Genomic DNA, 144,179 nt, shown 5'->3' on the forward strand with positions numbered 1-144,179 from the left:
GGAGATGAGTAAAAGGTTCCCCCGGGCCAAAAGGAGATGTTGTCTGTGTCGCTGTTAGTCTGTGTCTGGCTGCACTTTTATTTTGTCATAAGAATGATTACATTGTGTGAATCATTGTGCGTATGCAAAATATTATCATAGCTTTCACTTGTTTTCTTGTGCTGCGATATGCCCGTTATAGTCGCTCTCATTTGCAGTCTTTTTCTGTTGGTTTTGGCCAAAAGAACAAGAATAACAATTTTTCCAGACATGTTATTTATTTCAAAATAAAATCTGGCCAAGAGTCTGCTTGGCATGTATCACCATAAACAACACAATGAGCAATTACACCACAGAGGAACGATTTGCTGTCATCAGTTCTTCTTTCAGACAGTAAAACGCAGCAGAGGATGTAGAAAGGCTGCAACAGGCTTGGTCCCAAATATTAGAAGAGCAGGTGTGGATTTAACTGTACAGTCAATATTATGTTCTATCAATAAAAAGGAAAAGGAAGATGTGAACCTTCACAACTGGGTATGAAAGACAGATTAATTGTCAAAAATAATAAAAGGACTGATGACTTTCAAGATAGTGTTGGGAAATAAATTATCTGTCAGACATCTGTTTTTCTGCTTTTTATCATTAGGATCATTTTGTACTTTGTTGTGTGGAACCCATATGGCCTAATTGTTATATGAATCCATTCAAAATGATCAGCTAATCAGTTGTAATTTTAACATTTAATTTAGTCCACTGTATCCATGGTTACACTATGAGAAAGTCTCGTGTGCCAAATTGTGTTTGGTACATTTGTTTTAGAATGTGTACTGTAAAGATTGAATTGATGAATTTAGGAGTTATTATTATTTTAATTACAATAGATATTCTGTATGGTAAATGGTAAATGGACCTGCACTTATATATCGCTTTTCTAGTTGCTTTGCAACCACTCAAAGCGATTTACACTACAGACTGCGCTCATTCACCCGTTCACCCACACATTCATACTGGTGGCAGAGGCTACCCTAAACGGTGCCACCTGCCACCATTGGGAATTCATTCACACACCGATGAACGCAGCATCGGGATCAATTTGGGGTTCAGCATCTTGCTCAGGGATACTTGGACATGTAGGCTGCTACGGTCAGGGATGGAACCGCCAACCCTCCGGTCGGGGGCAACCCGCTCTACCAACTGAGCCACAGCCGCCCATTCTATGTATCACATATTCTGTATGATGACCCCAATTTTTTCTCTCAGATTAACAGTGTGAAGGCTGGGGGTCTGGCTTTGCTCTGTGTGGCTAACTGTTCTGATGACAGGTCGCAGCAGCCCGCAGGGACGAGGACAGACAGTCTTGACACACACCACACCGCTGTACTGCAGCACCTCAGAGGGTCGCAGTAATCCTACCGTATACCATTACACTTTGTATAGACTAAACACAAGGCCAGGTGAGAGGATGACGGAGTGTGTGGAGTATGTGCGTGTGTGAGTGCATGCACCTCAGCATGCATTTTTTTATTTTATTTCAGTTCAAGTAGTTGTGTCAAAGTGTGTACATGTGCGTGTGTGGGCTCGCTGGCCTGTCTCACCCCATGTCTCCACTCCCGCTATACATTTGTGGTGAACAACAGCGAGTGTGCGTGCAAGCCTGTGTGTACGTCTACATAATGCAGAACAGCCTTGCAACTTGAAAAAGAAAAAAAAAAAAGTCGCACAGCCAGGAGGCCACTTTGAAATACCAGGTGCTCATTTGGCAAATCCAGGCAACTGGGGTGTTTACATTTCAGCGACTGAGAAGGGAAAAAGACCAGATGCCCCCTTGAGCTGCTCAGCAGCGTCCATACAGAGATCACTCACATCGCCATGGGTGACAGACCTGTGTGTGTGTGGGGGTTGGCGGGGGCGTGTGAGGGGTACAGGGATATAGAGAGCGCTGGGCAAAGTCACTAAACACCCTGTGATGACTTGCAGCAGTCGAGACATGATATAATGCAACAATGCTGAAAATTAGCCACTTTGGGGAAGTTTGTTTGTTTGAACAGCACCCATTCTCTGTCCCCACAAACCACATGCACACACCTCTCAAGCACACACTCTTCCCTCTGTTTCTCTTTCCCACTTATTACCCGTTCTCCGTCTCTCCGGCTCTTTTCAATAGCTCTATTGTCCTCCCCCATTGTTGACACACTGTTTGCAAACAGCTCAAGTACTTCCTTATCAGTTAAGAAAACAATGAGGCATGAATAAGAGTATGTAATGTGGGGGTTTGGTGAATTGCAAGGCAATGTATCTCTTTTGACACACACACACAAACACACCACATGCACACACGCATGTGTACGTACATGTACATGCAACCACAGAGCACCTTGTCCCGGCTGGCTCTGCAGACGTTTTTATTGTTTCATTATGTCTACTATCAATTTACAGACAGTAAATTCACTCTGTCTCGATAAAATATTGTCTGTCAATTTTCTTCACAGCACCTGCTCATAACAAATCACGCAGGCACTCTTTCTGACTGATTGCTTCTTGGCAACAGCGTTTTGTGTTGTCTGTTTGTATCAGTGGCAGGCATAAGGCAGCTGACTGCTGCTTATGGGTTGGTGTGTGGGTAGGTGTTGGCAGTGGACTGTTTCCTGTGTATATTTGCCATAACGATGGGTGGGGCTGCTTCGAGAGGGAAAAAGTCTGTAAATTCATAACTTGCTCCTGTGTCTTTGCTTGTGTGTGTGCAAGCATGGCAATGTTGAATATATCTTTATATGAGGGACTTGACTGCACCCATGTAAATATAGCAACAAAGTTGTTTTGAAATGCTTTTTCAGTCTGCAGAAACTTAATACCACTATGATATCAGCTGCAAACATTTCCCAAAGCTGCTTTCATGTTTTCTTAAGAGAGTCAACCAGTGTGTCATGTAAATGTCATTGCGAATTGGAAAGTGGTTTAACTTGGCCACCTCCTGCGTGTTGCTGTCTGTCAAACGCTTGTTGGGTACAGTCATGTGTTTGTGTGCGCGTCTGCCGGCACAACTGCATGCATTCATCCCTTCTGCCATGTGCATACTGTGCAGGCTTGTCTGTGCATGGGTGCATATTCTTGAATTACATACCAAATAGCCTTCCCCGCCAGGGATCTTGCCTTTCTCTTAGCTCTGCCAGTCGTTCGTCACTGCACGCATGAGTAGAGAAGTGAGAGAGCAACCCACACAACCAGCTGTAGTCTTCATTCAGCGTTGATTGAGTGGAGCATTTAGACACAATATTAAAGGACAGAAAAAACAAATCAGAGATAAACCGTTACATGCCTGGCTGCACAAGTTGGCAAACACCTACTGTCAAAATAACCGTAAACAACCCTTAGTTATTTTATAGATAATTTCATTAAAAATACAGATAATGTACAGTAAATATCTGTATATAAAAGACATGCATCTGTAGAGTAAATCAAGGTTTTTTTTGATTTGACCATACATATTGTTAGAGTTATTAACGTTTTTACGACTTATTTTTACATTTTTTTACATTACATTTATAGTTTTAAGAAAACAGAAAGTTGCCTTAATTTTGACCTGACCAGATTTCCCACCAAGTTCTGTTCGGTTGTTTATAACTAGATACAAATCTGAAAATATGGATCACAGTGTCAATTATCAAAACGGTGATGACTGTTGTAATGTGATATTGAAATGTGATTCTAAATAAAGACAAAATGTAAAAAATAAAAATGATTTCCAGATTTCAACTTCCATTCTATGCCTAATATCTGTAATAAAAGTAATTTACTTTTTTATGGCATTTGCAGACAAAACAAAGCAAGAAAAACCCTGTAAGATAATACATATTTTCTTTTTGATTTTTTTTTCTTTTTACAGTGTAGGACATTTGAAAGTAAAAGTGATGAGGTGTATAAAATGACACAGTATAAACAATCGATAAACTGCAAAAAGCATCAACATTTATGATTGATTCCAGTTCCATGTAAGCAAATTTAGGTAGAATAAAAGTTCAATATGAGTAACAACACGAGTTTGCTGAAAGTCATCTGCAGTCAGTCCATGATTATTGGTTTTAGTGGCTGCTTCCTCCGAAACCAGACGAAATATGATAGTAATTATGTGTGTAACAATCCACCTGTACCTATCGCAGCCCAACTTGTTGTGACTCATAAACAGGTGAAATATGAGTTGCAGCCTAGCAGCACAAGTTTCACTTGTTGCCTCAAATATTGATGATGTAATCATGTGTAAGTGCATGGACAAGTCGGGGGCCCCGAGGCAAAACAATGATGTTGCCCTGCTTTGTCTGCCTCCAATCTCATGGAGGCCGAGACAACTGTGAAACTGCAGGCTGATTGTGAGTGTTTGTTTCATCTGTGGCTAGACTTTTATGTGTCGGGGTACTCATCTAGTTGAGATTTACGCACAAGCAGAAAAAAGCCAGTAGAGTCATGTGAACATGGGATTGTGCAGCATTTGCACAGACATGAAAGATGGAATCGTAACTGCTGCAATATTTTGCAGCTGGACCTAAGAACAAGTTTCTAGATAGAAGAAATTGTATTTTCAGTCAGCCCTGCCAGTTTTTCATTTCATTTTTGTTTTATTGCATTTCATGTTTTCACTATTGCATACAAGCCTTATACTGTGTTGTATTGCATCATTTGAACACCAGGGTTGGAGAAGTTTTGGATCTTTAAAGCCAGTACATCACATGATCTATAATAAAGGGTTGGTTTACTCAGATTTAAAAAAAAAAAAAAAAAAAAGGTATCTAGCCATGTGCAAATTTCTCTATTTGTCTAAGTTTTGGAAAATCAATGTCTGACATTTCTGCCTCCAACTCAATACAATGGAGAGTATTGAAAAAAGGGCATTTTAAAGATAGTACACCTTTCAAAGACAATGTCCCGAATATTATATATCCACATAATTAGATTTCAACAGTTTTCGTAGGGACTATATCAGGCAGTACTCCCAGTGAAAACTGAAGTCTCTGGATTATCCTGGAGTAAAGTTGCTCCATTGGTTGAATATCTTTGGGAAACCCCCACACCCTTCTTTCACCATATTAGAGGAGCACTATCTGACAATTTCAGTAATTTTGCAAAACCAACTAAGTGACATTCATACCTGCTTTATGCCATGACTGGTCAGCTGTGCACAGATGAGAAAAGACACAATTTCTCTCTCAATCTTCTTTAATTCCTGACACAACTATTTATGACATTTTCATATGAACAAGTACAACCCTAGGTATATATATATATATTTTTTTTATTTAACCTTTATGTAATCAGGACATATCCCTTTGAGATTAAGAAGTCAGGGCCAAGAGACTGCAAACACAAAATACAGTTACATATTTACATAAGACACAGACATTAAACGCGTTATGAAAAACAAGTGCATATTGTCGAATTGGCCTCAATAACTCTGTTTGGATTTAAAAGTGCTCAAAGAAATTAAGTAAACAACTCTGTACGAGCAGAAAGGACAGAAAGCAACAATTGATCTTGTGAACAAAGAAAATAAGATTCCAGCATTTCTCAGAGTAATTAAGGTGCAAATGTATGAAGGCAGCAGTCCCAATATTGCCTTATAAAGTAATTTAAACCAATGACTAGCCCTTGGAGTGGCCAGAGCAGGCCATCCTACCCCAGAGGATCATTCACAATGGTGAGTGGACATCTAACAGTTAGTAATGAAGCTCAAAGAAGCTGATAAACACTATCAATCATTCTAAGACATTGAGCAGCAGCATCCATGTACAAAATATGTCTGTAATCCAACACAGATAAAGATGTTGCAGTGACAAGACACTTTTTTTTTTACATTAAAAGAAAAACACAATTTATTCAACTTTATTTATTAACTTATTTTGAAAATAAAAACCCAATTTTAGCCTCAGCTTTTTCACAAGATTTTCTATATGTGACTTGAAGGTGAGTGAGTCATCAATTAAGACAATTAGTATTTATACATATGAACCACCTCTATTTCGCTGCCCTCAACAGTGGACACTGGGGAACCATTTGACATATTTCAATCTGAAAATGTTTGCTGTCATCCCCATATTTTAATAATAGTCGTGTTTCCTCCGTTCTACCATGGTCTGCTTTCATAAGTGTGGTAGATTAGTGTATAAACACTTTTGGTTTCTAATGAGGTTGAAAACACTTACTACTACTAAGTACTAAAGACTGCTCTTAGAGCATAACACACCCATAAGTGAGAGCATTTGTGGAAAGACACAAAGTGAAAAATAAAAATAGCAGGAAAATGCAGTTACAAACAAGACAAATATAAATATATTTATAACTACTGTAAGTTTTGTCCAGTGAGTGTGGTGTATCAGCAATTTGAAAAATAAAATAAAAACGAGTCAAACCTAGAAACCCGAGCAATGTGATTTTTCATTTTATGAAACTATTAAAGGATTAGAAAATCCAATTGCTTGTGTCTATGCTAGTACCATGACAGTCACTAACCTGTAACTGGGCACATTTCTTAATAGTAACATATTAATATAACAGTGCTGGCAGGGTCCTGCTGTGTTCTGTCACTTTATATGCTCACTAGTGCTCAGGGAGTATCATCTGGTTTAAAGAAAGATTCTGAAAGGGACACACACTCACACACACACTCACACAACCATGCACGTAATGCCATGCCAGGGTAATAAGTACTTTGGTCACATTACGTACATGAATCCAAGGTAATAAGGATGTAGCACGCACACACACGTATACACAGACCACCTCACACTCACCCACACTGAGGTAATAAGGGCTTGGCTTACATATAAACAGTGAATGACTCGAGTCTTGCACCATCCTGCCAGGTGTCTGTGCTCTCTCACAACATGTCAAATAGCCAGAGAGCCAAGCAAAAGACCAGCACACTAATTGAAGAGCTAACACCTTAACAAGCATTACCACCTCAGCAAGACTCACATTAGGATCCATTTATTCAGGTTTCACATGATTCAGCAGAGCCTGTCAGTGGCGGTTCTAGACCAGTTTTACTGTGGGGGCCAAAGAGGGGCCAGTGTTTAATCAGAGGGGCACATTAAAAAACGGCAAAGATGATATTTAAACCTCTCAAGTCCAGGAGATTTTAGTTCAAATTTGTCAACTTCCTCTGCATTAATTTCTGTCTCTGTTTAGCATCTTTCACTCTGTCCTTACATCACATGCATGGCTCCTTTTTCTCCACACAAACTTGGCTATCAGTCAGTCAGTTACCATTTATACACACAAAAACAGCAGAAAAAAATTACAAATAATAAAACTACAAAACAGTCTATGTGCACGTAAATTAGAAATAATAATAGTTTTCATTGTAGAAAGAAAATTCACATTATAAAAATGGTTCACACTGTGAAAGCACTTTCAACTGGCTTTCTCAGCTTGTCTAGATATCATATATAAATAAAGTTATTACTGTAAATAAAATGTGTATTTTCAATAAATAGATGGACTCCAGAGGGTTAAGCATACAAAACCTTTATTTTAGCTTATTTAAAAATGTAATTTAAGTATTTTTGTAAGACACAAATACATTGATTGAAACAATGAGACTTACCAACAATAACGATTATTTTTGTACGACAATGACATTTCTCATTTTTGTACACAATTACTTTTTTATTTTAAAAGTGCAGTACAGTGAGAATACATACAAACGCTTTTATTGCGCAATTAAACTATTATACAATGTGCACATTCTGTGTTCCTTTTGTGTACAATAAGATATTGTTTGTACAAAAAATAGGTAAGAATTGTTTCGTCGTTCTTCCTTAGAAATTGATCATTTTATTATTATTTTGGCACAGGGGCCACAGCAGGGGCCAATGGCTTCTTCACAGGGGCAGAGGCCCCTGTAGGCCCCTTTGTAGAACCGCCACTGGAGCCTGTCATGACAAATATAACAAGCATTTACCTACATACGTGAATGACAGTTCCTATTGAGTGTCCAGATTTGAGGGTAGCGGAGGTGGTGGTTAAGGCTCTCTGCTTCCCATTACGCAGCTTTTGGGTCATGGTATGTCGTATACAAGTGGTGTGATCGTGCAGCAAGAGCGAGCAGCCGGATGGGAGACATGTTGAATGGTAGCGAGGGCTAAACTGAAACCATGTGCTTTTGTGGTTAGAAACTTTGTCATGACTAACTACCTCTGGGAGAGCTGGAGTCCAGCTGGACACAGAAGTAAATCCCTTTTCACCTAACTGACAGTAACCAGACAGGGACGATTTGTTGTCATTTGATGCTCATAAAACATAGGCACCAAAGCTATTGACCTCTGCTTCAGTCAATGGCCTCAAGTAAGTCTTCTGTGTGAGATATGAATGCTGCACTACTTACACTTTCACATATTTTGATGGTCTTTCAAATTGCTGAAAACTCCTCCAAGGCTGTTTAATAAGTTCATCTCCTGACTTGTTTTTGTGAAATGTTTCTAGTGACCTCCTCGGTAACCTACAGTAAAAAGCATCTGCCACCATTTGCCACTGTTGGCAACCCCTCGGGGTCACAGCCTGCATGGGAGATTGCATTTTGCAGCTGGATATGCTAAAAGGTCAAGGGTCAACGGAGGGTTTCTGGGTATGGAGGAAGAACGTGGCCCATGAGGGAGACACTCTGTTGACATTGTGCTCGGACACTTTGAACAATGTTATCTCAGACAGTGTGTGGCTCTGGGCCAATCAATCATTGTGTTATTGGACCAGCACAAGTGATTATTCATCCTGGACCTTTGATATCGGCTGACGTCAAATGATTCCTGCATTCCTCTTTCTTCCCTCTCCGTCTGGACTTTGTCCTTGAGAATTTGTCACGGTTAGTATTTTCTTCAAAACATTCAGTTATTAAAGTAAATTGAGTGTTCTTTTCTCAGTCCAATGTGAGAGCAATCCACTGCCATGATGGAAACATCTAGCCTGGCTAACACCAGACTAATCATAAATGAGATTAGTCTGGAAACCAGCCATTCATTTCTTCGTAGAGGAGGTGTGGTTTACGATCCTCCAGAGCCGTTTATTGGGCGCTACTATTGTCTATCAAAAGCGTCTGTACGTAGCTATTAGCCAATCGTATCAGTTATTACCAGATGACGTATGTAGAGCGACATAAATTAATGTTTACATAGCCAGACTAGCCCATCTCTACTTTGAGACTAAAATGCTCTAAAGTTGTGCTTCTGCAACGTTTTTCTGCAGCATGTTCTGGCTCTGGCTGCTCTATAGTTTCAGCTCACAGTCTACCGGCAGTGTCGATGTGTGTGTGTGTGTGTGAGAGAGTGTTGCTTGCTGCTTTGTTTCTCCAGTTCTTGCTTTCTGCAAGATTATTTATTTCTACGCCTTATTCCCCCTCATGTCATTAAGCCACACACATCCACTGATTTTATGGTCAATAGACAAGCTGCTGCGGGTCTCTGGGTGGCTCCACTGTCCCCCGGCTCGTAGCGAGATCACCGGCGTTACAGGAGCGAGCGGTAGCGGGGCTGGTTGGTAGATTAGGCTTTGGCCAAATCCTGTCAGAAGCCAGGCTAAAACATACTTTTTCACGGTGAAACAAGGGTGTAAAGTCAATTGTTGTTCTTCTTTTAAAATAAACTTTCGCTCTAAACTATTTAAAATGCCGTCAGCTAGATCAAAAGAGAGCTTCGCGTCTGCTGCAGCCATGTTGGATCCGTGAGAAAACTACAAAACTACAAGCTTCCGCCTGTCGAGTAGTACGCGTCATCGTCTTGCCGTCCCTCCCCGCTCTGCGATTGGATCCCTAAAACAGGGCTAAGAAACACCCTTAGTTTCCAGACCCTTTCACAGTTCGAAATGAAATCGAGCGCACAAGGCAGTATGGGTATACCCAGGCTAGGAAACATCCAGAATATTTATGAAACTAAATTGTTGGCACGAGTTAAACTTGAGATATTTCAAGCTCGCCGTGGTTGAAAGTAGACAGCGTATGAATGTGAAGTGTGCAGGCAGGCGTACCTCGGGAGCAGAGCAGGCAGCGGGTCGCACATTTGGAAGGCCATGCATTTACAATGGCAATGATAGCAGCAACACACAGGATTTTTCCATTGTGGTAATGGGAAAAGCTCTGAAGCGTACAGTAGTGTTTCTGCTGGCCAGTGTACCTGCCTTGACCTCCCCCCACACGCTCTGCCACTCAGGCCAGACAAAATACTGTATTACAGAGAACAGAGGCATGGTGGCAAGAGAGCAGGCTGAGAAAAACATGACTGAGAAATTGAGGGTTGAGAGAGAAGTGTATGGACTGATGTGTGTTTGCTTTTATATATTACTTTTAGCAAGTGCTTTTTAAGTAAAACTATATCCATTTTGGACACAAGTTGAGCATGATTAAAGGTCCGCTCCAGACAAAAAGGAAATATGCTGCTTGGAATAATCATTTCTGTCTCAAAGTTTTTACGGTTCAATTTCTGACTTTAAAAATCTGGAAATTATGGTAACGCTTTACAATAACCATCAAAGTGATGTTTATAGATGGTTTATACACCAATTATTAACCATTTGCAACGTGCTATACAAATTTAATCTTGAAATGTTTTCAACCAATTTCTTAAAGGTATATGAATAATTTCAAAATCATTAACATACTTAATATGGTGTTAAAATGTTATAATCAGTGCAACTAAAACTATAAATAAACAATTCATTATAATTTAATTGTTTGTTAATGGTAAAGTAACTATAAACTTACATTAATATACCATCTATTAGCCATTTATAAATTATTTAGTAAGTTAAACTTTAATAAATTATGTATTTACCATTCTAAATGGCCTATATACGGTTTATAAATGATGATTAAACATTAATCTGTTTACCATTTATAAATGATGGTTATTGTAAAATGTTACCGAATTACTTCTACTCCTTCAGGCCCATTCAATGTCAAACATTCAAGTGAAGCAACAATGGAGGGGGAATTTAAATGTCAATTTATCTACTTTGTTTTACAGGTTACAATTAGGATCGCCAAGTTGAGCTTTTCACTAGAAAAATAGTCTGACTCACTCAGTTGATGTTTCACAGCAACAGAAAAGGTCCAGGAAGAGGAGATTATGTTATGACAAAGTAGTGATACTTGTTGTTTTGTTAGAGGTTTGTGAGAGAATGTGTCATCCAACAGCTGTTTTTTTAATCAGCATAGACTCATTCTATGTTTTTTCCAGCACCCTACATGCTCTGCACCGCTGCACTTTTGTTTTACTTTCCACAAATGCAATTTATTTCCGTGCATAGTTGTTGGATGATTCTGTTTTGTCCAGTAATGTTGTCCTTGTATTTAGCTGTATGTCTAATTCAGTGTTGAGAGCAATGAAAAACCAGAGTCAAATTCCTTGTATGTGAACATATACTTGGCCAGGAGTGTGCTGGAAAAGAATTCAGCCCAGGACTTCTCCACTGAGATCAGTGTCATTTTGGTTCATGTTCTTAGGTAAATAACACTCTATGGGTAGATCATGCACACCAGAGACTTCTGGGGATAAATAATTCAATCATGCAGCTCTTTTACATTTTATTATGTTATTTCAACCAAATTGATCAAATTCTGATAGTGAAACAAGTTATTTTTCTGGGATTGTGATGCTCAAAACAATGTTTCTACCATTTTACAGCTGCAACAGTAGAAGTGGAGAAGGCTTCGGGGTTCATATAAAGCTAATTTCAATAACTTGGTTATGATTGGCCAGAGAGCCCAGCATAGGTGTCATTTACACTTGGGAAACCAATTCTGAAATGGCTATTTGGATGACTGACTTTTTGTATAGTATTTTCACATTATCGACTCTGTGGAAGCCTTTTTTGATTTTACCATTACTACTGTTTTTCATCTACTCTAACCTCATATCATTTAAAAAATATTTTTTTTAATTATTGAAGCAAGCCCATGAAATACATGACAACTGATGATGGCCAATGTGTTTCTTATTCAACAACATTATTAACATCATACCCCTTTCCTTTCCTTAACCCTCTGGAGTCCATCTATTTATTGAAAATACACATTTTATTTACAGTAATAACTTTATTTATATATGATATGTAGACAGGCTGAGAAAGCCAGTTAAAGGTCAATCATAGGAGCTTTCACAGTGTGCCATTTATGTTTCTAGACCATTTTTAAAATGTGAATTTTCTTTCTACAATGAAAACTATTACTATTTTTAATTTACATGCAAATAGACTGATTTGTAGTTTTATTATTTATTTAATTTTTTCTGCTGTTTTGGAGTGTATAGATTGTAATAAAAAAAAAATACATTTTGTACCATAGAAACATGTGTCTTTTGTTTGTATTTCCAGTTTCTTGCAGATTTATACTTTGCTAATGAAAATAAAATGAAAAATCTGACTGATTTTTGAGTTTGTGTCCAGAAAAAGGAGCTATGCATGTGATGTAAGGACAGACTGAAAGATGCTAAACAGAGACAAAAATAAATGCATAGGAAGTTTTTAAAATTTGAAACAAAATCTCCCGGAGGTTTAACAGCCCTCCCCTTCCACCCAAACCAACCCACTAACAGCTAGCACTGCATAGCTGTGAATCCGGAACAAAAGTATTGAAAAAATAACTAAAATGAATGTAGTATACAAGAGGGTGACAAGTGACATGAGAGTGTGTCAAAAGAGTTAAAAAATAAATAAAAATAACAATAGCCGACCCAAAAATACACTTAATGTAGAAAGAACAAGAAAAACTCTGTAATATAATACTACAAATATCTGGAAAATAAAGTTTTCTACAGTGCAGTTAAGGTTGTGGAACTGAAATGTCATAGGTTAGGGTGAGGCTTTTGTTGTGGCTTGAAGGCTTCATTTACAGTTACAATCTTCCTCTGAAGTCCCGAACTGAAGTTCAGTTTTCAGAATTCGAAGCAAATCATCACCTGTCCACCAACTCAACCCCAATAGCTGCATTTACCACCATGTGTGCACCCTGTCATATATCTGTCTGTTCCTGTCCATTTTTCTACCTAATCCTGATAGAGTGCTAAAAGGTTATTTTCTCACTTTTTGTCCACACAGCATGTCATTTGCATGCTCAGGCTGTTAGTCAGCATGTGTGTGCCTGCATGCCACCATGATCCTCATATGTGTATGAGTGGTCTATCTATGACTGGCTAAATGCCTGCCTGTCTGTCTCTCTGTCGGCACAAAGACAGCGGGGTCGAGGTGATGGGAGCTTGAGTCATAAATCTGCAGTCACCTGAGACACTCAAGTATATCTTTTCTCTGTTAGGTAGAGAAGGTGCTGAAAGGTGATAGATACTCACCAGAGACAGACAGTAGCTGGTTGTGGTAGAGTGTTGGTGGTGGTAAGGGAAGAGGATAGTGTGTGTGTGTGTGTGTGTGTGTGTGTGTGTGTGTGTGTGTGTAAGGGGGGTGGGGGGGGGGGGTCGGCAAGGAGGTGCTGATTTACAGCTGGAGGCGAGACAGTGGATTTGGTGTTTGTGTGTGTGTGTGTGTGTGTGTGTGTGTGTGTGTGTATCGGGGGGTGGATGATGGTGGTCTTGAGGGGGTTCAGTTGAGGCTGTGATCCTGTGTTAAGTGCTCGGTCAGTGGTGAAGGCCTTTAGGATTAGACCCCCACCCCTCCCCACCCCGAAAACTCTTGTAAACAGCCCCCCTTCTATCCTGCACACACACACACACACACACACACACACACACACACACACACACACACATACACCTCCTCTCTGCCTGGATTCCGGCTTTGTGCCCTTGTGAGATTCTCCAGAGCACCAACTCCTCCTCCACCAGTACTACCAGTTCTCTCTCTCTCTCTCTCTCTCTCACACACACACACACACACACACACACACACACACACCAGTGCGCTCACACATGTCAAAAAACACTCTAACATAACCAACGGCTCACCATTCCCTTAATATTGCCAGAGTAAAGCGATCCCCTCACACTCACATCACATTAGTGCTGCTATTAGACCATACCCAGACATAAGAGCCACAGAGTGTGTGTGTGTGTCTGTCTGTCTGTCTGTCTGTCTGTGTTTGTGTGTGTGTCTGCCGGAGTTTTATGCATGCTAGAGGGGGTGACTACGTGTTTTTGTGTTTGCGTCCGGGCATGTGATTTGTGAGGGAGGAAGGGAAAGAGAAGTTAAGTGTGTTAGAAAAGGTCTTGGTTCTGTGTGTGTGTGTGTGTGTGTGTGTGTGTTTGTGCATTTCCACGTGTTGCATTTTAGGAGAGAAAGTAGAGACACTGATATCCTGGCACGAGATGAGTGGGAGGAAGGATGGATGAGGTTAGCGAGGGTCTGGCGAGGGCGCAGTAGGTGTAAGCTTGAGAAATTTCCATATGGCAGTAAAATGTCTGCCACTTTACTTATTGAGTTTCTAATGTGTGCCAGGTGCTTCTCTCAAACACTTTAGTGGACCGGTTCTCCGTGCCTGTGTACTGTATGTGTTTGTTTTAAGTCACATTTGGAACAAATTGTAGACTCCAAAACCAGATCAGCTCCGGGGACAAAATTGGTGTCCAAACTTTTCAAAGCAGTTGCATTCAGGAACGGCTAAAATATCCTCTTGTCCTCATTGGGTAGATTATAGGGTAAAGGTAAGGGCAATGGTTAGGGTCAGGCATGTTTTGGTTATGGGTAATGATTACAGTAAGCCTCCAGAAAAAAAAATTAAAATAAATGCATCGTCTCCAGAAATAGACGATCTGTGTGTCGGTGCTTTCAGCCCAAATCTTGACCAGCTCCAGTCATTATATAACAACACGGCTGTATATAAAGTTTTACTGCTGCAATTCATAGACAAGAAAAATCTCAACCGTCAAACCGGACCCTACTGTAAAACGTAGAAAAATAAACCTGCTCCAAAAGCAAAGTAAAAAGCATAGAGCACAAAACTGTTGATTTATTAACGTGGACGTTCCAATCATTGGAAAAAATCCCCCCTGAAAGTGTGTTGGTTTATTCCAAGCCCATATTTATGGTTTGACACACTTATTATTTTACATTGGCAAACAGTTGGGGGTTCAGAAATACCCTGAGACTTACCCCCGGTATTCTTTTGTTTATCATAGACCCAGATTTTTAGCTTTCTGATCTTCCTTCAAAGGTGAAGCAGACTCCCAACCAAAATCTGTAAAACGCCATGTTTTCTTTTCTTAGCAAAGTTGCTCTAAAGTCTTTCTACCTCATTTCCTTTTAAGAGCAGTCATAAGCAGAGCGAAGTAATAGAGGTGGCTGTCGTGAACTCAGTGTGCTTCTGGTTGCCCTTTTAATGGCGACCAGGCAGGAGAGCTGGGGCTTCGGTGGTTTTGGCAACAAACGAGACAGTCTTCTTTGAAGCGGCCACAGATCCTCTTACCCACGTCGCTTCACTTATAAAATGATTTTCCTTTCAAACGGACTATGTCGTTGTGAGTTATACAGGAATTCTTATGGGAATCTGACAAATTTAGTGTCAGCGAGACCTACACTCCAAAATCCCCCGACTGGAAGGCCCTTCAATAACTTTTTTTCTCTGATAGTTTTTTCATCACAAAAGACCGAAAAGCTAAAATTATTAATCACAGTAAATATCATTAATAAGCAATGATCTTTTTTTAAGCATACATTTTGGCACGATAGATAGATAGATAGATAGATAGATAGATAGATAGATAGATAGATAAAAATGAATAAAATAATATATAATAATAATAATAATAATAACATAGCAATGTGTCATGCGTAGATTTAGTGATTAGATATATAATATATAATGTTTCATTGTAAACCCACTCTGCAACTCTTTAACTATAACAGTAGATAGTACAGTCGAGGGGATTATACAGTATATCAAATAACATTAATGTTAACATTAAGATTATTACATATTCTCATGTTGTTTTATCCTTCATGCCGAGCTGCTATGTAATCAAACAGTCATAACAATCATATTGTTGTTGCAAATGCACTGTTTATATTACAAGCAGCATTTTCCCACTATGATTTCTCGTCACAATAAGTACAATGTGTATTAATAGTTTACCCTTCTAAAATGTCCCTGCTGTCCTGTTTGTAGTCCTTCTAAAAATATATATGCATATACAATATCATATTATGCAAACATAAAATATGTTTCAGACACAAAGGAACACAAAGTGTCAAAGAATTAAAAAGGGAAAACAACTTTGATGAGCCAGCCTGTAACACAAAGAAGGAAAACTTTGAAGAGTTTCTCATTCTTATCAGCTGTCTTCATACTTTCCCTGGTCCCTCCAAAATTGTGAAAAACAAAACAAAAAAAGTAAAGGAATGCGATATACAGCACTTTAAATGTGGTGGAATATTTCACCTCACTAAATACTGAAAGCAACATTACAATTATGTATCAACAACTTTTTTAAAGGTACATTTTTGTATATATATTTTTCATTTATTATATATTTTCATTAAATTACACTCACTGCATTGGGGGTTGCCTTCTATAAATTACACTTGATGAATATAATCAAAACACTGGGGAAAAAAAGATTTTACATAAGTAAATAATTTGAATATGGTGAGAGTTTTGGTGGTGCCAAAACAACTTTGATGATCATTGTGAATAAGTTCCAAAAATCTGCCAAATGGCACAAGATGATGTTTTTAAAACTATTTATGATCAGCCCACTCAGGACGGTGGCAGCACTGACACATAAAACACACAGACACACAACAGAGCACATGGTCCCATCTGTCTGCTTGCGCCTCTCAGGAAACGGCATCCAATCACCTTTCAACTTTACACTAACAGACCAGTCATCAGACATTTCACAGGTCCAGTTTCCTCATAACACACATCAAACGTTTCTTCATATATGTGCAGGACAGGAGACAAATTCCATTTTTATATAATAATAATAATTTGAGCACACAGGATGAAGTACACTGTAAAAAAAGTAAGTTACATTAAGTGCAAATGCCATTAAAAAAAAGTTAATTACTTTTAATGCAAATTATGCCATAAAGTGGATGTAGAAAACTGTAAATAAGGCTGTATAATAAAAATAATGTGATTTTTTACAGCATTATTCAATTGCTTATGGCCTTGAGTGTTAAATTTCAGTGAAATTTATATAAAACTACAAAAATATACAAATCATATAGCTCCATGTAATATTAAGGCATCATTATGTTACTTTCCAGTGAAACTTTTAATTTAATTTTTTTTAAAAAAGGTAAAAATAAAATAAAATAAATAAAAAAGTCTGGCAGCAAAAGATACCAAACGCTTACCGCCATATCATAGTAAAAAAAAAAGTTATTCTGCTGGTATATATTTTTAATTGCATATATTTAGTGTATATTATCTGTTTTTTAAAAGAAATGATCTGTAAATAACTTGTGGTTGTTTACTGTAATTTGATGGTAAGTGTTTGGCAACTTTGGCTGCCAGATTTTTACTGTTTTTACAGTGTAGAAGCAGTCTGACAACATACTGCAAATCCCTCATATAAACTTTAATAACTTTATTTGACTCTCCACTTATTTCTTATCTTCAAATACAGCAGTGAACACATCAATATTCAACAAGATTAATAATGTATTTGACTCCTGCTATTTAGTAGCCTAGTATTAATGCTGACTGTGCCAGAAGCCTCTCATAGAACTGTTCTATATGTCCAATTTAATAAGGGCATCAGTTGGTTATTATTAAATGAAAGAAAACAGGGTGGACACAGTATTACTCAGCATTATATTAAAGGAACATAGTGTGCCTTTAACCTGTGTGCTGACTGTCTCGTCAGCAGCCATGTAATTCCCACACAGATCACAGGATTTTATTTGAGTGAGCAAATGGCTATTTCCGTCCATTTAAAGCACCATAATGGCCCCTTTAACTGAGAAATGTGCAAAGAAAAATATTCATTTTTTTTATTTTTGTTTTTATTTTAGAAAATATAAAAGGTTGCAATTTGGAGTATAATATATAAGCCTTGACCGCGTCTTTAATTTTGTTTGCTGATGTTAAGAGAGAAGACCGAAGCACTTAATGATCCAGTGAAAACACTGTAAAGGCAGTACAGAGATTGGGGAGAAAAGCTATAAAAACCTGGTCGTGACAGATTCTTCAGCATGTCCGAGGAAGAGGAAAAGTCAATTGCAGGTCTGTAATCCTGCAGGAAAAACACACCGCACGCTCCTTTTGTCCGACAAACTTGAGTTAAATGTCTCACTAAGCAGTTCCATGTTTACGAAATACGCGTCCAGGAAAGTTTTTCAACTTTGTTATAAATTTAACGCAAAGCCACCATTCCATGTACTCTTAGTGGAAGCATTCCCCATGAAGTTTCATTCTTATATCGCATCTTATTCACCCATGTATTTCTACTGAAGCGAATTCCCGAACATGAGCGGATTGGTTGTGAAGATGTTCCCATCAAACTCACAGAAAATCTCTAAACAGGAAAGCCGGTTTTAAAATGTGAATATCCAGAGTTTTTACGCATGAGCTGTTTTTGCGCAATAGGTCTCCTTTAATATTTTTGAATTCTCGCAGTTGAAGAGAAAAAATGTTTAATCAAAGCAAAAAGTCAGCAGAAACTCCCTTTCTGCTCTGCACCGAAACGGAGCGACCCGCAGGGAGGCGCTGTGTGTCCATGTGTGTACATGGGCTGGGAGTCCCGGGAAGGGAAAGGCAAGAGTGACACGCTGCATGAAAACAAGGCAAAATAGAAAAAATAACAAATTAGTAATTAAGCCATTCGTTTGAGGGTTGCAAGAGTAAAAAATGTATGTAATTATAATTGGTGCGCAAATTATCCTAAAAAAATCTCAAATGATTCTATTTTTGACACCGAAATGTTTGAATCAAGTGTTTGGGAGAAGATCGTTTAGTCTGCTGTGTGGAAGTAAAATGCTCTGAATGGACCCTTGTTTCAAAGAGACAATGATTTTATTTTGATTATAAATGTGAGACTAAATGATTGTCAAGGTAGACATTTTTCAATGCAGCTGCTTCAACCGTAACCCCTCCTCCTCCTCCTCCTCCTCCTGGTGCCCCCCTGCTCTCTCTCTCTCTCTCTCTCTCTCTCTCTCTCTCTCCCTCTCTCCACTCAGCCGTTATTCCTCTACAGTGCTTCATTCCAGCACAAGCCGAGCGAAGCACAGACGGTCCACCACGCAGCAGCCAAAGCTGATAAATTCGCTCAGGGAATAAAAAAATAACCATCTCCAAAGCGCGCGGCTGTGTCTGTACAGGAATACTACTTCTTGATCCGTGGACGCATGTGAGCGTGCACATGCCTGGCCGGGGACTGTCTAACACCATGGCTCTGACACAAGCGCGTCTATCTCTGCTCCTCTGACCACAGAGAAAGTCTTTGGATCTTCTCGTGAAGGCTGTTGTTGTTATTTTAATTTTTTTTTCATTGACTATCAACGAAATATTGCTGGAAATACATATCTCCGGATGGTGCCCGAGGACTGGACTACCTGTTTTCAGCTGATTCGCTCCATGCAAAGGGGAAGGGACTGGAACACTTGCGCCCGCTGCCTTTTCTATGGTTTAACACGGCACGTTGGAGATCACTGAAAATCGAGAAGGGCTGCTATTTTCCATACATTTTTACACCAAGGGTGTTATTTCCTCCCACCTTTACGCGTTTTTGGTGAATGGGGGTAACTCTGGTCCTGGAGGCTTGACACAGCTGGGACTGGGACAGGGACTGGGTGCGTGGAGCGTCGGATCACCCAGGATTGTGTTCACCTCCTTTCTCTCTCGTGGGTCTATTTACATGTCCGACCTGACTGCTTTATGACAATGGATTACTTTCTGCTTTTATGCAGCCTCTTGCTGCCTGTGGTGTCCGCCGTTGAAGGTAAGAAATCCCATCTTCAGTTTTTTGGTGTTGCGTTGCAGGATGCCTAAAGCGTATTTTTCCTCCGTATAACCAGCACCCATGGCTCTCCCAGAGACCGAGGCTCATGTATAGTCCAAATATTCCACTTCCAAGAATTAAATCTAACGTTTCAGTTTCAAAGTGGCCACCTGGCTTGTTTTAAGGGATCCTTAATGGCATTATTGGCTTTTACGCAGCCAGGCGCTGTGGCCGGTACAGGTTTCAATACACAATTGTAATGCCGTCAACCAGAGCTCATACATTTAAATGCTAGTTGTGTATCCCCTTTTTGTTAAACCAGCTATTGCCGACTGCTGGTGCTTTCTTCGTCACTTAAAGGAAATTAGCTCCACACTGTATCTCATCGGGGAGTCGGTGGCTCCAAGTCCCCCTCCCAGACCCAGACACTTCCCCCTCAGGTCGGCTGCGTGTATTTTAGGGCTGTATGAGTGTGTGGCCTTTTGACATGTGGACTATCAGTGTGAGGTCAAAGTCGACACTGAAAAAAACACTATAGTATATTTTGATACTTAATCGATTTAAAAAGCTTTTATTTATTTTATTTATTTTTATTTCATTTTTGGAAATATATTTCAAATGCGATTTAGTAAATGTAGTCAAATGAACTGCCACGACCTGTATTCTTTCCTTTTTTCTTTTTCTTTCCTTGAAGTGGCATCGACTGATAATGTGCAGTAATATTTCATAACTTCCAACAACAAAGCCATCTGTTTGAGCTGGGTGTTGATGTTTGCCGTGCGTAAAATCGATGAGAAATCCTAGCTGTGTGCCGCTCTTCTCTTCTTCCTTTCCTACAGTATCTTACTCTGCTCTGTTGGGGGGGAATAAGAATAAGAAGCGAGTGGAAATAAGGTTGAAAGGGGCCTAAAGCTTGAACTATGAATGCTGGAGCCCAGGCGAAGCTCCCGGTTGGCGTGCGGTGCCAGTAGAAAGTAGGACAGTGGGCCAGTGGCTCGGTAAACGCCTTTCTCTCTCTCTACTTGTTTCCCGACCTGTCCGCACGGCGTATTTCCAGTCCTTTTTCTTTTTTTTCATAATATAAGTGAAATATGTCATGGCGTTTAAATAACCACATATTTTTCAAGGCAACTTTTACTTTTCTTGACAATTTTCTTCCTGGCGTCAGTGCTTAGAAATAAAAGTAAAAACAGCTATAGTAGTACAGTGAATAGGCTGCATTTATACAGTAGATCCATACGGCAATTAGCGTTGCACTGAAAGGAAAAGTTATATTTCCCTTTAATAGAAGGTCGTGCTACTTATTCAACAGCCACACAGCTTATAATTAAAAACAGCATTGTGTTTGCAGACTCTGCGTGTCTTTATGTCTATTTCTCAACTTACTTTTCAATGTCTTGACCCTAATTTAACAAAACATCCGTGGGTCTCCTTCGGTCGCTTCTGGTGGAAAAAAAGAAGATTACACGCTGCTTCTTGAACTCTTTATGAAATAAGCATTCTGACTAAATTGCTTTTCACACTCCTGCTTCCTCTGCCAGGACCAGGCGTAAAGAAAACAGTGCATGGCCACGAGTGATAATAGTGCAAAGCTTATCTGATAAGCTTTGTTGTTTTATTGGTGCCACTAAATAACAAACGGAGCAGAGTCCCAATACAGAACTTCTTATATTAGAAACACAAATCAAAGATATAGAAGCTAAATACTGAATTAATTACGCTGCAGATGGGTGGTTATGGCTTTCATTAAAGCACCAGCTTCTCCTAAACAACATTATTTTGAAATTGTAGTTCTTTATTTTGCAAAGGGACCCCCTTGGACCCTTCTCAGTGACCCCTGTAGGTCACCGGACCCCACTGACTTAAAACACATGGCTTGAATGGATGAGTGGATTGTTGTTGTGCAGAAGTTGGGGGCTCCAGAGGTAGATACAGAGGGAAGTGGAGAGAGAGAGAGAGAGAGAGAGAGAGAGAGAGAGAGAGAGGTAGAGGTAGAGGTAGAGAGGTGTTTTCTTGACAATAGTAGCGACTTGGCTGCGCACGGGATTGAAGTTGATGTATTTCGTTAGAACAATCTATTCCCTACATAAGTGATGCTATAAATTGTACCCGGCTGACCTGGCTGGGGGTTTACCAAAGCTTTTAATACAGCCAGGCGATTTATGGCCGCTGGTGAGACTTCTTTCTGGGATATCTGGGAGTGAGAGAAGCGGGCCTGGTGCATGGGGAAGTTTCCCCCCAGCCCCACCGCGCGTCTCTCCGGGTCCTCGGGTCACACAGCCCGGGAAATGCCCTTAATGAATTCATGTTTTCCTTTCCTTTTTTTCCCCACTCCTATTTTTCTTTGTCCTCCGTTTTCATTCACATCCGCTCCTTAAATTGACATGAAATAATTAAACCTTCCAATCTTGTAAATTTAGTTTGCTTTTAATTATTTGATTATGGGCCTGTTATGCCGGCCCGTTTCTGAGCTCTCAGGCTTCAGACATCAGTGTTAAAACAATCATCTGAATCTGCATATATATGTCATCTCATTAATCTGATTGAGTACGTTCAAATGCGGCCTATAAATGCAGTTATTTTATGCAGGATTTGGCATATTCTTGTCATAATGGTTGTTTTGTGGCTCTGTTCTAAATAATAAAATATCGAGGTCACATTAAGTTGATAGTTTGGATATCCAAATGTGTTTAATGTGCGATCATAACCTCTAATTCGTTCTAAATGTGTTATTTTCCAAAAAAAGTGAACTTCATTATGTTTTTTTTTACTGTTGAGGTCCGAATATTCAGTGTGTGTTAGAAAGGCCTTGGCTGTTGAACTGCTGCCATCCAGCCGGTGCTATCAGTCTGCTGAGGAGACAAATTGCGTCGATGACAGTCCTCTGTAGCGCACAGGCGCTGTGGTTACTACTCGGTGTAAATGACTTTTGATGGAGGGAGGAAGCAGAGAAAAGAGAGAATGGAAACTCAGACCAGGCCAGCGGGCAGATACTGTGTTTATTGTCTTTGTGCGTCCCTGTTGTTGACTGAAGATTATAATGTAAGCTTTAGAGGGAGTTTGAGGTGAACAAACTTAGTCCGAGTCTCAGTTAGATGAATAGACGTCATTGAAAAAGTTTTACGCGCAACGTCAGCCTCCTTATGTTTGCACTTTAGCCAAAAACCCAAAGCTTTTACGACGATACCTGCAATCATTTTCTGTCCAAAGTCAGACAAATGGGCTTTTATGGTCGCAGCTCAGGGTTCCCCACTCACTCTCCATGTTTTTCCCCTGTATTTATGGCAGTGTATTTCGTGGAGTGATTACGCACAAGCAGGATCCTTTTGAAGCGCACATGTTTATGTTTTTATGTGGGTGAGATCACACCTCCACAGGAGCTTTCCTGTGCCTGTTTGCAGTTGGCACATTTCTCATCGAACCATGATTTATTCTCCCCTGCTCTCTTTTAGCAGAGGAGGTCCCCCTCGCCATTATCATCATTTTATTATTAATATGACCAGACAGTGAAGGCAGTGAAGCATCCTAAACTGAAGGGGGAGTTGTAAATTATTATTTCTAATTGGAGGTATTCAGGCAAAAAACAATACTCTTACCAAAATATGTCAAGACTAAAAAAAGATTATAATAATAATATATCCTCTGTTTCACCACATATAGGGGATCACCAGGGGCGAAAAAGGCGCAAATTCAATCTCTATGAATATAAAACAAAAGTTATGTTATGTTAGGAGAATAAAATGCTCAACATGTGTATTTTCACCCTTAATTACCATCAAATAAATAGCATGGCTGCTTATTTGATAAAATTTCTCTTTAGAATTAATAAAAATTAAGTACAAAATAAAATGTGGGCCTTTTAATATGTTTGGGACGGCTGCGTCTTTCCAAAACTCAATTAACATGACTGATGAAGGGAGTAATGAGGCCATTTTGTCCGGCGCACGCTGTCCGAAGGCCTCCATGCACCAGAGCGCACCATCAGTCATGTGTGGCCTGAGCAGTGAAGCTGCTGTGGTAAAACTTTACTGCAGGAGCTCCTCTGCATAACATTCTAAAGCAAATTACTGAACAAATGTATTTAGGGTCACAATCGAAGGGACAAAGGGAACTGTTAGTGGCTATCACACAGAGCATTCAAGGGCCGAGTGGAAATGTGCTAAAGAGGCGTGGAACGGGAATTTGCAAAATAAAAGCAAAGTCATTCGGGCAAATCTACTAATGAATAATTTGCGAGGACAATGTGGAGGTCAGACTATCTATCTATCTATCTATCTATCTATCTATCTATCTATCTATCTATCTATCTGTCTATCTATCTATCTATCTATCTATCTATCTATCTATCTATCTATCTATCTATCTATCTATCTATCTATCTATCTATCTATCTATCTATCTATCTAATTGATGCGCTCTTATTGATCGCAGGACTCAGCGCTGCTCAGCCTTTTAAAAGCGCAGACTCAGGTTTAATGCGCGAGACTGCCTAACTGTCTCTCTGTTTGAAGCAATTGAAAGCAATTACCAATTCATCGATATATTTATCAATTAGACTTCGCTATTCGGGCAATAATCACCAGTGCACATTTGGCAAATACAATAAAACACACTAAAATTATTATCACTATTATTTTTATAGTTGTGTTATTTTTATTATTATCAGTGTCATTGGATGTCAGTAAAAAAAATAAAATTACAAGCAATACAATCAAGTAATTTATTTATTTTAGTAGGGACATTGTAAATATGTTTTAAACAAATATAACATGAATACAAAATTTTATGCAATATAATTATTATTGTTATCATAGTTGTGTTATTTATATTATTATTATTATCAATTTATGTAAGTCAAGAAGTCATGCAAGTCATGAATTAAAAGCAATAGATTCAAGTATTTTTTTAATAGGGAAGTTTAATATTTTTTAACATAAAAAAATAACATGAATATTCAATTTCATACTGTATTATTAGTATTTTTATTATTGTTATTTTTATTGTTTTTATTATTATTATTATTATTATTAGTAGTAGTAGTAGTAGTAGGAGCAGCTGTAGTTGTAGCATTTTATTGTTCGACTCAATTTGAATCTTCTGATAAATAAATATAGAAATAGAAATATAGAGAAATGAAAAAAATGATTAATAAATAATATTTACCAATAATTTTGTTACCATTTCAAACTGGAGTTCCCATTGGTTGTTCAATTAAATTTCTAATGCTTGCCTTAAAGAAAGAAATTAGCACAGCAATGGAGATCCAACATTCACAGAAACGCACTGATATAAAGGATCAATTCATAAAGGAAACCATGAAAGATGTCGTCCATCACCCTCAGCAGTGTGCTGGTGTACTGACCTCGACAGGGAACACAGCGAGTCGCTAGGTCATACGCTAGGCAGCAGCCATGTTGAACAGATGTACAGTGACTTAGGTTCAGATTGGCGTAAGGCGCTCAGGAAGAAGGGGGAGTGGATGACGACATGTTGGGAGTTGGGGTGGGATGGTACAGGGGGGTGGGGGGTGGGGGTGTTGTGAGGTGGTGGTTGGGGCTATGGGGCGGATTTGGATCAAGAGACCCACAGAGCAGCAGAGCTGACAGACTTTACAGATGCAACGGGCCTGCGGGAGCGCTCATGTGCACCAAATGATGGTTCATGGCTCATATGGCGCCAGGGAAAGATTCACCGAGCTGGAATTTCACATGTAGGCAAGCAACAGCCGTGTCAGGCCTGGTTGGGGCCTTCGCACACTGGGAAGTGGACCGGGCAGGATGACCGGTGAAAATAAGACAGCGGGTTGAAAATAGTGCAGGTTGTGAACTCGGTTTGGATTCTGAAAGTATTTAGTGAAGATGAGACACCGGGGATGTCGTCAAGTCGTGTCCGCTCTGCTGTGTTTGTTCAGGGCTTTTCAGCACACAGGCCGTTTCTTGTTTAGCTTTTGGAGCTTGAAAAACAGGATCGGCAGAAGCATAATATGAAACCAGATGCAAAATATACAGTCCGACAAGTATATGAGCATATTATTATCACAGTAATACAATATGTTTTGAAGGTTGTTAGTGTAAGTTTACATTGACCTCCGAACAGTTGAATCCTTTTCAGCTGATATAATACCAGTGGTTATGTAAGTAGGAGCATATTAGCAACAATTTAAAGTCACCACAGCTTATTTTATCAAAATAGTTTAATTCAGACATTCATATGACACTATTAAGTGACACTGATCTAGTTGTTGTGACATATCTGTGACACAAGCATTGTGATTGCAGTTAAAGCAGTTTGAATAAGGTGAATTCAAGTTCTAACTCGTCCCGGTTAATCCATGTAAAATTGAAGTGGAACAGATACTGTCAGCTTTGTGACAGTTGGATATTTTCCGGACAATTTCCAAAATCGGTATGTGCATATGCAGCTTGAGTGTGTGTGGCTGTTTTGTATATAGCTCTGTGTGTGTGTGTGTGTGTGTGTGTGTGTGTGTGTGTGTGTGTGTGTGCAGTGCAGTCCATCCTGGCATCCGACAGAGGGGCCTTGTGGGATGGCAGGTCTTTGACACCCACTGTCGAGAGCAAGCAGGGGAGGGCGAATGTGTCTGGGCCTGCTCACTGCCACAGACACACTGCTGGTGTCTGGAGTCAGCCGAGCAGAACAAGGGAGAGAGAGTCACACACACACACACACACACACATAGACACAGACACAGGGAGTGAAAGAGAGTGAGAGAAAGAGAGATTTTGTACTCACTGGGAGAGCAAGATGTGTGGTACATCTCGGGGGTAGGAGTGTGTATGTCTGTGTTTGGGAGGTTACAAGGGTTGGGGTGTGTTTAGCTCCGGGTTCAGTGTATCACAGTATGCCTACTCCTCTAACTGAATTAGAAATGAAGACATGTAATGGCAGCATAGAGAGATTAGCCCTTGCCATTAATAAGAATTAAGGTTCCGCTTAAACCTTTTACTTCAAATCTTCTGCTTAAACTCTTATTCAGAACCTGTTCATTTCTTTGTCATGGGAAAGCACTGCATAATGAAACTTTTATAGCCCATGTGCATGTGTAGATACGCTCAGCTGACTCGGCCAGTGATGCTCCCCCTCTTTAGTCCTTACTTAACGATATTAATGGCCTTCAAAATACTGATGAAATGTTTGACATAATATTAATGGCCATCAGAGTTGGCGTTTTATAGGCGCTGTCTGCACCGGATGTCCATAAAGTGCAGCTGAAATTACCATGTGTCAAAACGTCCAGATTATAAAGTGAGTTAGGACCTGCTGTGCTTTCCGCCCACTCTCAACCCACGTCCTGTGACCCCTATCCAAAGGGTCATGTGGGGAGGGCTGGGGGTCCGTTTGGATGAATTTGGAAGGGGGTTGCTCCCCAAGGCTAGTCTTGTTCATTCTCAACAATAGCCGTCCGAACACAATCAAGCTCCAGGGGTTATTCTTTTCCAGTGGCGAATAAAAATACACTGAAAGAGGATGTGTATATTTAGAGGGACCAACTGTGCAACTTTCCACAGCTCGTTGACACAGATAAACATTCACACAAGCAGACCAGGTCAAAAGCACAGTCGGAGACTGGGTCAGTGGTGCGTGCTTGACTTCTTTTTGACCACCCTGCAGACTTTGCATGTGGAATCTGAAGCACTTATGAGAGATGACTAGGGTTGTCACTACACTAAAATTTTCAACTCGATGCCGATACTCAGGAAAATATTCGATACTCGATACCATTTTCGATAACACAAGGATAAAAACAAAGACCCCAAAATTTAATAGAAATATTTTTATTAACAAGAAAAATGCAACATGTAAAAATGAAGAGAACCACAGGTTAAATATTTATAATAAAAAACTGTTGTGCAAAAAGAAACTGCAACTATGATAACAAGCTTCAGATCTGAGGTAGTGCAAAAAATAAATACATTAAATAAACAATAACAAAACAACAAAACAATAACTTAACTTGAGTGTTCATTCCTTCGCTAGGTATCGATACTTTTTAAAATAAGTATTGTATCCGGACACAATGTTTAAGTATCGATACTTTTTTGAGTATCTATACTTTTGACAACCCTAGAGCTGACCAAGAGCCTGCATGGAAATGTGACGGCCATTATGGCGCTTGTCACTTGGCGAGCCCAGACGAAGAACAGATATTCAAAAGGAGCACAGGGTGGAGTTTCGGGGAGTAGACTTCAGGGCTTCCTCCCTCCATTTCTTTACAAGCTACAGAGTCTTGTAACAAATTTTGCCGATGGAGCAGAAAGACATCTTTGATATTCGTCTTTAAAAAATAGCCAGTAACATGTGTCTGGTGAGTGGACGCTGCTGTAAAACAGTGTGCCTTGAGGGGGTGGGAAAGGCCACATCACCTGGTTTCAGCTTTTGCCGGTCTTGTTAAATATAAGAAGAAAAGAGAGATGGGGGGAAGTTTCTTTGTTGGGTTTAACCATAGCTGGGTGGTTCAAGGCACAGGGCCTCGCTCCAGGCCTTCAAGAGCAGGAAAACAGCCTTTGCTAATTTTCAAACGCTAAGTAAGTCTATGTGTGATGATAGGAGCAGCTTCAAGGGAAAAACTGAGTTCATGAATGAGGTGATGGGCTCAAATGTCCTGTGTAATTAACCATAATGCATGTGTGAGAACAGGAGTGTATATTTGACTTGGTAGGGGTCTGTGTGTGAGTGTTCCTGTTCTCCGTGCTGCAGATGGCTGTTATTACACCTTATTCTGCCCCACTTCTCATCCTTGGTGTCAAAAACACTCACCACCTGCACTTCATCTACACTTCAAAAGGCCTCAGGCAAGAGGAGGGCTCCCCACTTCTATTAAATATTTCTCCCTTTCCCTTTTTTGTCTTCTTGAGAACAGCAGCAGGTTTAACCAGACCCCTGCTCTCTTATCAACAGTGCACCAAATTCACTCTGAACATCTTTAACTGGCTCTCCTCTGCACGGCTCACACACAGTGAACCCAACGCATTTCAGTGGCGGCAGCGCCAATCACACGTGACCTTTTGTCAAGATATTTACATAATCCCCATGGTTCCAACGCTGCAGCCTCCTGGAGGCACTGCCAGCTGTGAGGAGCATTTATTTAACCTCAGCTCAAGTTGGAGTTTCAGTGACTCAGTGACTTTATGTTTAAGTGAGTGCAATATTTAGAGGGCAAGGAAAGGAAGGTCAGAACGCCTTACTGGCTGTTATTAAGGCTAGTATTTCATTGGAGCAATCTAGCAAATGTGGAGGTGTCGCTTTTGGTCTTTAGTTACTCAGTTGGCCTTAACGCCTGTCCATTTGGCGGCTAGATGGCAGACAGCTATAAATTGGTGTGTGTGTGTGTGTGTGTGTGTGTGTGTGTGAGACACTGGACCTCACAAGTACTGTACGGGCCCCAAAAGTGACCAAAAACTGGCAGGGAGACAAAAGTTTTGTAATTGGGATTTTTTTTATGTTACCTGATTTTTTACAGCAGTGAAGAACCACTGGAAAGGGTGGATCCCATAAATGAGTAAAAAAACTGGTGGGTCCCTCGATGAGCCAAGACGAGTATGTGTGTGTGCGTGTGTGTGTGTGTGTGTTTGTGTGTGTGTGTGTTTTCGGCAGCAGACAGAGGAAGAGGAGCGAGGCCACCCTGTGGGTTTGCCAGCAGCTTTAGTCAGTTGCTCTTTTTCCACTTTCACAAAAAAAGTCTGTTTTCCAGCAGAGTTTCTTTCTTTTGATAGTAAGATGCAATCAGTTGTAACTGGTGGAGAGTATTAATTTTTCAAGTTCTATTTTACACAGTTTTTTTCTAGAATGCCCTTTTAATATCTGTTCTGTTAACCCTTTGAGCCCCAAGCAGTTTCAGGACACTTTTTATTTCACTCACTGTAGCCTCAGTTTTTCACTGTAAGAGCTGTGTCTATTGAAGTCCTGAACACAGCTCTATGGGAACAGCACCACCATGGCTAGAAGTAGGGAGAACTCAAAAATGTCTTCTGTTAAAGAATTTATAATGCCATACATTTTAAAAGAAGGAAAAAAAGAACACAAGTTGAATTTCTTTGATGCTTTATGTTACAAGAATCTAAAAAAATGTAATAATATTTAAACAACATTTCTTCAAGTTCCCACAAGTTTGGCAGCTCCACGTGTTATACACATTGAACTATTTACATTTTTACAACCTCTCTTGTCTTCTTCTCTTTGCTCTGTGTAAACAGCCTGCAGTACAGCCCAAGAGTTCACTGAATTTTTGTCACGTGACCGTTGGTCTCAGCCAAGTCATTCATAGTTTTCTAGTTGTGTTTAAGAGTACATAGTTTAAATATTTTTTTATCAGGATGTAGTTCATGCAAACATTTTATTTTTGGCCAAATTTTAAGTAAGATATGTAGAATAAAGTGATTCTAATGAAAAAAAGCACAATTTTAAGCTTAAATTTGGTTTAACCTGACTGAGGATTTTGACACACATTCAGGGACTGTGGGAAATTCGAAAACCTGGCAATGAATTCTGGTTTTACAGTGTCTGGCTGGCATATAATTTTGGAGATAAAAAAAAAAAAGAAGAGAACATGCCTTTCAAACCTGATGGGATTCAGCGAGTTAAATACTGCACATGTACTTCCACTGCAAACTAAGCTTTGGATAAAAAATATAACATGTATATACAATGCAATTTGAATGCGCAGATGCTTGTGCCACATGGTGGTTGTTAGCTGTGATTTTAACTGGGATTTGACACAGATTTGTGAAAGACTAATTGCAATGAGCCAGATGAAAGCACTGGACAATACAGGCTGACCCCCTCCCTCTGTGCCAAGTCAGGCCGTAAACAGCTTCCCTTTCCCCTCTCACACCCTATGGAAATCCCTTCTGACCTCCCAATGGACACACTCACACACTTAACACACATGAATGGTGACGGTTGCTTAATCTCACAGTCATACACACACACGCACGCATTACCTCCGCCCAATACACATGCACACAAAATCTTCCTCCACGCACACACACACACACACACACACGCTTCTTAGGGTCAGAGCCCACATCCACACGCACTCACTCTCCTGCTAATGAATCAATCAGCTGTTTCCATTCATTTCATTCCTGTCAGACCCCATCGATCAGCCCCTTTCTCCCCGTCCCAACAGAGCAGCAGGGGAGCTGAGAGATCGAGAGGAGAAGAAGGGGCTTGAAACATCCAGGCAGTTCAAAGACTCCTCATTTCTTATCCGCTTTGGTTCCCCAGAAATATGGCGTTTTGATGGTGTGTAGCAGTGTGTATGTATGTGTGTGACATGAAAGAGAGAGAAGGGATTAAAAAAAGATCAGGCAAGACGTCTTCTCCTAGAGTTTATACATCTGACCTTCCTGTTACCTTTGCCAGGCTAGCGAGTAGCATTGTGGATTTCAGCATCACGGGGAAATAGCAGGTGGCGGATTTCAGCCAGGTGTAAACTCATTCACTTCCAGGGATGCCCCTTCTTGGCCGCGAGGTATAAACTGCCCCGCCCGACTCTGGTGTTGAGCCTCTAGCTTGGCTAGGTGAGCAATGAGTATGGTGGGTCCAACTCTCTGCATGCTCCACTGCCCCACCCACCGAGTCAAAGTCAGAAAGGTTATCAGTTATTAAAGCCCCTCAAAGTTGGAGCTGTGTGTGTTTGTGTGTGTGACGACACGCAGAGTGAGAGAGACAGAAAAGTGGGAGAGGGGTTTTCATTTTCAAAAGCCACTTAGTTCTGTTTATTGGCCAGCCAGTTCATTTCAAAAGGTGTTGAGAGAAGCATTTACAGAGGCCAGAGGTTGCTGAGAGGTTTCAGGGAGCCAAGGTCAATTATGTTTATGTTAAGGGGAAAGGAGCGGAGGAGGACAGGTACACTGCACAAAAGGTGTGTCTAAAAACGAGATGAAAGCACTAAATCTGAGGGAAATGATCTTGCTGCATGGACAGATAATTTACCTTGACAAGATTTCTTAAATTAAGATTGTTAAATCTAGAAATAAGCAGGTTGAACGCTTAAATTAAAGATAACTCTTAAAAAAAGATAAATTATCTAACACTTATAAATCTAAAGTTTTTTTTTTATCTTGGTAAGAAACAATTTCTTATTTTAAGATTTGATCATCTTAATTTAAGAAATCTTGTCAAGTTAAAGATAATTTCCCTCAGATTTAGTGTTTTATCTTGTTTTTAGACACCTTTTTTTACAGTATAGGAAGTGGAAGAAGAGGAGTGTGAGGAGTGGTGGAGCAGAGCAGCGGTAGGTTCTCAGATTGTGAGAGCCATCTGAGCAGTGAAAGTGTAATCTCCTGACTTGGACGCTTGCCACCAACCAAGGCTTCACCTTCACACCATGCAGCTTCCTCCCAGATACAGGATTGTACCTGGGAAGAGACATCCCTTGCTTTTCCACCATACCTTTCACTATCCTTTAGTCTCTCTATCTTCCTCACACATGCGCTCACATTGGTCCCAGATGAAAGGTCTGGGTTATAATGCAGTCTGGAAGGAATCTGCCAGTGGTTTTTTAATGAATCTGACAAGCAAGCTAGTGCAGATCAATTGAAACATTGTGCGACCATTTCAAGATGCAATCTCCGATAGTGTCAGAATGGTTGAGTCAATGGCAGATGGAACGAAATAATTAGAGTTGAACAAAAGGCAGAGGGAGCGAGTGAGTAAACACAGATCTGATATGAGCTGTGATTGCAAGCCTACCAATAGCCCAGCATTTGGTTTTATTACCTGCTCACGGTTAAATGCCTGAGAAATTCAAAGACTCGTTAAATTGGGTTATCAACAGGAACAAAGGATGGTGTTATTTCTCAACATTTGGTGTCTTTTTATAGAGTGGCAACGTTTACTTTTCGTTCAGATGGTCACAGATTTATATGAACCAATATATTTTATTGCCTTTGATTAGAGGAAGCTTGAGGTTTTATAACTGCAGTGGTGGTTTATCAGGTACAACCAACTCCAAGGTCCCTGCATATATTGTGCCAGCCAGACAGCTTGGCGCGCCAACCTGCCACAGACGAATAAAGGTTCAAGGCTTTCCACCCAAAAAGGTGGGCATTAAGTAAAATCCTCTGCAGATAAAGCTTCCTTTATATACTGTTTACCTTCCCTTTCTTCACCTCCCTGTCAATCTCTGTGGCCTTGTTACTTTCCCAGCCTTGCTCTCAGCCTATGATCTCTCCACCCATTCTCTTTAACTGTCATTCTCACCCTTTGTTCTTTCATTCCATCCTTTTTGTCCATCGTTCTGCCCCCTGCCCCTCTTCAGTAGCCTGTTCTGTGACCGCAGCTTATCACATCTACAGTAGGTCCTAATTGAAGTATTATTTTCCTCTCCCTGTTATCTCACGTCTTTGTGATATCAAACTCCCAACAGTGACAGTAAGCAGCCAAGAGACAGATGCTATTTACTGCTCAGGGACTCTTTGTTGTTGCCCAGTACTTGATAAGGTCTTGACTGTCAAGAGGACTTCCCCTATTGTGTATGGAGAGAGGAAAGTCTGCAGTTGAGAGGCATTGCAAATGCACGTCATCTCCCCTCATTCCACTGACCGAAAATGTTTCCTGACATGACAGGTCTGACACGCACTTTTCTTTCAACATGTCGCCCTCGGCTTTTTCCACAAAACATGTTCCTTGCCTGTCAGCTTGGACAATAAAAAAGATTAGCGGAGAAGGAATGGATACAAAAAAGAAAGGCATGAGTGCCTCAATGGGCTGAAACGCAATATGTTGCTCTAGGTGGGTGACTAGAGGGTGTCTAAGTGGGAGTCGCGTGAGGTGTCTGGGTTTTAAATACCTCAGCCAAACAGCTTAGAGTGTGAAAACAATCGGCAGGGACATGAAAGTGTGAGCGAGAACACACACAGGGGTCAGATAACCTCTGGGCAGATGGGGATGGTCAAGTGAGCAGGGGAGAAGGGTTGTGGGGGGTGGAGGGGGGGGGGTTGCAGTGTTTATGCCACTAGTGTCAGGAAAGGGATAAAAAAGCATTACCCTCTGTGCCACTTTTGGCCTTTATAAATCCCCTGGGGTGCAGGAGCTAAAACGGTGGTGATGATTAGATATTCAATTTGGCCTGCCATCAATCAATGCCACCAGGATCTACAGGATTGCTGCCGATAGCCCACCCTTGCAACCAGATTGGGTTTGTGCCTCTTGGGATTCACGCCCTTTTTTCACGCTTTGTTAATTAAGCGACCAAGCTGCCCCTGCACTTACTTATTTATGAATCTTGGCTTCGACCGGTACTGGAGACCACTTGGTCTCCCCTAATTAGTGCCTCACTAATGGCCCTACTTCCAGACAATCCATACAATCTCAATCCAGACCGCCGACCCCCATTCTGTCGATGCACACACGGAACCATAACACCCATATGACCTTGACGTTACACAACCCACGTTGTCTGGTGTTGTGTTTCTGTGGTACTGGATAAAGTGCCCCACATGGGATAATGAGGCAACACTTAAAAAAAATCAATTTCCATCTCCGTCTGTCTAAGTAATTTCTCACCTGTTCATTAACCCAAGAATAGAGCAGCCCGGATGTGTTGAGTCTCGACAGTCATTAGATATGGAAGAGAACCTGAAAGAACAGAACGGGAGGCTTCACGTGGTGAAATATTAACGCTTTCCCAGAGCAGCAAGGGCTTTGCAGTTTTAACTCTGCCATGATTTATTGATATGCATATCTTCTTTCAAACAGCGGCTTGTTGAAAAGGAAAAACAACAGATGTATACGGTTGACTTCATAACACCTTTTGAATGTAGTATGCCAACAGCATGACATCACTACTATAACCTCCATCTTATAATTACTGTAACTACCAATCAGTCCTGCGAACACCCTGCCCAAAAGCCTTTTTCCCTTCCTTTCAATGAAGTCACTGTTCAGGGTCAGTAAGCCCATCCGCTGTGGCCTTGTGTGCTGCGGTTTGAATCCCATAAACACTGGTCCTGAGTCAGATTTACTGGCCAGCAGCCCTGGGGATTCATTTGTATTCTACCCACTTTGGCTGGTTCAGGGTCAGGACGATGACTAATCAGGTCAGTGCTGATCCACACCCTGCGGTTGGAGCATTACCAACCCCACCTAGCTAACTTGGACCACCAAGAGGTCTGGCTCTTGTATATGTGTGTGTGTGGTGTCAAAGGTAGATGGAACACATATGAGCTGCATGGAAACATGCTGATATTTTTGGTGCATCTCATTTCCCGTGTCCCCAGTTGGGGAGAAAAACAAACTTGCACCTCGTTGTTGTTTATTCCCTTCAGATTTTATCGCCACAGGCCACAACAGAAGTGAACCCAGCTGAACACTTGTACTAATGGGTGAGCTTAGGCATAAACATTGGGGTTGTTATTTTTTAACTAGCTAAGTTCGCCAGAGGCTGTGTTATAAGGATCACAATAAGGCAGGTGGGGTGGTGGGGAAACTTCTGGGCGAGTTAGGAAAAAGTTAACTATTGCCTCTCTTGGCCAACCCTACTGCCACACAAGAATCCTCTTGTTTGTTTCTTACTTGAATGTACACATTGATTTATACATGCATTACAAAAAAACAGTTTCTCCCCTGAATGTAGCCTTCCCTCCTAACACTGTCTCTTTCTCACTGCGGCACAGTGTCTCCCATCAGCCTCTCTGCTAGTCAAATTATACAGATAATATTATTTAAAACTGATTGGGCTGTCAAAACAGCAAATGTTAATGTATACACTGACTATTGACCGTCCGTATAATCTGACCTTTTTAACCAATGACCCCTGCAAATGTGTGAACAAAGTCCATGCCCTTTTGATCTATTTACCATCTTCCCCTTCTGTTTATGTAAATGCCAATTTTCATTTATTTTCTTTTTCCCGGGCCACAGACCCTGTATTCATTTTTTGGGGGGATGTTTGGCACACCGCAATACACACACACACACACACACACACGTACACATACACACACACACGCATGCACGCACAGCTGCTGGTGTCTGCTGGTGATAATGTGGCACCTCTATAATACTTCTGTGGTCCTGTTGAAATTCCCAGATGACCTTCTCTGTCCTTACACACACACACACACACACACACAAAGCGCATCCACTCAAGATGGAAATCCATGTTTTAGATACAGGAAAATGTGTGTGTGCATGTGTGTGCAAACATGTGTGTCAGCACATAAATCAATGGGTGCCTGGCGGCCTTGTGGCTAGAGCGAGTGTGTGCGTGTGTAGGTAGTGGTAGTGTGGGGGTTATTGGTGACACCCCGCTCTTCTTGCTGCCAGCTTTAGTTACACATCAATGAAGGGTGAATAATACATTATCTAGGTAGCCTATATTCCTCCTACATATCCCAAGAGAAAGACGTTGTGGGATGGAGAGGTAGACAGATGAAGAAATGAGAAATATCCACACCTTATATCTTCCATAGTGAAAAAAAACCTGTTAGAAGAAAAAAAAAAAAGACATTCAACCCAGAGCTCCCTGATCCATCCCTAATCTCATTTGTCACCCACATCATTCAGCCAAACCATGAAACTTCAACCTACCTCACTTCCTGTTTAGATAGTGTCCCTCTCCTCCTCTCTCGTCCTGATGCACGGCCAGCTTCTGTCCCGTAGATTTATGCCGCTGTTTAGGTGCTTTAAGGACAACAGGACACCTTCAGATGAAAGAGGAGTCGAGGCATAAACTCTAGGCCAGTCAGCTTGCTTGGCTTTAGTGGACTTACTGGAGTGTGTGAGGGTCCTTGAGCGTGGATCGGTGATGCAAGCGGTTCTGTAATCATGGTGCGATTATTTAGACATCCATCTTACTAGGACGGTGACAGGATGAGTTTCTGTTTGTGTATGTGTGTTAGAGAAAGATAGAAAGCTCATTTTGGCTGTGTCTGTCGCCGTGCTGTGTGTGTGTGTGTATGTGTGTGTGAAACCTCTGCATTTGGGGACTTGTGTCCTTGCCAGTCCGTCTGTTTCTGTGTATGTGTGTGTGTGTGTGTCCATGTGTGTGCTACTAACCGCTGTATGATTTATTCCTTCTTTCTCTGGTGTTGCTGTCTGGGGCCCTCTGTGTGTCATGCCAATGCGCAGAGGTCTTTATGTAATTGAAGTGGGCCTTTGAAGCCCCCTGCCATATGGACCCCAGCAGCCTTGTATGTCTGTCTGTCCATCCGTCAATTTCTTTTAATTGCCCAGAGCCTGGATTCTGTGCCGTGGCTATCTATCCAGTGGTTTCTCAATGGGTTAAATACATTAATAAGTAATATGTTTTGGGACCTCACCAATCCCTGACCATGATATTGACCAGATAATGCTGAGCTGAGCTGAGAACAGGTAGAATGTGCATACTACAGGCTCTAGTCTGTCTTTTATAAATTTCATTCCTATTCATATTTGCATCCCAAATACTCTTAATCCACTTTATTTTTTATATAAAGCTGGTCTATAAAGAATAATAGTTTCCCATGCTCCTGCTTCCCTTTTCCACCGCCTTTATTTGCTAAGAGTAAACATAAGATCATGTTGTTTAAATCATGGATCTAGAATAAAGTTTTGTATTGTTTGCAGTAAGAATGTAGTTATTGTTTTCAGTTATAAAGTTAACTCCCTTGTGCACTGTAAAGTTACACCGCCAGGCTCTTGGAATCTGTGTGGTACAAAATATGACGTGTTTTTTGGAGGTTAGAGGCTGCCAATCTTCACAGCAGTGATTGTGTTAATTATGGCAATTATACCAATGCCTTAAATAAACATGGTAATAATTTATTGAGGCAATACAAACACTAGTGTAGGCTTCTCCTTCTCCTCAGCCTTTGAATCGTTTTTTTCAAATTGCATCGTGTGTGTCATCTTGTAATGTAGAAACTGTAGCTTATTCCACAATATTGCTACAAGAAGCCACTTTACATCAATGTAATTTTAACAGCTAAAATGTAAATGTAATGTACATGTAAGGTCGAGCAGATATTAGCATTGACATGACCATGTTTTATGCTTTTTTATGGATGCTCCTGACTCTCTCTCTCTCTCTCTCTCTCTCTCTTTTCTCTCTCTCTCTCTCTCTCTCTCTCTCTCTCTCTCTCTCTCTGTCTCTGCGCCCTCCCCTGGCTTGTTCATTACTGGTGCTTTTAGCTGCTAAAAAGCCGAAGTCCATTTGCACAGAGGAGGTCTAACAAGTCAAGTTATTACAGCAGCCAAGTGTGAGATTAATTAACTCAATGGCGATTAAGAATGCGGGTCCGACGAGAATCTGGGTGGCGAGGGGAGGGGAGAGCCAGAGAGACACACACAGATAGTGAGAGAGAGAGCCTCCACTTCTACCCAGATCAGCATGATTAATCTCATCGGGCCATTTGTGGGTATGTGGCATCGAAAAAGCAAAATAGCCATAAATAATAATGATCTCAGCCCTGAACCTCTTACTTTAAGTTAATGATGCCAGATAACAAATAAACACATCTATCTGCTTCCACAAAATAAATAAATAAACAGTAATCGATCCGCAGCTGTTTGTCATCATAGACCATTAACCGTTGTTCACAGATTGGAGAAAGACAGTTGTATCCACTTATATCATGCAAGAGAGCAGTTCTGCTGCCAAGGTTTGGTTGGGTGGGAACTTTAACTGCTGCACTCCGAATCGATGAGGTGGTTTCGAAAAAAAGGTGGAGAAGAATGGGCGTGGTAGCCATATGTGTGAAGGAGAGACTCGGTCATAAAGGTAGATACAAAAGAGAAAGAGAAAAGAGAGGAAGGATGAAAGGATTAGTGAGGGAAAGAGAAAGGACAAACAACCTGCCCTGTTTACCTTGCCCAGTGTTTTATACACAGCATCTGTCGTGCGGGTGCATCTGTGTCATTGTTCCTTTTCCTGTTTGTATTTGCAATGTCGCACGCCACATTAGTATTTTAATGTTTTTACATAAAGTGCCACTCCCCAACTTCTTTGTCTGTGAGGTTACAGAGAAAAGAGATATCTGCGCTTTTATCTGATCATTGTGGGCACGGATTTGTGCGGCTTCAACTGAAAGGGTGTGTGAGTGTGTCAGTCACACAGGCCCGCAGAGCCCTGACCTGGCGGGCTGCATTCCTGACTTTAACTACCCTAACCTCTCTTTTGTTCTCTGTGTCTTTGACCTGACTGGCTAATGACTGGGCAAGCAGGTAAAGTGTAACAAGCTCTCTGTCTTCTTAACAAGCTGCTGTGAGAAGCCTCAGTCTGCCCGCAGGGTTTGCTCGTCACCTGGTCCTCCTTATCCTTTCTTTTGAAAAGTGAAGACGGGGGAGTGGGGGCGCGATGATGTGTATGTGTGACGGTGGTGGGGTAGAGTATAATTACTCATCTGCTAAAATTCCCCATCTGCCGTTTTTTTCTCCTGCTCCTTTTTTTCCCACCCTCGCCTTTTTTTCTTCCTCACAGGTAAATGAGGGCATACCTGGGAAATTAACATGACTGGCGGTGATAATTGACTTGATAATTACCCTGCAACATCTTCATAAATCATAAGTGGTTGCTCAGTGAGCCAAAAGATGGCTTTTAGTACATCTAGCTGGAGTCCACGCTAATAGGGTAGTCCCCGGCTCCTATTTTGGTTCTGTTTTTTTGTTTATCTTTTCTGAGCGAAGTTTCCGAGGAGAAGCAGAAAAGCAACAAGCAAACCCTCAAAGACTTTTGGTCTCTACCACCGCAGTATTTTTTAAACTGTTTTAAAGTAATTGGAAGCCACTGGCATGCGGAAAATGCGGACCGCATTGGGGCTTTGCCCCTCGCTGCAGACGCACAGGCAGCTGTTCCGGGTGTAACAGGAAGTAGCCATCTTTAATTAGATTCAGCACGATCATTACATGCTGCACTGGAAGTGCATTGTAAGGTGATCTGATATGTTGGCAGATGACTGTATTAGGAGAGACTGTATTAAGAGAAACAATGGTGGAGGGAGAGAGAGGGTGAGAGAGGCAGGGGGAGAGGGAGAGGGCATGTGTTTGTGAGGGAGACTCAGTGGCTATTGAAACAGAATGGCAAAGCTGGGTGCTAAGCCCTTTTCTTGTGGTGCTCAGCCATTCAAAAAGCCACGGCTTTTATTCAATGCCCGGTTCCAGCTCTTTCTAGGCTACACCCCCAGTGAACAAACAGGATTTGTGTGTGTGTGTGTCTGAGTCTTAATAACATGTCTCATTTTCTATTTGTACGTGTGTTGCTGTTATTATTGTTAAAATAATGTATTATGCATAATGTGTGTGCATTAGCATTATGTAAGTGTACAGTATGGGTTTGTGTTCCCATGTGATTGAGTTGTATTTGTTGAGTCAGCCATTGCTGACACACAGAATTGCTTGAAACCTGCTATTAGAGCTGTGAGGTAACTGTTCACACACAATCCCACTGCACAGGCAGCACAACAGCCCACCTCCTATTGAACAAAAGCGTGTGTGAGTTTGTTCATGTTTACGCTTCCAGTGCCTCCGAGACACTCATAATCACCAGTTTCCACCCAAACAAGCAAAATTTACTTGTCCATTCACACAGGTGAGTGTGTGAGTGCACACACACACACACACACACACACACACACACACACACACACACACACACACCATTCTCGGCACCAGTGAAATGTTTCCATTGAAATTCACACATTACTCCCCAAGGACAAGTTGCTGCTGTCACATTTTCATATGTTTGGTCTGAGAATCTGCACTGTTATCTTCTGCACAGTCTGTTGCCAGAGCTATATAGCTGTTATGAATGGTTGCCCTGGTTGGCACGGGGGCCGGGGAGGAGAGGAGGGGAGAGGAGAGGAGAGGAGAGGAGAGGAGAGGAGAGGAGAGGAGAGGAGAGGAGAGGAGATAGCTCCCATGGCTGCACTAACGCAATGAGCAAAAACAGTTCCCATAAGGCTGCATGTTAAACACAGACACTTCAGGCAGACACACAAACATACACAGGACATTGTAGACGTCTCCACACACACACACACACACACACACACACACACATTCACACGCAGGCACAGTCTCTCAAGGCCGCTGCATGTCAGCATGCCAAAAACACAGTGGCAATGAAAGAAGCACAGGGGCTGTGGGGAATACAAGAGAGCGTGTAGCAGCTCTCCATCCTCTCCTCTCCCTCCTTTTCTCTCCTCTGTGCCTCCCCCCTCCCACCCTTTGTTACCTTACTGCCCCCCCTCCTTTCATTCCCATCTCTTTCTCTGCTCTGCTCCCTCCCTCTCTCTTTGAATATCTCTTCTTTTCTTTCTCCTTTGCACTCCCATCTCCCCCTTCTCTCCCCCTGTTTTTTCCATGACTTCTAGTCTTCCCCATCTTCTCTCTTTCTGCTTTTGCTGAAATCTATGGAGACTCACAAGCAACGCTGGTAAATGCACTGAATTACTTTTTTTAATCACAAGCAGCCACACCCAAGGCTGGGAATCTCTCTCCGTCTCTTTTTTTCTCTCTCTCCACTCGCCTTTCCCTTGATTATCGCAACGAATAAACACATATTCAATAGTTATTTCCTTTGTGTTGTGGCTGTGTTACACTGGGAAGTAATGCATTGTAAATGCAGGAGACTATTGGCACACATCCTATTGTTTTCACATGCTTCATTCCTCATTCATTGCTTTTTGTATCTGCCGTGGACGTTCCAACATTTTAACCCTTTAACCCTTTTCACCCACTTTTTTCTCGTAAATCTGCAACTTTTTTTGCCCAGATTTGCCTCTTTAAATCTCCTAAATCTGCAACTTTTTTTCTTCTAGATTTGCCACTTTAAGCGAGTAAATTCGCAACTTTTTTCTCGAAATATTACCTGAAGTTACAAAATACAGTTCTACGCCCGGGTTAATAATAATAAAGGGTTAATTCTGCTGCTCCACAGTGACTTCACAATCACTGAGCAAATAGAGGTTCATTCTCCCCCTCAAGGATATTTCATCAGTCTATTAATGGACATGTGCTGACCTTGGTGATCAAACCTGTGAGTTACAGCGTGGCCACTCTCCCAAGAAGTCTTTGCTCTCACAAAAGGACACAGAATCTGTAGAGATGTGACAAGGATGGGGTCGATGAAGGTGAGGGGGACTGTTGGCTGCCAAAACCCCAGTTGGCAGACTTGACATGCTAAATGTGACTTTGATGGGGTTAGCGAGTCCTGACACTCACCTGTCACAATGTTAGCCTGCACCACTAATACCCAAAATCCCTTAGAGAGGCAGAGGCGCCAGGTGAATTTCTGCTCACAGACAGACACAAGCTCAGACTAAAGACAGAAAAGAGAGAAAGATGCATAGATAGTCAAAGCATTGATGTCTGCCTCTATTTAACTTAATTAGATTTTTTGAGGATTCTAACATTTAAATGACACTGTTGAGTAAGAATGGAGCTTATTTCTAGACTAATTAAATCATCTATCTTTCCCTCTTCTCGTTTGACCTTTGAGGCACTCCATATTTATTAACATCTGCACCACCTCGCATGATTCTTATCAGGGTTGCGAGCTACGCCGATCCGTTTGTTCATTAGCCGTATCCACTGAGGAGTCATCAGAGCAGTCCGCAGGTTTGGGCCAGACAAAAGCAGCAAATCAAAGAATATCGGCACCGCTTTATCTCATTGAGTAAATTACTCCGCCGCCCCCCTTTTATGTCTCTCTCTTTGTAGATGAACATTTAATGAGGCAGTTGTTGAACATCAGTAACAAGCTTTAAGTAAAAGCCAAAGTACATGCAATATGAGATGGATAGATAAAGAGACATGTATCTGTTTTAGAAGATGTGAAAGAATCTGCTGGCTGGGTTGTTGCTCAGCTCTGGTTGCATTAAAGAAAGGGATATCTTAGGAGTTTTCTTTTATGACTGGAATAAGAAAAGTTAAATAACAGGGAATTATTCTTTTTCTTTAACTTTTTGTTGCATTAAATTGCCTGAAAATCTACTTCAGTGCTCTGGAGCAAGGCTTTGAGCCCCCACACACAGTTAAAGGTATTGCCTGAGTAAAAGTGCTGCTTTTACAAGATGCGCGGTTAAAAGCCAGGTAATGGCGGAGCTGATGTTCCGAGGTGTGTTGCCTGCTTGTTATCTTGGTATGTGTCAAAGAAGTCTTTTTATAGAAGTCTGAAATGTGCACCTACTTGTGTTCATGTGTATGCGTGTGATGTTTTTGTCTGCCTTTCATCTGCGTGGCAGAGCAGTAAATCAATCAGAGCTTGCTGAGGTTGCAGTTACACTATATTGTACTTTAAATATGGATTGTATTCCAGGTATTGCTGCTAACCCCCAGGGATTGTGAGGTGTAACAGAATTAAATCAACAGCTGTAGTGACACACACGCACACTCTTATCACACGAACACGCACACAAGTAGACAGCCAAATTACTCTGTCTCGCTTCCTTTCTCACTCTGACTAATACAAACGCGCACGCACGTGCACACACCTGAAAATCTTGACTGGGAGACTTGCATTTCCATATGCAGATCCTTGAGGCGAAAAGGAACCTGCTCCTCGCTTGCTTGTTTGCATTTTTCAGTCGCAGTTGGCTGAGTCATTCACCAGGAAATCAGATCATGGCATCTCGCGTCTCACGCAGAGGCACACACACTGCACAAGTCACCCAATGCTTGGATTCAACCATTTAATTCATGACTAGAGTGTTATACTTAAACAGTGTTTACTGTCAGCATTCGATGTTGAATTTTATTGGAGGAGGGAAAAAATTTGACTGAATTATGAAATGTTGTAAAACACAGGCAGTGTGGAGACTTTCCAGGAAGGGTTGTGAATGAAAAATTGCTTAATTCATGGTAACAGCTGAGGCAATAGTTTCCATGTTAGGTGATGTAAACATCCCGTGTCCCTACAGAAATCTGGTTTTGTGCCCATTTCCTGATGGTGGTTAAACACAGGCAGACCTGATGCCCTTAACGTAATCATTTGCAAATGAGAAACATGCCTTTCCAAAGAGAAATGTGAGTGGTAAATGTGACATCAAACCTTATAAAATCATTAATGCAATGAGGCAATTCTTTGTTAATTATTACTCAGGTCTGATTCATTTTAAGAGTTGTTTCAACCTGTGTTAGTTTCTAGTGAAAATATCCCCGTTTACTGAAAATGTGGGAGTTATATTTCCATTTCGCATGATGTCAGCATCAAATATGTGGCCCCATGCTTGCTTTTCCAGTGAGAGGTGAGTTAAAGCACTGGCAGCCCTAATTAGGTTTCATATGACAATGCCAAACAGCTCAGTGTTGTAAACCAGCAGGGTCTGGATGACTCCTTCAGAGGAATATTTCGCTAGGGAATGAAACCCAGTAAACTTCACGTCACGCAGGGAGGCACGGCTGTAAAAAAAACAAAACAAAAAAAACAAAGGTGGTTAGACAAAGGCCCAGAACTCTGTTATTAAGTCACCATAGTCTGCATCAGCAGTTCTGTGGAAGCAGCAGCACACACGTGAAGATTGGCGTTGCTTAAAAGAACAGGAAGAGACACAAAGATAAATGTGGAATGTTATGGACGGTGAACAAAAGCTTTCACATTCCGCTCTGAGAGCAAAATGTTAAGTGCAGCTCTCACAGTATGGGAAATGAAGCGGTAACTGAGAGGTTGCAGGTTCAAAGCTAGCTCAAGTATTCAGCTGAGACACCATGTCAGTCAGCTGGAAGTTAAACTGCATGTCCAGGGCAATGTGCTGCGCTGCTTTAACACAGGTACTTTCATTTTAAAGCAAACAACGACAAAATTTTTTGCTGATTAGATCGAAGTCCACTAACAGAGCAAAGATGGCACTTCCGATAAAATGCAGACACACACTATCGAGGACTCCCATTGAACCGTCCCAGAATTGGATTTTTGAAGGTAATCTAAAGTGCTTGTGTCAGAGAGCAAGTAGCCAATAAAACAAGTGCTAATGGCTCACCCCCAACCAAGAATGTGTGCATGTGCGTGTATATGTGTTATGTTGTCACTACTGTTGATGAAGGGCCTGCGACTTATTCAATAGCAACCAAACACAGAGCCATTCAATGAACCCATGGGACAATGCAGACAGCTGTGAATGCGGGTCTCAGGCAGGGTGAGGGGTCAGGTGGTTAACTAGGAAGTTGGGGAATTGAAGGGAGAGAATGTGCACATTCACACACACAAAAAGGAGTTAGGGGGGAAGTTTGCTTCACTTGGCTTCATCTTTTAGCATTTTCATGTAGGAAATAGTTTATTCGGTATAATTCCTACACAAAACATCTGTGGATTATCTTTAGTTACCAGGTCATGATTTCTGGAAATCAACCAAATACCAATCTAGACTGATATTCAATTATATAGCACTATAGGTAAGAAGGAAAATAAAGTTTTGATTTTGGTGTGACTGTCCCTTTAAATTAAGTTAGAAATTAATTCCTGTGTAATGACTTTCACTGAGTGAAACAGTGAAATAAGTTTTAATTCTTCAGTGACTAATCCTAAGAGGTACGAGAGTTAAAGTGATAGTGACAAGACAGTAAACAAAGCAGAAGCTCCAGTTTCATTCAACCACTTACACTGATACATCTATGACTCAAACAGGCACACGTCTCATACTCCTCACGGCAAGACTCCAGCTTTTAAGGACCCGACATGCACACATACATGTATGCATACACTCATTCAAACACACATATGCTGACGCACATGTCGTCAAACACGAACAAGGAGGCACACCTGGTTTTGTAGACAGCTGCCCTAAGGGCTACCTGTTCGTCAGATCCCCTGTGCTTTGTAATTAGGAGAGTTAGTGAGAGAAGGGGATAGGGAGGGGTGGAGAGAGAGAGATGAGAGAAAGAAAAAAAAGGAGGGGGTAAAGACAAAGAGGCCCAGTCCATCGGCAGTACAGGAACTAGACTAGACTTCATGAGCCCTTGAAAATGGCAATACACTCCTTGGTTGGGGCACACCCACACTTACACACACGCTCACACGTTATTTGTAATTTTCAAAAAGCAGCTGCACCAGCTCGCAATGTCCTGCTCGCTGCGATCAAAGCCCTTTCTTCCCCATTTCGACTGCTCTGCTCTGCTCCCTCAAAGCCTCTGACAGAAAAGAACATCGTGTTTGTTTTTGTTTATTTATCACAAGTCCCAGAGTCATCGGGTAAGAGCTGCTGTTCTGAAATTGCCTTTGCAGACACGATGGGCCGAGCAGACGGCAGACAAAAAAAATGGCAAGCTGGTTCAACCCAAATAGTATTCAGCCCCAAGGTATCTTTTGACGAGGGGAAAATAATTGAGGGCCAGGGGCCCGGCGACAAATGCAAAGGGCAAAGACTCGTTCATTAGACTTCCCCCATGAGGAGAGATGATACAAGAGTTAGTGAGTGAGAGGCGAAAGAGAAAAAATAAGAGTCGAGCAGAGAGAGAGAGAGAGAGAGAGACAGAAAGGTGGAAAAGGAGCTTATTTCCTCTGCATCGATGGCGTAACCTTGTTAACGCACACACACACACACACACACACACACACACACACACACAAACCTCTTGTGTGACAGCCATTGTGGGATGACTGACAGTGAGTGGTAGCAGGGTGAAGTGTGTGTGTGTGTGTGTGTGTGTGTGTGTGTGTGTGTGTGTGTGTGTGTGTGTGTGTGTGCTGGGGGGGATTTTGTCATGGGAGGCAAGTCCGTTCAGGAATTCCACAGAGGAATCACCTCCTTGGCCTGTCCATGTCGCAGCAACCAATTACCGTGACTGCGAGTGTGTACGTGTGCATGTGTGTGTGTGTGTGTGTGTGTGTGCATATGTGTGTGCTGAAGGGGAGGTCTCGCCATAAAATGGAGGGGACTTCTCCTAATCATCGCACTCTGGCCCCGCACAAAGGCAAAAAGGCTGCTTGGACAATTTGAATTTGAATAGCATCTCTCCTCCTGCTCTCTTTTTTTTTCTGACGCTCTTCCTCTTTCTCTGCCTCCGCTTCATATAACAAAAGCGGAGCCAACAAAGATAGCACAGAAAACAATCAGGCTAATAGCGCTAATATGTTGAGCGTGGGGTCCTCGCTCTCAATGTTGACACATTTCACTGTTTCTGTGGCTAAACAGAGGCTCAAGTGTTTGGCAACCAGGCGGCATAGTATTTTAATGGAGTGGCTACCCCATGCCAGGTTGCCATGTGCTTGGTCTGTTTGACTGTAGGAGAATACAACAAAAGCAACTCGGAGAAGAGGTGGGGAGCAGATAATTAACTAGCAGAGAAGCCTGAAGGGAAGGATTTAGGGGAAGGAGTCATTAGGGGGGGTTGAAGGTTTTTTTCTTCTTTTTTTGGGGCTAAAAACTAAATCCTGCTGTCATCAGATTTCATTAATACAATAGATGATGCTGGCATGAGAAGAAGCCATTTTGTTTTGTGGTTAAAGCAGGAATCCAAGCATACAGGAAGTTATTTAAAGTATTAAATGTAACATTTTCACATTGAAATATCTAAAAATAACTCAATTATGTTCTATATTTTGTTGAATCAAGTATTTACATTGTTTTGAAATGTTTCCAACAATGTTCAATCAGAGAAATCTGTAATTTTAATCAAGAACTGTGTCGGTTGCTTGACAATGACGTCAGTAGTGGTTGTCAGCCTGAAGCTGTCATAAATGTATTTTTATCCAGTTTTAAGCCACATTTTTAGGAAACACTTTATAGATCTTGGGGTTTTAACTATATGTTTTAATCGGATTGAGGATTTGAATCATTGGACGTCTGGATCTTAAGTTCTTAAGTAATCAGAGAAACAAGCTAATCAAGCCTTAGCAGCAGCTCAGCTGGGCTCCACCACCGGCGTGCCGAACAGCATCTGAGAAATGCAGATTTTTAAAGTTAAACTGCTTCATTCAGTATTTTAATTACCGGGTCCATTTGTTTTGGAGACATCTGCAGATGATTCTGCTCCCAGTAAAAACCTCCTGAACATCTGGATCTTTAGTTAGCAAGGAAACAGGCTAAGCAAACATTAGCAGCAGCTCGGCTTCAAACAACAGCATCGAGTGAACGACTTTTAAGGTGAGACAGCTTTATTTAGTACTTCCACCGGTTTTAATCACCGGGTCCGTTTGTTTGGCTTCAGGGAGTCCAAGGTTATAATAGTTTTAGATTTTTCATTAGCTTTAGTTTTAATTTCGTTGTCAACTTTTGTTTTCAAATTCAGTTAGTTTTAATGAGTTTTTAGAGTGAGTTTGCTAGTTTTCAATAGTTTTTTAGTTTTTGGAAAATGCTTAGTTTTAGTTAAGTTTGTATTCGTTTTAGTGTTTGTTTTATTTTTTTTTGTAATTAAGTTTATTTGTTGGGTTGGGGTGGTCGGTAGCGTAGTGGGTTACGCAGGCGCCCCATGTGTAGAGGCTACAGTCCTCGCTGCAGCTGGCCCCGGTTCGAGTCCCGCACCGGACGGCCCTTTACTGCATGTCATTCCCCTCTCTCTGCCCCCTGTTTCCTGTCTCTCTTCAACTATCCTGTCCATTAAAGGCATGAAAAAGCCCAAAAAAATACATAAAAAAAAAAAAAAAAAAAAGTTTATTTGTTGGGTGCGAGATTCAATAAGGTCACAATAAATGTTGCGTTTATTCCTTTTGTCTTATCCATCTCAGCCCCATAAAACCATGTATGAAAAAATCTGACAAAGACCAAAACTAAGGACATTTTCACAAAATTTTAGTTAGTTTTAGTTAGTTTTGTAACCACAAAATACAGTTTCAGTTAGTTATCGTTTTTTTTTAAAACTCTTGTTTTTATCCTTATTTCAGTTAACGAAAATGTTTTTTCAATTCTAGTTTTCTTTATATCGTTAGTTTTCGTTAACTATAATAACCACGAGGGAGACCTTTGTGGATAAATGTCTCCCGGGAAAATCTCCTGAACAATGAACGCTGAAGAAATTTGACAACAATGATGGCATTGCTTCGTCTTTTGTTACTATTTCGATTGAAAGACCCCTAGTGGCAGAAAAGTACAATTTGCACATCTAAGTCAGCTTTGCTTTAGCATTTCAGACATAGCTCAGTAACGCTTCTATTTTCAAGGTTGTCAAGACATATCCTTTAGCTCTCTAAGTGTTTGGTTCAGTTACCTTTCACTTGTCATCTGACAGGGTCACGCCAACAAAGACGAGCACGCTAAAAAGCTCAAAGTGCGCGGTGAGATCCAAGCTGAAATAGCTCACCTGTCTGCTCCCTGCGACCCGGGGACTCAGCCCTGTGAAACAACTATGCATTCCTCTCTCAATAATAGCCTTTCTTCCCCTTTCCTCTTTCAGTCTTTTTTCCTTCTTTCTTTTAAGAAGTCTGCTTGTTTGAACAAAGAAATATTTTAAGAGGCTTGTAACTGTGGGTGCTGTGTGTTTGTGTGTGTGTGTGTGCGTGTGAGTGAATGTGTAGATGCGGCCATAGGGACGAATGCTTCAGTGCCCTCCCCTGTTATTAGGCCTGCCCTGTCATTACGGGATTAGAGTGTAGGGGTTGGCTTTGCGTGCGTGCCTGTGTGTGTGTGTGTACGTGCATGCATGTATTTGCCTGCATATGATCTCTCCAAGCCTGTTTGTATTTCTGCAATTTTTCTCACACAATCAGAGTTCGCAGAGAAAACAGAACGCTGCCATTTTCCCCCCATGTTTGTTATGCTAATCCCAGGTGCATTTGACCTCGATCATAAATAACACTTTACTAAAGCAATCCTCAGGTTACTCAAACAGTGCCTCTCTAATTGAATAGTCTTCGTAAGCGGTAGGAGGTTGAAAAACATCCCCCCGTACACCGCACGTCACATCCATCACAGCACAGCGTGAAAACACAAGCGCAGATATAGAGATCGGCAAGAAAAGGAGGAGGGAAGAGAAAGAGGAGGGAAAGACAAATGAAAAGAGGCCAAATCTATCACTTCCGAGTTGAGGGAAGAAAGAGAAAGTAGTTGGGGAAAGTGAGCGATAAATAGGGGGATAGATGAAGAGAAAGAGATGCATAAAGTGAGAGGATGGGGAATTAGATCCACCGTTTCACAGGGATGATGAGGAAGAGATTGGAAATAAATGAGAAAAAAGTGAGAGTGCGTGCAAAGAAGATGGATTAAACAGCCTTGTGCATTTGTGATCCAGTGCTACCTCCCACAACTACATCCATCACTCTCACTGTGTGTGTGTGTGTGTGTGTGTGTGTTTTACGACAGTAAATTTGCATGTTCGTTTGCCTGATTTACTCTGTTTGCATTCTCCAACCTTTCCTTTCCTTACTTTACACTTCCAGGATATGAAAGGGTGAAATGAAACGTATGGAGCCAAAAGGCATATGAGAGCACAGTCTGTTTATGTACATGGGAGGATCTTATAGCAACACAATGGCTGTTTCTCCCTCAACTCGTCCTTCTGGTTTTCTTCCTGCCTATTTTTCTTTTTTTCTCTCACGACCGGGCCCATTAGGCAAGCCGCCAGCATGGTCTTAGAAGCTTTCAGAGGTTGTTTGCTTAAAAAAAATACCTTTCTCTCTTTAATCTGTCTTACTCTGCCTCTCTCTCATCCTTTATCATCCATACAGCACTGGTTTGTCGGTTTGGCACAAACGGTTACTTTGTGCGTGGGCATATAGCACTTTATTTTCTGTTTTTTTTTGTTTCTTCTTTTGTGTGTGTGTTTTCTGTGACTGTGCAGGTGTGTGAAGTTGCTGCACGGTCATGAATATTGCAGTGCGCTTCTAACGCCTGATGTGTTATTCACACACACATAAACGTGGTGTGCAGAGACAAACAAGCCACCCACATGCACACACTGACAGTGAGGGAGCGGCTGGGTTAGGTCGGGGTCATTCAGTGCTTTTGCTCTGGCCCATTGACTCCAGATTGGTGCTCCACTTTGGGCACAATACAGAGCTTTGCACCAAATACACACACATAGACACACATCCATGCACAGACCCAGTAAGGTTAAACAATGCAGATTCATCGAGAAGGGAAGCTGCTGCACATGCACTCCCGAATGATCCACTGTCTAAACCACTGAGTCAGACGGCACATCTGCGCGTGTGTGTTTTGCATATCTCTCTTTCTGCTCTCGTTCTTTCTCTCTCATCTCTGTCTCTCCCCTCTTTGACTCTGTCATTGTGTTCCACCGTGTTGTCATTTTCAGCAAGGTCAGCTCTAATGACAAGCCGACACACCATACACACGGCCCAGTCATAATAATAAACACCAGGCGGCGGAGGTGTATAATTTCCACCACACCGGCTAGGTAACTACCTGCGTAGCTGTCGGTAACAGGTCCCAAATCACACACTGTCATGGTATGAGTCAGGGGAAGTCCCGCAGCTAATATGCGCTGACACAGTTTCTGAGATGAAAACACTAGTAGGCCCTTATTTGCTCAAGAGACAAATGTGGCTCATTGCATCTGGTTACAAAGAGAGCTCTCGGCAAAAGCAGACTGAATTTGTGATTTGTTTGAAAGCATTACCACCATCAGCACAGAGCGGTAAAGCAGACTGACAGGCTAGAAAGGGAAGGGATGTTTGAGACAAAGGTCGCAAGCTGGATTCGACCCTGCGCTGCTGCGAGTACATGATATTCACTTCAGCTCCCAGAGCCACTCCCAGAGAGACAGTTCTCGCTGCCTGAACTGGCTCACAGTGAAGCTTCCAGACCATTTCGCCTGAGGGCAACAAGCCAAAGCTACATTTGAAATCTGATTGTATGTGGGGTTTTTTGTTTTTTTGCACGGAGAAATATTTCCCTTTGGCAGGAACTCTCTTGGAAGTCGTGTTTTCTAGCAAGTGTAATAGGCGCATACACATGTCAGAGACACTGTCACTCACAGACTGAGGGGGTGGAATTCAATGGGAATTCCCAGCTGTAGGGGCATGTCGTCCCCACAGAGCTAGACATGATTCACAAGGGGTCTCTGAGTTCGAGGGTATTTGCGTTTGTCACCACTGGTGCTCCTGAATGCAGCAGTGGTGGCAGCAGGTATTTGGAGAAGGGGGGTGGTGAAATCCTGGGGTTTACTCTTTTATTGTGCTCCCAAGTCCCGTTTCCTGTCAGCTTATGGGGAGAAACAATCAAAGAAAGAGAGAGACCTCAGAGATGAGTAGCAAAAAGGGCTGAGAAACTTCTTCAGGTTCAAGCCCTGCAGCCGAGCCAGGGGAAATGGAACATCCCGCACTTCCTTACATGACCACAGACAATCAAGCTCATTTTCTGGCAGTGCCGTTTCATCATCTTTTACTATCTTGTAGAACAGCACAGCGGTTGAGATAATAACGGTAGGCTGCATACTGCGCCTTGATCGCCAGGTAGTAAAAGACTCAACATTTATAGTGTTCCTTCCCTGCTTTGCACAAAGGCGCCGTCTTTGCCAGTAGAAACAACAGGGTGGAAAAAGTTTTTTTTTTTTTTAGGAGAGATCCCTTTCCACCATTTTGCGTGTATTGTGTACATGGTGTGTACAGACATAAAAGTAAGGTAAACCTGAAGTGTGTATGTGTTCAAGTATTGACAGAAAGTGAATCCAATTGAAGTGTATTGACCTCTGTTCCGCTCAAGAGCCCCTCTTTTGTGATGCCTAACTTTATAACCCCCCTCTTCAGTCAAGCCTTCTGTTGGGTTATATATCTTGTGAGTTTTACAACCTGTTACTTGCTGTATGTGTGTGGGTGTTATTATCAAGTGTGTGTGTGTTGGAGGCAGTGCCCTGTGGGAAGCGGAACTGTTCCTCAGCGAGACTCACTGTTGTTTCCTTTCCCCCTGTGTAAAAGCAAACGTCTAATTGAGACTAATTAGCCAGACACGGAGCGGCAGTAAAATGTCACACAATACCCCGTAGATCACCCACCTCGATCTCCGCAGCACTGTCTCTTGGTCTTCCTGTCACATACAGGCGTACACTACCTCTTTGTCTAATTGAATCTAATATCGCTCTCAGCACGCACTTTCTGTCATTCAGTTATTCACCCGGTTATCTGAGAACAACTTTAGTCAAAGCCTCTTATCGCCTTCCGCGGTTCATTTTACAAGTTTTATGACATTGTTGTAAAACTATTGAAAGTTCTATTGATCTTCTCCGTCGCCCTGTTCCTCTTTGTCTGACCTGGTTGTTTTCTTTCTGCTTCCGTTCACAGAGACGCTGATGGACACGAAGTGGGCCACGACAGAATTAGCCTGGACTGCACACCCTGAGACCGGGGTGAGTTCACCGTACTGTGTGTGTGTGTGTGTGTGTGTGTGTGTGTGTGTGTGTGTTCATTTAGATTAAGAGTGATTTATTAATGTACTAGTATTCATTTATTTAATTGAATGAATGGTGTGAGTAAACCACTATCTTTCCAACCAGCTAAATTATCTGTATCTGAATGCATCTCAAAGAAAAGCTGAAAGTGGGTGGAGCCTGACCAAGAGTTATTATTTTAAGCATGAAATTGATATGGATTGATCACAAGTTGCTATATTTACTATTTCAGCCGATATCCAAAATAAAAAATAAAAATATTTCGAGAAAAAAGTTGCAAATTTACTAGATTAAAGTGGCAAATCTACAAGAAAAAAAGTCGCAGATTTAAGAGATTTAAAGTGGCAAATCTGCATGGAAAAAAGTCACAGATTTACGAGAAAAAAGTGGGGGGGAAAAGCAACTTTTTTCTCGCAGATTCACCACTTTAAATCTCATAAATCTGCACATTTTTTCTCATAGATTTGCCACTTTAATCTCGCAAACTTATTCCTCAAAATATTATTCCCCTTCCCAATTTGCAATTTGGAATTTGCAAGTATTTCAATGAGTGCCCTATTAAGGGTTAAACATTCCTGCACACCTTCTTCTGCAAATCACTCAACAGATTATGTTTTAGGATTCAACAGGATTTGCTTTTTAGTGAGCAGAAAAAGATACACTGCAATCCAATTTCACCGACCCGCCCAGTCACAGATGTTCCCTTCCCCTTCCTCCACTGCACTAAAAACATGTGAAAACGACCACTTTCCTCATGAGCTAACCCTTTAAACTCTAAAATATCTCTTGCCGTTGACCCATTGCACGCCCTGGCATCCAAATCTACCCCACACAAAGTGCCAGTGACAGCCCCATCTTGCTTTCCCATGTGGCCCTCACAATGGCTTAAAGAGGAGCAGAAAGAGTCTTGACCCCTCCTCGGCTATACTTCAAAGACCCCCAGCGCTCCTCCCCTTGCCTTTGTGTGGCCCTCTGACTTGGCCCTTGTGTTTTGAGAGGTGGGCCCCCATTTTTTATATTTTGTTTTCACCCCAACACACTTGCAGGGACATTCCACCCCAGCTGTTGGAAGTCGCCCACCCTCCTTTTTTCTGCCCTTCCTTTACTTCCAAGTAACTAAGCACTAATGAAGCCAAACACACTAGCCACCTCGACTGCAACAATCAGTAGGACAAACCCCCTCACAGCCTTTAGTGCCCTCCTTCCTCTTCGTCCTCCCATCTTCCTTTGCCTCCCTCTGCCCCCCCCTCCTCCTCCTCGATGAGGTACAATGCAGCAGCGATGCTCCCTCTGCTCCCATGCAGAATGGCATCGCAGCTAAAAAACGCCTCCCCGTTTCTTTTACAAGCAAACCCACAACAGATGCTCCTTTTCAATAGTTATACATACAGTGGAGAGCCTTTCTGCACTCCAGATTTCCCACATTACCAACAGAAAGACTGGAGATGAGTCTCTCCCCCCTGCCTTTTTTTTTGTTTTGTAGCAGAATGTGCCACAGACGGTGGTTGTCCCTGAGTTATCTTTTCACTCTGTTTTCCCTCCTCTTATTTTTCTCTTACACAAAGAAATCTACGCTCCCTGTTGCCTTGTTTCTGTCTTATGCACAATGTATTGCGCGTGTGTTTATTTGTATGCCTTTGAGGTGTTGCGACGGGAGCGTCGCAGCCTATTTTTGTTCGGGGTGAAGAGTGTTTAAGTGGAGCCGATACAGTGGCTGAGAGGACAAACAAAACAACATACTGAGCGAGCTGCAAGGGAGGGGGGAGAGCAGTGAGACTGAGATTAAGTAAAATCCACAGAAATGTCCATGCAGAGAGAGAGAGACAGCATATAAGAGAGAAAAAATCAATTTCTAAGAAAAAAATCCCACTCGAAAACAGTCTACACACACTCTCCCAGGGATGCTGTCCAGCCAAGTCTGAGTCACAGCATCTCTGTGTTTTTCACAGTGTTGCACAACACATACAGATAAAGCATCGGACTTAAAGCTAGACTGAGAAAACATAAACTGTGTCTATTTGTGACAGTGATCCAGAGACAGACATACAAGTGCTACTATTAATGCTACCACTCATGCTTGGTGTAAAGGATAGGTGTGAAAGCCATTTGTGAATGTTTGCCTGGAGGAGGGCATTCAATTATTGATGTATATGCCTTCACATACCACAATATGTGTGTGCCTGTGTGTACATGTATTCATTCATATTCTTTCGACTCTCTGTCTGCACTTTGGTATGTGGGTTTCTCTGTCTCATTGTCTGTCTGTGTTGCCTGTAGCATCTGTGCATCATGAGTGCATGTAGACACTTATCTAGACCTGCACTCCTGTTGTGCCTTGGATTTCCAATTTATACGCCGTCTCCTTGTGTTGTGCGTGTGTTTGTCCACACACCATATCATTTATCTTACAAAACAGATGGGTCATAAAAGGGGAATTCCACTTTATAGCAAGGCTTTCCCTTTAGACCTGGAATGACATCCACAACCATGCACGGAAAACAATACACCAAGTTTGTTAGCTTGTGGAGATAATAACTATTGTTAGAGTTTAAATGTGTGCTTCACAGACCCCCCAACATGCTAAAACATGTTATGAACAAGCTAAAGTGTCCTTAAAATTAACCTCAAAGAGCTTATTCAGACTAACAACAAACAGAAAAATAAAAGCCCTTAAAACCTTGTTGTGGCTACAGCATTTCAGCTAATGACTAAAGCTAATAATACTAGTTTATGTCAGTTGTCATCAAGGTTGCTAACAGTTAATGTTCACCTTGAATTCATCTAAGGTTGAAGGATATAAAAAAGTTGTTAAAGGACAGTTCACCCTGCTAATTATCAGTCCAGATTGTTTTGGTGTTTGTTGCTGAGTGTTGGAGATATCAGCTGTACAGTTGCCTGCCTTCTCTCAAAAATGATGGTATTATATGGCATTTATGGTGTTCAGTGTTCCAGAAAATTCATTTTAAAAACTCAAAAGCAATGTCTCTCTCCAGAAATCATGACCTGGTTACTCAAGATTATCCACAAACAAACTTTTGAGCAGTTTCATGAAAATATCATGTGGAACCAAGTGCATGTTTTTCTTTTTTTGATGCTCTGATCACCACAAGTGAAGTTCCATATAGTTCCATTGCATTTGAGCGAAAGCAGGCATTTATACAGATGATATCTCCAACACTGAGTGACTCACACCAAAATGATCTAGCAAATAAATACAGGAAAGGAAACAATATGTTCTTTTGATTTTGGGGTGAACGGGTCCTTAAAACGCTTTCAATCTGATTCTCCTTTCACTTTATTCATATCCTTAATTTGTTCCAAATAGTCTTAGCCCTGCCATAATATTGCAAAACATATTTTTCCAACGGGCCTTTGGAGGGTGATAAGTGCGTCATAGAAGCATTGTTCATTGTCATCTGAAAGTAAAATTTTAAGGCTTCGATTGGAAAGGACAAAGAGAAAATGGAGTGGTTCACAAATCTTGCATAATGATTCATCTTGTTGGAAATCGATGCTAAGAAACTTGACCCTTTTTCACATGACCTACTTAATTCATTCAGGCTTGGTAAGCAGGCGCTCAGAGTGTTTGGCCACTTGTGCGTGTCTCGGGGGGACGACCTCTCTCTAAACACACACATAACACTAACAGACACACACCTACATAGTTTCAGACAAACAGAGAGCGAGTACACACTCGGGCAGACAGACTCACACAACCTCATTTAAACAAACACGCACAGCCCCATACACACAGACACACACAAACACTTGGCTGTATCGCTCTTGTGCAGTGGGTGATTTATTACACTGAACTAAATACCCATTGACACTTCATGCTTTTAGCCATCCCATTGACCTGGCCGGTGATTATCGATTCCCTCTGGTCGCTTCCTTCTTCGCTCTCGCTCTCGCCGGGCCATCGTTTTAATGCCACAGTCGAGCTACGCCCATTCTCCCTCTCTCCCGCTTGGCCTCCGGGGTCTTGGATGAATAGCCTTGTCTCCACCACATCCATATCACAGCCTCAATTAAGATGCTCAGAGCCTTAGATGGCAACAACTGGCTCTGGAGAACAAATTGGTGCCTTAATGCCAGAGTTTCCAGACAGTCAAATGTTCCGAGGCAAACTTTTGTTCTGAGAGAGCACCTAAAGACATTTAATTTAGTATAGGTGTGTCTTAGCATTTAAGACTTGAGTTTTCAAGTCACGTATGAGGGCAGGGGAGCTGAGTGATGTGAAAGACCATCCTGTAATCAGAAGGTCACAGGTTCAATCTCATGGATTTAGGTTGCAAGTCCAGGGACAGTCATGTAAAGTAGTACAGACTTTTAGCTGAAAATGCACTCAAGATTGTAATTCTTTGTCCGGTTTGATTTTGCTTAAGTTAATCTTCCTTGATATTGTGTGTATTGTCTTTTAAATGCCTTAATGCATTGCAATGCCTCATGCAAAACACTTCTTTGAAAGGTGCTTTGCATATTAACTTACCAGGCCTGGGCTAAGCTAAAAAAAAAAAAAAATGCACTCTGTTTGTCGGATAGGAAAGGGGAGCAGATCCCTCAGCACACACTCACAAAGATATATTATACACACAGGAATCGCTATTTGAAGTAAAATGATTTAATCGTGGTGTCCTCATTCCAGATTGAAAAATGCATTAGATTACAGTGTCTAACAGCTTTTACAGTCTAGTTTGCTTGCGCTCATTTAATGAAGCTGGTAATCAAAGTTTAGAAAATTTAATCCCATTTTATCCTGAGTAATTCTCCCCCTGGGTACTGTAGTAACATTGAAAGATGTAGAGGAGTGTAAAAACCGAAAATCATGAAGGTTAACCGGCGTCTTCATTAGAGGACGTTGCGATCATTGCTCTGTAATTGAAGCGTAATTGGTTGTGAAGCAATGTGGCTGCTACTTCCAAACAGATATGAGGTAAACATGCTGTGGTGGCTCTGTGGTGAGGAGGTGACAGGTTGCTGTAATTGAGATGAATTTGCAGTCTTCGTCCCTGGCTTTTCGCTACACTAACCAGAGATGAAAAGCATAGCATGGCAAAGGGAAGGGGATGTAATTGAAAATGCCCAAAAAGCAGGAAAAAGATGCTTCTTTCTCTCTAGGTCCTAACCTCTGCCCTGTTTCTTTCATTCTTTATTCATCATGCAACATGAGTGAATGTGGCTCGTAAAGTTTAAATGCAAGGTGAACAGAGAAAGGTGAATGTAGATCCCTGAATTTAGACAAAATGTCTTAGTATTTATCAAAATGTCTGACTATTTGTGAAAGATATCCAAACTCATTTACAGACTCTAACCTGCATATGTTTTCCTTGTAATCTCTTTTCAGTGGGAAGAAGTGAGTGGATATGATGATGCCATGAACCCCATCAGGACATACCAAGTCTGCAATGTACGTGAGCTCAACCAGAATAACTGGCTACGCAGTGACTTCATTCCACGAAAGGATGTGCTGCGTGTATATGTGGAGATGAAGTTCACAGTGCGCGATTGCAACAGCATTCCCAACATCCCCGGTTCCTGCAAAGAGACCTTCAACCTCTTCTACTATGAATCTGACTCAGACTCAGCCACAGCCACCAGCCCTTTCTGGATGGAGAACCCATATGTGAAGGTGGACACCATTGCTCCAGATGAGAGCTTTTCCATGCTTGAGTCTGGGCGGGTAAACACAAAAGTCCGAAGTTTCGGGCCACTGTCCAAAGCCGGGTTTTACTTGGCCTTCCAGGACCTCGGTGCCTGCATGTCACTCATCTCAGTGAGGGTCTTTTACAAGAAGTGCTCCACCACTATCGCCAACTTTGCCGTCTTCCCGGAGACAGCAACTGGGGCTGAGGCAACCTCTTTGGTCATTGCGCCAGGAACTTGTGTCCCCAATGCCGTGGAGGTGTCCGTGCCATTGAAGCTTTATTGCAACGGAGATGGCGAGTGGATGGTTCCTGTAGGAGCCTGCACCTGCTCGGCTGGCTTTGAACCAGCCATGAAGGATACCCAATGTCAAGGTGAGTGTTTTCAGTCTGCCCAGCGTTTTATTACTCACTGTTTGTCATAGCGGATTAATCTAGAAAGAGACATACATCACCTGGGTACACAAGCTTCAAGTCCTGTGTTAGTAGCTTCACTGACCCAGAACAAGTCAATGAATCTTTATAAACCTTATGAACAGTGTGCTTTTTTGACCTCCACTGCGCAAGTGTCTTAAACCTGCATTATTTCAAATTGCCAGCAGGGGGCGACTCTACTGGTTGAAAAAAAGAAGTCTGATTGTATGTATAGAAGTCTGAATGAAAATTATCCGAATTCTCCCTTGATTTATTAATTCAGTAAAAAAATTTTTTAGCTGATAACAAAGCGTCATTCCGTCTCCCATTCTGTTCTGCTCTGGTTCCAAAAAACCTAGATGGTGAAAGCCAAAATTCCAAGCTCAACCAAAATGTTCCAATTCATGAAATTAACATCAGGCCCTTTAAGCAGTTTCTTAACCTCATTAAAAAATGGTTACTGAGGTAAGTGTAAGTAGGATTATTTTACATGGGCACTTTCTCATTGGCCTTATGTTAGCTGCTGAAGTGCCTCATAGCAAGTCAATGAATCTGAAAATATACAGACTAGTATGCTTTTTTGCAGCTTATTCCACAGTCTTATCCTCCTCGAAGATGGTGGTGGGGCTGGTGGGATTTCCCTTTGGCGATCAATAATGTATCGCATTATTAATGCTGAAAAAAGTTACATTTGCATTTTAGGCACAGTAGTATGTGATGGTTCTATGCAGGATGAATTACAATGAGTGAGTAGGAAGGGGTCAAAGTCTTGCTGAAGGACACTTCATCTGGACAAATGGCTGTTGTGGACACACACTGATTGTTGGAGAGATTGAACCAGTAGTGTTTTGGCTACAGGTTACAGCCTCTATCACTAGATTGTCCAGCTGCCACATTATTATGAGCCATTTATTTGCCTTGTATTGTTTGACACATTAATCCAATGACTACAAGGTGGAATAATACACACTAGATGACACTGTCAGCAGGCGGCTGTTTGCTCCTCTGACCTCGGTTTTGCCTGGCAGCTGGTTGCTAAATAAATGGAAATGCAGGGGAGGCTGTCTGTTTCTGAGAGGCCCTATGATGGTTTCAGGTCTGATGGAAAACATGACAGGTTCACAGAGGTCGAGAGCAAGGTGAATTTAAACAGCAAGGTCTCGGCTGAAATGGAGTGCGGGTGACAGCATGGATGAACATGAGGGATAAATGGAAAATGTGTGTGTGTTGAGGTGTATGGGGCGTAAAATTAGGCTCAGGGTGCGTAGGTCAAATGGAGACAGCCGAATGAGAGAGAGAAAGGGAAGCTGCAAGGTTATTGATCAGCGGGATTTAATGCAAGGTGTCTGAGCATGTACAGTCTGTGTGTGTGTGTGGTTTGCCTGCCGGGGATCAGAGGGCTCATTCTTCTCCTTACAGCAGAGAGAGACGAGGCTGAGAAGACCTTTAAGTTCAATACTGGTGTTTAGCCAGAGAGGAGGTGGATTCCTTGCACTGGCAGACCCTAATATGCGTGCTCACCTTTAGAAGGAGAGTGTGTATGTGTGAGAGGGAATAGTAAATCTAAAGCATAGTGTATGTGGTTAAAAACTCATTTGTTTGCTCCTGGCAGCTCAAGGTTAAAGCCCCGGCGACTAGGTCCTGATAAAATGTACTCTAATCAAGCTTCAGTGGAAACCACAAGGGATAAATCTCCCTCTCTTCTTCTTTTCTCACTTCACCTCTCCTCAGGTCCGCTCTCCATACTCATTTCTCATCATCCTTTTGCCGTGACTCTTCCTTTTTTCTGCTTTTTCTGTCCTCATTCCAAAAAATGCAGCAACATCTCCTCCAGCTCCACCACAGTTGCTCTCACTTTCTCAGCACCAGTCTTTATTTCTGCTTCTCCCATTCCTTCTTAATCTGAAGGCCGTTGCTCTCATTAATACGCCACCACAGTTACAGTAAGGGTGTCTGCATTAATATTAATCGATGAGCCTTCTTTTTTTTGTTGCTTTCCACTCGTTTGCTGCACATTTTTCACCCCTATATTCTTTACTTTTTTCTTCATGCTCCACACTTTCCAATTTCGGCATACATTCTAATCAGTTCCTTAAGCTCTATGTTCTGCATGAACATAGAGCTTAGGATAAGACACAGGGGAGTGGGGAAGAGGAGGGAAAAAAGCGCCTGCAGGATTAGCATTTTCTATGCCTCCACCTCTTCCACCTCTCCCTCCCTTTCTCTCCAGCCCCTTGTCTCTCTTTCTTCCTCATTCTTTAGCAGTTCCTCTAAGGGGAACATAGATGAAAGAAAGAGGATGACCCCTTTACTCACTGGAAGTGATTGATCAGCACTTTTAGCCCTTCCCTGGAAAAAAAGCTTCTTTTTAATAGGAATGCTCCATCAACATCTTTCGTTAGGCCAACATGTTAAAAAACTAACACTCTCGTCCCCTAGGACTTGAGAAATTGCTTGTAGTTTACTTTGTGTTGAGTGAACTGAGGTGAACTTGCATGGGTCATGACACCAAATCGAAGAAGTTGTTCTCCCACCTGGTAAAACTTGAGGTCGTTCCTTATCTGTTTATAAAGCAGTACTTCCTGTTAGCCAGCGGTGTGGATGGCTCTGATTAATGGTGGAAGAACAAATACACTCAGTGCTAATGTACACGGTGCAGTCAACTGGTGGTTTTGTGCTAATATTGAACTTAAAAAAAAAAACAGAAAACCAGCAGGAGCAGGAAGTGGTCCGCTGTGGATTTGACCTCCCATCTTTTCAACAGCGAGTGAAAAACAAATGCAGGAGCTATGGCAATGATTATCATTCAGAGGGACAAACACAGCAGTGTGCCCTTGACATTGACGAGCTAACGCGCTAGTGGGTCAGCTAATCAACTGGCCCCTGTAAACTTTGCCTGTCTTACCTGCGCTCGTCTTTTTTTATTAAGCACTGCGGCAAACTCATTCATCTTTTAACGAGACAGTTTATCAAAGATATGGAGTCTGCCAAAGTGTTCTGGATCACAGTGCCGCTGTCAGTGTTTCCCTACACGTCTGCAACTTATCACCTGAGTTATAAACTTCCAAACAGCAGCTATAAATGGAGATAGGGCATTTACAAAGGCCAGCAGTGTTTTCATCCCATTAACTAGGCTTCATCAAGAACTAGTTTAGGTAAAACTCTGTTAAAAGTAGTTTTATGAGGGTCTGCGAAGGGAGTGAAGATTGTAGATGAAAGCCACATAACACTGAGTGCATTGAAGTGATTTGAGGCTAGGATGGTGTGTGTGTATGTTTGGGTGTGCACAGATCCATGTTTGTGTACACCTCAGCATGTGTGCCTCTCTGATTCTCTGTGTGAATGTTTATATGTATTTCATAAAGTACCAAACTCAGATGAAAGCACCAGAGTTTTGGCTCTGAGGGTCGTGTATGTAATTTGGGTTGACAGTCTCATCGTGTGAGCATGGGTTTATGCAAACAGCTACATGCTGCTCAAAAACCCCCTCTCCTTCCCCGCTACAGTTTGCTGAAAAATGCACTCACCATATCCACCCCATGTGGGGATGAAAACAAATCATGTGCATGTGCACGCATGTACATAAACAAACACATGCTAAACACATCAAATAAGCTGTTTTAAACATTTTTCACCAGTGAGCGGGAACAGTGTTATAATAAATTATCCTTTATAGTTAATCCTCCTGTTGTGTTTGTTTTATGTGAAATAATTATGTATTCCCAGTCCAAAATGACCAATTGAAGCTAATTATAACACTATAATATGGCATATATTATCACTGAATGTTGTGTTATGTATTTTTATCAATTTATTTCCTTGTGAACATTACACGTTTTGAACTTCTATTTGCTATTCACAGGCTGTAGGCCTCACTGACCTTTTGTACTTAGCCAGAACTGAACAATGTGATTTTATTAGTGAAGAAAGGACATAGTCAAAATTATATTACAAAATGATTGTCTGAACACACTGAAAGTAAAATTTAGCATTCCTATATCAGAATGGGGGCGTCCTGTGACCCAGACAAATGTAATAAAAATGTAGCAACATTAATTGTTATACTGTATTAATTTGATTTGGATTTGAATGTCTTTTACTTTGGCTAATATTCCAAAAATCCATCTCGAAAACATTTAAGCCTGCAGTACATGATTGTTGACACACACACACACCATGAACATGCACATTCACTGGCACATATACCACACATATACACATAGTCATCTGCATGTGCACACGCATAACACCTGCATTGGTAATAATGAGACAATAACCACTGCTGAATTGGGAATTCTTGCCATCTTGCATACAAAATCCACGCTAATACTTATTCACACTGATTTTCCCCATTTTCCTCTCGTTCTCCATCAGCTTGCAGCCCTGGCACCTTCAAGTCCGCCCAGGGAGGCAGCTTCTGCACACCATGTCCAGCCAACAGCCGTGCCAGCTCAGGAGCATCCAGCGTTTGCTCCTGTCGGAATGGCTACTACCGCGCAGACGCCGATACCGCCGACTCCCCCTGTACCAGTAAGTACAGATTATTTTCTATTGACTGAGTTGCTTACTGATAATGTTATTGCAATCCTTTTGACAAACCAGACAGACATAGATTTACAACTCTCAAATGTATTGGTAGCCATAAAACAGAATTTGTGACTGTGCGGTAAATGTTCTCTAAAACTTCCCTCTTTGAATTGTGCCCTCAGTGGCTGATAAAAGCCCTCAGGAGAACGTTCCCACCATGCCACACGGATGGCAAACAAGCCTGCTTGCTTTTCCAACGTAGTCCAAAAACATTATCAACCCCTCCCCCGTCTGCCTTTCAGTGAAGTCTATCTGTTCTGGGTGCTGCCATCCCTTTACAGACACACAGTGGAGGAATTTTTCTAGTAGCAGTGCCTTCGTTTAGAGCAAACACGCACGCACGTAGGAGCTAATTCATTCGCTGGTGAAGAGAGAAAAAGATCCTTTTTTCTGTTGCTGGGGTGGGGGGCTGATTCTCCCACAGTGCAGCGAAAGATAAGGCTCCGGTAATTGGATAAGAATTGCCAAGGCTCTGCCAATAGTTTGTCTCGCTCGTTCCCCCCAGCACTTCACACACAGACACACAGTGGAAATGAGCATGCAATTCAAATTTGAACTCCTGTCCTCCTTTTTTTTTTTTTTTTTTTTTGAAGAACTGCTGGAACAGACTCTTGTTATGTGGAAGAAAAAAATGTTCTAGTTAATGCATGAAAAATGTACTAATACCACAGCACAAGGAAAATTCTTGGGTCGTGAATTGAGTTGAAAGCAGCTATGGAATAATGAATGTATGTGTGTATAATGATATGTAAACTGTGTTTTGCAATATGAATCTCTGTCTATTGTCGGTATGTCTCTGTACTGTCACCAAGACAAATTTCTTAACACATATTGTGCATGGAGATTAAATTAACTCTCATTCCAAACCTATTTTCCTCATCTCATCCACGCTTTACTTCCCTTTTGCAGCTGTTCCTTCTTCCCCACGCAATGTCATCTCCAGTGTGAACGAAACCTCGCTTGTGCTGGAGTGGAGTGACCCACGTGACTTGGGTGGCCGTGAAGACATCTTCTACAACGTCATCTGCAAGAAGTGCCTGCCCGAACGGGGAACATGCTCGCGGTGTGACGACAATGTCGACATCTCGCCGCGCCACCTGGGCCTGATCCAGCGCCGCGTGGCCGTCCGTAACCTGCAAGCCCACACACAGTACAGCTTCGAGATCCAGGCGGTCAACGGTGTTTCTAACAAGAGCCCCTACACACCTCAGTTCTCTGCAGTGAACATCACCACAAATCAGGCCGGTAGGTGCAGCTGCGGCCTTGTGTCCTCCTGTCAAAGATCAATATTGAACATGTAGGCACTGCCAACTTTCAAAGGCTGTGAAAAGATATAAAAGAATGTCGGAAAATACGTTCTGTGCTTAAGAAGTAGAGATCAATTTCTTGTATGTATGTAGGAGTGTGTTACATATTTTCCCTTTGAACAGGGATTGAGAAAGAAGACATTCTTCTGAATGAGCTTAGAAAGGGACCTTTTTCACACGCCCACAGCATGCTCTGTACTAACACCGCTGCAAATAGCAATAGCGAGGCAGTGTGTATTCAAAGTGTTGAACCCTCAGTATTCTAGCTGCCCACTGATTCCAACCCACCACTCCTCCAGCCCACAGCAACAACAGTAACTAGGCCAATGTAGCAATCAGTACTGAGATACATCTTTCTGTGGACAGAAGACTGAAGACTACATACAAAACAATTCAGTGTAGTAATGAAAAGCTACTGCATGTGTTCTTTATAACACTGAGATATATAATGTAAGGCCAGGGTCAATGATTGTACAATAGAATAGGTAGGTATGTGTCTAAGTTGGAATCCATGTAGGTATTCACACAGCCTGTATTCAGACACTGTTCCTTTAAAAGAGGTCAGGGCTTCAGTTTGCTTGTGATCTCACAACTATTTTATATAGGTCAAAAGTGCCGCAACAATGCCGTAACAGTCATTCCCTGGCTGCAATGACGGTGCAGACACACCAAGAGCAATTCAAGAAACAAGTCAAGTCAATTATTTTTTTCTACATTAAAGCATGTAAACATGTTCTTATAGAAACCCAAGTATGGACAAGTATGGACCTGAAAATGCAAGATGTGTTAACTTTAAATGGCCCCAGTGCTGTTGAGCTTTACACGTATGTCTGTGTGAGTTGGTTTTCTTTGTCGAGGTTCTCCCAGGGCTCTTAAGTCGTGCCTTGGATGTGTTTAGTCGCTATGTTAAATTTACTATTCCTGCAGGCTTAGACAACACCAAGGATTATCCCTTAGTCCTCCCTCCATCATCTCTCTAGTTCTCCATGGCCTTGTCCTCCTCACCTCTAACCTTGTGCTCTTAAAAGATGCTATAGGAATGCCTTCTATTTGTGGGTCCAGGACCCAAAGGCCCTACAGGGCCCCATGAGAGGGCCTCATTGTTTTACAAGGGGTTCGGCACTGGGCTGACAGGGACCACTGTCCATACTGGGGTGCTTGGGGTCAGTTGGGTGCAAAAAGATAAGTGAAAGGGAAGGAGGGGCAAGAAAGCATCAACTGTGATCAGATTATCCCCCGGTGTAGTCCCAAGACCATCCCTGCATGTGCATTCACCTTTTAAGAACCAAAATAAATACTGGGGCGGTGATAAGCCCCAGGGGCCACCTCCATGGTTACTTCCACATCTTCTCCCGGAGGAGGGCCCCTAATCCCCTGGCTAGAGTAACCAGGGGATCTGCCTAGGAAGCTTTGTCTTCTGGGAGAGAAAGAGAGACGTGGTGGGCCTGGGTGGATGGCATGAGAGGGGGAAGAGGCAGAGGAGGGAGGGTTTAAGGAGCAAAAAGAGAGAGAGACAGAAGGATGTCTGGCCACAAACGCAGGCAGCAGGGAGAAAGGAAATGCAAGGGGGAGGATGAAAGAACTAAAAACTGGGGATTAAAAAGCTTGAAGGAAGGGAAAGAGACTGAGACAGCGGAGATGGAGGTCTGCCGTGGTGAAAAGGAAGATGAAAAGTGAAGAGCTGAAGAGGACAGGAGGTGATTGTTGTAGTGCAGGAAAAAGTGAGGAACTTTATTTTTGAAGAGAAGGTACAACTGGAGATTGACAGTTGAAGTTATAAAACAAAAGAGATGGAGTAGACTGAGAGGAGGGAGTGAGTCAGAGGTGTAGAACAAGCCTGAACTTAGAAAAGAGGAAAGAGAGACAGGGAGGCAGACAGCAGTTGGCCATTAATAGGCACATGTGAACAAAGCATGAAAAGCTCAGGTGGGTGGAGTGCCAGTGAGTGTTATGCTTCTCTGCGAGTGTCCACGAACCAATGCATGCATGTCTGTTTCTGTGCACATTATATAAATTATGTGTATCTCTTGGACAACTCCATACAGAAGAAAACATGACTGCTTCCAAACACTTCCCCAAGAGTTTGGAGCAAAAGTGCAGCAGTAGTTCAGCATGCAGTTAAATGAAAAGTGAAAAGTCTACATCTGTATGTTTGCCCCTAAGCTTCCCTACAGTTGCTCTATGGTAGAGGGAACTGCATGTACCAGAGACTTATCCATCAGTTTTGCAGTTTGATTCTCTTGTCACAGGAGAATTAGACATCCTCTCTCCCTCCCCGAGGACTCTGGGAGGGAGAATTTGAGCATTAGTGGGGAATGGTTCTGCATACTAACTACTGGCCAAAGCTTTTCACAAAGCCCACAGCCTACGACTTTGTGTTTGGGCTTCTGTGGACATACAAAGGGCATAGAACTTGAAAAGACATAACATAGAGAACGATAAATAAAGCAGATTTTCTTTTATTTGCTCTGCCCTGTGTAGCCCCGTCTGCAGTGCCCACGGTTCACCTGATGGCGGCCACAGCGAGCACCATGAGCCTGTCCTGGGTTCCTCCGGAGAAACCCAACGGAATCATTCTGGATTATGAGATTAAGTACCATGAGAAGGTAAGCGGCAATGTAAGTCAACGCCTCTAATTCAATCCAATTTCATTCACTTGCATGGTCTCTGTTTCATGTGTGTTTCTGTAAATGTGGAAAACAATGCCTCTGCTGATAAACACATGGCTGCAGTGAGACAAGTCACCATTTCCAATCTTAGCTTTTGTGATCATCCTCCCATACTTATTCCCCTCTTCCCATCCCTCTATCCCTCCTTCCCTTTTCTCTCTTTCACTCCTCCCAATCCTTTCCCATATTTCTATTATACTCTACCCTTTTCTGCACCCCTAATTCCATTCTCCCTCTTGCCACCCCTTTTATCCCCCGTCCTCTCTCAATCCATGCATTAGAAAGTTTCTGTATTTTCCATGGGCCTAGAGAGTTGTGACTGTCTTTGTTCTCTCCCCGAGGCAGATCCAGTGTATATCTGCTCTGTTTGTTGTCATGTACTCCTCCTGTTGGATTAACACACTGACTACACTCTGTCTCTCTCCCTCTCTCTCTCGTCTGCTATTTTTTTCCACTGGCCGGCATGGTTTGATTGCTGTGTGAGGGAGGGTAGAGCTTCAGAGAGGGGATGATGATGAATGGGACGACACAGGGGGCAGCTATTTGTTGTTGTTTTCATCTCTCCCTCCCTTTGTCTCTGCAGGATCAGGGTGAGGCCATTGCCCATACTATGACTGCCCAACGGAGCAACGCCCGCATTGAGGGTCTCAAGGCTGGTACGCCTTACGTGGTACAGGTCCGTGCCCGAACAGTGGCCGGTTACGGCCGGTACAGCAGCCCAGCCGACTTCAGCACCAACCTGCAAAGTATGTTGTTCCCGCACCTACTTCATTACCCAGGGATATATTGGGGTATTTGTGGCTTAGCAGCAATACCTCTATAATAGTGCTGTGCATAAGCTTATGAACATAATGGAGGCTCAAAAGCTTATAAAGCTAGAAGCTACTATGCCTATTTTTCATGCAAAAAGACTAAAATCCTTGTAGAGAAATTGACTCATGAGTTGGTGAAAATCTACCGTTTCCTACCAATCAGCTGTGATATCAGTCTCACTCTTGCTCCACATGATACATTAAGCAGACAGAGAAAAAGAACTGAGTAGTCTATTGTGCACTCTTCACAAATGCATTTATTAGTCCCACCATTCCGCTTTATCCAGCCTGAAGAACACAAGGGCAGATTTGCTATGTAAGCACACAATTCTGAAGTAGGCGTGAGAGGCTATAGCCTATAGTTAGACTTGTTGCAGAGCACACAGTGGCACATCTTCTGTACAAATGGATTGCGGCTAGTGTGGGTGTATACTTGTGACAAGTTCTCCAAGTAACCACTTTTTTTCTTTGACCCCAATAGCCGACCCTCCAAAGTCATGGCAGGAGCAGCTGCCACTCATCGTGGGATCAACCACCGCCATCTTTGTCTTCATCATTGCAGTTGTGGTCATCGCTATCGTCTGCCTCAGGTCAGAATATAACTTCATCATCTATCAGCCTCTCACAACTTGTGAAAGATGAGCGTGTGTGGCAAACCACATCTAGACTTTTATCTCTGAATATGTTCTAACAGCGAGAAACATTTGTTGAAAATATCTTTCCTTCAGCTTCAAATGTCAACTTTGTTTGCATGTCCTCCAAACCACCCTAGAACAGTCTCAGTGGACTGCTGTGCCACCTGTGAGGCCACTGAATGCCAGATTAGCCTTCTGAATCTGTGAATAGTAAACAGCTTTGGCCAAAATGCTTCTTTGCTCACTGGACACAGCATGGTGGAGCAGCTGTTGGGCCTGATAGGCCTGTCCTCATGGCCCCGGCACTCAGAATCAACTGTGCGTTTGCCCGACCACAAAGAACCCAGATGCACCCCTGTCTGCCGGGCTCAATTGACTGGGAAGATGCAAGTGGCTGCTCACACCTTTCAAAAAGTCTGACACCGCATCAGCCGGGTTTAACCACGCTCGTTTATCCTTATACCACTCATTTGTCAAGCAGCAAATGCAGTGCATGTGTGTATATACGTGTGAAAGGTTGGCACCCACCGCTGACTAGCGCCCACTGGGTTCCCTCCACAAGCCAGTTCAGGCAGCGGCTGACAAGCGTGGGCATCGGTCACGCTAGACTGAATAATAATCTCCCTTGCTCCCCCACCTCTCCCTCTTGCTTCTTCGCTCTCTTCTATTTTCACACCGCTACATTGTGTCTCTCTCAGGGTCTTTGCTGAGCTGCTGCTCTGACTGCCACAGAAGAAGAAGAAGGAGAAAATAGTAATAATACAAAACATAGAGAGCTTCGCCATATTCCGGTGGCGAATTAGAATTTGAAATAAGATGCAAATCACCATCGGGTATTATTGCCCTGGTTACTGGTTAGACAACAAAGGAAGCACATTAACATGTAATTTCAACAACCCAGCCCCCTCGCTCTGTCATCGTCTTTGTGCCCTCCCACCCCCCTACTGTGCAGAAGGGACACGTGCAGGAAGATGGGGATACAGAAACTGAGAGACATGGGCAAAACAAAAAAAGATAGAAGAGAAATTTTGAGAAGGGAAAGAGAATGACAGCAAGAGAGTCCATGAGTAAGAAGAAATAAGGCAGATTGAATTGAAACGAACAGTGTGATGTCTGTAGGGTGAGAAAGACAAGACAGCTGAGCTTGCTGTTTGAGTCTGCTTTTGTCTCCACTGTTCATTTTTGGGGTACGCAGAGTGAATGGCTTTCACTTGCTGCGTCAGACAATGGTATGATATCTTTTTTTGTTTAGACTCATGTTACAGTCCCCAAGTATGAATCCTTTTACCACCAGGCATTGATTCAGTCTTTGTCTACTCTGTGTCCCTTGCTTCCAATGCAGAAAGATTTTCCGTCAGCCACATCGTAGTGCGGCTACATCTCTCTCTCTGCAGACGTTATTAGGGATGTGTTTTCTCCTCATGCCTTTGTTCCTTTCCGGTATTTGCACCCTGCTGCGTGGAGCCCACGTGACTCAGTTTGTTTTCATCTCTCTCAACAGAAAGCAGAGAAACGGTTCAGAGTCGGAGTACACAGAGAAACTGCAGCAGTACAGTAAGTCTCTTTGCTGAGATGCCCCTCCTTTGTGCATTATTCACATTCCAACAGCATACTTCTGCTCAGTCATGACTACTTAACAGTGACTGAGCATCCTCAACCACTAAAGAATAGCTCACACCGGATCATCTAGTGCAGGGATGGGCAACTTAAATGCTGGACGGGGCCACAATTTTTTTATCGACACTACCACAGGGCCACATATAGGACCATCCACTTAACCAGATATGATGAAACTGCAATTTTAAATATGTTTACAGTGCAGTAACTTAACATATTTCATGCTGAAATGCATGTATAACAGTTTAAATAGGAATACAAAAGGTTTGACTTTTTTCAGTGCAAGAACAGCAGACAAACATTAATTGCAAGAAGTAATTTTGTGCATTTTTACACTGCTCTTTTAAGATTTCATGCTCAAATGCATGGAGTTGTACTGAGGGCCACTTCAAGTGAGGGTGCAGGCCGTATGCGGCCCTCAGGCCTCCAGTTGCCCATCCCTGATCTAGTGCAATAATACAGGATCTTGCTTCGATCTATCTATGGTTGATAAAGAATCTGTTTTCAGAATAGTGTTGAAAGTTTGCTTTGACGCCGTAGATTCATTTTCCTGTTCTTGCTACAGAATCCCCAATAGTAACGCCGGGAATGAAAGTCTACATTGACCCCTTCACCTACGAGGACCCCAACGAGGCCGTTCGCGAGTTTGCCAAGGAAATCGACGTCTCCTGCGTGAAGATCGAGGAGGTCATCGGCGCAGGTAACCCACCAAAGCTCCTGAGCTACAGGGGGAAGGCTGCTAGTCACCTCCAGGCCATACCGTTAGAGGACTTCACACCAAGCGGTACTTTCACTCAATTCATCGCTAGCCCTCTCCTTGCTCCCTCCCCTCCCACACTCGTCATCTCTTAGGAACCCCTTTTTAGTCCTACAGATGTCTAAAGCACTCTGTGTTTACTAGTATGTCCTCTTTAAGTTAGCGTCACTAGCACCCTTACATTGTTCACCATGCCATGTGCATTTAGAGTAGCTGTAATACCTTTTGTATGGTGAATTATCATTTCACCCATGTTGTTAAAATAGAGCCCAATCCTGGATCGAGAAAGATGCCCTGTGAGGTAATTCATTAAGTTTGAATGATATGAAAACAGCAGTAATTTCTAACTCATATTCTTGAATTAGACGGAAGCAGATTTTGGATAATGCAAAACTGCAGCCCCATACAGACAGGATTTGTTTCTCTAGGGGAGATGTTAATCCTGTCCGAGCGCTTATGTGTGATTTTCCTCTTATCTCTCACACTATTAATTACATCCCTATTGTTTTTGGCACACTTGTTGGCCCTCCATTTTTCCCATTTCCTGTACAGATAGACACACAGTAATTTCCCAGTTTCCCATTTTTAAAATTCAGCAGTCACCTGCATTTAAGTTCTGCAGAGTGTGATGAAAGAATTTTACACAAACCACTTACTTGGAACTTATAGTTGTTATTGAAAGCCCATGTGGAGGATCTGACCTCTTATGACCATCTTACATTAAATTGTTTTATGTGTAGTAGCCTGGGGAATGTGTTGGATCATATAAAGCAATTACTGTTACCGTGGCTAATATTAATCTCCAGCATCCTCCGGAAATATTGATCCTGTCTGGATGGGGCCTAAGATATTAAAATGTTACTTGTCCAGGATTGGCCGTCTCTGACCCTGCCCACTTTTTATCGTCTTGAGAACCTCTTTATTAAAGAGTGCTTCTACTGGACCACTATATTTAACCCCTGTTCCTGGCATTATGTGGTTTTGTCCCCTCCTTTTAGAAACCCTCCCTTACGTTTGATGTTGTAGATAGTAAAATATCTGATGTATTTGATATATTTGATAGTAATATCTTTGCTCAAAAGCTGCAGGACTGTGCCAATTGAGGTTGAGTTGTTTAGCATTGTATCTGAGCCAAAATGGAGGACGTTGTGATGGCAGAGATGGGAGTCCCTACTACTGCTTCTGCTACTACCATTACTACTGCTACTACTACTACTACGACAGCTCTTCTACTTCTGAGGCTACTACTTGAAACCCGTCGCTTCCCAGCATTCGCCTTTAAAGTGACGAACCCTCAACCCCTGTCTTCCCCTGTCCCCCTCCTCTCCTCTCCCCCTTCCTCAATCCATCCCGGCATTCCTCCATCCCCTGCCCTCTCTCCCCTGACTTCCCTCACCCTCTCACCCATGTTGACACACACCGCTCTCATCGCCTAATTCCTCTTGCACTCTTGCACACGCTTGGTGTAGACTCTAAACGTAAAGCGTCGGCCACCCCGAGAACCCCCAAGCTCCTGTCTCCACCTATGTCTTCGTCCTGCGCCCGCTTCCCCAGCCACTCTGAAGCTTAGCAGCACCCCCCCCCCCCCCCCCCACCCCCCCATCCTCACCCCTTCCTCTGCTGTCCCCTCCAGCTCCCCACACCCTGCTTTACCCATCTCTTTTCTCATCTCAACATGTTTTTTTCAACTCTTCTCACATTTTGTCGTCATGCCTCACACTCATCATGCTGTGTCTTTTAATCCGTAGCTTAACAGCACAAAGTCATTGTATGCTCCCCCATCACCACCATCACTTGACACTGGCCTAGAGTCCTGGCTTCTCTTGCAGTCCCCCCTCCCCCGTCCCACCCCTCCTGCTACCCTCCTGGCTCCTTGGTTCTAACCAGTTAACTGTCCCCTCTCCCCTCTTTTCCCCCACTCTCCTCCACTCTTCCGTCATGCCTCTCTCCCCTCCCTCTCTCTCTCTCTGTCTCTCTCTCCCTCTATTCCCTCTTTTTGCTGTTTCTCTGGCTGGCTCACGTGGGCTCTCGCAGGAGAGTTTGGCGAGGTGTGTCGCGGTCGCCTCAAGCTGCCTGGGCGCCGGGAGATCATCGTAGCCATCAAGACTCTCAAGGTGGGCTACACTGATCGCCAGAGGCGGGACTTCCTGTCTGAGGCTTCCATCATGGGGCAATTCGACCACCCCAACATTATCCGTCTGGAAGGTGTGGTCACCAAGAGTCGGCCAGTGATGATTGTGACAGAGTTCATGGAGAATGGAGCACTGGACTCTTTCCTAAGGGTGAGAAAACTCACAAACACATTACACACACGAATAATAGCAACTCCCTATGAAACATTCATATATATATATATATAAAGTGCTTAACAAATGTATTAGACCCCCGGTTTATGCCACAGCTGTTCTAAATTAACAGCATTAGTAATTACCATCATTTTTAATGTTTCTTTAATGGTTAATTCACCTGTATGCAGAAGCTCTTTAACAAAAATGATATTTTTAATGCTTAAATATAATTATTATTATTATCCATGCATTTTCAAATGTACTGTACAAAACAACTGTAAAAAAAATAGTAAAACACATTAGTATTTCTTGATTTAAATGTCAAATTATAGTTATTTACTTGCATTGCTGAACAGAAAAATTACTTTTAGTGGTTGAATGTTATGCTTGATTAATTAATGACTTCTCAGAGAAACCCAGTGAGCCGCCTCATATTTGGGTATAAAAAGGTGAATTCAATTTGTTATTTGCCAAAAAAATAACAATCACATTTGAGTTATGAATATTTTCGAAATCTTTCAAAAGCTTGTTTAAGTTTTCCGGTTTTTATGACATGTGGTCTAACAAATTTATTAAACACTGTATATCTGTGATTTTATCAATAATGCAACACTATCCAACAAATAAGCCAATCCAAATCTACCTGATCTTGCTTTTAGTAATCTCACTTTCTCTCGAGCCATAAACAGTCTGCTTATGCTCTGCTGCAGAGCCCACAGTGGTTATCTGACAAATGCTGCATTCAGGCAATTGGTGACATTTACAAAGAGCTCAGTCTACAGTGAATCACTGCTTCAAAGTCACATCATACATTGTCTGCCAGAAAAAGGGGAAGGGAGGAAAGGAGGATAGATGGGTAGAAAAGAGAAAGACGTTACAGTGTGAGGTGATAGGAGATGAAAGATGCAGGCAAGAGGACATATGCAAAGAAAGTACTGTAAGAGATACTGGAAAAAGAAAGACAGGTCTGACAAATAAAGGTAAAAAGGAGACAAGCATATATCCCTTTGAACATGCAACCTTGATCTACAATCCAATCTATCCTTGTCGTTCTCTCTCTTCCTTTGCCAGCTCAATGACGGACAGTTCACAGTGATCCAGCTGGTTGGCATGCTGCGTGGTATCGCAGCAGGCATGAAGTACCTGTCAGACATGAACTACGTGCACAGAGACCTGGCTGCCCGTAACATCTTGGTCAACAGTAATCTGGTGTGTAAGGTGTCGGACTTCGGCCTATCTCGTTTCCTCGAGGACGACCCCACAGACCCCACCTACACCAGCTCCCTGGTGAGTATCAGTGTGTGTATGTGTTTGTGTGTTTGTGTGTGAAATCAATGTTTAAAGGTGCTACATGATATGTTTTAACATCAATACATCACCAGAATGTTAATTTTAGCCCATTTTACAAATGAGCATTGCCAAGTTTGAGTGTATTCAAAAAATAGATCTGTGTCAAGTCTGTTCCCACATGACACGGCCATTATGGGTAGAAAGAGAGGTTTTTTCTCTCAGTTTGGATGGCAGGTGAAGGTGGGGGGGATACGTTTCTGACTATTTCAAATTCTTTACCTTGACATGTTGTTTCCACTGAACTTTTAGCAGATTTTCAGAAATTTTACAACATCTGTTTACTGATTCTGGCTCATATTCTAACACGACACATGTAAATTGCAGGTTAAAGCACAAAGGATGATGTCCTTTGAGATTGACCATAGTTGTCATAAATGAAAATGAGCTCTTATAGCTCTATAAGCATGCACAACCTCCTTTGGCCTTAAAAAAAGTTTAGCTAGTGTGCCTCTTGGTCTGTTGCCTTGTCAAAAGCAGAAAAAAAGGTAACTCAGCTTCTGAATATCTCTGCATTCTATTCCCTATACTATCATACATTAGTATGCCAGAAAGATATTTAGTATATACCAAAACATAGTATATCAAATGCAGTTTTCCAAAAATACCAAGACATCTTCCTACAATCTGCTCACATTTTGCAGTATGCAAGCCAGCATGATGTTCTGGTTATTCTGACCCACAATCCTCTGCACAGCATATATATGAGCAAAAGGGCCAAATTTCAGGGTGCAAAGTTGTAGTAGTAGTATGTAGTAAGTAGTATGTCCCAAATGTATGCATACTACATGCAGAGTACGTACTTTGTAAGGGCAGCTGCAGTGCATACTAAAAATAAAAATAAAAAGTAAGGGTTTTGGAACGCAGCTTATATTACAATGGCAGGAAGCAAAGATGTTAAGGAGTGTGTAAGAAGTGTCTTACATGAAAATATTCCATAATGGTGATATATTGATGTTGAAAAATACAATTTGCAGCACATTAAATATTCTTCTAGCTTCACGTGTTTGTACATATCATTTTCTGTAACTGTGTTACTAACCTTGTGTGTAGTACGTGTGTACTTGGGTTGTACAGCATGCACCCATGTGTTGTGCATCAACGTTTCCCTTAGACTGTGTTTTTCTCACCCTCTCTCTCCCTCTTGTATGTGTGTGATTCTGTGTTTGTGCTCCATCCCTCCAGTATTTCATGCTCACCTACTCATTCGCATATCCACAGGGAGGAAAGATCCCCATTCGCTGGACGGCTCCCGAGGCGATTGCCTACAGGAAGTTCACCTCGGCAAGCGATGTGTGGAGCTACGGCATTGTCATGTGGGAAGTGATGTCGTACGGCGAGCGGCCGTACTGGGACATGAGCAATCAAGATGTAAGCTGGAAGGAGGTTTTCTTTGTCTAGATGTATAATTTGTAAGAAAAGGCATTCTGTTGAAATATTCGGCTCACTTTGCACGAGAAGATATGAATGTATATATAGATACATATATATATATATATATATATATATACATTTTCTACCACTTCTGCAATCACTGTCCAAAAGCCATTCCCTCTCTCCATTCCCACCCACAACTACCACTTATAGCTGATCTTTCTCTGACCCTTATTTCTATGCATTCCCGGAAACATTTTTCCTGTTCATCTCTGACTCTCCCATCATTTCCCTCATTCATCCTCTTCTGTCCTCCCTCACTTGCTATTTCCATCGACCCATCTCTCTCCTTGTGTTCCGTCCTCCCTCTGCACCGTACTCTGTGATTAGAAGTGATTGTGATTTCTCTGCCGTCCTTCCTCAGGTGATAAATGCCGTTGAGCAGGACTATCGACTGCCCCCACCCATGGACTGTCCCACAGCGCTGCACCAGCTCATGTTGGACTGCTGGGTGAAAGAGAGGAACCTGCGACCCAAATTCACCCAGATTGTGGCCACGCTGGATAAGCTTATCCGCAATGCTGCCAGCCTCAAGGTGGTTACCAACAGCACACAGTCCACTGGGTAAGTTGTCATGCTTTGATAGAAAAACGTTCACAATGAGTTCAGAATCATAAAAAATGCTTTTTCCTGTATATGCTCGGTGGAGCGGTTCATTATAGAAATAGACTTGAGCTGCGATGCTGTCTCTCTGGAGGTCCTTGCTGAGTTTTATTAGGTGGATTAGCGATCTACATAAAGGGCAATAATTCTCATTATGGTCATTGCATAATAGATATTAGTGCTGATTGCTTTCTAAAAATCTCCTATGGTTTTCTTGGGTCATATGTTGAGGAGACCTGCTGGACTCCTGTGATAGATTACAGCAATAGGTCATTCGTTTATTGAATGAAGTCACTTGACTTTTCAGCCGTGAGAGTCCTGGCCGAGCCATTTCATTTGCACCTGAGCCATAGCAACCGCGATAATGATTTCCACTGTGCAAATGTTCCTTATCCAAGTTGATACGGTGTATGTGAGTCACTCTGACTCAGCTGTAACAATCTCTTAACTCCTATAAAGTGCACATTTCTTCCCATGCAACTCTTTAGTTCTCACAAATGCAGCCTGGGCCATTATGCAAATCCAAATTACCATCGCTCAATAAGGCCCTTAGAGCAACTCCTCCGCCAACTGGGAGCTCAATCAATGATGTCACATCTACATTTAGCTGCACTACCTTCCTCCGCAACCTGTTTCTTGGAAAGAATTTGGAGGATAGAAGGTGGCGGAGTTGGAGCGACAGGGAGGGGGATGACCTACCTATCTGTCCCTGCATCAGGGTCTTTGTGTCTTGAGGGAGGGCCGCAGACAATCCTGGTTTGGGCTCATGGGGGAAACCGAGGTCTCGGTTGGCCACCGGAGTGACGTTCTTAGAAGATTAAGCTTGCGGTTAATTAGCTCGATTAAGGCGATGCAAAAAAGAGATGGGAGCGCCTTTTAATTAGCCACTAACGAGATTTTAAACGGGCCAGCGGAGAGGTGGCCTCCTGCCGACAAACCTAACAAGGGAGGAATGAGAGATGATAGCAGCGTCCTGGTCGGCATTGAAGGGTGGCTGGAGGTGAGCTAACACTGTCTGGGATAAAGTCCTTTGGTTGAGTGTTATGTGTACCTGGCGTGCATATTGTATTGTAGGTGTAGAGTGGAATGAGCACATAAGTTTTTGTGATGTAAGGCTTCCAGCACTAGTGTCATGAGTTATTTCTGTGTTTATTTTCTAGTGCTGAGAATCTTTTGTGAATGCAGACACTCTGTAAACTTCTTGAAAAAAGCAAAACAGCCTTAGAGATCTGATTCTTTGGAGAACCCAGTAGTCCAGTCCTTTGACCTTGGATTTAGGTTTGGCCTGTATCACTCACAAGAGTACAATATTACCCAGCTTTCCTGCTGTGTTTCTGCTTGTGGCTCACATGTGGCGAGCGATGGTCTGGACTCTTTTGAAGCCAACTTTAGAGAAGGAGGACTAACAATACTCCATTAAGAGAAGCCAGAGTCTGGCGTTAACGACAGCCTGAGGCCTTGGGCTCCGAAGCACAGCCCTTATTAAAAATCACTCCATCTACACCACTCAATGGAGCCTCTGTATCACTGTTATTAACTCCCCCTCCATGCCTTTTCTCTTTTCTCCCTCTTTCTCTCTCCATTCCTCTTTTAATTGTTAATGAATCTAATGCCATCAAAAAGGATGACAGGGATCAACAGAGCAGAGAGGAGGGGAGACAGTGGCGCTCTTTCTCTTCGTCTGCTCCCTCATCTGTTTCTCCTCCTTCAGCTCCCTGCACCTCCCTGTCTCCCCCTCCACCTCCACCTCCTCTCTTGTTCATCCGCTCCACTTCTCTCTGAGTTGTAGCACAGTTTTATTAAAACTCCCAAGGTGGCCTCTCTATCTGCAGCATTGATCAGCACAGGGGGTTAGGTTCTTTTTTAAAAAGGCCCTTTTGGGCTGTCAACAGGTGTGCAGGAACATGCAAAACACACTCTAACACATTTTCAGGAATACACATACACACACAGATTAGGAACCATCACAAGATTCCATTATACTTCAGATTTTAATGTCATGATTTGATTTTTTTTTTATTATTATCTTTTTTTTCCCAGCATTCAAGGCTATGCCATTATTAGATTATCTAGTCTTCATTTATAGAGATCAACTGATTTTATGCCCATGTAATTTACATTTTTAAATTATTCTTTGAAAAGAACGGCTAAATGATATTTAGTGTGATATGACGTATGCCATATCCTTTTTGGAATGTGCCACGCTAAGGTATAAGGCACATTTAATTTATTTAGCTAATTGAGATTGAAAGCTCATTTTGATTGATTTACAACTAAAATCGTGACACACCTTGTATTTTCATTTTCCCACACATGAACAATCAAACACGCTTGCAGGTCTGTGAGTCACTCCTTCCATGTATTGCCAGTGTCATGAGTCAATCCTACCATGCAACCATGCACACGTGGACAACATCTGTGTTTACATTCTGCAGATACTCCTCCTTTGTCATGAAGCATTTTCCCAAAATGTCTTTCCATGCTGTGTGTTTGTGTTTCTAAGCATCTTTTTTGTCGAGCCAACCTCATTGGCTCATATACGTTCAAGCACACCCTGAGACAATGAACCATAAAGCTTGTGGCTTCTAACCTACGAGTCACGCTTATGTTCATACAGGGAGACCAAATCTAATTTGAGCTGACCAGGAAACAACACATGGAGTCAAATCTTCCCAGATCAGATTTAAACCACATTTGTATGTGGTTTGAAAGTGCAGCTCAGCACAACCACTCAGATTGGATTTCAAGAGGGATTTTTGTTTTGTTTTGTCAGTCCCAAACAACACAGTGACATCTCGCTGAAACAAGAAGAACAGGAACTAACAAACAGAAAGAGAGCTATCCAGATCATTCCAGGTTTTATTGTTAGGAAACATGGCACATTCACTTATATTACTGATGCTGCTAGATAAATACATTTCTGATTAGAAAAATGGCAACTCGGTTACTATGACACCTGTTGTTGTAATTACACTGTAAAACTTTTACTGTAAAATTACAGGAAATTACTGGCAGCAGTTTCGCCAGTAAATTACTGTAAAATGTACAGTACCTCTAGAAATACAGGTCTGTTTACTGACAAACTCTATATTAGGATTATATTATATATTAGGATCCCGTGGCTATTCCATGGATATTTTTTCCTATTGGTTTGTTCCAAGTCACGTGACTTTCAAGGTCCCGGCAGTCAGAACAAAAAAAATGGCGGACAGTTCTCTCATTTTTAGTGAAAAAATCAATATTTTGACTTAGTTTCTGCATAAAAATGGATTTTGATCACATTTCTAGCGAGAAATATGTTTTATTTTCTAAATATTCACTCAGTGAATGTACATAATCACTTTGTATGTTGGAATAGCCACGGGATATGACTGTCATTAACTTGCATTGTAGCGAAATCCGTGTCAGTTTCACGGAAATTTGAGTGATTCCGTGGCTGTTCCACAGATTTTGAGTTAAGCAAATCCGTGGCTATTTCACGGATTTCTGTGAGACCAGGTTGGCATTCCTTGGCCAGGTATCGATACTTTTGAAAATAAGTATCGATACTTTTTTGAGTATCGATACTTTTGACGACCCTAATGATCACACACCACCTTGTCTCACAAGCTGCACCCACCACCCACCACCCAAGTCTCCAGCCAGTCTCTCCACAGTCATAAAAGTGACCCCACCCCCCTTACCCAATCCCCCTGCACACAACTCCCTACATGTGGAGGTGAGGAGAGGAGAGGGGAGAAAAGAGGAGGAGAGGTGGAGAGATGGAGAGGTGGCGCTCAGTGCGGCGTGTTTGGGGGTGAGGTTGGCCGGTAGAGGCAGTAGAGTGACGACCTTAACCCTCTCTCTCTCTCTTTCTCTTTCTCCATCCTCCCTCCCCACTGTAGGGTATCCCAGCCCTTGCTTGACCGCTGTGTGCCAGACTATACCACTTTCACCACTGTGGGGGACTGGCTGGACGCCATCAAGATGAGCCGCTACCGTGACAACTTCGTCAACGCCGGATTTGCTTCCTTTGACCTGGTGGCCCAGATGACAGCAGAGTGAGTGGAGAGGGAGTGGATTCAGATAATCAGGCCTAAAGTGATTGACTGGGCTGAGTTTGAGAGTCAAATTAGTGTTACACAGATTGACCTTGAGGGAATAAAAATAGTCGCATGGCTAATTTAAACATGATAAGATGTGGAAAGAGGGCTCTGATCAGGCTCACACATCAACAGAGGAACAGACATAAGGAAGATTGGTACATTTAGTAGATATTTAAAGAGTATGGAAATATGCTGTGAGAGATATAGTATCATACATTTTACTGTTATGTGTTCTAGTATTCATTTACACATATTGTAGTATAAACAGAAAAGGTATGCAAGTTTTGAAAAGGGGTTGAAAAAAGAAAACGGCATATTTACTGGCGACAAATCTTGCCAAAAGACACAAGGGAGATTATGCAGGTGTACAAACAAAGCTGCTTTTCCTGTAATTTGGTATGCAATTGACCAATCAAGATAGGTTTGCTTTAGAACAGGGAGGCTTATATAATGCAGAGGGGATTAATAACAATCATACACTTCAGAAACCTACAAACTGGATTCACAATGGACAAATACACAATTTACCAGTGTAGTACAATCTCCCTGCTGCTTCCTTATCTACGGTCTCCGGTTGACCTTGACGAATCAGCAACCTTCTGCCGTGTTTACCAACAGGAAATGATGCAATGGAAGTCATGGAAATTGGAGGCCAGTGATGATCAAATAAATGAATTAGGATTATAATGATAAATAAATTCTCCTCATTAGCTGCATAATAGGCAATGGAGGTGGGGGTAATTTGTTTCAATTTGGCCAGGCTGACAGGTGTGGTGTACTGTGGCTCTCTGTTGCCCTTAATGGCCAGTAATTCCTCTAATGGTGCCCATTTATTATCATTTCATCCTCCATCGCTGCGCTGATGGGGATGGCGAAATATGAAAAAAACAAAAAAACACCATTTATTTGTGTGAAATTGCGTTGATGCACCCTTATTTAGCTTTGGAGAGGATGGATGTGCAGTGTGGAGTTGTGTGTATGTGCACATGCACGTACTGTATGAATGTGTGCACATGCACGCACTGTATGAATGTGTGCATTTGCTCATATGTGAGTTTAGGTGCACACTTTTTTTGCTAAAATGGATGGGGCCACAAAGTCATTGAGACAAGCAGAGTGTATGATGTCTGCATGTAATATTAGATTAGCCAGTATGTGTGTGTGTGAGTGAACGGAGAGGACGCAGACTGTAGCAGAGCCCCAACAGTCAGCTAATCGCTGGCCCGGACGCCGTCCGCTCTCTCCTCAGCTATCGACTGGGGAAATCAAACAAGCGAGCGGAAAAGAGAGGTTCTCGTGATATAATTGTACAGCGTTAAACCAACATGGCCATGATGATTAGATTACGCCGTCTGACTAATGTCGGCCAAAGCAGGTGTGCTCTCCCAGGCCTCTTTAAGGGTGTTGTAATGTCAACTGTATGTCAACATTTTCATATTTTCCCACTGCAGCCTTCACCTGAGGTTAAGGCCCTCAGCTTACTCTAAAAAGCACACTGTAGCTGCTGTGAGCCCCCAGCTAAAAGACTTATTCACACTTTCCATTCTTATTTGCTGCATTTTGGATATTTTTAAGCACTGAGGAATGTTGTGCAACAGTAGCAGAGTTAAAGCTGATTTACCGACACAGAGAAGTATGAATGACAGGCTCCCAACTGAGTATTCTGTCTAGTATCTCACAAAAAAAGCTCTTCACTTCCCTGTTTCTATAGCTTAATGGCAAGCTGGTGTGGACTCTGTGAAATCCGCCAGCTGCTGAACAGTAGCTAAGTTTGCTCTTTAATCATTAACTATCACATTATGGCCCTTTGAATCCCCTCCTCTTGCCCACCTGCCAGGCAACAGAAGTATGTTGCATTAAGACCGACATTCAGCTGGATGAGCGTCCCCATTTTGTTGACATACACTCTGGAAACTATTTTATGGATGATTGCCAGTGTACTGTCCCTGTTCCCACCTGGTGGAGCATGTGTTTACTTGTGGGTGAAAAGAGAAAGTTGCACTTCAACTTCAGACATGTGATGTTTGCCTACTTTTATTTTTTTATGACTGAGCCACCTGTTCTTATTTTCTCTTCTCCTTTCTTCTCACTCCACAGGGACTTGCTGCGGATAGGGGTAACGTTGGCCGGCCATCAGAAGAAGATCCTCGGTAGCATTCAGGACATGAGACTACAGATGAACCAAACACTTCCTGTCCAGGTGTGAGCGACAGGACACACAGACCGATGCAGTCGAAGGACAGCCAGACAGGAAAACGGGGGAGGAACTGTGCCAGAGAGAGCCATTGGAAAACCCTAGCTGCCTGACCCATCTCTGCCAATTAGACGCTATGAAACTGGCTTGCAGTGCCTCTGACAATTTTTTTCTTTATTTCACTACAACTTCCATTTCCTGTTCCTGCTTTTTTTGTTATTCGTCATTGTTTTTTTTCTCCATCCAATCAGAACGTGTGTGTTTTTGAAAGAGGAAGAAAAGTTAACCCCCTTATATCCCATGCGTGCCTCACCAGCTCTGGTGTGGGTTGACGTTTGCATGCATGTGTGTTTTAGTGAGGTTGGCCTTAGCCCCGTAACTGAAATGTCACATTCTGATCCTCGTGCAAGAGCCCCTCTCCGTGACCTCTCAACCCAGCTTTGATGGACGTTATACATAGTAAAGAATGAACGCCCTGGTATAAAAAAAGTGAGCAAATGTTCACACAAAAAAACAAAAAAACAGAGGTGTTTCGGACCCCACAGGAGATGGAGGACTATTCTTTCCCTGATAGAAGTTGTTTTACTGTGCACGTGTGTGTCGTTCTCCATCTTCATATTGAAGGTGTGTTATCTAAAAGGGCACTTGCTGGAGAAGGGTGAGGCGGTGGAAGAGGATATATGATGGGCTGAGGTCAAAGGTCAAGAGGATGACGGAGGTCTAATAGGTCAAAGGAGGGCAACCAGATTTTGGACACTTGTTTTGGCTGCTCAATAGGTCACCAGATGACCTCTTCACCCTGACCTGAAGTGACTCAGGATAGCTCCACAGCTTGGGATCACCTGCTCATCAACTGTGTTTTCTTTACACAAAACAATGTTTTATTTTTGTTCGTCCACACACCTTTTTTTTTGGCTTTCTTACACATTTTTGGGAGATTTGTGGTTTCAAAATGGCCGGTCAAACCCAAGTACCCCCCACTGGACGCTTTATGTGATCAAGGGGAGACGAGGACTGTGGCAACACTATAGAAAGACCACTTGGCCTTTTGTGTGCGTTTTTGTATGTGTGCGTGCGCATGTGTGCGTGTATGTGTGATTAAGTGTGCTTGGATGTGCGGGTGTGTCAAGTTGCACACAAGTATACTGTACAATACAGCTTCCGCTATTTGCCACCGTGGAGAATTAACGCATGAACTGAACCGTGACAAGGAGCAAATATATCTGAAACAATTACGCTATATTCTGTGGACAACTGTTAAACATTCTTTTTTATTGAATCCAAAAAATGAACTTAGGAAGTACATTTATATATATATATAAAATTGTGTATATATATATATATATATGTGCAATGTTGAAACTGAGAGAAACCATGATGGACACCTTACTTTCTACTTACTATTATCTGGATTTAGAAATAATCAAAATTCTTGTTTTAATTTCTTGACATCCTGCCCTATGTATTTATTTGTACCTCGCCCGCCAACCCCCCACCCCCCCACACCAACACCCAGATGGACTGTATTTGGGACAGTGGACTTGAAACAATCAGAAGGAAGAGAAACTCCAAGAGGATTCACCTAATGAATTGCTGATTATTAAACAAAAGAAATTGCATATAAATTGGATATTGTATTTTTGTTGTTGTTCTAAACAGCCTGTACATGTTTTGTAACAAAAATACGATAAATAACAAAAGAAAAATGGTGTTTTGACAAAATGGAAGTGTTGTTGTGAAATGTTTGATTCAGAGTGAAATTAACAGAACGCTAAGTAAGAATATATATCTATATATATAGAGAGAGAGATAAGGGGGAAGTCAGGAGGTAGAGAGGATGAGATGAACAACACCCATGGTTTGACTACATGTCGCCCCTTTGCCCTCCGTCCACTGTTGTGTGAGTGTCTGTGTAGGTGTGTTCAAGTTTGTGTGTGCCACCTGAACTGGAGCATCTGTGAAGCACTGAGCTGATACTAATTGTCTTCTAGGCACATTTTTTCAACTTAAAACCTCCTGCAAACCATTCAGAAGCATCCCTGTGGTTTACCTCAGTTTAAATTGTACTTAATTACCATCACCTCCAACAATGGGATCCCCCCCCCAGCCCTTCTTACGTTGGACTGACTGTTAGTTACTCATTTAGGGGAAAAATGTCCAGAGATGACGCAGCCTACCTGCCAATCATTTCAGAGGCGGAGCTCCATCACTAAAGCTACAGTTTGCCTCCCTGCAACAGGATCCTCATCAGAGGATCCGGAGCTGTCAAGAGAAACCTATTGGTCTTTGTCTGTCAGGTCGATTAATGCAGCAGCCAATCTGGCAATGCAAGGATACGAGCATGCAGCGAGCGCAGACATACGGCGGGCTGACCTATCATTATCTCTCTTCATTTCCTGTCTGGCCTGCAATCATCCTGTCTCAGCTCGGGCTGCTGCCTGATTAGTACAGTGCAGGATCAACAGCCCTGGCACGCAGACAGCCAAAATCTGCAGACCCCCTCATCCTAAATGATAGCAGCTGCATCACGGAGACTGTACTATTTGCACTTCTCACAGAGGGGTGTTTGAAGGTACGGGATTAAGGGATGGGGCTGCACCACTGGTGTGATCTTCCACACAGTCTCCATATTGTTTGGGTTGGAGCTGATCAATGCAATATGTGAATATTATTAGTTAGGTGTGTAATGATAGCGTGATGTTAGCGGCCATGCAGTGTGTCTTCCCATATTACTTTGTCAGCCTCTTTTAAGTCCCTTCAAAAGCCATGGAGGATATTATGCAAAATAACAGTGTGTTCCCTGTTTTATATTGTTTCAACTTATCCCACAAACAGACGTTTTCATTCCTGCTAGTACACTCTGTAAAGGGCTTACTAACCTGTAACAGTTGTAGTACACAGTTGAGAAGTACTTTTACTGTTGTGTGCTCAAACTGTACAGGAAAGAAGTCTCATATCCTTAAATTGTTGTCAGTTCAGATGTTTGACACAATGTCTGAGAATCAGAAGCACAGGTATCGTCAACATGATTTGTTCTCACAATGTGTTGAAAGTGCCTGTTAGGTGAGCAAACATTTCTTTTTGATATCATTCTGCAGATTTATTTTGTTTCTCCCCAGAGTAAAACAGCATTTTGATTGGAAGAGAGTAACAAAAAAGTCTACTTTTGGAGATGAGAGCAGAATTAATGTAATCAGAAGCTCACTTTTACCTAAAGTCTCCCAGGAATATACAACATTACTCCCTCCTGCACTTAGCTCAATCACTCAATCAGCTAAGCCTCACTGTTGCAAAGTCGCATGTGGCACCTAAAAAAAGACAGTTGATGAGCATAAAAATAGAGCAGGGGGGGCCTATGGGGGCTAAACACAATCAGATGGCAGACATGCCCACTCATGAAAAATGGCAGTGCTTTGGAGCTTGCATGAACTATTGATGAGGTGCACATGGCGCACTGGGGTCTGGAGTTGTGTTCACTAAAGTCAACCGGCCGTGAGTGATGAGCTCAACTGGCACTGTTGCGCATCTTAAAATGATTAAACTGCCACCACATCAACTGCAAACAATTAATCTTTAAGTGGATTTTTCACACATTCATGGGAGTGTTTAATATTTAACATTCAGAGAGAGGAAAGAAACTCCTTCTGACTGCACACATTGCTGAAATTAAGATGGACTGTTACGTTTGTGCGTGTGTGTGAGAGAGTGTGTGAAATAAAAGGATTGCCATTTTATACAGAAACACTTTGATCAGCAGAGTTTAGGCTTTGTCAGATGTGGTGATCTCTTTGTGTGCCAACAGGATTCAAACTTTCCCAACATTCCTTCCACCTTTCTTTCCCAATTCTACATCCTCCCCAGATCCCGAACCATTCACTTACAGCTTTTTAACTTTCTGTTTTCAGTCGTCTGTTTTAAATAAATATATACAGTACTGTCTTTTCTTCTGTCTTCTAACAAGCTCCACATCTGTCTTTTGGTCACTTTTGAAAAGCCCCTCTTCATACAAGGAAGTGAGAAATGTTTCAGAGAGTACTGTACATGTATAGTGACGGAGAAAAGCGCTGAGAAATGCAATTGTTAATTCCTCTTTGAAAAGCATTAAGATGTATTTAATGGTGCAGACATACACAACAAATTACTAAAAAAAATGATGATGCATTCTTGTAGAAATATTTTTAAAAGACCCTTTTGCAATTAAATTATTTAAGAAATGTGACCCGATCTCTTGAGTCTTCATGTTGTGTTTTGAATTTATAATTTCTCCTTGTGGCCTTAAATTGTTCTTCCATGAGGTACCATGCCAACACATAATTACACACATGTTTTCCAGTCAAGTAATTGCCCAAGACAAACACATTCAGTTTCACTGCTTATCATTTATGGCCGTCTCTCGCTTCTATAATCATTACCAGAAATTCATGTAGTTTTTCAGCAGTTATCGGAATAACATTTCTTGTTGATAGAGCGGCACCAATGCCTCACTTCAGATAACTATCTGCTTCAGATAAACATACCACACTCCCAGATTTAATTTACATATTTCTATAAATGCTCACTTTACCTGTAAGCAGGATTTTTCATCCAAAGCTCTCTGATTTGATGTTTGAGACGGGTTTAACCTGCATCATTCCCCTTGCCTTGGAAAAGCCTAAGGACATTCAGAGTAACACTGTCTGTAAAAATATTTTTTTTTGTAATGCTGTCTTTCATCTTTATTGCTCCAGGCATGTGATGAATGGATATTGATCCTTGGAAGAAGTTACTCAGAGTTCAGCTATTTCTAATGTGTCTTTAGCTGCTAAATGTCTTGCCATTATTAAAGTTAAACACCTCTATTCTTAAGTGTTTAGCCAAATATAGCTGCAAAAAGCCTTAGATAAATTGCATATCTGACCATAGGTATAGTCAACCTCGCAAGTTTATAAGACATGTCACAATAAAAACAAAAAGTTTGCAGTCCATAGAGCCATGTCAATGCCATGCAACACTAAAGCTTCACATATTGTCTTTCAAGCCCACTAATTTATATGAGCTCCTCTCATCCCTGCAGGCACTGAGCCAACAGTCTTGTTTTCCAGCAAGAAAGGGAAAGATGCTCAGATCATAGATTCTACCTCATCCGCCCCTCGCCTTGTCCCCTGGCTCCCCTCTTTTCCCTTTCCCTGTCCAATTAAATACAGAGCCTTGGATCGGGTGGTCTCGGTGTCTGGGTAGAGCAGATATTTTTGAAACTCTCCCCGCTAGATTCGCTCGGAGAAGTTTCAGCAGAGGATTATGTGGGTTCTTTTTTGTTGCAGCAAGCAGAATAAATTCCATCTCAGATCTCGGCAACTTCTACAGCTTCTTGGTCTCCACTGTTATTGTCAGATGATGGACACACTGTACTGAAGGTCCAGCAGCATTTCACGGACAAATAATCCTCAGTTTCTTGGCACCACTCTGGCAGTTGGAACTTAAAAACCCTATGTAAAGAAACAAAATTAACCATGACTACTGTATGCATCCTGAGAGCGACTGGGGACCATATCATTGGTTGTGAGTTGTTTTGACTAGCCCAGATAGCGGGTGCTCGATATGTAGTATAATCTGTCAATTTGAGGTAAATATGGACCAATGCCAGAGTGAACAGCACTGTATACTTTCCTACAGCTATTGACATTGTGTTACATTACTCCATGCTGGAGAATATTGATTGTATGCAGGCTTGTTTCATCAAAATATGCCATATAATGAGAGGGGGGAATTATTGAGACGTCAATTAAGATCAATTCTTTATCCCAACTCGGTCAGTGAGGCAGCATTTGCATAAATATTGCAACGTATTAGCATGTCTTAGCCACATGTCGGTCAGGACGAAGATCAATGTGAAACATGATCACACAGCAATAGAAAAGAGAAATGAAATCCACTCTCTAATACCCTCCATAGCAGCTCCTTCCCCTCATTTCCAAAGCCAGACTCTACATGAACATACTCAACACACTGTACAATCTGTACACACATTTTACACACACAGTACAAACATATTATACATACTATACACACATTACACACTGTTCATCTTCCTTTTTCATTTTTTGGACATTCTATACTATTACCAATGATCAACGTGTTACTTTTTGTCATTTTTGGACAAACTACACAATGAATGTTTGTTATTCCGACACACTATACTATGGTGTTTCTTTTCTTTTTTTTCCCAATTTTTGGTCAATCTATAATATAGTGGTTTTGGGTTGTTTTGGGCATGCTATACTTTTACTAAAATTAGTGTGTAAAATTACATTTTGGGGAGGGCTACATTTTGACCATTATCTTTTACTTTTTTCGACATAATATAATATGTTGTTTTTTGGTTATTTTTGGACATTATATACTATAACCATGATCGACATGCTATTCTAAGACTTTTTTTTTTTTTTTTGCACTTTTGAAGAAACTACATTTAGACCATTTTTTGACTTTTTCAACATACTAAACCGACTTCAAATTTTGGACATCCCATAATATGGTCTTTTTCTGTCTCTTCAAGCCATATTATGCTCTAATATGTTTCAACAGACAATAATTGACCAAATTTTAGAAATGTTAGAAATGGCATTTTAAAATTTGACCATTTTGACAAAAATCGACATGCTATAGTATAGATTATGCTATTGGTGTTTTCCTGTCATTTGTCAATATGTATCAACAGACTAATTGACCCATCTAAATGTTGACATTTTCGAAAAATTGACATGTTATAGTATGACTTTTTTTGAGGGGGTCATGTTTGTACATCCCATAATATGGTGTTTTTCCAGCTATTTTTGGACAAACTATACTTCTACATGTATCAACAGACTATAATTGGGCCATTTTTAACATTTTAAAATTTGACTGTTTTTTACAAAAAAACGACATTACTTTTTTTTCTCCAAATGTCGGACATCCCATAATATAGTGTTTTTCTGTAATTTTGGGCCATATTATGCTCTAATATGTATCAACAGGCTATAATTGACCCATTTTAAGCATTTTTAGTAATTTTATAATTGACATGACTTTTTTTTTTTTTCAAATTTTGAGTTTTTTGATTCAGTCATTTTTGGTCAGACTATGCTATTACCATGATCAACGTGCTGTTTAAGGGTGGGTTATTTTTTGCATGTTGCACAAATAACATTTTGAAATTGTTTTTACTTTTTCCAACATACTATATTATTGGTTCAATTTGTATTCACATTGCCTAGGATCACAAACCACAAATTTGTCTCAAAGAGCTTTCTAGTCAATATGACACCCACTTTAATGGGGGATAAAAAGCAGAGAGAGCAACAGAGGAGGGATGCCCCTCCCAGGACAGACAGACATGTAATAGATGTCGTTTGTACACAACAGATCAACATAGTAAATCACAATAAATAGGATGTGAGAGGTGGGAGGATAGTGGGGTAGGGTTGAGAGGGGAAGAGAGATAGAGATGAGCAATTACAGCAATAATAGCACTGACCCTATAATGATGTCTGTCACTAATGATGGTAGTTGTCTTGGTAGTAAATAGAATAAAATAACAGCGGTAGAAACAGTAATAGTAGAACAGTAATTGTTATTTTAGCTGTAAATATACAATGACAGCAGAAGTATCCGTAGCAGTAGAATGATAATAAGAAATTTGACTAATACTAATGAGATAATAGTACTGGGTACTGAACCTAACCCTGACCCATGTTGAGGATCATCCTAGTAGTGATAAGATAGGGTCCAGAATAACCACAGCAGCAGGCACGGCAACAGTCCTAGCCCAACTGTGATCCATGGCGATGATGGCAGCAGCAGGCAAGGCCACAGGCTGTGTCCAAACCCTGGTCTATGATGATGGTGATAGTAGTAGTGGGTGTCTAGCAGGAGCACAGCAGCAAGCGATGCCATAGCCCACGCCCACCATGGCCCAGTGGCGATGCAGTTGGTGTTGAGCAGGACCACAGCAAGAGCAGCAGTCTCCATCAGAGGCCAACCAAGTTCCATGGTAGTGAAGACACCAGGAGTGTGTGACCACAGCCGGCAACCTCATGATTTATGCAAACCTGTGACACGAGAAAACACAGGAAAGCACCAGGATTCCGGGTAAGAGGCAAAGCCAGTAACATGTATTAATGGGGCATGAATGTGTAAGGATGAAAAGAGAGAGAGAAGGGTGTGAATAAAACTGGTCCAAGCAAAGAACCGTGTTGGACACCAAGTCAAACATTAGCGTGCTTAGAAGATTAATTGTTCATATGAACTGTGATGGATCTGATAAATATAATTTAAACCAGCTAAAAGCGGTTCCTTTAATAACAAATGAATATTCCAGTTTCTCATATGAACAATTGTTATGAAGAAAGTCACACAGCTGACTGGCAACAGCTTTTCTCAAGGATCTCAACGAATTGAACACCAGAAATAATTATCTTATCTGTTTTAATAACTACTGTGTAACATACTACACCTACTTCACACACAATATGCACATACTAAATTATTGGCATTATTCAACTTTTAAATGACATTCTTACTAATTAGACCCATTCCCACCTTTCTAACTATTCCTTTTACTTCATCTTCTTACACATTTAGGCCAGTATTGCAGTTTAGCATCAACTTTTTTTTTTTTTTTTTTAGCTTTCTGCATTTCTGCAGGAAATGCATTTTCTAGTTCTCTCTTATTCCTGACAGACAATCCCCTCACTCCTCACTCTGCCCTTCTTATGGCTTCCCCCAACCCCGTTTTTTGTCTACTATTTTATCCTCTCCATCTCTTCTGCCATAATCCCTCTCTTTCACTTTAGCTTGGCACTGCTAATTGGTCACGTCTGTACTGTGACATGGGGACCTGACATAATTGCTGGACAAATAGCGAGGCATTTAGCTTCGGACCTGTCTCAGCTAAGCTGTACACAGACACCAGCCGACTGGAAAGCCTAATTACCACTCCAACCCCGCAACTTGCTAATTGGCAAATACTTCCAACAAAGAAGTCTGTGTGTGCCTGAGTGTATGTGTGTGTTTGCTTGCACCTTCGTGTCTTTCTTTTAGTTAAGGGTCCTGTGAAACAAACAACAACAACAAAATATGCATGATATATCAGAGACATTTGCCTCCAAGAGTTAAGAAAATGTGTCATTAATTTCCTGAAATTGTATTTCCAGTGGTCAGTGTCACTTTCACTATGTCATACATCACATTGCTTGTTGTTGTTGTATTATTTCGCTGTTTGTCATGACAATGCTAATTAAATGTCCTGTTTGATTAGCTTAGCTCATTCCAGACTTTCTCCACACACATTGTGCTTTTGTTTTTTTCTCTTTTTTTTTGTTTCACCACTCTTCAACACCCCCACGCCATCTTTCCAACACATGCACTCTCTTACAGACCTGATTGAAATGATTATCACTTCCCAGGGTTTTTTGGCATTTGATTAATTCCTGTTACTTTAACAATAAATCCATTATGTTGCACCAATTCCGGCATGTTTCTGCTTTTATTTGTTTTGGCCTTTTAGCCAGTCATGACTATAAATACATGAATAAAGAAGTTGTTCTTCATTATCGTTCTGCGCACATATTGGAACTAATAAAAGGAACCTTTAGAAATAGTCCGTAAATGTTTCTACAGTAGAAAAAAGAGATTTTCTTCATCCAATGCTCCTGATGATCCTTTCCATTCAAAGGGACATCACAATGGATTATCCGATTGCAAAACCCCTGAAATATTTTACCACCCGCTCACATCACCCCCTTCCCCAAAAAGGGGACCCGACCTTTTCTGCCCCAGAACAAGCATCCTATTGTTGGGTGTTTGGGTGCAGCTGCATGGTCTTTCTGTCTGATGGGTTTGACTATGTCTGCCAGGGAAACAATATTCGACAGGACTGCGCCCTGGGACAGCAGGGTGACCTGGAGTTCACGGTCAAAGTTGGACAGTTGGTGGGAATCTGTCACATGTGAGAGGCATGGCAGCCTTCAGGTACGGCGAGGCCATTGAACAAGCACATCAAAATGCCGCAGTGGGAAGATAAGATGTCCTCATGGGCTGCCGTTATCAAGATAGAGCCTTAATTTACTGTAAACAGAGCATAATACCAGCACCATGATGCGTAAATCACATGGCCTAGCATGAAACCACACTGACGCAGGTCTGCTACTCCGGGGAATAGAGCTCACACATACAGCAATGCATACATGATGCTCGGTGAGATAATGATTCTACTTTCATCCAGCCCCATGCTGAGCTTGTGTCCTCATCACAGTTCAGCAGACGTCTAGCAGGCTTGTGTTCGTGTGTGTTTTAGGGAGTTTATGCACAGCAGTGTTTGCAAAAAGCTTCAGGCATGTTGATTTTAAAGAAAAAACAGAGCAGAGTCATTATGCTAACAGAAAACATAAACGAAATGGAAATGTTAATCTGCACCTACTTGAATTTTATTGACAGGTTTTAGACTCTAAGCTCAAGGATGGGCGTCGACTTGTATAAGCAGCACAGTCAATAAGAGACAAACATATGAGATAATCTTTTAATCAGCTAATTGACCTGCCTGCAGGAGCCTTTTGTTGACTATGTGTCTGTCTGAACCTGTTAGCAGAAAAAAAATAATTGTTCTACTGAATGAGAATTAGCAATAATCATTCTCAGTTTAGCTGACGTAATTATGAAGAATAATACTCCAAAAAAGCATCTGCTGGCCACTATTTCTTTGATGTGAATAACCCAGCTGCACCATCGATAATCTTGCTCACCAACTAAAGATAATTAATAGCTTGTGCTTTGCACACATGAAAGACGGTCATGACATTGCCAAGTCGAGGTCATTTTTCCTCTCCATTGGTGTCATCGGTAGGCATGAAGGGAAGGGCCTTGTTCCTGCCTGACATCTCATTAACTGCTTGTCGATATTTATCAGTCTTAATCAGAGCTGTGGCAGGTCTGGTGTGATTACTTCCTGGGTGTGAAAGCAATCACACCTCGTCCTCCCCACTGTCCTTGATTTACGGAGTCTGGCATGTTTGAGGAAGTTTGAGAGCGCTGCGGAAAAAAAGAAGATGGAATTGAAAAGAGCACATTCCCAGCTTCTGCCTTATCTCTCCTTATTGCAAACATACTGCACAAGATAAAATATATCAGCAGCCAAGCCCAGCAAGAATGACAGACTATTTGTTTTGTCTCTTGAAAATTCAGTAAAGGTTGGTATTATTGTGTGGCCACAACAAACGAGAGGGTTTACAAAACTGTCAAAATTTTATATCTCAGAAATGCAACACATTACCTAGCCACAGGAATTTTTCAATTACATTTGGAATGGAAAGAATTATTGCCATGGCAATTTTCACCCATCTAAACACATTTTTATTTTGTATGTGAAATTATCATATTTTCTATCTTAAATTATTGTCACAATGATCATCTGTAAGAGTTCGCATGAGGTTTTCAGATGGATACTATCATTAACAAATGGGGGGAAATCACAGACGTCTGATAGTTATTAAAATATTTCTGACACAGAATCAGAATGTATTACCTTGGTATTGTGTTTAAAAAGAGGTTTACAAAATAAGTATAGCAGGGCAGAATTTAGAATGCAAAAACAGCAATAACAATAATAATATCAATTTTAGATTTTCAATCATAAAAAATCTCCTTTGTGAATTAAAAATGCAAGGAACAATGTGTCCCTGACAATTACTATACTTCACATTTAATTTAATTTTAGTACTAGTGCGGCAGGCCACCCAAGGAGAAATGTACCCGATGACGGGCCGAATCTTTCCTGTGCCTTATACGAGCAGAATATTGAACAGATTTAATCACGGAACACCCTACTGTGTAGTCCAAAGCAGTAGAAAATAATGTCATTACACAATCAATGTGTGGGGAAAATAATAACCTCATAAAAACCATAGCATCAATGAAGGCAAAAATAGAAAGTCAACCATTAAGATTCATAGACAGAAAGAGATAAATGGAAACCATTATCTTTAACCAGTTTTCAGCGGCTGGAAAAATCTGTTTCATACATGTGCTATTTTATTAAAAAAACATGGTACAAATTAAGATTTAATTTCCTGGGTAAAAAAAAAAAACAACAAAAACAAAACACTACAATGGTTCGACAAATGTTGAATTAAAATGAACCTATAAAAATCAAATCAAGGAGGCAAATTAATTTTTTGTTCACACACGAACTATAGTGGTTTACGTCTACCATCAGGTGTCCAGTCTTACCCCTTGACCTCACTAAGGACCTCTAACAAGGCCAAAGTGAAGCAGCCTAATGTTAGATGGCAGCCAGACAAAGGTGAGGCGATGGGGGGTGTTAGATAATGTGCTAACATTCTTGCGGGCTGTGCAGCTGTGTGGGTTGGAAGGCCAGTGAGGTGTTTTAATGTGGAACCAAGTGTCAACTCATTACGAACTCGGCTTCACCTCCCTGCGCTGCCACTGACCTGTAAACAGTGCGAGTCGCCTGGAGATGCCACGAAACAAAGGCGGAGGGTAAAAAAAGTGCAGCTTGATTGGAAGCGAAACGCAGCGGGAAAGCCAAAGCGCTTTCCGTCCAATAAAAAAGGATGAATCATGAAAAGTGGGACATTGTCCGATTTCACAGATTAAGCGACCTGCCATGTTATGTCTGACTTTTTTTTTGCCGTTATGTTTGATGCGCTCGCCCTGCGACGCTACACCGATTGCGTCATCCGATTCAGCACCAATCGCAGCCAGTCAGCCCAAACAGAGGATTCTGATTGGACGAAAGTGACCGACATATGACCCCGCCCGCGGTCAGACACTCGCATCATGGCGGACAGGGTCATACAAAGGCCAGATCCTGATGCATCTTGGGTAAAACGTGTCCTCTTTTTCCGAGAAGGAGGAGGGCAGTTGTGAAAGCAGAAATGTAGGACAGCTGGTAAACAGAGAAGCCATCATTCTGTTAAACTAGACACTGATTTAAATAAACTAATCAGACATTCATGCTTTAAGGATAGTTGTTGCCCTCATGCTACACCACTGAGCGCTGTGTTTAATAGCTGTATTGAGACAAGCCTAAACACACAGTGCTCACATATCGCTCATTAACAAAGATTTGCATCAAGCCTAATTTAGCAGAGTGCGCTATCAGGGTGTAAATGGTGTCCAATGAAGAACAATAAAGGCTTTCGATAGAGGCATAGTTAGCGCAGGCAATTGCCTCTCATTACATTCTACATCGTTAGAGCCGTCATATTAAACACATGGAAAATGTGAAATAAAAGCTATGCTCCACACATCAAAGGCTGCCCATAAACTCCGCTTCTATAATAAGATTAGAATGTGCTAATTTGCGAGGCAGTATTATCTAGTACTATGTAGCAAGTATTAATAGCAGAGGAAGAGAATGTCAGACTTTAAAGGGAATTGGTTGTAAGAGCATTTTAACACCAGTGATGTCCTGTTTGTTCTGCTGTTCTCGTCCACCCTTAATCCTTCTACCCCTAATCCCTAATGGTGAATGTATATTGGTGTGTAATTACAGAAGAAGCTTTAAAGGGGGACTGCATCCATTTTCTAAAATCAAACATGATATTCCTATGGTGTAAATATGTACAACTCCCTAATTCCAGCATGCTAAAATTCAAATTTATGACTTTGAGATAGTAGCTCACTTTCACAAATATTGATTGAACTTTCCTTGCCCATAGAAATTACATATTATCAATTTAGGTGAGGTTCCTTTTTGGCTATACTGCAGTTTTAACAACAATATGTGACATTTTACTGTCCTCTTCCAAAAAAATAACCATACATAATACATACATACATGCATAAACACCCAGTATTAATGTTTGTAGTTAACAGTACCCTATAATGGACATATTAATTATAAAGAATCTTGAGACGAAATGATGCTAAAGAGTGTAAAAGGCATAAGAATATAGAGTAAAAAGAACATTAAGGTTATTTAATTATTTTTGAACTTCTGTCTGTCACGATTTACATTACAAACATTACAGCCTCACTTAAGACAGTTACGTCAGCTACGTAACCTCACTTTCAATGTCCATTTATTTTTAACCATCTTTTGTAGTGCCTAACCATGTAATTCTTTCTTTCCATCCTAACCTTAAGAAGTAGTTTTGTTGCCTAAACCAAACAAAACTGTGACTGTTTCACAATGGTAAACACGTTTTAAAACACAATGCAACTATTGCCTCTACTGCGGGTCGTATTTGATGGAAGGAACAAATAACTTACGTGTTTGTATGGTTTGGAGGACTTGTTGTTATTTAGCATTTGACACTATCTGCTCTCAGCTCCCTGTACCTTTTCTGCACCTGCACCACACAGGTAACCACTGTGTGTGTGCGTGTATATGGCTGTGTGTGTGGTCATACCTCTGGCTGTTCACGTTCACTTTCATGTCTTCATACTCAGCTGGAAACGTGTGCGTGTCTTCAGAGGAGAAGATTTTGCTGTGTTGACATATGAAGAGCATCTCTCCCTGACGGGAGCAGAAAAAAGGATTAGCGGCAGGTTTAAAAAGAAAAAAAATCTAGACATGCTTGACAACAACAATACAAGCACACCTCCTACCACACATGCTTCAGTGGTCCTGTGTGATGTGATAAAAACCATCACATAGGCTGAGAGGCACGGCAGACAGTTGGAAGACATGCACAGACATAGCTCAATCCAAAAGCTATCACTTCTCCTGGCACACTGTGTATTACTAGGTTGAAAAGAAGCAGCACCTGCACCTTACAAAATGGATTCAATAGCACAAATGTAGATTTAATATGGTGCATTATTCAATTCAATTTATTACTATAGACAGCAAGTGGGAATGTGTAATATTTTATATTTTACTTTGATATGATTTTCTACAGCGCTCTAACACCCGACTATGAATATATCATATTTTTGGAATTGCCTTTGTAGTAGCTGCATGACAATTAAAGGGAACATCCATCTTTGTGGTAAAGGGAACATCTCCAACAATGTTTTTAGTGCAGCAACTGATTAGATTCATGCTTTTGTTAGAACTATTTTATTTTATTGGTGCAGCCAAAATGCATCCCCCTCTCAGTTGTCGATATCTGACAGAGCAAGTAGTGCTCGCAAAGTTAGGTGACGTAGTATAAAGAGCAAGAAAGGTTGTTTGATGGGTCTGGACAAAGGTTATTATAGTAAACTCTTGTTAAAACTAACGAAATAACAAGAGTTTTTTAAAAACGACTAAATGAAACTGTATTGTGTGGTTTCAAAACTAACTAAAACTAAGTAGAATTATTGAAAATGTCCTTAGTTTTATCTTTGTCATCTTTTTTCGTACATAGATCTTTTTAGTTGATATGAAATCTATTTCATCCATCTGGTTTTATGACTTAATAACTTTATTGGGGATGAAATGGATCAGACAAAGGAAATAAAGGCAACATTTATTGTGATTTTTTTTAATCTTGCACCCAACAAATACCCCATTACAAAAAAAACTAAAACTAACACTAAAACTAATAAAAATTCAACTAAAACTAAGTATCTTCCAAAAAATGAAAAAAAAAAAAAAATCACAACGAAATTAAAACTAAAACTAATGAAAAATCCAAAACTAATAACCTTGGTCTGGACTTGGGACCCTGTGTCAGTGTTATTCACACTTAATTATTCATTTTGACGAATCAACTTTTTTCCTTAGTTTGGTTACTTAAACATAACCATGTAGTTTTGTTTGAATTTACAAAGCTAACCATGTGTTCCACACATCTAATTTACCAGGTGCATTAAATACTAAAAGTCAAGGGGTTCAGACCAAGCATATGTGAGGAGTTGTTAATGAGAAAAGGTTAACCCTTTGAAATCTTGGGCTATTATGTCCTTTAAAAAAATCAGTTTAAAAATCTTTTCCATGCCATGTTGGCATCAGTTTTTTCAGCGTTACCTCACCTATATGTCCTGATAATTCATTCTTAACTTTGACTTACTTGATAAAAATGTTGAACCCAAAAGAAACAAAGGAAACATAAAATCTGATCCTGAAAATTATATTTCAATTCACAGAATTGCACAGTTGCAAATATTAACACAGCTTGCAAATATAACATATTACATTAATTACAAACATTTTTATACTAAATATATTTGACATGATCTCCAGTATTACTTGGCTGAAGATAATAAAAAAAAAAAATAAAAAAATAAAAAAATAAAAAAAATCTGGCATGGAGTTTCAAGACAGAATTTTAGAGGGCAGCTAATGGCTGAAGGTTAAACGTTGCATCATTTTTATGTCTTCACGTCATGAAGAAGTCATGTGCCGGTGCTTTCATGGACTCTAGAGGGTTAAACAACACCACCAAATAACCAAATAACATGGCAGAATTGCCATTTGTCTGTGATTGGATTGATTGGTCCTATTTGTGTTGAATCTCACATACACATATTTCCTAACAGCTGACCTATGTGCATTTTTTTTGTGCCACTGGCTGCTAAATCGCTCCTTACAGCACTTAGAGGGTCATGTCTCCTTGCTCAAGGGCAGAAAATAGTAATGACAGGGGGAGTTTGAGAGGCAAACAGAAAATCTCGTCCACCTTCCTGTTTAGACACTCCAAATTGGTTTGAACTGCCGCCCCTCTGGTCAAAGCGCCGTTCTCTCACTGTTAACTTGCTGCTGTGTGTAGTTGAGATAATGTGACTGTGGTTACTGGCTGAGACGATTTTTTCCTCAGGACACACTCCCTCTCAGTGGACTGGTGATTATTGCCAGACTTTATTGCCGCTGCCAGGGAACATTCTCTACACGCTCACACAAACAGTGCTCACAAAGGTGCAGCCTTCACACATTATACGCACGCACAAAAAACATGCATTCCTGCACACAAGAGCGCACATGGTTCACCTTGAACACAAAGATAGTGATGTTTCCCCCAGAGGACTTTGAGAACAGTGAAGGGGAATTGAATCGATTTGATGATAGTGGAGAAGCGGTGATTATGGTAATATGTCTTTGTTATGGCGTATGGCAAAGAGAAAAAAAACACAGTTAAGCTCTAAAAGGGACGCTAATTTCTCACTACTCTCCTCTTTTGTTGCCTCCACTTTGATCCTCTGTGCCTTTGCCCCCCTCCCTCACCCGTTGCCTTTGTTTTAATCCTCATCACCATCTGCCCCCTGCTCCGAGGGTCAAAGAGCGGTCATGTTTACTAAAATGGACTTCAGCTGCGGTGAAAAATTATGATGTACTGTAGGTTTATTACAAAGCTGAGCCTTTCCTCGATCATGTTTTTCTTCCTCCGATGATTCTCTCCTCATGTGTCCTCCTCCACTGTCCTCCCTGCAGACACAAACTCATGACGGGGAAATAATGTGTGCGTGCTATCAATGTAGCCTATAGGAAACATGATGCGTGTGGTGGACTGTGTATCTCTAATAATGTACATCTCTTCCCCCCCACCATTTCCATTCAACGTGACAGCTTGCTCACCTGAATGCTTCCTACATTTTGTGTCATAATATTCCTTATTTACCCACATATATATATATTAGGGCCGGGACTCAATTAAAAAAATTAATCTAATTAATTAGAGGCTTTGTAATTAATTAATCGCAATTAATCGCAATTTAATCGCATATACATTTTTGACCTGAGAACAGTGAGAAGTAATTTTTTTCACATGGATTTTTAGTATACCATTGAATAGTGGGTTGGGGTTGGGTTGGGTGTGGGTCCTTGTACTTGGAGTCGGGGTAATGTCCACGCTAGCTACCACAGTAGCGTCCACGCTAGCTGCTATATGTTTTGCATTGAGGTGATACTTGAGGCTCGATGTGCTGCGGTGATATGTGAATTCACATGATGTTGGTCTTTCTAACTTGTGTGATATGTGTTTAAATGTGTGTGTATATATATATATGATTTTTCTTTTTTAAAGGTGCTATATAAATAAAGGTATTATTATTATTATTATATGACTTTTGATCCATATCGCCCAGCCCTATGACAACTACAACTTATTGTTGAGTGACCAAAGAGAGAGATACAAAAGAATATTTCCAATGTCACCATCGACACATCCACAATAATTAAATGTGGATTATATTTATTCTCTGAGTGCTGAGTGTTTACAACATGAAAGCCGAAAGGCATTTAACTTGCCTTGAGCAGTAAATACAGGCACTAACCATCATGCTCTGTTCTGAAAAGTGAGAAGCTTCTAGCAGAGGACCAAGACGTGGCACACGTACCCACGCGGCACACAAGTGAGGAGGCTGCCAGCTGTGATGAATAGCTTTCAATCAGGCCACAAAATGGGTTCACACACCTCTAGGAAGGGGTTTAGTCATATAATTGCTGTTGAGAAGAAAGGCTATTCGGATTACTTTGTAGGAAATTCATTACAATGTGATGGGGTTCATCAGTGGTAAGCATAAAAAAACATTTAACCTTGTGAAAGATGGAATGTATTTTTAAACACATTTAAAGATCATTTGTATTCACCTAAGATCAGTGAAAGTTAAACTTAATTTGTTTGAGGTTTGAAAGTTGTTAAGGTTGGGGACGGAGCTCTTTGCTGACTGAGGATCCGGCTATAAGAACATGTGTCATCAATCTGCAGAATTTAATCAAGCTGAAGTGAAGTTATAGTTTGATTAATTTTATTACACCATTGTGGAAAATTCTGTGATCCTATAGTCATGATTACTATCATTTTAACCTGATGACTGTAGATAAAAGAAATCAGACCATTGACCAGCAAAGTGTGAGAAATTTGGCAAATATGGACATCAATATGGTGTCCATAATCATTCTTAATTACTGTGGTATGTAATTAAGAAAAAAATAAAATGTGCTTTTACTAAAATACTGTACTTAACTGCAATTGTGACACGCTAGTTCTTTATTTGCACTTTAATTTTGCAAGGGAAATATTGTACTTTTGCACTTTCTAAGCATATTTGACACTTATACTACAGGTGCATCTCAAAACATTAGAATATGATGGAAAAGTCAATTTCCAGTTGTTCAAGTCAAATACATACAGAGCCCAACATTTCTATATATTAAACATACTTTTTTAAATTGGTCTTTTTTTGCAATATAATATTTTTTGAGACACTGAAATTTAGATCTTCATTAAATGTAAGCCATAATCATTATAATTTGAAGAAATCAAATGAATTAAGACATGAAATGTTTCATTCTGTGTGTAATGGATCTATATAATGTGTTATAAATAAACTTTTCTATGATATTCTAATTTATTGAGCTGCATATAACACTACTTTTTACATAAAAAAAACACATTATATACTCATTGTATGATGCAGTACTATATCTTTCTACCCAGTAGAAAATTGGCTTCACAATGATGAATTTGTTAGTGATAAATACGTCATTTTTTATGATAATATAACGCCATTCTGCATCATGAGTACTTTGAGTGCATTCGCTGATTATGCCAATGTACTTTAACGTTCGTAGCATTTTGAATTCTGTACTTTTTCCACTACTGGATTACCAATGCTGCCTACAGGTGGAAATGAGCTGCAATACTTTGTTTTACCCTGGTCTTGATTGCTATTGTCATGTGCATTGGATTAATTGGTAGCACTTTACAATAACCAACTAAGTAATGTTTATAGATGGTTTATAGACCAATTATTAACCATTTACAAAGTGCTATACGTATTTAATCGTTAAATGTTTTAAACCAATTTCTTAAAGGTATAAGAATAATTTAAAAATCATTAACATACTTAATGATGTTAAAATGTTGAAATAAGTGCAACTAAAACTATTAATAAACTAATAATTATAATTTAATTGTTTGTTATTGGTAAATTAGCTATAAACTTACATTAATATACATGTTTATATATTAATATACCATCTATTTGTCATTTATAAATTATGTAGTTAGTTAAACATTAATAAATTATGTATTTACCATTCTAAATGGCCGATATACTGTTTATAAATAATGATTAAATCTGTGTACCACTTATAAATGATGGTTATTGTAAAGTGTTACCGATTAATTTGATTATTTTAAATTGTCAATAAACACATTGTGGGGAAATTCCCATGATACTTATATTTGAATCACACTATCTGGAAAAGATACACAAGACATAAACCAAAAACCAAGAAAAAAAGAGAAACTGCACTCCAGAAGCAACTGCCACTCTCTTTCTAGCCTTTGCTCTTAGTCTCTCCTGTGTGACAGTGAGTGAGCACAATTTAACCTGTCCCAAGCCAGTTAACCTGATAAGGACAGGTGCGCCAGCTGGCATGATGGGAGGGAAAGCAATCCCACTCCATCTCCAGTTAGCGCTTAAAGCTTGCCCAGCCATGCCACACAGTGAGAGCATGCAGGCACGCTTGGCCCTGTCCCGAGGCAATCAACCTGCTTTGGAACAGGAGGATGGAGCCACATCCTCTCTGTGCCTCCGGCCAGTAATCAAAACACACCCAAGCTCACCGCTAAGCTATTAAATACGAGTTTTACAAGCTTCATGTAATAATTCTACTGAAATTAAAGATTAAAGGCACTGCAAGGATATCAAAGAGGATGTGCCGCAACGTTCATTTAGTGGTGTTCAGCTTGTGGTTAACCTGGCAAATAGAAAACAAGTGGAAAAGAGACATCATGTAAGATGAATGACTCTGTGAATGATTGGTGCTGGGGGCATAGTAGTCATCTGCTGATTTCAGAGGCAAATGAGCTGCAGACATTGTGCCCACAATCTAGAAAACCAGAGGTTCAGAGGAAATTAAGAAAGTGATGCTGGGTGCCATCCAAGGTTGTAATAGTTTTGGATATTCCATTAGTCTTAGTATACATTTCGTTGTGAATTTTTGTTTTCAAATTCAGTTAGTTTTAATTAGTTTTTAGAATGAGTTTGCTGGTTTTAGTTTATTTTTTATTTTCTGAAAATGCTTAGTTTTAGTTTTTTTGTAATGGGCTATGTGTTGGGTGCTTGATTCAAAGAGGTCATAATAAATTTTGGATTTATGTCCTTTGGTTTATCATCTCAGCCCCAATTAGGTTGTTAACTCTTACAGTTCACAAACACTGGATTATGTATGAAAAAAGTTGACAAAGACAAAAACAAAGGACATTTTCACTATAATTTTAGTTAGTTTCAGTCAGTTTTGTAACCACACAATACAGTTGCAGTTAGTTTTCTTTCTTTTTTTTTTTTTTTTTAAGTTTTCATTTTCATTTCAGTTAATGAAAAAAAAATTTCAGCTCTGGTTTTTGTTATTTTGTTAGTTTTAGTTGACTATAATAACCTTGGTGCTATCAATATGTAGTGGAACAACACAGAACCAAACTCTAACCAAAAATCAAATCACTTGGAACTGTAAAAGTTAATAACCTCATTGGGGCTAAGATGGATAAACCGAAGGACATAAAGGCCAAAATTTATTATGACCTCTTTGAATCTCACACCCAACACACTGATGCAGGATGGCTTGTGGAGGTCATAATAAAGTTAGCAAGAAGTCAGCTAGACACTAAAAAAACCTGTCTGATTGTGTTATGTTCTGGTAATTCAGACTGTCCAACACTTTGGTAAGTCCCAGAAACTCACAACACCTGTGCAATAAGAGGTTAAGGGACAGCAGCCAGTAAGAATAGCAGATTGCCTGGTGGCAACAAAGGAGGCTGATGTCATCTTCCAGGCCACTGGAGAGGGCAGCAAACCAGAACTGAAGCAGCAGAGCCAGAAGTGGGAGCTGCCACTGTACTAACCCATGCCCTTTAAGAGTGGCTTCCACACTGCCTGGACACACAGCAGTATTGGCAATCTAAAATTAATTCCATACAACTGGCCATATAGAGTGCTAGTTAGTTTTGTACTGTAGTTTGGTTAACCATCATTGCGATGTTCTTTGCATTATGTAGCTTAAAGCCTGCAGCTAAGTTAACATACTGAATATATGGAGTCTAACATGCTAAACTGCTAACATTCTTGGTCATCTCAGTACACATTCTGCCATCAATCACACTTCAAGTTAAATAACTAGACGTTCATTTGTCATACACACACATTTGATTCAACAATGTTCAATCAAAAAGTTAATTTGTTGGTTTTATTCAGTTTCAATAATCTTAATGTTTGCTAGTATGAGTATATTACCTGTGGGTGATTGGTCCAAACTGACAAACAGGAAGCAAGAGCATCCAATAATCTTTATAGTAGGGGGAACCTGGACTGCGCCATGTTGGTAGGGGGTTTTTCTATTGTTTTAGGGAATAGTCTTGAGTGTTAATTACTCTTAACAACTTAGATGGTTAGATTTCTTTGATATAATAATTATTGTTTTTAGTTATGTTTAGTAAAAATACCGGCAGCTGTGGTTGCCAGAATTTCACCGTAAAAAATACAGTGAGTTTTTCTTCTGTAAATTTAAATGTAAATATCAGAAAACTCAAATTTAGACTGAGTTTTAAGGTAATTGTGTCCTGATGACTTTATGGTATTTCTCCTTTAATTTTACATGAAAAAAAACTGTTTTCTACAGTTTTTGTACTATTCCTTGATTTATGGTAATTAAAAGTGTCTACTACGGTGATATTCAATTTTTAATTTTACGCCCTTTTTCTGACGCAATTTGACAGTGTTTTACTGTAATTTCTACAAACATTTTTTACAGTGTAGGAATGGTCTAACAAGGGCAGAGAGAGATACAGTGATCATGTGCTATGGTCAGGGACAGAGCAAACTTTTTATGCATGGTGAGCAGCTTTCGTGGGAATGGAGGGGCCACCATATTTAGAGTCCTCATCCAGTGTGTCTATCGATGTTGAAACTGGAGCGGGGTAAGTTGGAGACAGGTCACACACAAGCTGACATTGTTGGGCCGTCTCAACCAGTGGGGGGAGCATCACGAGGTCATAGCCAAACTGGGAGCATGGCGCCAGAGGTCAGCATGCTGTTCAGCTCCCATGGGGGTACAGGACATGTTTTGACCTTGCACCCCAGGGTGCTCTGTTCTATGGACATGCAATCAACCAGACTGTCACCTTTGAACTTAAGCCCCCTCCGACCCAGACACATATGATAGTAGTTTACTCACATGGCCTCTGGTAAGTGACACAAGAACAAAGCCATCAAGAAAAAACATATCAGAAATATGGTTTGTGTATTTTACTTTGTTAGTTGTTTCTGCACAAAAGTTTAGATGTTGATTTATGGAGTAAGACCGCTGTCAAAAAGATGTGTCCATGTTATAAGCATTCGTATTTGTAATGATAAACATTTGTGTGTAAATAAAAAGTTGTACCCAAAATTCTGCTGTCACACACATGAGTCTGATAAATTATTAGGGTTAGGATTGTTTTTACGTGAGTATGAATCTAAAAGCTGTGAGTGCAAAGTCTTGTGAATACAACTCTAATTTCTACGACTACGAGTCTTCACTGTGAACACGAATTCAAGTTTGTGGGTACGAGTCGAAAAACTGTTGAAATGACGTCACAGGCAGGTCACAGGCAGGTCACAGGGGAAAGCAATCGAACCCCGAAAAATGCGCCGAAGGATGGCTGACAACATGGACACCGTCGGGGAAGCATCATCATCATCATCACAGGTAAAGTAAATAACACATCCAACATTTATTTATTTTTATTTAGTTGTTTATTTCATGAAATTGTACTGTTTTAAATAATATGAAGTTTATGGACGTTAAGACATTCTGCTTTAGCTTACAAGCTAACGACCGGAGAATCAAACGAGGGAACGCACCTGACATGTGGTTAACTTTAACTTTTTTATTTACACACAAATGTTTATCATTACAAATACGAATGCTTATAACATGGACACATCTTTTTGACAGCGGTCTTACTCCATACTGATTGGGATGTCCATCTTTGCCAGCTGCACAGGACCAACATGGTCTCACAGAAATCCGTGAAATAGTCACAGATTTGCTGAACTCAAAATCCGTGGAATAGCCACGGAATCACTCAAATTTCCGTGAAACTGACACAGATTTCGCTACATTGCAATTTAATGACTTGAATAAAGTTAAAGTCACGTGACTTTCAAGGTTCCGGCGGTCAGAACAAAAAACATGGCGGACAGTTCTCTCATTTTTAGTGAAAAAAAATCAATATTTTGACTTTGTTTCTGCATAAAAATGGATTTTGATTACATTTCTAGCGAGAATATAGCAAAATATATGTTTTATTGTGTTTTATCTTTGCCAGCTGCACAGGACTCACTTTGAGGCAATGTTACATTTGTTGTAACAATGTCAACGTACGGAAATTGAAAACACACAAGCTTCAACACACAGTATATATCCCTTGTCATCATAAGTGCACGTATCAATTTATCTTTTTTTTTTGTTTGGCTCATGTTTCGTCTTTGATAACAAGGGATGCCAGGGTGTGTTGTCTGTGTTCTTTTGTCTCTTTATGTCTTTGTGGCTTTATTTTAACACAATAAATCAATACAGTATTAGATTAATTCCAAAAGATAAATCAATGATTTTATTATGACAGCATAACAGCATATGATCTACAACTATTCCTCCTTTGAAACTCAATAGTCTATACAACTCAATATTGTTTCATTTGCTTCCCTCAAAGACTGGTACATTATCCAAAGCCATTACCTACCTCTTTCCAATTCAAGCTTACTTTGCCCCAAAGTGGAATAAAACACGATTAATGATTTCAATTACTCTGACCCTGCTTGCCGTTTACAGTGCCTGAAGTCTGGGCGAGGGAGCTGTGCTGCATAAAAGCCGATGGTGAAGGACATTTACTAGGGGAATGATTCAGTGAGGGGACTGGCAGTTTGTGCTGGCTCATCAGTGGGGGAACAGAGCTTCTCTTTGTGCTGGAGCCTTACTATTGCTCAGCTTGGAAACCACATTGTGGATTCATGCTGCTGATGCTGCTGCATGGCCTGCCTTTTCTCTTTTACAGGTCTCAGGATGGGATACCTGTGTAATTGGTCTCGTGAAATTTCAGAATGAGCAGAATGCCTTAAAATGTAAATAATGTGCCCTGGGCTTCAAAAAAATTAGAAATGAGAAAAATAAATTTTACATCTCCATAAAATCTACTGTAGGAGGCAAGTATGTTGATACTGAAGTATCGTAGTGATAAAGATGGTGGATGGTTGTCTACATTTATCCTCAACTTTGACTTAACCTTTTGATGCACATCTTGGGTCTAGAGTGACCCGACTAAGTTTTTATATTCTATAACTTTGCAATAAATTTATTTTATCATTCAGTATTGCAGGTTTTCCTCAAATAACTTGTTTTTCTTACTTTTTGAATAAAACTCCTTTTTTATCACTACTTAATGCACACGGTCATTTTTGACCCATGTTGTGCATTAGAAGGTGTTTATATGTTGTGCATCAAAGGGTCACCAATTTAAAACCTGACAAATAAGACACAAATATTAACTATCCTGTTTTGTTAAAGTTAAACCTTAAAAATAAGACAAACATAGTTACACATATACTCAAATTGTCCATTTAGTGTATCGTTTTTTTTTTTATCAATATGCTTCCAATGCACAAGGTCATTTTTGTGTGTAAACTTGATGTAATAATACAAAAAAATATTTTTCTTCATAAAGTATGAAAGGAAAAATGGATATAATCATCTGTTAAAAATAAATAAATAAAAAAAAACACCAAAAAAAGATATTCAAACACACAGCCAGCATGAAATAACATGGGAAATGAATGGGGGTCATTTTTGACCCATGTTGTGAATCAAAGGGTTAGAGAAGTTAAGCTGATGGAGACTACAATTACTATTACAAAGTCATACAATACAATTAATAATAAATCTTCAAAATGTGACTCCAAGTCAATCCTCAAACTAAATGGGGAAGATAAAACAGGATTTGTTTTATCCACTGGCACCCATTCTGCTCCCATAGTCTGCATGCCTGCATGTAGCAGTGCTCCTCTTCATAAAATATATTACAATCATTTTACACCACATATGTAAAAATGCATGATAGGGAAATATGAAAATGTTATGCAGAGTCAGCATTGTACAGTATCATAATGGAATCTCATTGAGCCAGCACAGTTGATTTTTTTGGTTCTGCAACAATGGAGTGTTATCTAAGCAACAGCAGAAAGCCAAACATGTTGTGATTAAATGCAGGTTTTGGAATGCATCACAATACAGAAGAATATTAGTTCAAGTTGTTCAAGTTTAAGTTATTTAACAGTCCACTGTTGCTAAATTTGAATACTTTATCAGCATTAAACCTGCAATAATATATTTTGTTTTAAATTTAAACAGGTGACTCACCCAAGTTAATGTTTAATGTTTTAGAGACATATTAAGTGTAAGGTCTCGGCAGAAGAAGAATGATTTGACTTACATGCTTTAGGTGATCCAGATGCCAACTGAATGATAATGCTTTGCTTCTACTTGATGTGAAAATAGAAAAGTGTTTGCTAGATATAAAATAATAAAATAAAAATCGGTCTTTGTGACAAAATTACAGTAGTTAAAACATGACTGTAGAAAAAAAAACAGTAGACAGTGTGAAAAGTAAAGTAGATTGTATTTTTCCATTTTTATCATAATTTTAATCAGAATCAGTCCTATCCAAATGCTGTTTAAATAATTAACTTAAATGACAGTTTTTCATACAAAACACAGTATGCATATTGCCATATACAGTATAATTAAAAATCACAATGTTTAACTGTCGTGCAGTAAACAAATCAATACTGTAAACACAACTTAAAAAACAGTGTTCATTCTTTATATTTTACAGTATAAAAAACAGTACTGTAAATAAAAATACAGTAGTTCTACTGTTAATAGAAAATAATAATTACAATAAGTTACTTGTTAATTGCTGCCAATAAGTTACTGTAAAAATCACAGTAAATTCTTTACAGTGTATCCAAGGTTAATTCAGTAGAGTAAAGCATAGGTCTGTCTTATTTTGGGTTGCAGGAAAAAAAAGATAGAGTTGGAAAGATGAGAAGAGGTTTTATTTCTGCAGGGTTTAAATTTGAACAAGTGCCACCCATACTAAATATGCATGCACTCTTAGTACTGTCAGGTCTTTGGATAAAAGCATAACCATATGAAAAGAAGATGAGGCGAGGTGATAGAATGTGAGAATGCTCTGGGCTAAGCTTGAGGTCAGAAAATAAGACCTTTTTTGTGTCCTCCCAACAGTCAAGTCCTTCCCTGTCATCTTTGGATAGAAAAGTCTTCAACAACAAGGTTGCCTCAGGACATCTTGAATATTCAAGATGTGAAATAGAACACTTTCACAGACAACAGCCATGTAGAGATTGAGGGTTTTCTTAATTACCTGAACTGCTTCTCAGATGGCTTTAAAGGGAAAATGAAGGCTCTTGATAGCACAAGTTGGTTGATGACACTGCATTAGTGCAACTGAAACAATGGGGTGCCAGTGAGTCAAATCAATTTGAATATTAGATCACAGTTTGCTAAGCATATCATTGTCCAGTGCTTAGAATTTAAACCTCAGAAATCCTCAGAATCACAGATATGACTCCAGTAAGACGACTGTATATATATTTTTAGCATATATTCATTTTTATCTTAAAGTTTTAACCTTTTGTAGTTTGAGCTATTTTATCCGCTTTTTAATCCTTTTCATTCCGCCTCTATAAACCACCTAAATGTTATGTTTGCCATGCCATCTTGGTATCATTTTACAGCATAACCTCACCTATATGACCTGATAATTAGAGTATGAAAATTGTGTTGTTTTTTTAAAACTTTTAACACACAATAATGCTCACTGAAGAATTTTAAATGTTGTTAATGTGAATACATGTTGCAAATATAACAAAGAAGAGGTAAAATGCGGATAACATCTGGTTCTATATTTCTATACTAAATAAATTTGACCATATCTCTGGTATTACTCGGACAATCATCATCAAACAAAAACTGTAGTAAAGTCTCAAACCATTACTTTAGAGGGAAGTTGACCACAGGGCTCGACTCCAGAGGGTTAAAGTCACTTTAGCGTTCTTGGGAGTAAGGTCTCGCTGCAGCCTGGAGGACATGGACATCCAACGTCCAAGTGCTGTCACGTGACGACAAGATGGCGGACACCTTGAGACTTTCTTCTATGCCGTTCTATGCTCATTGATAGTGCGTAAATTAATATTTTTCATAAATAATTATTGGAACTCTAGTAAACTATACATTTTGACGATGTATTACGTTGTCATGGAAAGAACGTGGTGCGTTCACATGCAAGCAACATAAACGTGGATGTCCATGTCCTACAGGCCGCAGCGAGACATTTTAGGTTCTCTGTGCTCTTCTCTCTGCTTCCAGTCATTGGATATGAGGATTTTGTGACCCAGACCGATTGTCATGTTCACAGAATCCAAGCCTGTCATTCAGCAGGGTGTTAAGTATCAGTGTGTTGAACAATTATTACAACAAGAAAAAAAAACAGGTGTCTCTCTTCAAGCTACACTTCAAAGCTCTCTGGTGGCCTTTGAAGTCGTATCGTGCCAATACCTGGGCGCAACAGATAGACAGCAATCCCATTTGCGTATAATTCCTCCTTTTCATAAGTCCACCGCTGAACAAATAGGAGGAGAAAAGAAGATAGAAATACAAAACAAAACGTGTTAAGTGGATTCTTTCGTCGCCTGTAATCTCCCCGCGCTGTTGAAACGCCTCTGGAACTCTGCGGTGAGGTCGGACAGTAACAATGTCCTTTTCAGCGGGCGATGAAAGAGTTTCAAGTCATTCCCTATTCTGTGTGGGCCTTTGTGCCCCCTTATCCACTTATTCAAATCAGTATAAATGGCAATGTGTCATATTAGCAGGCTAAGCAAAGGAACTGAAAAATGCTTTGATATGTATGGAAACAAAAGTGAAAAGACTAGCAGAGAGGGCAACGTGAACACACAGGCCCAATCCACTGATCCTCTCTAGGCTGCTTTGTGACATTCCCGCTTTGGTAGAGGTTACAGACAGCCAATGTGTGTGTGTGTGTGTGTGTGAGCATATGTGTGTGTGTGCGTGTATTTTTTGCATATGTACGCTTAGGAGCAATGTGATTTAAAACTGAGGCCTTTTTATAAGCTACATACAATGCCGTCCTCACATACAGACACCTCCCTTCAGATAGACAGAGAGGAATTCTGGGAATATCAGTCAGCCAGACTGGGGCCTCAGATTGACACAGCAGACTTAAACTGACAGACTATGAGAGAAAAGAGAGAGGGAGGCTCCGGGAGCAGCATCAGGGGGCTGAAGATGTCAGCACCATATCCGTCATCTCGGCATATTAGTGAATGCAAGAACTATGAAGCATAATCGTTAATTAGCTGGGGCATGAACTCGCCTTGAAAGAAACCCTGAACATTCCAAGGTCTTCCCACCCTCCCTCGTGCTTTCATTCTTCCGCCCCCTTCCCTAGTGGCCCTATCTCTCCTTTTTTACACAAGTGAGGATAACCGTGGCCCTTCTTCACCCAGGCGCCCCTTTTTATCATTTGAAAAAACAAAAGGAGAGGGGAGAGAGAAAGGAGAGGGGAGAGCGTTGGGGGGAAAGGCCATTCAGAGTTCTGAGAATGTTGCTAAACAGGATTAGAATTGGTTAGAATAGGGGTAAACAGTAGCATGCTGCATGGGGGGCCAATGGGATGGAGGTTTGCTCCAAGGGGCTGGGTGGGGAAGACAATGGTTAGATTAGCCATCTGTGGGGCTTCTGGTGCCCGGCGTCATTAACCGGCTTAGGGCCCCACAGTAACACCAGACACCCTTTTTCCCCCATGCATTAAGTATCACGCTTGTGAGAGTGTGTGTGTGTGTGTGTGTGTGTGTGTGTGTGTTTGGAGGGATGACTGGGTGACAGAGGGAGATAGTTGTGACAAGGTGACGCTGATAATTACATATACAACACATACGCACATGCATAAGTAACTAACGTGTGTTTGCGCACATCTGCTTGCACACTTAAGCCCTTGCCAGCACACAGACACACACAAATTTAGCATAGCCTCCCCATGACACCAACATGCCCCCACCCCTGCACCCCCCAGTCTCAGTCCCAGTTCAGGGGAACACGGTTTGACATTTGCTTTGTCTCCTTTTTTGTCTCCTGAGTAGATTGGTGCCATTTTGCATATCGCTACGCATTGGTTGGAAGGGGACACATGACCAAGACTGGGACATCATTCAAGTATTTACCACGGAGCAGAGAGGAGGGATAGCGAAGCGGAAAGTCTGTTCACAATGGGCATTGAGGCTGTTTTAATTCCCAAATGGGGAAATTTGTTGAGTATCCATTGCCTGCCATGTCTACTTTATCCACACTGTGTGTATTTTCTCTTTAGTGTCGTGATTATTTTATATTGGTTGACACTGATATTTTACTTACTTTATTAGTGTTTTGAACACTCGTTTAAAGTGATGAAAATTCAAACATGCAGATAGAAATATAGGGTGAACGGATGAGAAAAAAAGACTTAATAGCACAAACTAACAAAATGATGAACTGGGATGAACTTGAGTAATATTTCAACTTAACTGGCCGCAGTCTTCAGCATGACTATAAATCATTCACGACTGCACAGTTAACAGCTCTCCATGTTGACTCATTAAGGCTTACCCCCTGTCAAGTGTTTATATTATAGCCCTGACATAAATGTATGGTTCACTGTATGAGGTGGAAATGCATGCTGTGCACAATGACTGTGCGATTACAGTGATAACCTGACACTGTCAACTTAATTTGTAAAGCTTGATGGCTGTTTGTCATTCTGTTAATCATCATCTCTTGGTTCTAATTACTGTTCTTTGACTGACACTGTCTTATTGACTTGCTCTTTTTTTTTCTTTATTACCATCATTTAAAACCATGTCCTTCATTCAGTCAATTTCCAAGGATGCTTGTCTACTCATAACTCTTTACACACAATGGTCTGCCAGGAGTTTTAAAACAAAGCTACAGAACACATATCCATGGTTACTCATGTGCCGCTGCTTTTGTGAAACCATGTTATCCACTTAGTTTGAAATTGTAGCGCTGAATTGAATGTAAGACCTGTCCAATTACACAATTACGGACACCTGCAAACTCACAACGCCATTCCATTTGTGTGTCATACCAATTATTGGAAGAAGCTCCGTCTTGCCTCTGTAGGACTCAGAGGAAGCATCCTTGACTTTGAGACGTACTTCTTGTGATCTGAGAAGGGAACCGGCGGGTGGCCGCTGTGGGTCAGAAAGGCATTATCGGTGATAAGTAAGAGTGAGTAGCACACAAACAGTGACTCACATGCTCTACCATGTATGAGCAGCCAGACGGCTACCAATACATATAATTGTTGTTTGTAAATCACAGATAAATCTGGATTAAAAAGCACACAAGGAGGTGATTTTATTCCAACCGGTTCTCACAAGAATCCGTGAACAGCGGACAAATGTAGATCGTAAGTTGTAGATCGTAAGTCGTCACTTTGTCAACATTAGTGTCTCCAGCTGCAACAGAATAATATGTTGATCAGCAAATCAACCTCAGACACAAGGTATGTAATGGGCGAAGGTTTGATTCGTTAAATACACAGAGGATCAGGGAGATTTCAAAATAAAACACAGCGGATTGTTTTTTTCTGGCGAGATCTTCACCACAAAGTGATTATGTACGTTCACTGAGTCAATATTTAGAAAGCATATATTTCTCGCTAGAAATGTAATCAAAATCCATTTTTATGCAGAAACTTAGTCAAAATATTGATTTTTTTTGCCATTTTTTTTGCCATGTTTTTTGTTCTGACCGCCAGAACCTTGAAAGTCACGTGACTTGGAACAAACCAATAGGAAAAAATATCCATGGAATAGCCACGGGACTGTCATTAACTTGCATTGTAGCGAAATCCGTGTCAGTTTCACAGAAATTTTAGTGATTCCGTGGCTATTCCACGGATTTATGTGAGACCAGGTTGTTTTATTCCCCGTCGTGGCATGTCATAAGTCTGTTCCTGTTTGTGAAGTGTTTTATGCTTATGTTGCTGAGGTTTTTTCATTGTTTTTTCCTCCTTTCCTCTTCCTTCCTGTCTTCCTGTCCTGTTCACCTCTGTCATATTGTTTGTGTGTGTTTTATACATTTTGGACGGGTTGATGGCAAATTTCGTTGTACCCTGTGCAATGACAATTAAGGCTTCTGATTCTGATTCATAGCATTGTATATTTTTGTTTCCTCCTATATTAATGTTCTGAATGTCGTGTAATAAGTGCCACAGAACATGTCGTCATGGAAATGAACCTTTAGACCCATAATGTGTTACCATAGTAAAACCATCCTTTGAGTGAACCCTGGGTTAATCATTAAAATATAACACTCATGTATATATACATTCTGCAGCAGATGGAACTTCCCACGATGACATGTTTATTTTTATAACACGCAAAGGATGTTACTGTTATGATCAAGATATCATTGCCACAGATTGAACACTGCAAATCATTTGTTTCTTACCAAGATGTCAAAAACTTTAGATTTATCTTGTTTAAGAGTTACTTTCGTATTTTAAGCGTTCAACATGCTTGTTTCTAGATTTAACAATCTTAATCTAAGAAATCTTGTCAAGTGAAATTATCTGTCCATGCAGCAAGATCATTTCCCTCAGATTTAGTGGTTTTATCTGGTTTTAAGACACACCTTTTTTTTGCAGTGAAGAGTTTACACCATTTTCTTTTCTTACAAAACACTAGTGCTAATCATTTTCACCAGTCCCTTTTTCATCACCTGGTTCTTGATTAGCCGTTAACTTATAAGGTCAAGGCTGGGCCAGCATGTCTCTGCACTCTCCCTTTATGTTCAGCAACAAGACACCTAGGTGTGTGTCTCCTGCTTTGTATGTACCATTGTCAGCTCACCTTGTAATCCTCCCTGACATCTCAATACTCAATACTGGTTGAAAGGTGGCCTACATAGCAGGCAGATAATAGACATTGTTTGGTCTAATTGTCAATGTAGAGGGAAAGAGAGGGGGAAAGGAATACTGGCCCTTAACAACTGGAAGATTATGTAAGGCAGGAAGAATGAAATGTGCTGCACTGGTTTTCATATGACAGATGGGGACAAGAGAGGTAATATGCATTGAGGTTTTAAAGTACATTGTGTCCCTATAAAGACAAATCTTGGTAAGATCTATTTTTTAGCAAGGTAAAGGCCAAAAATAGTCTTAATAGTCACTTTTTCCCCTTTGGGACTTTATTGCATAATTCTCCCTCAGGTGGTTTGAATGTCATCCCTGAGAAAGATCACACCGATAATCATGATGCCATTATGCAACTTATTCAACAATTATGGTAGGATCATCTAAAATATCTGCTCTAGTTATACATAATTCCCTGTCTTTACTAAATTACAAGCATTTGTCCTGTAGCCTATGAGAGCACTGTACACTTTTAGTCCCTTTGCGCACGCTAAGCATTACACATAAGGCCATTTTTATGACACTGATGCACAATGATACATTTAAACTAGACACCCCAGTAGGCCATTACCTTCCTGATTGGCTGCGAGTGAATTTAAACTGAAGGAGAGCTGTTTGCTTTGGACTGATTAATACCATTGTCTCCATTAACCCTTCTGATGGAGCCACACAAACTCAAGTGCCACTTTGCGATGACGGCCATGTACAAACGAGATCCCGATTAATGGATCATAGAATTGTTCATTAGCACTCCACCTGCCAGAGCGGTGCTTGAAAAATGCAAATTGGTTGTTGTTTTTTCTCCCCTCTTCCAATCACCTTTCGAGTGAGATTTGAAGTGCAGCTGTGCTATTAGTAACATTCGGGTCTGAGTAACTGGATTAGGGTGGTGGTTCAGCTCAGACCCACTTCCACAGGAAAGTGCTTGTTCCAGTAACAACCAGGGCTCTCCTCCTCTTGTTTCTGGCCAGTTATTTCAACAGAATGCTCAAACCAGATGAATGTGTTTAAATGTCCTTCAGTGGCAGCCAATTGAATTATTAAACGTCCGTCCTTGCAGACCATATCTGCTTCTAAGTGTTGGAGGCGTGACTGTACAAGGATCAGATTCAGAGGAATGTATTATTTATTGTCTCTAACACTACCTCTTACTCGTTCTCCAACCCAGAGCCTCATTGAAATACATGGTTATGAGTCAAGGACATCATTTCCATCGTTTGTGGGAGACACAGAAACTGGTCAAGCCTCTACAATTCAAGTCTTCTCCAATAATAGCGATGTGTTTTTAATGGGATACTATTCGTCTGCATTATACACAGCATAAAATACAGTACATTACCCTTTGGCACTTCATATGACATCCTGACCTGAAAAGTTCTATTGAGAAAATAGCATAATAGCATGTGAGTGTCAACAGTATTGTTATATTAACACCATTAAAATGTAAATAATGTCATTGATTTATTCAAATGAGAAAAATCCATAAATATATGAATAGATACAACATATTTACCAAGACACAAATATGAATCCTAATATAGTCTAGTGCTTAAGGAAGCTGCCTGCCAGGGTCACATTACAACATGAAAGTTCCTTGTTTCTTGAAGCATTAAAAATATATTGTTGTACAAAAAAAGAGAAGCAGGATTTGATCCCAGCAATAACAAAATCTGTTTTTACATTAAATTAATCATTAGTGACTTTTCTACAGTAGCTGTATGAGCCATCACCCTGAAATACAGAGGTCAGATAAGAACATAACATTTAAACAGTCTCCCAGATCAAATTCCTGTGGGTTTTTATTAATCCATCCTTCCTTCATCGACTTTCTCGCTCTTTTTCTACATCGCCTGACTTCCTAGCTTGCTCCTGTCATAATTACTATGACCTATGGCCTAACAAGAAACGTCAATATGGGTGGTAATATAACTGCACTTCCTAATGTGAGTTATAAACAAACTATAGTGCATTACTTCTTGTATGTATAAGTCCAGACAGTGAATGAGAACAGTTTGCCTGTCTTATAGGTTTACCATAACAGTCGTTATCATTTATAGTATATGCATGAGAATAAACATCATCAGAAATTGTCTTTCAAAGTGAGTAAAGAGCACCAAGGTTATTATAGTTAAGAAAAACAAATTACGAAAACTACAATTGAAAAAACATTTTCGTTAACTGAAATACAAATAAAAACTAGAGTTTAAAAAAAAAAATGGCAACTAACTTAAACTGCATTGTGTGGTTACAAAACTAACTAAAACTAACTAAAAGTATACTGAAAATGTCCTTCGTTTTCGTCTTTGTCAACTTTTTTCATACATAATTCAGTGTTTCTATTAGAAAGAGGATTCTGTTAGTGAACATGGAGGAACACATGGTAAATATGTTTACTGAGACTGGGATATCTACACTTCTAACCAAAATTCAAAACACCCGGAACTGTAAGAGTTAATCATCCATTGGGGCTAAGATGGATAAAACCAAAGGAAACAAAGGCAAAATTTATTATGATCTCTTTGAATCTCGCACCCAGCACATAGCTCATTGCAGAAAAACTAAAACTAACACTAAAAATAATAAAAACTAAACTAAAACTAAACTGTTTCAAAAAATAAAAAGTAAACTAAAACTAGCAAACTCACTCTAAAAACTAAACTAAAACTAACAGAATTTGAAAACAAAAATTCACAACGAAATTAAAACTAAGACTAATAAAAATTCCAAAACTATTATAACCTTGCAGAGCACTAATAATGGAAATAGTGGAATGGAAATATGATAACAACAGAATCTTTCACCTCAGTCAAGCTGTTGAAACGTATCAAGTGTATGATGTGCTTGATCTTTGACACCTCATTGTGAGTAAGACAAAAATGTGAATTTAATTAAACAGAAAACGATGATTCAGTCTTTTCATGAAACAAGAAAATATCTTTCTTTAGATTCAAAAGTGCAGACCTTCAGCATTCCTGATTAATGTAAAAGACTCATCACACCTCATGTAACCCAAAGAATACACACTGACAGCAGTTCTTAATTAAGCTTCAGATCTGGCCTTTGTGGCTTGTTGTGGCCCAGACTATTTTCTGGAAATCTCTGCAGTGATACTGTCAGTGATGCTCCTTCCGGAACTATTCCTATCCATCTGGGAGTGATGGAGAAGGCTCCGCAGGGGATTGTGGAGATTAGGTGTCTTCCTAGATTAGGGCTGACAGGGCGCCACGGCTCATCCCCTCTCTCCCCTGGGTATTTACACAGCACTTGGCTTGCCCACAGGTGGCTAATATGCCGTTAGCAGGGCCTTCTTCACCCCTTACACAGCTTGTGTACATACTACGTGTATGTGTGTAAAGAGAAAAGAGAGTGATAGATAGGAAAGTATAAAGGTGCTGAGAGGCTGCTGGATAATCAATCAAACAAACAGATAAAGAAGTGTGCACACACAGATGTGTTCACACCACAATATCATACAGTGGAATGTATAAAGACTCTTACTTTACACTGTCATATAGGAAGCCAGGGCCTCTAGCACCGTGACTAAAGACTTCATGTGTTTCTCTTTTCTGAATGGTTGCAGGTGGTGTGAAAGGCAACCCAGTCCAACAGCTGCTTATTAAAGTCTTCAGATACGTTTTGGCCAGTGCTGCCTGTCAAATTGTTTTGAAAAGCCAGCACTACTAACAAGGAATCACTTATCATTTGATCACTGTAGTAAACAGAGGCTGGAAATCTACTTCCTGAATATAATTGATCATGTCTGGTCTTCAGTTCTTGGGAAATTCAAAGATGCTAAAAGACTTTCATTCACAGAGGAGTGAAAAAATGTGAGGAAAAATGCAAGATTATTTTATTATTTATACTGTATTTTGTGCTTACAGTGTGATCTGTGACTGAGGCCCTGACTGACAGATCGCTGCTTGCTTTTAGATTCTACTGCCCAAAGAGGCGGAAATGCTATTATTGTTTTTAAAAAAGAGCTTTGAAAGGCCTGTTGGGAGAATATGATGGATAGCTGTAACAGTGTAAAGTGAGAGTTGGTTCACAGGGAAGGCCAAAAAGGCACTCTTTGGCCTACATAGGTTCCAGGCTTGTCACACTCCTGTTTTAATGTATTTGAGGACTTTGGTTGGAAGACACAGAAAGAAGAAAATATATTGGTCCCATTCTTGACGACATATCTGGTGTTATGTTTTAAACACAATCACTTTAGGACTTGTTTGGAAGAGTCTGAGTCTGTCTGACTAGGTTTTATGACCTGAGCTGGCAGAAGGGGAGTGAACATACACTTTCAAGTCGACCTCCCTAATGGAACGGGGATTCTTACTCAGCATTCAGAGACAGTGTTGGTTAATCCCACAGATGTTTCTTATTATGGCTTTAGTGTTTATTACTTTTTTGGTATGATGATAGAAAACACATGGAGCATTGTACAAAATCAGGTAGAGCAGGGACGTTGCATGAGACAGCCACTGTTTCATCCATGCGTCATCATCAGGGGCTCATTTGACTAACACTAATACCAGCTGACAAATATTCAAATACATGAATACAGTGTGGCATTTGTAACCTAACCGTTTTTACCACTTTACTGACCCTTATGCCAGAGCTCAACACCATCTTCTTATGGATGGAGTATCATACTGTGGCCCTGAGAGCTCACAGCGCTGCAACTTAAGAAAACACATGCAAATACAGAAAACACATGCAAATTGAGAAAACATCTTTTTCAAATTTACAACACTAGCGCAGCATTTAGAAAACGCTGCAAAGACCACAACACAACAGAAGTGTTTCCTGAGGACACTTAAAAGTGACACACATGTCTGGACATGCTTGTGATATTATCAAGTTATTTCAAGATAATGATAAGTTCAAGTTAAAACATTATAACGTGAAATTTTCATGTAATTTCATGATAATGATATTTCCATGTTATAATGTGATATATAGTGTTAGCGTTATAGCTCAACGGCACCGAGTTGACGCTAACATTAGCGCTACCTACATCAGACGCTAACATTAGCATGCTATCGATCGGCCGTAATGTTAGCACACTATGATCTTCTGCTGTGTTGTGGTCTATTTGCAGCGCTTTTTCTTATTGTGTTGTGGTTTTTGCAGCGCGTTTTCTAAATGCTGCGCCTGTGTTGTCATATTAATGAAGATGTTTTCTCAATTTGCTTGTGTTTTGTGTATCTGCATGTGTTTTCTTAAGTTGCAGCACTGTGAGCTCTCAGGGCCACCGTAGGATCAGGTTCAGTTGATTGTTTAGAACACATTGTGGATCATTGGCAGAAAAAAGTCAAGCGCCCTACATTAACAAACAATAAGTATATCCTTGTGAATGTATCTTAAGTAATTAATTTTGCATGATGATATGCATCTGCATGTGCATGTGTCTCTGTACAGTAAGCAGAAACCAACCAACCACATGTTCCATATTGCCACTGTGGTCCAGTAATGGGTTTCTGGTGTTCCTCTGCCTCTTGGGGGCTTGTTCATATAAGCAATTAATTTTATCTTGTGTGTTTATGTCAAGTAAAAAGCATTGTTATTCATCATCTTGAGGAAGTGTAGCTTCTAGTTCACTTGGTGTTTTAATCCATTACAAAGTGAGCTGCTACCGTATGACTGTAGGGAGGACGAAAGCAAAGAGAAGGGAAAGCCATAATGCCTGTGTACATACAGTAGTAGCACAAAGGGAGAAAGTGCAGATGGGAATTCCATCATGTGTTCCGAGCTTGGATATCACTAAACTGTGTCTCTTGAGAAGGGGAAAGTATGTGTTAGTGTGTGGTGAGTGGAGTAAAGATGAGTAGGAATAGACCACAGCACACAACTTACAGGCAGCTTTTCACTTATTGATGTTGTATTTTTTTCCACAATAACCTCAGCATTAACAACAATGTCAGTATTGTTGAGTTGCTTTTAGCTCTCGACTGAAACAATGGCAGTCATGGATGCATTACTGAACAGGCCTACCACGCACAGGCACAGGCCCTTTCTGGCCTACACCTACAATATGTCACTCAGAGAGACACATGCCAACCACAAAGAGATTCAAAATAACCACATGATAAATAAAAAGACAAAAAGACTACAAAGAGACAGCAACTATACAAAAAAAAGGGATAAGACACCTGCAAAGAGACACAAAGAAACCCTACCACAATGACTGTCAAAAAGTGGAAGAACCACCACCAAAATACACAAAATGACTACAAAGAGAGGAAAAGACAGAGTCACAAAACGATACATCTGTGCCTAGGGGTCCACTTTTTTTTTTATTTCCAACCATAATAGCAGTGGAATTAAATCTGTACACTGTCACATAAGGCTAAGGGTCTTTTTAAGGCAAGATGTGATTCAATTTTATGAAGAAAGGTAAAAGTCTCAGGGCAGCAAAACCTTTGGGGGCATAACCATTATCTGTTCACCATATTGTATCAGTTCAGAAACCCTACCTTTATACCACCAACATTTCCACCATTTTCAGCCTAAAGTGTAAGAATGTCGTCAAGAAAAACTGTATTTTGATCATTGAATATCAACTATGTCCTCACCTTCATAATGTTCACTCTGTGGGAGTTTCTAAAGCATAATCAACTGCATTCCTCAAAGAGAGCACGACATCAGCAGTGTCCAGGAAAATATAGATGACTTGCATGTTAATGGTAATAATTTTGTGGCAGAAAAAGGCAAAGTGGTTCAGTGAGTAGGAGTTATTAGCGTGGGTTTGTATTGTTGTGGGATCTAGTCCAGCTTATAGCCGTTGTTGTGTTTCCATGAGCTCTACCATTTCTTCTGTTGCTTGCCACTAACTTTTTTGGAAGAAGCAGACCCAGAAGAACCACATTAAAGCACAAAGTTTTCCAAGCATTGGCTCTACTGAAGTGTCCGTAAGCAAGACTCCCTCTTAGAACAATAACATCTCTGTAGCTCACCCTAACAGCCCTACAGAAGCACAGTGTTTTCCTCAGATCAACAGAAAGAGAGTATCAATATATTCTAATAAAGCAAATGCATATGGGTTATAAAAAAGGCCTTGCTTTGTTTGTCTTATTGGATCGCATTAAATGTCACACTAATATATGCAGCATTAGCATAGTATATATATGCTATTATGTATGCATGCCGCAATTTCCATAATTCCCTCTAACTGTCTACTGTTGTGTTTGTTAATTAATTTACAGTGAATGAGTTTATTATCTGGGCCTCTGTGACTAAGGGCCATTAATTTTCTGATTAAAGCAGGAAAATGTGGTCCCAAGCTGCAACAAAGAAGACCGTGTTTTAGAAAAGCTTTAGAATGGGGCCAGTCACAACCCATTTGCCAGGGTAAATGTTGGCATTGTACGTTTCTGGAAACCAGAAATACATTGATATGAAACATTTTTGAACCACAGAAATGTTTATTCTTGACGTTTGTGAGCCACCGAAACCCGTTCTCATTTCCTACTCATGATGCATTATTTTACAGTTCAGAAAAATTGTGAGATGGAATGAGATTAAAGAGAAAAAACCGACTGGACGCAGTAATGGAGGTGACATCAGGTGTCACTTACAATGTGACACGGAGCAATAATGGTACCAAAATACTGGTCTGCTGAGTGAAAGTACAGTGTTTGTTTAACTTGTCCAACCACTATGACATCCTCTCTCTGCAGACTGTGACAAGTGCGTGATACTATGTCAGCAGACACGCCGAATAAGTTTCACATCAATGTTTCTGTGGTTTGCAGAAACGTACAATATCACATTGAGGATTAATATTGTTCATGAGGGAAAAAAAGTGTCACTTGAGGTTTCATTAAACCTAAAGTGCAAACAGCAAAAACTGAAATCTAAGTAAGATGAATTACCTTAGATCAAGGGGGTATATGCTTATTTACTTATACTTATGATAAGATACATCTTATTGGTAAGCAGTTTTTATTTTAGACTGTTTCACTTGTTTGATATCAAGATTCTGCAGCTTTTGCCTTATTTCAAGAATTTTAAGAAAAATATTCTACGTACAGAGAAAAATATTTGTAGCTGTATCAAGAAAAGTACACTAGTTTTTAGTATGACTTTGCTGGTTTCAAGAAATATAATGCCTATGCATATCATTATGTCAAGATGATGGCTCTAGCATTTACTTAATTCAAGAATATTTTTCAACATACTGAGAAAATAGGACATGTGTATTTCATTAGAATCAATAAAAAAAACACTTGATATTAGTTAGAATACTCTAATTCTAAGGTATTTGTGGGTTCATTGAGATTAGATGTTTTTACTTGTTTTGGAAAGTCTTGATAAGCCAAATTTTCTTGTTCAATTGGCAGATAATTTAGCTAATTTTAAGCAAACTGCACCTATTTTTTGTACATTTTTTCTTGTTTATAAGAGCTGACTTTTTGCAGTGCAGACTACACATAAACAGTAAATATCAAAATGACCTGTTGCAAGAGGCTTTCAACTTGGTCTCCAGTTAAAGCCCACTGTGTATGCTCCAATTTTAACCGTCAGAATTTTATTGAAAACATAACTCCTTAAGTATTTATCCATCCAGAGAGAGAGCTTGTTGAGTACCACCACCTTAACGTTACACATAAACAAAAACAGTGAGGTAACTTATCTGACATTTAAAGAAACAAACTCTGGACTGGGTGCAATACCCAGACACCATAACACACAACGAAGCACATTATTGGTAAAATAAACATTCAGCCAGCATTGGAAAGCTTTTTTATTTTTAAAAACAAACAAGCGTCCCCTTGGAAATGTTCTGTTTTTGTTTTGATTAAGTGTAGCCTTGAAGAGCTTTATATAGCTCATTGTACCCCTTAATGAACTACAATATATCGAGTGTGTCAATAATTCCACAAGTATGCTGCTAAAAATGTGGCTTGAGTGCAAAAAATACATAGTGGTAAACCAACAAAAGTGGCAATTTGATTACATTAAAATGTTTATGTAAGGATAGATCCATCAGATGCTGTGGATGCAGTGTTAAATGAATATTTCATTTCATTCAAAATTTACATTTTTAAAATCAATATTTGGTGTCAAGTTATTGATCTTAGTAGGCATGCAATACTCTAGATAATGTACAGTGAGCAGGTAATTATTGTAAAATAATGTCAATGCTGCTTGCATTATACATGCTTATATATATATATATATATATATATATATATATATATATATATAATGCTTATATATATATATATATGTGTGTGTGTGTGTGTGTGTGTGTGTGTGTGTGTGTGTCTTTTATAAATGTCTCATAGTTGATTTTTGAAAGCATAATGCATATGTAATGGTGAAAAACCTGATCAACCACCAATATACTTCTGCACTCCAACACCTCATGCTTAGTGCATCATCAAACAGCATAAGTATTGATTAAACCAGGTTGTGGAGGCGCATTACTGCACCGAGTAATAAAGGAAATAAAATGTACCCTCTAGGTCCAAGGACAAAGCAAACTGAAAATAAGCTCTGATAGAATGTCTCTTATTGCCGAGATGGCATATTTAAAGAGAAAGAAGTGAGAAGACAAAAGATAAATCAGATTCTTCTCCTCCCTCTGACCCACAGCTTTCCTAGTTTGAAGGAGTGTAAAGTGAAAAGCCACTGACACATTCTTTGAAGACCTAAAAAAGATTGTTTTTATATTTGTGGATAAAGACATGTAATACATAAAAGGAGCTCTAATCCCAAATGTGCACCCAGACCCAAAAACACACAAACACCAACCAAATGCGGACTGAGCCTCCTCATACGAGACATATTTCAGTACTTGTTCAATCTTAAAATAAGATATATCAGGCTGCATGCAGGGTTTCACAGTTGTTTTTTCTTTTGGTGGTATACACACATCTCTGGCATTTACAGCCCACAAGCCCTTTCTCCCCATGTGGTTATTGTACACTCAGCTTGCACAGTTTGCCACCACGTGCACTACAACACATCAACAGATGGGAGCATTCCAGTCTTGTCGGGTAAGTTGCTGCTTGTTAGAGATACATCAAAACAAGCATTTTTTTGTTTTTTGGCTTTGACAGAGGATCAGCTTGAAACCTTTAATGCAGCAGGGGTGACACCTTGGAAGCAGATGTGCTGGGGATGTAAATGAGCAAAATGGAGAGGGGTCTAGTATATTTCTGCAATGCCAGTGCTACATTTGGCTGGGAAAGATGTTCTAAGTAACGACGGGCCTAGATAATCATAGGAAGAGTGATGATGGTAATAACCATTACTGGGCTGCGTGATAGGCCCCATGGTGATACTTGTTTACAGTTATTAGTCAGCGCACTACCCCATGCTGCATGACGCACATTAATAATGTGTGTGCCTGTTAGAGAAGGAGAGAGATGAAGTGTTATGGGTTAAATGTCTGCACCTGAATGCCACCTTTGGATTAAACTGTTGGACTGTTTATGTGCCAGCATGATTGCTTTCACATGCACCAATTTGTGAGCCTTTTTTTATAATGGTAACCCTAATGTATGAATGCATTTAGGTGTGTCTGCATGTGTGTGTGCTAAAGTGTGCTTTTGCAGCTCTGTTTCTGCTCAGTATCCATCTGCAGCGAAGCCATCCATCAATCTGTCGACTCCCCAGCCCACCGTATCACCTTTCCTCTTCCCTCTTGCATTCCTCCCATCCTTGCCTTTTATCTCACACCTCACTCTCTCTCGACAACCCCCCCTCCCCAATCCACTTCATCCCTGTCACCTACTCACAGTCCCATTTTAGGTATTACCATCCCATGTTGCCGCTGTTAGACAAAGGAAAAGGCATCTGCACTAAATAGTGGTTCTTTCCTTTCTGCTTCTGGCTGTATTTGGATTTTTTCAGGTCCAAATCAATGAAAATGTACAATTCAAGCAGGGGAAAGAAAAATTTCAATGTTAGAGTTACAAGACTTTCTCTGGTTTACCACACACGCACACACATCAAGACCTTTTCATCCATCTAAGGCCATTTCCTCCAATCCTGGGGGCACCCACTGGAAGGAACAAGCTGAGGTCAGTGTAATTGTAGCGCCCTTGATCAATGCTCATTTGCTTCTATGACTGCTGCCTCTCACTCCCTCTCTTTCCCCCACACAGCACCAAACTCCAGCCAGCCATGCATCATTCATAAGGAGTGTAAAGAGAAGCTCAGCAGCTCTGGGGCCATCTAACCTCCAGGCCAAGGCTGGCCCCCCAGTGCCCTTTGTGAGTTATGCTCTCTCCTGCCTGTCTGCAAACGTGACAAGGTGTTCAGTTGCCGGGTAGAAGTGTCATCCGGGTGAACGGGATTTGTCCGTCAAAAAGACACGTGTAGAGTGACTCGGGTGGATTGGGGTTTGGGGTGGTGGATCGTATCATGTGACGTATAGATAATATGAGTTACTGTGCCTATTTCAACTCTTGCTCTATTAATATCCATTGAGAATTCCCTTCTTAACTCAGTTACTCAAGTAACCTAGAGCGTTGTGTGTACTGTAAATGTCATTACTTGGTTACAACATGGTTAAGTCTAAGGTCAAGGTGTAATCATTAGAAACACAGTGAAACTAAACACACGCCAGCTAAATTTGTAGAAGGTGTACTCATGGATAACTGGGGGGTGTTGACATAATGAAACTGGTTGTTAACAGTGAATATATTTAGGGTTTTATGCAGAGGTGCTTGGTGAACTACTGTAGCAGTATTATTCAGCTACTGTATAGATACAAACTCCACAAATCCTTACAAAGTGATGTATGTCTTAACAAAAATGTTGACAATTTGGTGTGGCAGAAAATACTTCAAATTGAAACTACTCATAACAAGGTTTATCACTGGAATGCTGAGACTGAGTGGATTCACTAGCAAAGTCTTATTCATATGTGATGATTTATATCTATCTATATATATTACCCATTATACTGGACTCTAGTGAGAGCATTTCCTGAAACTTGACCTCACTGTATAAAATCAGCTGCTGTGACCTGTAGGATAATCAGAGCCTCATGAAACTTTACAACCACAAACTAGAGACCGTTCAGAAGAGTTATAGCTTTCCTAGATATATTAACATTTAGGGGGGTTCTCAACAGTTTCCAGAAGTGCTCGGCATCCAACCGCTGATAATGCAGAAATCTCCAAAGTGTCTGAAGTTTTTTAAATCAAATCACAGTATGGATTTTTCTATGTTTTTCAAGAGGTCTCGTGAATATTCTGGAGTTGTTGTTTTTTTTTTTTTTTTTACCATTTTTATCCATCCATCCATCCATTGTCGTCCTCTTATCCGGGGCCGGGTCGCGGGGGCAGCAGACTCAGAAGGGTGTTCCAGGCGTCCCGCTCCCCAGCCACAACGACCAGCTCCTCCTGGGGGACCCCGAGGCGTTCCCAGGCCAGGAGAGAGATATAATCCCTCCACCATGTTCTGGGTCTTCCCCGGGGCCTCCTACCAGTTGGACGTGCCCGGAACACCTCTAACCAGATGCCCAAACCACCTCAGCTGGCTCCTTTCGATGCGAAGGAGCAGCGGGCTCCGAGCTCCCTCCGGGTGTCCGGATGTCCTCACCCTATCTCTAAGGCTGAGCCCGGCCACCCTACAGAGGAAGCTCATTTCAGCTGCTTGTATCCACGATCTGGTTTTTACGGTCACTACCCAAAGCTCGTGGCCATAGATGAGGGTTGGAACGTAGATGGACCAGTAAATCGAGAGCTTTGGCTTCCGGCTCAGCTCCTTCTTCACCACAATGGTCTACTACAACGCCCGCATCACTGCTGACGCTGCACTGTCCATCTCACGCTCCGTTCTACCCTCACTCGTGAACAAGACCCCGAGATTCTTGAACTCCTTCGCTTGAGGCAGTACCTCTCTCCACCCAGAGGGGGCAATCCACCGTTTTCCGGCCATTTTTTATCTATTCTAGATATTTAAAATATGGCCAGATGTAACAAATGGTATCAAACCAAAAATTGCTGCAAAATACTTATGGGACATAATTAAGCATAGAAATGGACTTCAGGAGGCCACATATTAACGTTGTAAACCCTTATACACCTTAAGTGATCAATTGATGAATTAAGCCATTTCATCAAAGATTTATGACTAGAAAAAATTTCAATCAAATTAATCTTCAGATCCCCAGCTTTCAGACCTTTATGTTGCATACTACTGTTTTGCTGCTATCTCCCCTAAAATCCACTGCCCACTACCCCCAGTTCTCTATGAAGGAGGGGCGAATACAAAGGTCCAAACCTTGCCATACCAGTGCATCTGCTGACTTTTCTGAAGCAACATTTGACAGCCTTGACTGACGCAATCCATATTCTACTTGGTTATTTGTACCAGCTTATATTTCTAATGTGTATTGTGAAACTCTGTAGACTTTTTATAAAATGTAAAATTCATTGCTTAAGGTTTTTCCAATGTGTCCATCGGGCCGACCTCTGATTCACACAGTGTTATGAATACATTTGGATACAACTCACCAATACCAGAGAGATGCTAGCACAGCAAATTCAGAAAAATATTCTATGAAACGGAAGTCTACTGTACACTTATAACCTGAATGCAAGGAATACATGATTTTTATTTAGACCAAAGCTTTGACAGCCATGTCTTCCTCAGGGCGATGCTGTACATTCTGTTGCTGGGGGAGAAAAAAGTACAAAGACCGTAAGAAGTGGTTTTCTGTTTGGATAAGCAGTATTTCCCCCGCTTTGCTGACTTTTTAGTCAAACAGGGAAGGAAATATCTTTTTTTCAAATAGTTCAGCCTGTTGACAAGAAGCTGCAGGTTGACAGGGGTATTTCAGTATCTGGTTTATTCATTGAAGTCGGTAGATACATTTGCAGGATATCAAAGTAAACAGCTTATCTCTAGTTTATAGTTCTAACACTACTGCCCTGTGCATGTACTGGATAATGTAGGTATTGTCAACAAAAATGTGTGGATTGTACTGTTTACTGCTGTGACTCAGGCACCTGAACACCCCTGCTTTGCATACCCATTTGCACAATACAAAGCATTGAATTTAGAATAATTTGTATAACCTAAAATGGAAGAAAATAATATTCAGTCCACACCTCCTGCATCCAGAAAACAAATCCTCTCCCTTTGATCCGTGCCCACCAAGGCCATGAAAGTCAAGGTTGCAAATTAATATCTCATTAAACATCACACCACTACATGGAAAGTCCCAATCGAGCCCATGTTACTTTTTTCTTTCTTTCTTCCTTTCTTAGCCTCACCCACAAGTCCAGCAGATAAAAGTGCAAGCAGGCTGGTAGATGGGTAATCAGGGAGGCATTATGTAAATAACTTCCTCCGCTGCTGCACGGGAGCTATGTGTGTTTAAACCTTCCTGCTGTTCCCTTGTTTCGGCCTCCATTGCTACCCGTTCATTAGTTAGGTAAGCCCGGCAAATGAGGTCATGCTGGAAGGTGGGTAACATCTGCAATATCAGTTGACTGTTTCTTTGAATGTGGCTATTCTGCTGGCATGATAACAAGACGAGGCTGTGATGCGCAGTGTGACCACATCTTTTATGGCTGTGGAGCTTCCCCTGCCCGGCAGATGCAAAGCTGGTATGAAAGGTGGTGACAGTTTGTTTGTGCGTGGGTGCGTGTGTGTGTGTGTGCATGCATCTGCCAGGAAAAAGAGGGAAGAGCTTGTGAAAGAAAAACATTCCCATAAAGATAGTGCCCTAAACAATAAAGTTTCTATGTGCACACAGGCCTTGTGGTTGCGACTGTACCTCCCACTCTTCCCTGTGTCTCCCCCTTGCCTCCTCCATCGCTTCATCTCGTCTTTGATCACTGCCCTTTCTTTTCACAGGCCTCGCTTCTTCTGTGGCTACACACACACACACACACACACACACAAACAGTGTTTGCGCATGTGTTTTCTCCTCCTTTCTTTCTTTCCTTCCCTCCCTGGGTATCACCTAGACTTTGATCTGCATCACAGACTTGCACATCCTTTTCCCCTTTCTTGTTCCTCCTTTGCTCTTCATCTGTCTTCCTCTCCCGTGCATCTTGTGAGCCTATACCTTTGTTCCTCTGGGTTTCATCCGTTGCTTACTTCTTTATGTTTCCTCAAACAAACACATCCTCACATTCTGACTTTAGCCAACCAAGATCACCTGCTATTATCTTGCTCGTTATAGCCGCACAAACAGAGGATTTGAAACCAAATTAGAATTTGAGATAATCCACCAATGCTCCCTGAAAGCCTGTCTTGAATAAACACTAGTGGCTTTTTCCAAGTCTTTGATCTGAGGTAAACCATTACTGGACAAACAGGACAGTAAAAAAGCATGGATTTGGCACTAGTTCAACATGACTTTCCTCTGGCAGCAGCTAATTGAAGACTTGAAAGCGATAAAGATTTAAGAGGAAAAAGAGAAGGACAATGATGAATGGCAAGAGTATCATAGGGCCCTGAATCTTCCATCAGTCCTCTTGCCTTCCCAACTCATTCAAAGAAAGGCAGTAGCCATGGTAATAAGGACAAAGAAGGGCAGAGTGAGAAATAAGTATAAAATAGAGGAGTGAGAGAAACAGGAGGGGAAGGCAGTGGAGGAGGCAGAGCATTATGGATGGAGAGGAATGTGAGGATGAGGAAGGAAACAAAGACTGTGGAAGGGGGAAGGCATGAAGCAGAGGCAGGACACAGACAGGTCATCTCCTCCGAGTTCTGACCCTGAGCCAGCGACAGGTCCTTTCTGCTGTGTGAAGACGTGACATATACAGGCATCACGTCTCAAGGGAAGCAATTTCACAGACACCGTGTACTGCTGCAAGAACTTCCATTTAGCAAATTTGGCCCTCTGGGATCATAAAACTTCAGAGCCATTTAATACCTTCCCGGCCTTTGTTTTTCCTTCGATCTGTGTTCATCACCACGACCTTTTCTTGTTGTGATAGGTCAGTTTTTTTGTCTTTGTGTTTGCTCCAAAGTCTTACAAAGTAACTTGCATCAAGCACTGTGATTGCAGAACCTTTGCAATCTTTCTCCTCCAGCACATGCACTACAAGACTCCTTTCCTGAGAGCAACACAGCTGTTACACTGCCAAGTGTTTGTCTTCATGGCATTCTCAGTGGGATAGTCTTCTCCGAGTGTTATCCCCATAGGCACAACCTTGGGAGCTACAATCTGATAGGAAGCCTACAACGCCCACAAACACATTCAAGCTGGTTCTGACAATGGCAGCCCACAGCCGAACACTACAGCTAGACAATGCAGCCAAGGTGAGAAAATAATGTAATTCAAGTCACGTGGCAGTTTGCTAGAGCTGAAACTGTGAGAAGCTGAGTTATTGGGGATTTCCACCGGGCGCGTTACTGCCACGGAACGGCAGCACAGCCAGCCATATACACGCGAGATAACGAGAACAGGCGATAATAATGAACATACAGGAGACCGTGAGATCCTGTGATAAACTGTGTGTATAAAGTAAACAACAACAACAATAACCAACAGCTTACTTTGCTTCTCTGATGTGGAAGATCAGTTGATGTGACCATCTATCCTTATAAAAACAATGTGTTATGTCATAAATGATTGTATGGTGTTCCACTTCAACAATCCAACTCTTGTCGTCTGTGTCGCCGATCCTCTGAGACCCTTTGATTGATTGATTGATTGATTGATTGATTGCTGATCTGGTGCCTCGGTTATAACATAATGTTGATGTGAAGTAGTTTTAGGCTGCATGAACTGCGTATTGTGTTTTATTTTGAAAGGGGGCGGAAGTGTAATACGTTGATTCTGAGTCGGACTTCCTGTATGGTGCGATCCGCTCTGTTGAGATTTACGAGGTTTAGCAGCGGCTCGCGGTAAAAATAGGAATGCTACCTCATGCAAGCGGAGAGCCGCGGCTGAGACGTTGCTGTAACGTTCCGTAGCGCGCCCGATGGAAATGCTCTCATTGATTAGAGTGGCAGCGATCAGCAATGGCGACCGCAGCCGTAACGCTGCCGATGGAAATCAGGCTTTATGATACCTAAGATTGTCAATCTGAAGGGTAAGAGGGTTTTAGTTAGGTTTTAGTAATGAAAAAAACAGGGAGTTTATTAAGAAACACTCAACAATTTTTGGAACAAAATGCATAACATTCTTCATTAAATAAAGTTAGAATTGTATTAGCAAGCAGGTGTGTGCTGTCAAACCTTATAGCTCTAATCTTTAATTCAATTCTGACTGTATGCTCCTTGAAAGAAGTGGACATAGCCACAGTGATGTCACCCATTGGTTTGTGGACTATGGTTTTGAGATCATTAGTTTGGTATTTTGGCTCCTGCCTGGAATGACCATAATTGGACGAGAGGGTGGGGAAGAGGATACTGAGTACTGTGGACATGGAGGTGGTGCCAAGTTCTAAGTATCTAGGTGTATACCTGGATAATAAGTTGGACTGGTCCCTAAATACTGACGCTCTCTACAAAAAGGGGCAGAGCCGCCTCTTTTTCTTCTTGAAGCTCAGATCTCTGGACATGTGTAGTGCGATGCTGCAGATGTTTTATCAGTCTGTGGTGGTAGTGTGTTGTTTTATGCTGCAGTCTGCTGGGGAGGCAGCATCACACATAGAGATGAAGGTGGTTGGACCGACTGGTCTAAAGAGCTGGTTCTGTGGTTGGAGCCAGGTTGGACACACTGGAGGAGCTGGTGGAGAGATGCACTGTCAAGATGTTCCAGGCCATCCTGAAATACCCAGATCATCCGCTACACAACAAGGTTATCATAGTTAACGAAAACTGACGAAATGACGAAAACTAAAATTGAAAAAACATTTTCATTAACTAAAAACAAGAGCTTTTTAAAAAACGATATCTAACTGAAACTGTATTGTGTGGTTACAAAACTAACACAATTATAGTGAAAATGTCCTTATTTTTCGTCTTTGTCAACTTTTTTCATACACCTTATTGGTTGATATGAAACCTGTTTCATCTATTTGGTCTTATTACTTAATAACCTTATTGGGGCTGAGATGGATAAGACAAAGGAAATAAAGGCAACATTTATTGTGACCTTATTGAATCTGGCATCCAATGAATACCCTATTACAAAAAAAACTAAAACTAACAGTAAAACTAATAAAAACTAAACTAAAACTAGGTATTTTCCAAAAAATAAAGACTAATTAAAACTAGCAAACATACTATAAAAACCCATTAACACTAACTGAATTTGAAAACAAAAAATCACAACGAAATTAAAACTAATACAAATGAAAAATCCAAAACTATTATAACCTTGCTACACAAAACCTTTATGGACCAAAAAAACAGCAGTGAACGGCTCCTCTCTCTCCGTTGCAGGACGGAGAGATACAAAAGATCCTTCTCTCCTACAGCCATCAGGCTGTCTCATTCTTCAATCATTTACAATAGAGCAAACAAACCAACTGAATTTCCCCTCGGGGATAAATAAAGTAATTTTGATTTGATTTTGATTTGAGTTAGCAGGTTGCATCCATTTACTGCGATAATAAATAAAGTGACAAGTAAGGTAATTTTCTCACAGTTCAATGCAACATGCAACAGGACTTCCTTCTGCAGTAAGTGGAGTCGCTGTGTGCTGGTCATGTACTGCTTCTTTTGGTCAAAGCATTAAACTGTGTGGTCATAGATTTATATTTGCTATTTTTTCTTTTGAACTTGTCTGCAGCCACATTTTTTATTTATTTAGTCATTCTCATCTTGGCCAGCAGAATACAGCACGTGTTATGGTAGAACGCTACGAGCCCCACAAGTCCACACTGCTGTGAAATTTCATATTTTTCTGTGTGAGGAAATTCCAACGCCAAAATCATTGTCCCACTAATTGGTCAACAAATTCATGCTGTAAGAGGCAATTATCCTGAACTGACTTGGAGGTAATTAACACATTGTTTGTCCTCGTGTGACTGTCAAATTTTTGCATTCAAACACGTTGTGCTGAAATACTGAAAACTGGTCAATGTCAAAATCGGGAAACCGTTCCTTACCAAACAGATGTCCCGAAACAGTGGAACGCCGATTGTGTTACCAGTGTAAAATCTGGTTGAAACACATTGAGACCACATTCTAATTTATTTATGCTGATGTGTGATTCTGGTGTAAGTAAGGTGCCGACCTTAAATTAGAGAAGAGAGAATGCAAATTTAGTCATCATTACTATCTGACATTAAATCACAGATTAGATTCTCTTTGCCAATATATAACTGTCAGATATGAGGAGCAGCCCACTCAAAACTCATCCCATCTGAAGTTTAAAACAAGACGTGTGCCCTTATAGTTCAACTCTGAGCAAAATACGGTAATTACACACTCTGTTTCTAGGTAGTTTTAAAAGTTTAAAACTATATGAAAAGCTAATGCAGGGTGAAGTGTGCAGGGTTAGCTTTAACAAGCTACTGTCTCTCAGATCAGAGAGGCCAAATTTAAGGTGAACTCTCATTAGTGAGAAGAAGAACTTCGCCGGGCTGTCATTACCTGCCGCAGAGCAAGTCTACCCTCATGTTAGAATACGCTGCTGGATCCTCGCCTGAGGTTTTACTCTAATCTAAACTGTCTCTTTGACTGCCAGAACAAACTGTATAAGCCTTTTCCCAACCCCCACACAAAGTCTTTTCCTCCTGATTGTACACCTTTGAGCTCTTTTGACTTCAGTTCAGCAGCTCACTTCAAAATGCTGTTTTATCAACATTTGGTAGTAAATTGGCATCTCTCCAGGAAGCAGAAAGGAAACTAAAAGTGACAATCAAGGTGCACTACAATAGGAGGAGAAAAGGGATATTTTGATGATTTGTCTTGTTTATTGTTTTACATAGTTGCACATTAACATCTGAAGTTTCCAGATTATATTATTCTGTTATATAGTAAAGCTACCTCACTTAACTCGGTCAAAGGGTGTTTGAGCAAAGCTAATTCCTTTCACAGCTTCAGCAGAAATGCTATTTATCTAACAGCAGATGCATTGCTTTCAATTATGAATGTGTGGAAGTGATTCAGGGAGTCTGCCACTATACTCACATAGTTTACTCTTGTCACGGCAGTATAGATCCCACGAACGCCTTTCATTACGGCAGTGCACTTCAGCCATGAATGCTCTCTTGTTTCTCTCTTGTTACTGCTGCATTGCATGTTCATAATAGGATTTCAAAGCCCTCCCACAGCATCCTGATAGAAGTTATAGGGCTACAGCAGGGCCGCAGATGGGATTTTTGAACTGGGGGGGACGAAGCTCACCAAACTCAACTCAACTCAATAAGTTAGTTCTCCACTCCATGCCCTAACCAAAATATGTTGTATTTAGGCATTTTTAAATGAACTGTAGTGTAAACAACAACCAGCATATTTACATCAAAGAAGTTTGTACATGAAATTCCCAGTGCAGCCAAACAAATTTACTTACTTGAAGTTGACTCAATGAAATACCCAAAAACATCTCTCCTCCTTTCATTACCCTCAACATTCTGCTGTACATTTTCTGGTGGGCTTAAAAAATAAGAAATTAACTCTTAAAACAAGATAAATCAAAGATGCAGCGATGAACTGGCCCAGGCAGAGTGCACTGCAAATGATATGTTTCTGACCAAGATAAAAAAGAACACGTTATATTATAAAGAGTAAATTTCTTATTTTAAGCGTTCTACATGCTTGTTTCTAGATTTAACCATCATTATTTAAGAAATCTTGTGTAAGTGAAATGTCCATGCAGCAAGATCATTTCCCTCAGATTTAGTGTTTTTATCTTGTTTTTAGACACACCTTTTTTGCAGTGTAACCACAAAGCTTATTTAATGCATTTGACTGAGAACCTATTCAAAAAATCCATTGACTTCGAGACGAGAGCACCGGATGTGCAAAAAAGGGAACTTACATTAACATTCTGGAAACACTTTGTTTTTGTCACTCCCCACTGAGTTAAACTTTGCGCCTCCTTTAGGGGAGTAATGAGGTCAAGGGCCTTGACGTTATTATCTACGCTGTACATACTCTTCATTAAAATAATAATTCCATGTGATTTGGTTGATAACATGTCTGATTGCTCAAAGTAAAACATTTTTCTCCTTGTGTCTCGGAGCTGAGTGCACAACAGCAACACAAACTGAGATGCATGTTTGTCCTCTACCTTTATGTGCTTCCTCCCCTCACCCCTCCACCCTCCAACCTCCTTTTCTTTGCTCCATAAAACGGTTTGATTGACCCAACCCAGGAGTTCAGGAACATGCCTGTGAAACTGGCCATCTGTTCCAGGTACAAGCTTGTGAGAAAAATAAATAAATAAACTGTACGTGTGCTTGTTTGTGATGCCGAGTGTGTGCCTGAGGAAAGGAGGGGAAAGCGATAGCCTTTGCACCTCATGCATGCATGTGAACGTGTTTAAAATGCAGCAGGCGTAATGCGGTTTACTCTCTAAGAAATTGGTTTGGTTGAACTCAGACATCAGGGCGTGGACCCATTTTCAATCAAGATTACTTGTGTCTCGAACTTCAGACACCATAAATCAATTCACACAAATAAAACCGGTCAGACCAAACCACGTCAAATACATGTGTATTGTATTAATAGCACAAATAAATGGCAACCAAACAGTAAAGTGTAATCCATTGTTACCTACCAGGATCAATGTTTGACAGCTCTTCTGGTTTACACAGGCTGACATAGTGACAGGTTCCATATAGCTGCCACTTTCATAAACCTTTGTGACCCAGAAAGCCAAAATACATGTAGGTCTGGCAGCAGAGAGTAGAGGAAGCAGATTATGACAAGTGGAGTCCATGATGAGGCAACCCGCAACCACACACACACACACACACACACACACACACACACACAGACAGACAGGTTGCGCCAGTACATGCCCAGGCAGACAGTGCAGGGTGATGCTTGAAGGGCCTGTCAGCCACTTGCATGCCAGTTCACTGCTGCCCTCCCTCCTTCCCAGGTCTTAATCCTCTCCTCCTCATTTTGATGTAGCAGGACTTTGGGCTCTTCCTATAATTGGACCGCACTGGCTCAGGGCAAGGTGTGTGAGTCCATGCATGACTGTGTGTGTGTGTGTGTGTGTGTGTGCGTGTGTATTAAAGTATTATCGTGTGTGTGTGTGTGTGTGTGCCTGTACGCACACATTCACAGAGGACATTGCAAGGTTTCAAGTCACTCCAAGAAACATTAAAACATTGTATTCAACAGGACTTCGCCCTGGTTATTTTCTGTGTCCAATATCTTTGGATATATTTCATAGATATAAAGGTGAGGGTGACCTGGTTTTCAAACACCAGAACCTGGATCCTTGTACTGTATAGTCATGCATGCAATCTAGCACGTATGAACAAACAATAAATACTTTTATCAATTTTAAGCATTTTGTGCATCTTACGAATCATGTAAGCAGAGTTTCCATTGCTCGTTTGTTAGATTGACTTTCTCTTTGGCATGATAACATTTAGTATAATTTACTCTACGGTGGTGTAGTGGTAAGCAGTCTTTCCTTTCAGCAAGAGGGTTGCAAGTTCGACTCCGGGTTCTCACCGGCTACTTCGGCATCCTCCCACAGTCCAAAAACATGGGTTTAGGATTATTGGTCACTCTAAATGCCGTAGGTGTGAATGAGAGTGTGATTGTCTATCAGAAAGAGTATCAGGCTCTTTAACATCTAAATATTGTGCGAGTTTAGTGATCTTCACTCTATCTAGCTAATTGGTAAGTATTTTGTTCCGAACTGATAATTTAGCAGAGCTTCTGACTATAATTTTAGTGTCAGCTCGCCACAATGAAAAGAAAAGGGAAAGTAGAGCCAAATAGCAGGATCTCTTAAGATAAAGACACTGCAACACACTTCTAGTGAGTCATAAATGATGATTCAAAGGAATCATGTTTTTATAAGTCCATACATCCATACGAGAATTTTAGGGCTGATGATTGATGACCAACTCACCTTTTCCAGTCATGTCGCCTCAGTTACAACATCAGAAAAATCAGACCATACCTAACTCAACATTCCACTCAACTCTTGACACAAGCTGTCGTCATCTCAAAACTTGACTACTGTAATGCCCTCCTGACGACCTGCCAGGCTGCACAGTAAAACCGCTTCAGATGATCCAGAACGCGGTGGCGCGCCTGGTCTACAACCAGCCAAAAAGGTCACATGTCACATGCTCATCCAGCTCCACTGGCTACCTGTTGCAGCCCAAAGCATCAAATTCAAATCTCTAATGCTGGCCTACAAAGTTGTCTCTGGTACTGTACCCACCTACTTCAACGCCCTGATTCAGACATATGCTACCTCACGACCGTTGCGTTCTTCCAATGAACGGCGCCTGGCTCTGCCACCTGTTCGCCCAAGGCAATCCAGACTCTTTGGATTTCTTGTTCCCCGTTGGTGGAACCACTACCAGTTCCTACCAGAGCAGGGGCGTCCCTCTCTACCTTTAAAAAACTCCAGCTCTACCTTCTCTACTAGCACCACACCACAACTCTACTCCTTAAAGAATCCTCACTAGCACTTGTTGCTGCACTAATGGCTCTTATTGCACTATACCTTAATTGTTCCCCCTTTTTCCTTTAAGTCGCTTTGGATAAAAGTGTCTGCTGTGCAAATGCTACCAGGTTAAAAATGTTAAATGTGTAATTCAGGTGCCGGCCATCATAACCTGGCATGTGGGAGCTCCCTCCATCAGCTCCAACATGGTCTCCTTGCACTAAGCTTTTGGTATTGTTGATTTTCCGAAGCTTTAATGTGCATGTGTGTTTGTTATGGGAGGATTAGTTGTCACTGCAGAACTGTTGCTCCTTTGAGAGCCTTTTCCAGTAACCACTTGCACCTGCTATAAATGGTCAAATCCTTCACACAAAGAAAGTGTCTCTCACTGATATAAATGAAGCATATAGTATTCTGACCACAGTTCCACGGATGAAGCAAAAGTTGTTCTCCTGTTGTCTGAATTGATGAGCTTACTCGGGCGGCTCTGCTTTTGATGCACGTCTCTGTCGCCGCATTGTCTTGTGTCTGTGTTTGTATCCGTGTCTGCATCGTTCAAGGTCTGTTTACGTCTGTGTGCGAGTGCATAGTTACCTGAATGATTTGGCTGGGGAACAAAGCTTTTCTCGATGTGGTCTTCTGTTGGGGACAACATGTCAGGGAGTGAGAATTTTTTAATCACAACTCAAACCACATTAAAGACACGGGTGTCTCTCTGCAATTTGAAATGTTTTTACTTGTCTGTTGAATCATTTAAATCAACAAAACTAAATCTGGGATGATACAAGCCTTTGTGAAGCGCAAAAAAAAAGAGAAATGAGGCAAATCCTACCTCTCAGAATTAGCTTTGAACAACTGAAAATACTCCACTTTTTTTTTTTTTGCCCTACAAAATATACATTTTGAAGAATCAGCATTATATGAACATATTATGGTGGAGTCAACAGCTGTGACAGGTTTTAGTAATAGATAACCAACTGCCTTGATGGACATTAATGCTCTGTCAATCTCACACACATCTGGGCTTTTGTCACCACAGAGACGCACGCTCAAACAGATACAGTCACACAAGCCGACACTCACTGGTTCACACCCTTTGGTAGTCTCCCAGAGGCGCAGTCAGTCAGTCAGTGTCAATCTGCAAGTGTCACTCACAACGTGCCATGAAACCCAAGTCAGCTGCTTGCATTCCTCAGATGCTGTTGCTCTCTCAAAGCCCATAATGACACATTTCAGAGCAAAGCCTTGCTGAGAAGCCTCATCGAATTCTTCAAAAATGTAGATGATAGTAAAGAGTTTGGTTTGACATATTAAACAGCTGAAACATTCTGACCAATGGACACTTAAACAGATACCATCTAGTGCAAGACAAGATTAATGTGGTTTGTTACAACTTGGATTATACTCTTCTGTAGATTTAGTCATCATTCCTATTAGAAGTAATGAGACTGTAACTCAGTAATTCACTTAGGTCGGCATCACTTAAAAGACGCCTGACAGGAAAAGCAACACCAGCAGACAAACAAATTAGCGGTTAGCCAAACTAGTTTGTAACAGAAACCTAAAGCAAACAATACAACTATCATACTAAACTAAACTGCTAGATCTATAACTGAAACACGCACGCCCACACGCACGCACACACACACACACACACACACACACAAACACACACACACACACACACACACACACACACACACACAGGGGTACCATTATTGTCGTTGTTTAAATATTCACTCCCTGTCTGTCTATGTCACTGTATTGTATTATTGCACTATTTGTCTGCCTGTCCATATCACTGTATTGTATTATTGCACAATAAAAATAAATAAATGAAATGAAACATTAAACTGAAACTGTATTGTCTGGTTACAAAACGAACTAAAACCAACTAAAATTATAGTGAAAACTTCCTTCGTTTTTGTCTTTGTCAACATAAATAATTCAGTTTTTCTATTTCTCCACCGCTAAGTCTGTATTCCTGCTTTGTGGGCTTCCGGGAGAAGCTCCAGTGAAATTACCGTAATGACACTATATTGGCTATAAAGAGCAACTTCTCAGCTTTCAGAAAACATTGGAATTTTCCTGATAGCGCAAACCGTTTAGTTATTATGGTAAAAGTGTCGCCGGCGCAACACTTTAAACTTTGGATGTTGTGCTTTCACTGTGTGCAAGTGAAAGTCTTCAATTCAACCATGATATTACAAATCACTTTTTTTTGTAAGAGAATACATGTAGGGAAACACTGCATATGAAATGTATTTATTTAGCTCCAACTAAACAGCTGCTGGTTAGTGAACATGCAGGAACACATGGTAAATATGTTTACTGAGACTGGGATATCTACACTTCAACCAAAATTCAAAACACCATGAACTGTAAGAGTTAATAACCTTATTGGGGCTAAGATGGATAAGCCAAAGGAAATCAAGGCAAAATTTATTATGACCTCTTTGAATCTGGCACCCAACACATAGCCCATTACAAAAAAACTAAAACTACTAAAAAATAAACTAAAACTAGCAAACTCACTCTAAAAACTAATTAAAACTAACTGAATTTGAAAACAAAAATTCAACTGAGTTTTGTTTACAAGTGGTTTTACATTATTTGGCTAAACTGCTATCTGTTAAAGTTATCTGATATTGTTGGTGCCACTTAGAGATATAATACCTTAGCATTTCAGGGCCAGTGGGGTTGCAATCCAAACCAGATGCAAATCAATGTAAATAAAAATGATAACAACATGAGACTGATAGCATTCAATCCATATAAGCGTTAGCCAGGATGAAAAAAGTTGCCTAAAAGGAGGAAGTCAGGTGATGTAGCATGAGCAACAAAATCTGCATAAAGAGGAAGTCAGACTGGATAGATGGGTTAAACAAACACCGGATTTTCACACAGGACTACACTGTTTGTTTTTCCATGGTACCTAATTTACCTACTTTACATAAGTAACAAAACAAACTTCTTTATTTACCCAAACCAATTTTTTTCTCGACATAGTAATGCACTTTTACTGTCCAAACCTAACCAAATAGTTCAAACTTTTACCTGAAACCACAATTTTTCCTGATCCGAACCAATAATTTTGTCGCCTCATCAGATTCTGCACTGCAGAGGCACAGTTCGCACTTATGTTTCTGGACATTGGCAGCAATACATACAAATGCAGTGCTGATTGCTGAGATGTACTTATATGGGTAGAAGAAGATAGCTGTTATTTTCTCTTAGTTCTGAAATGATATCCTGGCATATCAAAAAAAGGGGTGTGTAGCAATGGTTACACTTGCCTTCCTGGGCAGCAGAGAAGACAAAAAAGCAGAGAAAATGACTGAAATTACAGTGAGTGAAAATGTCTGCTTTTTTGACTGTCAGTTAGATGATCTGACCAAAACTGCCAAATGTATGAGAGAGTGACTCTTTTTGTCTTTAGGCCAGTGGTTCTCAAATGGGGGTACGTGAAGGCACTCCAGGGGGTACGTGAGATTTTAAAATACACATTTAAAAAGTAGCATCCATGCACCCAGAGTCTCCCCCATACCAGGATGGGTCGACCTAACCTGTCATTATGCCACCTGGCATCACCTGTCAATCACTTGTTTCTTTTTTTTTTTTATTATACATTTTTAATTTTTATGTTATTTTATTGTATTCTTTTTAACTTATTTATCCTCTATTAATGTGAAGCACTTTGTGACTTCTGTCTGTGAAAGGTGCTATATAAATAAAGTTTACTTACTTACTCACTTACTTGAAAACTCAAAGATGGAGTCGTGGTTGAAGCGTAGCAGCAATTCTTTTGAAAACACGGAGGGACAAGTGGCAAAGAAGGCCAAAATTCCGTCTGTATCTTGAAGATTATGTTTTAATTGGATTTACGTCCACAAGTTGCAACCCACCCTAAATAGTTCAAGAGAGACCACTACAGTGTTTTGCACATTTATGGAGTTTTAAATGGTTCATTTTATAGTTTTAAATGGTTATATGGTCACTGTTTTTGCTACATCAGTTGTTGAATCACTACATTTTAGTGATGAGAAATATTTGTAATAAATTAGTCATGGATTATTAACATTTAAAATGTTTGAAATAGGTTTTTTTCAAATGTTTAAATTTTGTATGTTTATCAGTTCCAAAGTTTAATAAATCAGACACTGATGGCACAGCGCTCTGTTTTTAGGTCTTTTTTTATTTCAACCAAAAATGCTTTGCCCTGGTTAGGGTGTACATGACTGAAAAAAGGTTGAGAACCACTGCATTAGGCCATAAGAACAGAAAGAAACAACTTCCCTAAAAAGCTGAACTTT

The 144,179-nt window shown here is 40.8% G+C and overlaps 1 protein-coding gene across 7 annotated transcripts; it reads left to right on the forward strand.

Moving 5' to 3' along the window:
* Positions 1-19,135: 19,135 nt before the first annotated feature.
* Positions 19,136-84,756, forward strand: LOC131977441 (ephrin type-B receptor 3-like). Of its 7 annotated transcripts, none has more exons than XM_059340737.1 (16): positions 19,136-19,844; positions 52,954-53,018; positions 58,405-59,077; positions 63,491-63,646; positions 64,613-64,948; positions 67,492-67,628; positions 68,263-68,425; positions 68,973-69,081; positions 70,628-70,680; positions 71,309-71,527; positions 73,535-73,782; positions 74,860-75,075; positions 76,321-76,506; positions 76,934-77,133; positions 81,057-81,212; positions 83,355-84,756. In XM_059340737.1, exons 1-16 carry the CDS (start codon positions 19,781-19,783, stop codon positions 83,461-83,463), a joined length of 3,090 nt encoding a protein of 1,029 aa, XP_059196720.1. In that variant the 5' UTR covers positions 19,136-19,780; the 3' UTR covers positions 83,464-84,756. The 7 variants fall into 7 exon arrangements, with proteins under 7 accessions (XP_059196720.1, XP_059196722.1, XP_059196723.1 ...); XM_059340739.1 differs by having other exon boundaries at positions 76,357-76,506; XM_059340740.1 differs by having other exon boundaries at positions 71,309-71,443.
* The last annotated feature ends 59,423 nt before the right edge of the window (positions 84,757-144,179 follow it).

The sequence above is a fragment of the Centropristis striata genome, chromosome 9 (genome assembly GCF_030273125.1).
Source record: "Centropristis striata isolate RG_2023a ecotype Rhode Island chromosome 9, C.striata_1.0, whole genome shotgun sequence".
Taxonomy (NCBI): domain Eukaryota; kingdom Metazoa; phylum Chordata; class Actinopteri; order Perciformes; family Serranidae; genus Centropristis; species Centropristis striata.

Coding starts and splice junctions, on each gene's coding strand:
- LOC131977441 (XM_059340737.1), top strand. CDS start 19,781: ATGACAATGGATTACTTTCTGCTTTTATGCAGCCTCTTGCTGCCTGTG. Junction 53,019..58,404: donor CTGCACACCCTGAGACCGGG/GTGAGTTCACCG, acceptor ATCTCTTTTCAG/TGGGAAGAAGTGAGTGGATA. Junction 75,076..76,320: donor CCACCTACACCAGCTCCCTG/GTGAGTATCAGT, acceptor CCATCCCTCCAG/TATTTCATGCTCACCTACTC.